This window comes from Panicum virgatum, chromosome 9K (assembly GCF_016808335.1).
Source record: "Panicum virgatum strain AP13 chromosome 9K, P.virgatum_v5, whole genome shotgun sequence".
In the NCBI taxonomy this organism is placed as follows: Eukaryota; Viridiplantae; Streptophyta; class Magnoliopsida; order Poales; family Poaceae; genus Panicum; species Panicum virgatum.
Window position 1 is genome coordinate 12560015 of NC_053144.1, and position 141160 is coordinate 12701174.

Here is a 141160-nt window from a genome sequence, read left to right on the forward strand (position 1 = left end):
GGCCTTTTCCCTCCCGCATGCTGTCACCACACGAGGATAATACGACCGGCTTCTCATGCACCACAATGATGAATCCGCAAGACAAAGACTAATCACCACGATTAGATCTATTCCTACTAAGAACATATGCTAGCTATCATATGAACGAGAAAGCATGCATCGAAGTGGATCAGAGTAGAGACAAGATTAGATTAACATCACCATTCAATGTACATATGCCTTGATGGCATGGCTCCGGAACTCCGCCTTGGCACAACCACACAGGGAGGCCATGGCGGCTAGGGGCGGCCTAAGCCATCTCCTAGGCAACGTCGAGGACTTGCGGCGGCCGTCGTCTCCCTCCGGTCTTTGCCCTAGGTTTTCGTCGAGTTCTGGGTGGATGGATGCCCCGAGTTGAATAAGGTGGGAGCTATTTATAAGCCGAGGAAGCCACCGGTCGAAGGGGAGGCCAAACCGACTCGAAAACGGGCTGGGCCGGCCGGCCCCATGGGCCTAGACCGCCGGCCTACCCCTTTTCGGGCTCGCCTCGGTCTCATCTTTGGCGTGTAGACTCCTCGCATCTTTTAGAGTTTCTGTCCTTCACGATTGCACCCCTTTGGACGTCGTTATCTTGGAGATATCTTCGAGGAAAGGATAGGATAGGGAATCCTTCCTTAAATCTTCATTTGCTTTGCTTAATCCCGAAGTATCTTGATCTCATCTTCGTGGGCTCGGTCCTTTGGGCTCTCATGGAGGATGGATGTGCGTGAATGGGCTTCGAATCAACATGGGCTTTGGTCCTCCCTTTGGGCTTTGGCCTTCGTCTTTCTCTGTGTTAGCGCTCGATCACGGGCCTCGTCATTTCATGCTCCAAAATAGGCCAAAAACCTGCAAAAATGAAGTTCCTCCAAAATATATGTGCAAGTGTGAAAATGACCAATAATTAGGCCGGGGTTAGGACGGTTAGTGATTTTGATATTAAATTCATGCCATTATCAAGGATAAACAAGAGATAAAAGGGGTACTTAAGGAGCGCCAACACCTCTCCATTGGCCTGACCCTCAGATGGAGGGTGACAATGGAGCGGCGTAGCTACGAGAGGTGGTGTGGAGGTGCAATGGTTGCGGTGTATCCGACGAGTATGCTGTTTCGGTGGTGGCTCCAATCGATGCTCAGTGGCCGTCTCTCTAGCTGGTATCCTGGTTTTCTCTTGATCTGTACAAGTTATCCTCCCTGATTTAGGTGTTATGTTGTCTTGGGTTGTTGTAAAATTGCTGAATCTCAAATGTTGTAGCATTTTGGCTTGCCCAAAAGCCCATCAATGAAATTCAGGTGGGGATTCTCCCCCCCCACCCCGTGACCCATCAAAAAAAAATATAACGCTTCATCTGGATGGACACAACGCGCTACATTTGCTTTGGATATGGACATGTGGTGATCGAAGAGTAGTTATTTTTTTTTCTAGTATAACATTATTTTTAGTTAATGACTCTAATATGACCGACCGTACGATAGTGCATCCGCACAGCCGGCTTCATCAACTGTCCACGCACCCAGCTTGAGGACCCACGATCCCGCACGCCAATCCTCCTTTTCCTCTGCCTCTCTCATTTCGTATTTCCGTTCCCCATTTCGCATACCCTAGGGTTGGCGCTCACTCTCGCCGCCGCCGTACACCACCGCCGCCGCGATGGATCCACCCTCCATCGGACCGCGCGGGGTGCCTGGGGAGGAGGACTGGAGGGTGTGCCGGGACCAGCGGCGGTCGCCGCGGCTGGGCGACGCCCTCGCCAAGTGCCTGCCCATGCTCAGCCTCTATCGCTCCTGCAAGTGCGCCGCCGCCTGCTTCGCCGCCAAGGCCAAGCCGCCGGCCGCCTAATGACGAGCTCCGAACCTCGAAGAGATAAGTCCCCCCCCCTCCCCGCCTCCCCCGGCAATCTGCTGCTGCCACGCCCGCCTAGACATCTCTGAACTCCGACGACCTCTCCACGATTATTTGGGACACAGGCTGATTTCATTTGGCCTTCCTCTCTCTTTGCTAGGTCTCTCTCTGTCCGTATCTCTCTCTGCATTCCCAGGAAGGGGGCTCTCTTTCTCTCCATGTTCTCTCCAGATCCCATCGATTTGTGAAGGGGAACCACAAATCGGAAGCATAGGGAGGGCCACACTCGAGGTGAGTCCTTGGCTTATGTGAATCGACTGATTTTGGAGGTTCTCCACTCAGATTTCTGGTGGATTACAAAACGCAAAGCCTAAGACCGAGGAGGTCGATGCAAGTGAAGGTTACTGCTCCTCTCATGGTTGTGTTCTATGTTGATCTTTTACCCAATCATTCCAGCAAATTAACTGATTCGAAAGTATTTTTCTGTGGACAGTTTACTGGATACTAAAGCACAGATCGATACTTGGAGGTAGGAGCAGACCAACATGAAGATGAGTTTTCCTTTTTGGGGTTATGGGTATTCATTCCACATTCACACTCCCTGGTATCTGAATCACCTGATTTTTTGTTTGTTTTTTAATTGGCATAGGGAATTGAAATTGGGGACAATAAGGGGAGAGGGGCTCTACTGATTTGCACTGTTTTTTTCTCTCTAAAGCACACATGGAAGGCGTTGAATGGGTTGATCAGTTCAGTTAATGTTTGAGAGCCCATCATTGTTAGTTACATTTGTTTTGTAAGATGTGTCCTGATAATACATGAACATGGGAATCTGATCTTTGCAATTGATAGTGTTTTGATAATCTAGCAAAGTTAAGGGTTAGGAAAATTCTAAAACTACATATTCAGTTTTGTAATATGGTTTTTCTACATGTCTGTGGCACCTCATTGTATCTTTTAGCTTTGCAGCTTTTTTTTCTGTTCAGCTTAAAGGATCATGCCATTAGGCAAATACCATGGACATGATTTAGGCAATAATATAGGTATGAATCAGGCAATAACATTGTTCTACATAAGCAATAATATCTCATACTTTTATGCATTATTTTTACTGAAGCATATGAATGAATACTTATGCATTATCGATACCACAGGAACAACCTTTAATTTATATTTTATAACTGGACTAGTACAGTAGCCTAACTGAAAACTTAATTGAGAATGATTTAAGTTTTTGTTCAGATGTTTGTATATGTCAGTTTTTGCTAGTTTGTTCAGCAAATCAATCTAATCAAGCATTTTTTTTATCAGCATTCAATCAAGCAATTATACTTATTCCTATTTTTATTTAACAAATATTAATTACGATGACAATTATACTATTTTTCACCGGCAATTATACTCATTCCTTATAGCATTTCTATAGCTTATGATAAGCAATTTACATTTTCTGATTTTGGCAAATGTGTTTCTTGTGTTTTGTGCTAATCTTAATCAGAACTGGATATAAAAAACTGAGATCTGCACCATCATATGATTATGATCTAGAAGCATATAAATTTAACTAGAATGATATATACATCATGTTTCTACTCTCAATTATAGGCTTCTTTTTCTCTTGTCGTAGCAGTATTTGTGCTAGATACTACATTTTTTATGATACAAGCATCACTAGTTTTTTATTAGGCAATAATATATAGGAATTAGGAAATGATATGTGTTACAATGAGTATTTTTCCGTAGAATGTTACATCCGGATTCTGCATGCTGCTAGTAACAGGAGCAAAAACAGTCGTCGAGTTTGGGGTGCCTTCCTGCGCAATGCCCCCACACCTGATATCTCTCTCTCTCCCCCCTCTCCCTCTCCCGCTCCACCCGTCCTCCCCCCTCTCTCTCTCCCCCTCCCTCCCTCCCCCTCTCCCTCCCTCTCCCTCCCCTCCCTCCCCCTCGCCCTCCCTCGTCCCTCCCTCCCTCGCCCTCCCTCCCTCCCTCTCTCTCTCTCTCTCTCTCTCTGATTTGGGGTGCCTTTGACTTTTGGCTTCATTTCCATCACCCAGGGAAGGATGGAGCTGGGGGGTGCAGGCGGCGGAGAGCTGGCAGTGATTCCAGCGATTGGTGTTTCCACTCGTCACCACATCGATCACCAAATCAGAGAGGAACTTGAGGCTCGGCCATACGCAAGGTCAAGAAGTATCTTGCCAAGATGAACAGAGCCGTGGATTACGACTTCCAGGACGATGATGACCTCCGCTACGTCCACTTCAAGTCGCCGTTCAACCGCCCCTCCCTCATCGTCCGTCGTCCGCCCCTTAGGCTCCGGTATGCTGTGTTGCTTCACGCTCCTGCTTGTTGGTTTGTACGCGCGTGCGCAGAGGTAAATTTTGAGTTATTTGGTCATTTTGATGGACTCCTCCATGCTGTTTCAGTGTCTGTGTGTAGGAAAAACGTGGGGAAGCGCACCCTCCGCCTCGTTAGGAGCAGCCGCGTGGACTACCTGCAGCAATGGTGCACCACTTGATTTGGTTGATTTGGTACTGCGTGATTCTAGCGTTGTTGTTGACTTTGCCATCTGTTTTTGGTTAGGGATTGTTGCAACCAATCTATGCTGCTGCTCACAACGATGGTGCTTGGTATTAGGGTAGGATTTCACAAACCAGGTATGCAACCAATCTATAGTTTTTTGAGTTTTAATACATGATTTTTGTGTTAGAGATGTAAGCAGTTTTGACAAAAATTCATAAGCATTTTAATTGGCTTAGTTATGTCTTTTTTCAGTCTGATATAGGCAATTTATAAGATACTAAAATATAGACAAACAGATCTTGTTCAGTCTCGTAATGTTTCAAAATTTTGCTTAGGAGGTTTAAGAAAATTGCTTATTGTAACTTGTTGAGTTGATTACCAGGATATAAAATGCAAGGAATTAGGTTGTGTGTGGGTTTTGATTATTTTTGCCTACTCACTTGTTTTAAGTTGCTTCTGAGTTCATTATATTGTGCCTAGAACATGTAGAAAAAGTGCTTATTATTGTACTAGGAAAGTAAAATCAAAATATATAGTTGACTAGAATGTTGTGTTCGTTCATCATGGGAGTACTTTTCAGTTTTCTATAAGAAATACACGAATTGAACTGTTTTCTTATCTGATACAAAACTTTTCATTTTAAGACTCCTGTTATGCATTGATGGACAAAAAGAAACCTATTGCAGAGTGTTGGTGTCCTGACCCGGCGGTCCGAACCCAACTAGTGATGATGCTGCGTGTTCCTCATCCCAGATGGTTGATGCAAGAGGCAACACAGTAACGCACGGGTTTATCCTGGTTCCGGCCGCGGGGCCGTACGTCCAGCAAAGGGGTGTGCGAGAGCATTGTACTGTCTTGCACCGGGGGTGCCTGTAGTAGGGCGTACAAGCGAGACGAGAGAGGAAGGGAAGCTCCCAGGTAAACGCTAGAGGAGGAGTTGATTGAGGTGATTGCCAATATCGGGGTCCAGAAGATCGTATGTGCTCTGTGAGTAGTGCTGAGTGTTCTATTCTACTGGATGGACCGACCCCCAAGATAAAGCCCGACTCCTCCTTTTATAGACACAAGGAGGGGCGGTGTACATGCACAGGAGATCGTGGAAGTCGTCGTCTTCTTCCCTGAATCGCGGGTGCGCAGTGATCGAGCACTGTGGAAAGTATACTGTGGAGTATGACGTCTGGCGTGGTAGTCGTCCTTGGCCTTGCGGAGATCGCGCCGGCGTCCTTGTAGCTCCAGCGGGCGGCGTGGTGGTTGCTGTAGGGGGTACCATCCTCCAGGCGTGGCGTGGCGACGTTCCGAGGGTCCTGCAGGCCAGGGTCTTGTCCTGGTCAAGGTTGGAGCCACTTCCGAGGGTCGTGCCCATGCCGTTCGAGGGTTCCGCGGAGGGGAAAGTATGGAGGAGGTATGGGGAGTTGGCAGCACAGTGGCTGGAGCAGTGCCGAGCACGTCTTGCACTACGTCGCAGGTTCCCACAGTGTCGCCACAGCGTCCGGAATGGCGGAGCATTGACCGGAGTTGGCGGACGGGACTCCGGTCACAGCCACTGTGTGGAGTGGCTGCCTGACGCCGTTTGACCCGGATGCTGCGGAAGAGTGGTTGGAATTTAATGTCTCCGTACGGCGGGCAGGTGAGCAGAAGGGTCATTTGTCCTTCCTGTCGAGGGGTGGCCTCGAGTGAGGCGGAGTCGATCCGCTCCCCCGAGGGTAGGCTCCTTACCCTCGAGCGAGGTGGAGACGCTACGCTCCCCCGAGGGTAGGCTCGCTAAACTCGAGCGAGGCGGAGTTTAATGGATGCCCTTCAGCTTCGATCTATTTATTGTTACTGCATAAAAATGAAATAAAATTGGGTGGAAGATGAAGATTATTGCTGCTGCATAAATAAAAATAAGGACCCAGCTAAAATTAGGTCGGCCGTACGGCCTATCCCCTTTAGGAAACAAGAATCTTCCAGTTTTATCAACTTTCTCTTTTTGGAAAAAAAAATAACACTGCAGCTCAAACACGCTGTCACAAGATGATCTAGGACCAATAAAAACAGTATGAACATAACAAGCAATTTTATTCAGAATGTACATATATTTAGGTATACAACATATAACTTAGAACCGCAAATAAAGTTAGATAACTAATCAGATGCAACTATAGGCATGTCATACTGGTGATATCTCAACTATAAGCCTTGATAACTCAACTAATCTAGCTGCCGCTAGTCGTGCAATACATCGCTAAACATAAATAACCCACTAAAATTGAAAGTTAAATAGTAAAAGAAGAAAAATGTGCTAGCTAAGGGGATGAATGCTAAGGCAAAAGAGGAAAGAAGTGCGAAATTTGCAAGTCAACCAACTCCATTGCTCCAAAAATGTATTGAGAAAATAAGCAAGGAACTTTTGATTCGGAAAAAGGCTTTTACTGAACCTAGTCTATTTGTCTTGTGATTGTAATAATGTAAAGATTTGGTTCCAGACAAAAGTAGAGTCTATCAGCTGTCACGTGAGACATATGAAATGTAAAAAGTTTGCTTGATCTGAACATTTAAAATGCTATCTGTACAGTATTTAATGCCTAATAAAATTTATTAAAATGCTTCTAATCTAATAATGCTAGTAGAAAAGTTTGTGGGTCGCAGGCATCTGACATGTAGTTTTGCACTTGCTTAGTCAAGCCTCTGTGTCGGGTACCATGATTAGGGGAATCGCCCTAAAAACGCAAACACATGTTAGGCAACCGGGCCCACGAATGCCTACAGCCTCCTTCCAACCTGGAAGAAAGGAAAGAACTCAAAGAAGCCCAATACGCGGCCCACATACACAGTACGGCCCATCCGCACCCCCCTCGAACCCGCGGGGTAATCTTCGCCTCGCTCGAGAACTCCCCGTCGAGGCCCTCGACCGCGCCCCGCGTCTCCGCATCCATTCTGAACTGCAATCATTTGCAGTTCTAAGTTATATGTTGTATACCTAAACATATGTACATTCTGAATAAAATTGTTTGTTATGTTCATACTGTTTTTACTGGTCCTAGATCATCTTGTGACAGTGTATTTGAGCTGCAGTGTTATTTTTTTCCAAAAAGAGAAAGTGGATAAAGCTGGAAGATTCTGGTTTCCAAAAAGGGATAGACCGTACGGCCGGCCTAATTTACGGTCGGCCGTACATTAGCTGGGTCCAATTATTTTAGGCAATATTGTGGCTCTGAATTATAATAACATGGCCACAAACTTAGGCAATTATGTGTTTCTGAATTAGCAAAAATATGATAATGAATTAGAGCATCTACAAGAGTTTGCCATATTTTATTTGGCATATCTTGTGTTTTGCCAACTTTTAAAAAGATATGCCATGTAAAAAAAGAGCTTATCTCCAACAGTTTGGCATAATTCACTTGCCAAATCCAGATCTTACATCAGGAACCCTGAGAGAGAAACAAAATTATATTTATGCCCATCCACCTCTTGAAAACTTAAATCATGAATCCTTCTCTGTTATTTATTTCTTTTTTCATCCTCCCACTTGACCAGAAACCACGATGCCAACCGCGCGCCGCGCGCGTATATTTACGTGCTGGAGGCTGGTTTTTCCCAAGTTGCCAAAAATTGCCAAGTCTTTTGCCAAACTATTGGAGGAGTATTTTTAACGTTTTTGCCAAAAATCAAAGATGGCAACTCGATTTGCCAAACTGCTGGAGATGCTCTTAGGTCATATAGAACTAGCAATGTTTGTTACTAGGGATAGTCAACCTAGCTAATATTTACTCCTAATATCAACTGCATTTGCTATTCTTTCACTAATCTATGTTTCGTTTCCTCATTTCAGTCACACAAAATGGTGTTTAGGACCTGAAATCTGATGTGCTTTTTTTTTCTTGCAAGATTCCTAAGCGAATCGGCACTATAACATGCTCTTCATCCCTTATAAGTTTCCAACTTCGATACATAATGAAGACTTTTCTTTTTTTTCTCGCGGTTTGTGTCTGGTGGCTTTAAAATTTATTGGATTGTCACCGTCAGCAGTTTAGTTGCAGCTCAACCTTGATTTAATTTACGAGCAGCTTGATAGTAGTTGTAGTAGCTCTATCTTTTCTTTGATCAGTACAAAGTGGAGGCAATTAGGCAATGGCAGCACTACGAGTCATGAATGTTCAGTTTTACCTATGGAGGTAGTTTGGATTCACGGAGGCAGAGGTAAATATGTTTGTGTAAATAGCCTATTATGTACCAAATTACTAGGTTTGCAATCATTTGCGGTTCTAAGTTATATGTTGTATACCTAAATATATGTACATTCTGAATAAAATTGTTTGTTATGTTCATACTGTTTTTATTGGTCCTAGATCATCTTGTGACAGCGTGTTTGAGCTGCAGTGTTATTTTTTTCCAAAAAGAGAAAGTTGATAAAACTGGAAGATTCTTGTTTCCTAAAGGGGATAGGCCGTACGGCCGACCTAATTTTAGCTGGGTCCTTATTTTTATTTATGCAGCAGCAATAATCTTCATCTTCCACCCAATTTTATTTCATTTTTATGCTGTAACAATAAATAGATCGAAGCTGAAGGGCATCCATTAAATTAAATGGGTGGATCTGTGGGCTTGCAGTGCTGGCCGGCTGGTGGGTCGCGGCCCAAACTCATTTGCCCAGCCCCCAGTCCCCCACTGGCACTAGCCACTAGTCCTCAGGCTCCGCCGGCCGCCCGCCGCCTTCGGCCTTCGTCTCCTCTCCCGCGGCCCCTGCTGGCCTGCTTTGGTGGCCTTTGGGTGAGCGCGCGCCTCCCGATCCCGTCGGCTGCCGGCGCCCCGCGCGGCCGCGCCCTAAGCCCCCTACCCCGCCGCGGCGGCGCACCTCCGTGGCTCCTGCCTGCAGCCCCGCACCCGGTGCCGGTGGCCACCGTCCTGTGGCCGCAGTCTGCCGCCTACCGCCCGGCCGCCCCGACGCGTGTACTGGGTACTGCACCGGCCTAATTGCAATCCCCTCACTGGTGTGTACTGCTTTCTCTCAATCCCCTCACTATTGAGTTCAATATGACACCTATGAAGCACGCTTCACATTGGAATAAAAGTTTTGGGCTAATCCCGTTAAAAAAGTCACATTGAAATTCTCAAGTCTTGCTACATAGGCTTCAATGTCCCATGTTAAATGAAGATTCTCAAACCTGACCCTCATTTTGTTAATTATGTTATGCTGAAAATGCAACTTTTACTTCTTTGCAGGATTTTATGCCCAACGTGTACATGCACTCCTGAATGCTTGAACCTGGAGTTACTACATAGCTTGGTATTCATCATATAAATGACGGGAAGAAGATTGGCAGGGCATGGATATTTGATTCCCAGAACCCTTTACTTCATACGATGGCAGGCTATGTCATCATTCTCAGCCGGCCATGGACGCCGACCCAAGAAGAAGCTATATCACCGTGAGCCTGGTCTTGACAAAGCCATGGACCTCCAAAAGAAGCCTACCCTCCTCCTTTGTCTCCGTGACCTCATTTTGGCACAAAGGACATGCTCATTACTTGTACGTGACCTTGAAAAGGAGGTTGGCTTTGTCCAAAAATGGAACTTTCTTTCACTTATCGAGCGTCATCCCAATATCTTCCATGTCTCTGGCGGAAGCGCTTCCCGAGAGCCCATTGCTGTCACACTTACTGAGAAGGCCAAAAGGATATCCAGTGAAGAGGATCAAGCACGAGAGCTAATGGAGCCAATCTTGGTGAAAAACCTAAGGAAGTTACTGATGATGTCGATGGACTGCCAAATCCCCTTGGAGAAGATTGAGCTAATCCAATCTGAACTGGGATTACCTAAGAACTTCAAGAACAACTTGCTTCCAAGGTATCCTGATTTTTTTTCAATCCGTGATGTGAAGGGATTGGACCATTTGTGTCTGGAGAATTGGGACTCTTCACTAGCGGTCACAGCGCGAGAAGAAAAATTAGATTTTGAGGGTTTCCAAATAGGCTGTAGAGGGATTCCTAAAGATGGAAATATCTTGGGTCCTTTTGCTTTCAAGTTGAAGTACCCAGCAGGATTTAGGCCAAATCGGAAGTACCTTGAGGAGGTTGTCAGGTGGCAAAAGATGGCATTTCCTTCACCTTATCTGAATGCTAGGCGAGTTGAGTCTGCAACGCCTCAGGCTCGAAAGCGAGCTGTTGCTGTCCTGCATGAGATTTTGAGCCTGACAATGGAGAGGCGATTGACATCTGATAAGCTAGATGTATTTCACAATGAGTACAGGCTTCCATGCAAGTTGCTTCTTTGTTTGGTGAAAAATCATGGCATCTTCTACATCACTAACAAGGGAGCAAGAAGCACTGTCTTCCTCAAGGAGGCCTATGAGAACAGTAACCTCATTGATAAGTGTCCTTTATTGAAATTCCATGAGCACTTTGCATCTTTGATTGGCCGACCATGCGCGAACTCAGATAATCTACTAGCAATATAATTGGTGTGTAGATTTACTGGTCAGGAGACAGCTTATCAAAGCACATTTGTGTTAGCAATAATCCTGTGCGTGCATGTACCTGTCCAGGTTCAGACTTCAGAGTGTCCAGGTGCACCCTTTATTGTAAGCAGATTTTCAGCTAGCAGATTAGGGAGGATAATAGGAAATCATAGCAGTAATGCCGGCAATAACCAGGTGGTTAAGTGAGTCCTTATTGTAGCATGTATCCAGCATAGCACGAAAAAAATTCAGAAAAGCAGCAAGCAATTGCAGCACCAATGACTACCTGTGTATGTGTGTGTTCTGTGCGCGAGCAATCTGTGCTACACTGCTACCTGTGAGGCCATCTTGCCACTACAGTTTAAGTCCTTTGTACAGTGTGCGTTTCTGTGATCACAGTAAGTAAAGAGAGAACTAAAGAATTGAAAAGACCAGTGACCCATTTTCAAATGTAAATCTATCTGAGAAATCAAGTGGCAGCTCTGCAGATTAGACAAAATAATGGTCGTAACAGAAGTCACATATTTATTCCCACCATTGCAGGTTTGAATCTTAGGGGCGATATGGTTGGCTTAGCAATTTTCTAGAAAGGATTTGCTCTTGTTATGTAGCTTATAATCCAAAACCAAGCCTGTTCGGTAACGATGCTGCTGCAGCTGCCCAGCAATCTGCTACTGAAATTGGGCCCTGGAGTGCAAGTTGCCGCTGCTGTATAGCTGCAGTTCCGGTGAAAAATCACTGCTGAACAGAATCAAAACTATAGCATTCAAGTTATTATATACTTTTAGTTTGCTTCTCTTGGCCTGAACCTTTCTTTCTGATAAATAATAGCCAGATGCTCAGTGTTTTGAAACTGTATCATACTAGTGATTCCTCTTAGTGTACTTGATATCTTTTTACATCTAAGAATGTGTCTCACTAGTAAACAGCCATTGCTAATTTGCTGTGTCGATCAATCACTTGATCCTATGATTAATGGTATTAACTCGGTGTGGTATTGTTTCTTAGTCGGTTCTTTCTTATCTTATGATTATTTCTCCATCCTTACACAGGTGGAAAGCACATATAAAATTCTACAGATGTCGTCAGTAGCCGTTTTGTTTAGAGTGCCAAGGTTTTATATATTCATGAATCATGATATCTGATGGTTGCCTCGTGGTTATCTCTCACAACCATCCACCTACTTGTGTATTTTTAGGATCTGGCTGATGAATAGCTAGCAGTACATCCTTACAGTTGCATGCCATTTGAGATGTCTAAGGATAAGAAATAGCTTCGCATGCAACTTGCACAATTAGTAATACCATTTACTTACTTGCAATCCAATTAAAGGTTATGAGAAAGTTTTTTAGCAATATAAATAAATTTAGTGCTGGCAAAAATATTTTTCATTATGTGGAGACTTCAGCAGAACTTCCAGGCAACTTTACAACACAAATTTTGTATCCTCCTATGTTGTTTGTTTTGTATTTAACTTCAGTTATAATGTAAATTGGTAATAATCAAGTCCAGTACTATTTTTCAATCTATTCTTTCTTGTGTGCATATCTTCATCCGTACATGGCAATAAAGCACCTATAAATGCTCCAGACATTGGCAGTAGCTGAAATTTTGCTTCCATCTAGCATATCAAATGATATGCTAGCTTCATTTTTCTTTTTTGCGAGGATCTGAATTTGTTGACAGACCTAGCTTTTCAATGTTCTATGTTGATGATGTCTCATTATTAATATTCATGCTTATGTTATTTAGTTACTTCAGTCATGTCTCATGTCCATTGGATAATCACTCCTACAACCCGTTCACTTATTTTTTGTAAAGCAGGATCTGTTCACTGAATTGCAGTAGCACATTCTTGTATAGTTCCACGTTTTTTTTTTTGACTTAGTAGTGACTTTATCTTAACTAATTCTATTGCCTCCTATAGTGCTAGGTTTAGTCTTAACTTCAGATATTAAGTTGGAAATTCTAGTTGCCTTGCCTATTCTGACGTAGATACCAGTAATGTGCTTCACCTTTGTACATATCTAGTTTTTCCTATCATTGACCTACTAAGGTTGACAGTGTGCTCACTCAAAATTTTGTCCTGTATCATTTACATCCTATACAATCAACACACTTCATGTTGCTGATCGCCCCCTTTCTGTTTACCAAGACTTGCGTGCATGGGATTATTAGCCCCTCTTCTTTGTGATGTGCTTGTAATAGCTGGCCAGGGATCTAACAATAGGATCAATTGTGAGCAATGCTGGCCTATGGATTATTATGTGATCTATATCCATCAGGATAGGCATGCAAACTTTTTAGAAGTTAGCATAGCAATCAAATCATTATAGTTAAAAATGTATGTCACAATTGTCTATGAAATTGTAGAACCCCAATAGTTAGATCTTGTGTGTTGTGTGCCTGATGGTATCACTTGTCAGGTTACTTTGTGGCAGGTATATTGTAGTACTAATGTTTCTTTTTGGCGAAGGTACTGCTTTGTGTCAGAATTGATACATTCTGCAGTTGTCAAATAAAGAGACTCTCCAACTGAGTGCTCTGACAGGCAAATGCCATCCTCTGAAAGCCTGTCGTTTACATGGTTGCTTGCTGCTGAATAATGATCAATGAAATTGGGGGTACGCACTCAGAGCTGTTGTTCTGGGACCAGATTCTGAAAGGACGAAAAAGATTTATCAATGGCTATGCCAACCCCTGCAACAGGCTAATAATAGGCACAGGTTTGGATCCTTTCCATATCTACTTCAATATCTTGAGTATGTTTTGATTTCTCAGCACTGAAGTGGATGTCCACAATCCACATGGAATGTCTTGGTGGGAGATGCATTACTGATGTTCTCAGACTTCACTGCAACGCTAAACCGAGCTTTCAGTGGGATCCATTGGAATAATTAGATGGACATATGCCGAGAAAACTTCGACCGACAAAATTATGCGCATTGTGGACACATTGAGGTGAAATCATGCCAACTGGCTGCTGCTCAGTTTGCTGCCTGAGTACTGCCCAAAAAAAAAAAGTTTGCTGCCTGAGTATAATCCATGAAAGTGAGGAGCATATACGGGGGTGCAGCAATGGGACCAGATTCTGCATACACCAAGAGGGAACCCATAATGATAGTGGTCATAAGACTGGTCAGATGCACTAAAAGTGAGGGAGTTAGTGTCTGATAGTTTAGGCAGGCCTATCCTGAAGTCATACAAACAATGGAGGGAGACTAGACGCCCTTTTTCAGATCATGCTTTTTTTTCCCTTCTGGTAAGCATTTATGCCTCCCTCTTAAGTAGCCTTTCCATTTACTGTTTCTTCGATAACTTACATTGTGAACCTTGCATTGGCCTTTTAAATTTGTTGGCTCTATTATTGGCCACCAAGAGCACATGCTTTTACTTTCCTCCCCCAGTCACCGTCAGCCCCTGTGAGTGACCCATCTGGATTTCCATGTTGATGCGTCTTCCTTGTACACCATTCTTTGCTTGCCTGTCGCTGTCCTTGGGTAGCATTACCCGTTCGATAAACACCTTTTGTGTGTGGCTAGGGCCTGCCTTTCGAAGTTGGCAACTTCCACAAAATCACAAGGGTTATCGCTGCTTCAGAACCAGCTTGCCTGGTTGGTTTTGGTGTCCCTTTCCCTGGACCCTGCCTTGACTTTAGGAAGCTGCCACACCTTTACTTGCCCTTCACTTTGATTTCTATACTTAGCACCTGATTTAGACCTAAATCTAATATATGTCCTCAATTAAGTGGTTTTCTGACTTATTGCAGTTACTGTACGATTCATCACTACCCTCTTGATTTTGGCAGGGCGTCTGTTATCTTTGTTGTTGGTTCTAACCTTTTTCATGTTCTTGAGAAATATTTTTTCTCAAGCTTTAGAGCAGAAACTTGATTGATCCCGTGACTCGCGACGGTTGAAGACGGCAATTACATTTGGCTGGCGCAGACCACGGCTGTTTCTGTCATTGTTCACCTAGTGCCTATCCATTTGGAGAAGAGAGCACCTCATTGAAGCCGTGCAACCATTTCTCTTTCGCTTGCTTGAATGAGCAAATTGGTGCCTAGCGGGTGAAACAATCCTGATTTGAACTTGGGTGCCAGCTCGGCCATCGCCATCTGTCCTTCCGGACAAGAATTTGGACGATGTATCAGCGTCATCCTGGAGTCTGGTTTCTTCCAACTCCTCCAGCAGCAAGTCATTTTTATACTTGTCTCATCTGAAGAAAGTAATGTGTGCGTTGATCTATCCTTGGAGTAGGGGTCCATCCTGGTGTAGGCTTGCGTGATTTATTAGGTTCAGATTTCACAATCTGGGCGTACAATCGGGCTGTCTGTCGCTCTGTACCCAATCCATTGGTAGTGTTTGGAAGGCAGCTTCGTGATCTTTCTTTATCCCCGTCATGTTGACAAGTAAAGACATGAGCGTGTTATTCTTCTCGCCCATTACTGAAGAAAACGATTTTATTCCATGTCCATCAGGCCAAGCATCTGGAGAGGGTGATGAATCATTCTATCTTTAGCTCACCACCAAACCCACCGGGTCAATCCACTGAGGTAAGCATTCGAGATAAGCTCCTTACTCGCCGGGCTGCATAGTTTATTCCTCTAATTTGTGGAGATTTTGTAGGGACAGGCTTGGTGCTGGAGCAATCATATTCCTATATTATTGGTTGGAACAATAGCCGCTTTATCTGATTCATTCATAGGGTATAAAGATGGTGCCGGCTGCAGTACCATGGAGTGCAATGGCAAAGATAAACCAACTTTATTCGCGAAACAGAAGATGGGCCAACTTTGGCGGGAAATACAATAATTAAGGTCTGCTACCAGCCTACCCGCGAAAATCAAGTTGCAGTGAACCAGCGGTCAAGCTTTTGTTAAGGTAATAACAATCAGGTAGTGAGCTCTTTCGGTGTTTGGTACTGCTTGTTGTGGAACAAGATGATGATGATGCTGACATCCTAATGCTCTGCCCTACCCTAATCGCCGTCTGCCGTCTAACCATTTCCTCCTGCGCATGTCTTGTAGTAGCTGTGATTGAACAGCGGGCCGAGGGCATATGCGTCCGTGGCGGTGACTTGTGCGAGCTGCATTGTGCTGTCCGTGTCTGCTTCCGATCCGAATGAAATGATGGTGGTGGAGGATCGCTGCGGGCGTGGTGTGGGGGGCTGCCGGCCGCGGCCGGTTTTGGTCTCGTCTGCTGCCGTGCCGCGGATGCTGCTGCCGGGTGAAGCCATGCGCCTGCACTTTTCTGCCAGCAGGAACGTCTCCGTTGCGTTCGGTCTCTGTATCTTCTGCTTCCTTCAGCATCAATCCACCTCACACCACATCGCGCTCCCTCCTTTTCCTTGTCCTCCTGTCCAGATGTACTGTGCTCCACATTTATTTATTTACTTACTACTAGTAGTATTTACATTATAAAAAGTGCTAAAAACTCATAAGCTAGATTTTCTACCATTTTTTATTTCGGTCTATTCTATAATTTTTGGATTCTATCTTTTTTTACGGGCCTTCAATGTTGCAAGTGGATCTTGACATGTACTCTCTTCATTTCAAATTATAATTTGTTTGATTTTTGTTATTTTAAGTCTGACCACTCGTCTTATTCAAATATTTGTGTAAATATTGTCAAATTTATATCATTCTTGAAAAACTTTTATTAACAAAGCAAGCCAAAAAAAAATTTAAATCATTCTTGAAGAACTTTTATTAACAAAGTAAGCCACAACAAAATAAGTGATATTTTGTACAAAATATTCAGTGGTTAAATTTATAAGATAAAAAAGTCAAATAAATTATAATTTGAAACTGAGGGAGTACTTGTGATCTGTCTCTAGAGCTTCCTCTGCTGTTTCTTTCTCTCTCCTGTCACGTTGCTGCATGCTCCCGGCAATTACAGAGGCGATGGCGCCACGAGAGGCCGCATAAATCCAGGGAAAGGAACTAGTGCATTATTGGCCTTGTTTGGTTTTCCTAGCGCATACAAGTCGAAAAAAGAATCTCACATGCATGGAGTGCTAAATGAAGTCTATTTGCAAAAATTTTTTATAGATGAGTATAATTTTTCGCGATGAATCTAGGTAATTAATTGATAATTGGCTACAGTGATACTACAGTAACTATCCTCTAATCACATGGTCAAAGGCTTCATTAGATTCTCCAGGACTTCTAACGCAGGGGTTTTAGAGTTGATTTTGTAAACTGGCTTTATTTAACACCGTAATTAACGGTCAAAGTTTCCTAATACTCCCTAGCGCAAGAAACCAAACAGGGCCATTGCTCCCTGCACAGCACACACATCTATAATCCATCTACATGCATGATGCATACGGTATGATGGCGAGCCCCCGCAGCTTGTCTGTCTGTGCTTGTGATCCACCGAGCCTGACGACGCCAACAGCGGCGGCATCCACCGCACCTTCCCTTCTTTCGGCAGCAGCAGCGCTCACTCCGCGCGACACGAGGCCGTGGGAGGGGGCTCGTGGCGTTTGCGAGGAGACCAAACACTACTAGAAAAACAAGCCAAAAGTTCTGCCCAAAGATACACATCAATACCGGTTGCAAAAACAGCCGGTACCTTTGGCCAACGGCGATCAAAAGTATGGGATTTGGTACCGGATTAAAGCATTATCCGGTACCAAAACCCTAGTATAGACACCGGTTAGTGCCATCAACCGGTACCAAAAGAACAAGGAGGAATAGGTACCGATTGGTGCACCAACCGGTGCCTAAAGGGCGGACAATGGCACCGGATTTTGCCATGACCCGGTGCCGCCACGTGCCCACAACAAAGGCACCGGTTGGTAACTTCAACCGGTTCCTATGCCTATTGTTTGACACCGGTTGTTGAGCACCAACCGGTGCCTTTAAGCCACGCCTATAAATACTCCAACCCCTCCCCTCCTCCAAGCTGTCGTGAACTCACTGTTCATGGCAGCTGAGTGAGGGGAGGGGAGGCGAATTTTTGTTTTTCTTAAAAAAAGGTTAGTTATTTTTCTCCATAACTTAACAATTGATTTTTAGAAATAGTTATCACTTAATTTAATTTATACATGTGATAATTATTTTTAGTTGTAGCATTTTATTGTAGTTATATGCCTTATCAATTTATTTGATATGTGAATACTATCAAATTATTGTATTTACATGTTTTATCAATTTATTTGATAAGTGAATAGTATCTATTTATTATAGTTATATGCATTATCAATTATATATTTGAATTCAAATTTTGTATGGAAATATTATCAATTACATATGCAAGGGTGCTTTATTTAGTTCCCTTCAAAATTCCAAAACTTTACAAGATTCCACATTCGAGATGCATGGTGCGCCAATTCGAGACCCGCAGCTCAGCTAGGCCAGAAGACCACATGCGTCGTTTTTTGTACAAAAATATAAAGTTTCATATAGAAAACAAAGTTTTTACACAGTTATGCAGTCAGAAGGCCATATGCATCGTTATAATTTTGTAGTTCAGTTTTATTAATAGCGTATTCAATTTTAGTTGTAAATTGGTAGTATCAATGAACTATTTATACACTACAATGATGTATATAAATGTATTGTTGACTCAGATGAGTCGGCAATGGATGTACATGGCCGACCGGCGTTCAAAGGAGTTCATTGATGGCGTGCATGAATTCATAGAAGCGGCCGAGAAACATAAGTATGGCGGTTTTGTTCGTTGTCCATGCAAATTCTATAAGAATGAGAAGGATTACTTATCATCAAGAACCATCCACAGTCACTTGTTCAATGGTGGTTTCATGCCGAACTACTATGTTTGGACCAAACATGGCGAAAGAGGAATTATGCTGGATAATAATGTAGAAGAAGAGGACATGATTCCTGACTTTACAGCCAATTATAATGCCTTTTTCAATGACACTGCAATGGGTGAGCCTGAAGAAGATACTGAAGGATACGTTGTAGAAGATGATCTTGGTCAGATGCTGCGCGAAACTGAGGAAGGTTGCGAAAACAGAAAAGGAATCGATAGATCTGAAGCGTATGTTGGAGGACTACAGAACATTGTTGTACCCTGATTGCAAACAAGACCAAAAGAAGTTGGGTACGACATTGGAATTGTTGCAATGGAAGGCATCAAATGGTTTGTCTGACAAGGGATTCGAGGAGTTGCTGAAACTTATAAAAAACTTACTCCCTCAGGGTAACACCTTGCCGGCGACAACATACGAGGCAAAAAAAAGTTGTTTGTCCTTTAGGATTAGAGGCACAGAAGATACATGCTTGTCCTAATGACTGCATCCTATATCGAGGTGAGTCTGAAAATTTGGATTCATGTCCTGTATGCAACGCATGCCGGTATAAGATCCCTCGAGATGATCCAGGCGACGTTGAGGGGATGCGTGTCACGAAGAGGGTGCCTGCCAAGGTGATGTTGTATTTCCCTCTTATACCACGTCTGAAACATTTGTTCATGAACAAAACGAATGCGAAATTGATGTGATGGCACAAAGAAGAACGTAAGCAAGACAATATGTTGAGACACCCCGCTGATGGGTCGCAGTGGAGAAAAGTGGACAGAACATTCCCAACATTTACAAATGATGCGAGGAATATAAGGTTCGGCTTAAGTACGGATATCATGAATCCTTTCGATGAGCAGAGCAGTGGCCATAGTACCTGGCCTGTGACACTCTGTATATACAACCTTCCTCCCTGGTTGTGTATGAAGCAGAAATTCATTATGATGCCGGTGCTTATCCCCGGCCTGAAGCAACCCGGTAACGATATAGATGTGTATCTGAAACCACTGATTGAGGATCTTCTATTGTTGTGGAAAGAGGAGGGTGTTCGTATGTGGGATGCACACGCAGAGGATCATTTTAACCTTCGTGCATTGCTTTTAGTAACCACCAACGATTGGCCAGCACTAAGTAACCTCTCCGGACAATCCAATAAGGGTTATAGGTGTAGCGAAAATGGTCTCTCATGTCATATTTCAATATAATGTTTTGGTGATTGATATAGACAACACAACACTTGGACTAATATGATTGTTAAGATGATCATTCTCAGGCTTTTAGGTTCAAGTGATGACAAAGAGAAGATAGGCGTAGCTAAGCCCGAAGGGCCGCACCTCTTCAGTCCAAAGGACAAGAATTGAAGAGACCGTGAAGAAATCCAAGTCAAAGAAACCAAGACAGAGATATTTTAGTATCACCGGTTGAACCGGCGCTGAGAAAATCACATACATCGGTGCATTGACTTGGAGCACACTAGGAATTTTGGTTTCACCGGTTGAACCAACGTTAGGAAAGTTGAATACGTCGGTGCAATGGACCCAGAAGCTGAGGCAGGGTCTATACACCGGATGAACCGACGATTGGGTCTTGGTGAACGTCGGTGCAGTTGTCCAGAGAGTTTGTTTTTCAGAGTTCACAGGACAACTACACTCACCGGTTAAACCGACGCAGCATTGATTGATTTCCCGTACACGTAGTAACAGCTAGTTTTTGAGGCAGGCAGTTTAGTATCACCGGTTGAACCAACGATGGCTATTGGAGGTGCGTCGGATTAACCGGCGTTAAGTATTTTTCTGGCAGCTTTTCTCCAACGGCTATATTTGCTTGTGCTGCCTATATATACCCCCAAGGCCGGGTCATTTGAGAGGGTTGGAGACTCTGGAAGTTCTATTGAAGATTAACATCAACTCCATCCACCATATTGAGCTTAGTGCCACATTCAAGCTTAGAATAGCTTAGTGCAAGTGTGAGCTTGAAAAGCTTAGTGCTTGGGAGGACTTGATCTTGCGAGATCAACATTGAGCAAAGTCTTGCTGCGGCAAGCAACCGTGTACTCGTCGTGTGATCCTCTGATTTGGTGTGGAGAGGCAACGACACTTTGTGCGGGGAAGGAGACCCCTCTTGGTGAGAAGCTCCAACAGTGAAGACGGTGTCGTTGGTGACGCCTTGAGAGAGACGGTGGCGGTGGCCTTGTCTTGGTGACTTGGCGCCACTTAGCCTTTGCTTGCCGGAAACCTTGGTGGCGAACGCAAGACGGTGATCAAGCAAAGAGACTTGTCATTACACTTGTTCTTGTTGGACAAGTGGCCGTGGACGTAGGGAGGGACTTGGTGTCCTAACCAAACCACGTTAAATCATGTGTCTTGGTGTCTTCACGGGAGTTTGCATATTCTCTCTCTTACCTCTTTACTTACCATATTACATTTCCGCATTTACTCTATCTTGCGTGCCTTTAATTTCCTAGTTAGTTTGATTAGGTTTGGCTATAGGTTGCAAGTCTTTTAGGGGTAAGTAGAGAGTAGCATAGATAAACCTTAGTCATAACTAGTATGTGTAGGACGTGTAAGGTTTATCTCATGCAAATAAATTGAGCCCTAGTATAGAAAGCGATTAGCGACCCTATTCACCCCCTCCCCCTCTAGGGTCGGACACCCCGGTGATCCTTACAATAGGGCATGCACCCATTGTTTAGAAGAAACCGACAGCACGTACCTCAAGCACTGTAGGAAGATCGTGTATATGGGTCATCGTCGATTTCTTCCGATCAAGCACCCATTAAGGAGGAGGCATGCTCACTACGATGGAAAGGCAGATCATCGTACCAAGCCTAGGCACCGTTGTGGGAAAATGGTGTTTGAAATGGTCAAAGATATAAAAGTAGTATTTGAAAAAGGACCCTGCAGCAGATCAGTGCAGAGTGATGACGGACGTGCACCTATGTGGAAGAAGAAGAGTATTTTTTGGGAGTTACCTTATTGGGAAGTCTTAGACGTTCGCCACGCAATTGATGTGATGCACCAAACAAAAAATCTTTATGTGAACCTTCTAGGCTTCCTTGGTGCCTATGGTAAGCCAAAGGATACATTGGAAGCGTGGCAAGATCTTCAACGTATGAAACAACGGGCCGCCCTACATCCAGAAAAAAGGGATAAAGGATGTCATTATCTAGGTCCTGCGTGCTACACTCTTAGTAAGGAAGAGAAACAAAGTATGTTCGACTGTTTGAACAGTATCAAGGTCCCATCAGGCTACTCTACGAATATAAAGAGGCTACTGAACTTGAAAGAGAAGAAATTCGCACACGTAAAGTCCCATGACTGTCACGTGTTGATGACGCAATTGATTCCAGTTGCACTTAGAGGTATTCTACCAGCTAATGTTCGAGCAATAATTATAAAGCTATGCGCCTTTCTCAACATAATTTTTCAGAAGGCAATCGATCCATCGAGTTTAAGCAGACTACAAGAGGATGTTGTCCAAAGTTTAGTCAGTCTTGAAATGATATTTCCTCCATCATTCTTCAATATTATGACACATCTTATAGTTCACCTGGTCAAAGAGATTGGTATTCTCGGTCCTGTTTTCCTTCATAATATGTTCCCTTTTGAACGATACTTTGCAGTCCTAAAGAAATACGTTCGTAATCGGGCTCGTCCAGAAGGAAGCATTGCGAAGGGTTACGTCACAGAGGAGGTCATTGAGTTTTGTGTTGACTATGTGGAAGAACTCTGCCCAATTGGGATTCTAGTATCACGTCATGAGGGGCGGCTGACTGGAAAGGGCACACTTGGAAGAAAATCAGTAAATGCCACAGATCATGCCACGTTGAGCAAACCACATCTCACAGTTCTGCAACAATCAGCCTTGGTGGCTCCATACATGGAGGAGCACATGCAAATTGTGCGAAGCATATACCCTTTGAAGTCTGAGACATGGATTACAAAACAACATAACGATACATTCGCCACCTGGTTGCAGAAGGAAGTCATGGTCAACGATCAAATTCATGAGCAGCTAGCTTGGCTGGCCAGGGGTCCGACAAATTCAATCCTGATGTACTAAGGATATGAAATTAATGGTTACACATTTTATACAAGAGCCCAAGATAACAAGAGCACCAATCAAAATAGTGGTGTCCGTATAGATGCCACCGACTCTAGTGGCCAAACGAACTCATATTTTGGTTACATTGAAGAGATCTGGGAACTCGACTATGGGCCGTTGAAGATACTTCTATTTCGTTGTCAATGGGTTAAACTCACAGGAAAAGGTGTCGATATTGACGAGTACGGAATGACAACGGTAGACCTCAAAAAGCTTGACTATCGAGACGAATCATTCGTCCTAGCTAAAGATGTCACTCAAGTTTTCTATGTGCAGGACATGTCTAGCAAACCGAGAAAAGACAAGTCCAGGAATAAATCAAGTTTTGTTGGTGCCGGAGATGAGCCAAAGCGCCATATTGTTCTGGCAGAAAAAAGGAAAATTGTGGGAGTCGACGATGTCACAAATGAAGAAGAACACAATAAGGTTGAAGATATGATTCCATTCGCAGTGGAGGTTGACACAAGTATTCTTTTAGCCGAAGAGGAGGCTCCGTACACACGTCATGATCATAATGAAGGGACGATTGAAAAGAGAACCATCGTTAATATTCCCTTAGTTGAATGATTATGTCTTGTAATATTTCCCGTGAACATGATATTAATGATTATCTATGATTGTTATGGCAATTATCAGATTTATTATGCAATTATCCGCTTTATTGTGCATTTAAATCTTTTATTATGCAATTATCAGATTTATTATGCATTTAAATTATTTATTATGTAACTAATAGAATTATTATGCATTTATACTATTTATTATGCATTTAAATGATTTATTATGCATTTAAATGATTTATTATGCAATTATTTGATTTATTATGTATTTAAATGATTTATTATGCACTGAAATGATTTATTATGCATTGAAATGATTTATTATGTAATTAAAAGAATTATTATGCAATTATCTGATTTATTATGCATTTAAATGATTTATTATGCACTGAAATGATTTATTATGTAATTAAAAGAATTATTATGCAATTATCAGATTTATTATGCATTTAAATAATTTATTTTGCAATTATCTGATTTATTATGAATTTAAATGATTTATTATGTAATCAAAAGAATTATTATGTAATTATCTGATTTATTATGTATTTAAATAATTTATTGTGTATTTAAAAGATGTATTATGCAATTTTCAGTAAAATCTATTGGCACTGGTTGACATTTTCAACCGGTGCCAATGTATTTGGACAAAAGAAAATGGGTGACCTGGAGTCGAACCCGGGCCGCGGCGAATAAATATCTTTGGCTTTCCATTGAGCTATGTTGTGATTTCAAGTTTCAAGGCGGCAAAACATCTAAAGTACTTCTGAAAAGAGCCTAAGGCACCGGTTTTCTGATTCCAACTGGTGCCTTAGGCCCTTTTCATTTCCCACCCGTTGAGGCTTTTGGCACCGGGTGATATCTTCACCCGGTGCCTATGGCTCTCCATTGGCACCGAGTAGTCTTCCAACCGGTGCCTTAGGACCTTTTTGGCACCGGGTGGTGTTTTTCACCCGGTGCCAAAGGCTTGATAGTATAAAAAGTGTGCTATGTTCTCTCTTCTTCCTCACTTCTCCCTTCCACTGCCGGCCCTCTCGACGCCCCCGATCCTCGACGCCGCCGCCCACTCCTCCACCGAAGCGCCTCCTCCTCGACGCCCCCTCCTCGACGCCGCCGCCCTCTCCGCCTGGAACGACGCGCCCCGGCCGCACTCGACGACCCCGCGCCTCCTCCTCAACGGCGCCGAACCCGCCCTGCACCGCCTCCCATTCGCCGCCGTCTGCCTCGATGCCGCCGCCCCCTACCCTACGCGCCGCCTCGTCGTCGCCGTGAGATCGTCCCCTGCGCGCCACCATCTCCAGGACCCTCGACGCCGCCGACGCCGCCATGTCATCCCGAGCCACCGGAGCAGCTTCGCCGTCAACTCCGCCGCCGGTGCGCCGCCGCCCGACGTCGAGCCGCCGTTCCTATCCTCCCCGACCTCAACCCCAAGCACCAGAAGGTGCGCTTGGAGTCCCTCTTGCGTATCCCCTACCCAGAACACGCCACCGAGGCCTATCCTCGCCGGAACATCGCTGGCAAGGGAAGCTCTGCTAGAGCTCCGGCGACCAAGGGCATATCTGCAGATAAAAAGGACCCAAGTGTTAGATCTAGGGGCTGAAATGTAAAGATTTCAAGAAACTTTCTAAATTCAAACCTGTGAACTTGTAAAATCGATATCAAATGGAGGAAAAATCATAAAAATGCAAACTCAAATGTTTTGGACTCTCTGAAAAAATTCTACAACTTTGTAAATATCCACTTTGGCTAAAATCGAATAGTTTTAATTGTATGTTAAATGAAACAATAAATAAGGGATAAACGTTCTAGGAGTTCTACTTGTGAACTATAACTGATTTTTTTGATATGTTATGCTCCATGCCAAGAATAGCTCTGTGCAAAATTTGGAAAACCAATGGACATCTCTAGCTAGATGAAAACCCACACCTTGTTAGATCTAGTCATAAACTTAAGGATTTATTTCTGGTTGATCTGCTCTAGTGCTGTGAATAAAACTTTTTCCATGCTCTTATAGCACTAAAAGAACACCAATGCAAAAGTTTGAAATTTTTTGAACATTGTAACTACATATTCCATTAAATCTTGATTAGATGCCATTTAATTAGTATAAATAGTTCCTCTAGTAGGGAAAAGCTAAGTTTTATTCCAGTGCTTGTTTTTAGTGATATTAGCCTGCCTGAAAATTTGGAGCATCAGATAATGGTTAGAACTAGAGGTACTAAATTACCATGCTGTCATATGGATGATTTTGTTATTTTATTTCTGGTAGTTCTACTACATTTCTAAACATGAAACTTTCACCATGATCTAATATTTGTACCAAGAGGCTATGGTAAAAGTTTGGGATATGATGCATGATAAGTTACAACTCAAATAAATATGCATGTTACAAGATGAATATATAGCTTACGAATTTTAATGATGGGCATTAGGGTTGATAATTTTTCTAAGGCTTACTCACTACTAGAAATTTCTTATAGAGATATTTCTTAGAATTATATAGTGAATTATAGAGAATTATAGAACTAGAATTATAGAGAATTATAGAGAATATTTGTTATAGATATATTTCTTAGAATTATATAGTGAATTATAGAGAATTATAGAACTAGAATTATAGAGAATATTTCTTATAGAGATATTTCTTAGAATTCAATTATGGATATTCTTAGAATTGAATTATGGATATAGTTTTTCCTTTAATTACTTTTTCTTTACATGTGTATTTCTATGTCAATTATGATATGTAAATATCTATGTCCTTATTCAATGTAAATGTCAATTATGTAATTTTGAATTCTTAATTCAAATGTGTCAATTATGAGATGTACATGTCCTTATATAGTGAATTTTTGTACTTTCATTTCAACTAACTCACGCAAACACGCGCAAACTCTCGCAATCTCCTTCGATCACACACCCGACCTCTCGCTTCTTCTCTCACACCCGACTTCTCGCTATCTCCTCTCACACACTCGGTCTCTCGCTCTCTCCCTGCTATAAAACACTTGCACCTCTCGTTGTCTCCTTGTCACCAACGCTCACTCTCTCGCTGACACACACACACACACTTTCTCTCACACACACACACACTCTCACACACACACTCACTCACACACACACACACTCTCTCTCTCTCCCACTAACACACACAGACACACACACACTCTCTCTCTCTCACACACACACACACTCTCTCTCTTTCTCTGTCCCTCTAACATACACACACACTCTCAAACACGCATATTTGTTCAAAGAATTGAATTCTCCTACTTTCATTTAAGGATGGACACATACTCTAACACATTTTTACGGTTTCAGTTAAGGATGGACCCCTTCGGTGATGACGAGGTCGCCGAGAAATACATGTTGGACGCAATAAACGAAGATACGAGAGCCAACACCACCCAGTCAATCGCTGAAGAAGATTCTCAGACAGCTGATTCGTTCCTGAATATGTCTGGAGATGCCGATGAAGAAGATGATGACTTTGCGCTGCCACCCAATCAACAGCAGCATGTTCCAGTACGAATCTTAAAACTATATGCATGGTGACTTCGGTAGATTAGTTTTGCGATTAATATATCTTTTCTGTAATTTAGTCGACCTCCGCATCGACTTCGTTGAGCCAGTCAAAAGGGAGACGCCGGCCAACCAAGAAAATGGAGGGAAGATAGGTCGTCACAGAAGTGGATGCAGAGGACTGTCCCAGTGCTCCAGAGGCTGCTAGCACAAAATTTGTCAACCAATGTGGGGTTATTCTTCGGGCAAGAATTTCGATCACCACAAGACTATGAAAAACGAGCAAATCCGAAGAACAACAACACGCCGTGCCTGCACATCAGAAGGAAATGCTATGGGCAGAACTCAAGGATATGTTCACTCTTGCTGAAGGAGTTGACCAAGAACTTGTGAAGAAATGTACCTTGAAAAAGATGGCCCTTGCCTTTGCAACTTTCAAGAAGAAGTTGTACATCAATTACATCAAGAAGGATAAGGAGCCGAACTGGGACGATCTTCCTCAGGTTAAACCATACTGGGAGGAGTTCAAACAATACAAACTACCAGAGGAAGCCCAAGAAAAATCCGAACAGGCCAAGGTGAATGCAGTAAATAAGAAGTACAGCCACCACCTTGGGGCTGCCGGGTACAAGAAGTCAGTTAAAAAATGGCAGAAGATGGAGCAGGACCTTATGGATAGAGGCATCAGGCCGACGACTTGGGATTGGCCGGATAGATCCAAGTGGTGGTTATTTGCTAATGACGTGACACTAAACCAGTTGGATGGAAGTTTGGTCGTGCCCGAGCATATACAAGAAGTGTCCCGCGATCTAGTATGTTGATTCATAAAGATTTGTCTAGTTAAGTATATAATCCCAAATTGTTCTAAATTGAGTAATTTATTTGTTTCTCCTTAAGTGTGCGAGACAACAACAAGGAACTGATTGGTGAGGGTACTACGTATGCAACTACTTGCACATCATGACTCCATGCGGGAAGGCTACTGATGAAGATACGAGAGTACGTCCAAACCGTTCACTAGTACATTTTCATATTTGTACTAACGCACATGATGTTAATCCTTTTTTTGCTAAATGATAGATGTCTCAAATGGGGGATGAATGTTACTCTACTGATCGGATCAACGCCGTGTGCGAGAAGCTCACCGGATTCATTTTGAACGAGATCTTGGATCCTAGAGGCGAGTTCTACCACGACGGTCACATCCATAGAGGACTTCCATCGAGCTCCTGAGGGACCAGTAGTTGGACTACAAACATGACTTGTACATTTGTAAATATTTTTAAATATTATGCCTTGATGTTTGTAAATTTATAAATATATTAGTTCATCTAATTAGCTTAATTATATGCTTGCATTTCACTTTTAGTTAGTTTCAAATATTCTCTGAAAACGAACACGAACGACCAATGAACGTATAGTACTGTAGAGCTTGAGTGCGTTTAGCAATTATAAAAGAATAAACAGTAATAAATATAACAAACAAAATTGGATTTTGGGAAAAAATAGAAAAAGTCATTGGTACCGGTTGGAAAGACCAACCGGTACCAAAGGGGCTGCCACCTTGCGTCAGCGTGGCAGCCTCTTTAGTACCGGTTGGTCTTTACAACCGGTACCAATGGAAGCCTAAGGCACCGGTTGAAAAACTCAGTGTTTAAAGACGAGGTCATTGGTCTCGATTTGCGGAAACCGGTTGGAAAACCGGTGCCTAAGGGTGTTTCCAACCGATTCTCATGGCATGTTTTAGTAGTGAAACACCAACCCCAATTTCCCAGAGGCCAGCGTTGGCTTCTCAAGGTCATGGCCGTTGGCCCATAGCCATACGCCAGCCGGGGTGATCGAGGCCCTTGGGATGCGACACGGGATGAGGTGTCCCTGCCGTGAGGTGTTTGTTGCCACTCCTGACATGCATGGCCTTCTTGTCCCAATTGCCATGCTTAGCGAGGATATACACAAGACTACCATCAAGATCGTAGGATCAGAAGTTGTGCCAAGAAGGATCACGTCTCTGACAAATCAAAACCAACCTAGCTTGCCATGTACGGCGTGGCAAAAGGCCTGCCAATTATTGTGCGCTACAGGGCTGGGACCCTTTCGACGAGGGAGGGCAGCACGAGCACTGGGCATGGGCTGCGGCGGACACAAGTCCTGTCAACTGCGTCCCATCATGGACAGGACACGGAGGAGGAGGAGGGAGCAAGACCGTCGCGCGCGCTGGAAGCACCACCTGTGGCTGCCGGGTGCCGGCTGCCGGCTGCCGGTGGCGTCGGTGGTGGTGGCCGAGACGGGCGCCCCGCTCTCATCACAGCACAGATGCGATCACACCACCGGCGTGGCGGTGCGGCGCGGCACGACTGCTGTGGGTGGCCTGCAAGCAAAGCTAAAAGGCGCCCCCTGTTCCTGCTGATGAAGGAGGCCGGCACCGAGCTCATGGGTGCTTGGAATTGGCCTTTTCGTTTCTCCCCCCCCCCCCCCCCCCCCCCCCTCTCTCATCCCCCACCGTGTGCTCCACTGTTATACTATTGCTTGTTTGCGGAGGTGGGAAACGGTTAGCTGGAGAGATATTTGAAACTACTCCGTATTGTTGAACTCAATGGCAACGGACACACCATCTCATCTGCAATGATGATGTGGATGCATCACGAGTCATTTCCTTCCATTTTCTTCCAACAACAATAATGTGCTTCAATCTTACTCGGAGATTAAGTGAACAAAGTGGGACTAATTATTCAAAGTAGAAAAATGGGCTTTCCCTCGTCCATACTAGCTAGACTGAACTTTCCAAAAGAAAAAAAACCACTACTAGACCGTGTACTGGCATGTGTTCATGCCAATTGAGTGAGACGCGCACACGGCGTCGCGCCACGCATGACACAAACACAACCGCCGCGCGCGCAGTCACTCCCGGCCCGGGAGGGGTGCTGTTGCTTGGAGCTAAGGCAACCGATCGAGCACAGCACCGCACGCACCAATCTTGCACTGGCAAACGACCGACTTGTTCCTGTCCAGCAGCTCGGCGATCAATCCATCACTCCAGAAAAAAGAAAAAAAGAAGTCTTTTTTCTCCCCTTCTTCTGTACTACAATTCGGCTCTCAACGATGGTGACGCGACGTTATCATCGGCAGCACGATGTGAGTCTGGAGAGATGAGACGGCGACCAGGAAGGATATGAATCTCATCAGGATACAAAGGTGGCCGCGTCAGTTGGCATCTCGCACAGTGGCCTGCCCGGTCGGCCGGTCCAATCCCACAATGTCCCATACCAGGAAAGAAGAACGGTGATACCATGCACACACCATGTCCCTGCACTACCGGAAATCGCTAAAATGTCATGTGCTTAAGTCTTTGCCGTGTGTTTTTGTCGGGCACACGGCAAAGAGCCACTTTGCCGTGTGCCACGACGAAAATGCACGGCAAAAAAAAACACATGGCAAAATCCATACTTTTCCGTGTGCTAACACACGACAAAAACGCACGGCAAAAAAGAAAAACACGGCAAAATCCATGCTTTGCCGTGTGCTTCTTTTTTTTTGCACACGGCAAAGTTAATAGTTTGCCGTGTGTTTTTTTTGGCACACGGCAAAGTCATAATTTTTTTTCTCTTCTCACCTTGAAACTTTTTCAACCCTCCACATACAATATGTAGTACTCCATGTTAAATTTGGTACATTTTTAAAATTTTTTGCTATATTTAACTAATTAATTGTATTTCAAGCAATTTTTTGAATCAAGTCAAATTTGAACTGCAAATGATTCAAATAATAGAAAAAATGAGTGAAAAAATGATATTTAACCTATTTTGAGGTCTTATCCATGAAATGAAATGAAATTTTGAACATTTTATCTAGAAAACATGACCACAAATGTGCGTCCGAATGATTTAAAATTAAAAAAAAAGCAAATGAAGTCTGAAAATTATGAAATCTGCCAATATCTTGTGATATCATAAGTGAAAGCTATGGTAAAAAAATTGAGAAAGTTTCGAACATTTTGTCACTTACGACGCTTACAAATCGAAGCATCTCAAAGAAAGACTCGTAGCGTTAAGAATGATTCAATCAAATTTTGAGACAACATGATGATCAAGTTGTAGTTTGACTACAAAATTTTTTGTATAGACAACAGAGAACATAGATTATTTCATGTGAAATTTTCATAATTTTTTGAAACTATTTAATAATTTTTACATTTTAAATGCAATGATAGAGTTTTAATTAATATAAAATAAAAAATTGTCGAGTGCTACCTATCTACACTCGGCAAAAATACATCTTCGCCAAGTGTCAAAGTCCGACACCTGGCAAAGCTCCGATTCCTAAGCCCAACCCCACAGGCCGGCCCATATAAAACTTCCCCTGAACCCTAATCCCACCCGGTCACCCCAACCCGCCCCGTCCCTCCCGACTAGTTGCAGCGCGGAGCCGCCCCTCTCCCACCCGCGACGGCGCTGTCCCATCCCGCCAGAGCGATGGAGGTGCGGCCCACCCCTCCTCGAGCAGCGCCGGCGCTGCCCCATCCCGCTGCGTGCGGCGGCGGCGCGGCCTACCCCTCCCCGAGCAACACCGGCGTGCCCTCGCCGATCCCCCACCTGCCCCGCGTAGCTGCGGCGCCCTGCCGCGCCTTCCATGACCGGCGGCCGCGCGGCCCCGCCTCTCCCTCACCGACGACAGCGCGGCCCCTCCCCGCCCTGGATCTGCGACGAGCTCGCCACCACCACCACCACCGACGGGCGACGGCTCCCTCCCATCCCGGCGGGACATGAGCACGCGGCGGCCCGGCCACGGGCGTCGATGCGGCCCCGGACGGCGGCCGGCGGGGGTGCCCGCGGGAGGCGGAGGCATGGCCACAGGGCGGCGGTCCGGCCCCGGACAGCGGCCGGCGGGGGCGCCCGCGGGTGGCGGCGGCGCGGCCACGGACGGCGGCCAGCGGGGGTGTCCGCGGGCGACACGGCCCCGGGCGGTGGCGCGGCCCCGAACGGCAGCCAGCGGGGGCGCCCGTGGGCGGCGGCGGCGCAGCCACGGGCAGCGGCGTGGTTGTGGTGGCCGGCACTGCCGCTGCAGCGGTTGCCGATGTTTTTTTTATTTTCTTGGAAAAATATTTGCCGAGTGTTAGCTCTAACACACGGCAAAGTCTTTGCCGAGTGTCTGAGAAAGAGCACACGGCAAAATGACTCTTTGCCGACGTTTGGATGCTGTGTGCAAAATATCCTTTGCCCTTGGCTCCCGTAGTGCTGGTGGGCCCGGCGACGGGGACACGCGGCGGCGCACCGGCGGCGCCTGTGCGCGACGGCAACGGTGTACAGACGCACGAGGACCCCAGCACAGACTGCACAGTGCCGTGACGGGAGGAGGAGGACGGGCCCCACCACCCTCTCTTGTGCCGTCGCCATGGAAGGTTAGGTCAGGTCAGCTCCATCAGAATCGTGGCTCCTGGGCGCACGAGGGGACCCCCCCCCCCCCCCCCCCCCATCTTCTGCACATGCATGCACTTGAGGGAGGAGGCAGGCATCTAGCTAGCTAGCTCATCGGCGACAGCGAGGGGAGAGGAAAGAGAAAAGGGCGTGATGGATCGGAGGGGTACGAAATAAAGATGCATGTGGTTGAGGATATGTGTAGATGGGGTGACAGATTCTCACCAAACATGTGGCTATCCTCATGGATTCTTTTCTTTTCTCAGACAGAAAAATAACACGGTGTTGGGTTTGATAGGATGGAGTTGGGGTGCTGGTCATCACCATTATTATTCGTGCCCAAATTAAAGGGGGCGGCTCATCACTAGCTAGCTTTCAGAGTTGGGTTAGGGTTTTGTTTAATCAAGGAGCTAGGTCGTCGATCAAACACAGAAACTTATTGCAAATTGCCCATAGATCGGGATAAATAAGCACATCACGTGATTTCGGCTTTCCTCGATCGAGATTCGGTTGGACGTTCTGGATTTCATTTGAGGTAGCTAGGGGTGCAAGTGAACCTTAGGTGTACCTCCAATCATTTTTAGTTCAAAATATTATATTAATTTTCCAAAATAATATTTATTTTGAAAAACTAGTATAATATTTTGAACTAAAGAGGGTTTGAGGTGCCCTTAAGAATCACTCATCGGCACCCCTAATTTGAGGTAATGGGTCGAGCGATCTCTATACAATTAAGCCGCTTTCTTGTCGAGTCAGATGTAATCTATACCTATAGATATAGGTGTTGTGTGTGAGGGCTGCGGTGCGCATTGCTTTATGTTGTAACCTCTCTTTTCTATTTCCGCCTTTTTTTGTGGACACGCCTCGATCGTGTCTAGTCGCATTTAAGCTTCCTTCATCTTCCATTATTAGTGCCTTGCGATGCGGTTTTCTCTAGTTAAGCCAGATTATTGGTCGATGCGGTTAGTAGTATTGATGAGAGCAATAATGGAGTCATAGAATATTTATTGCACACAAAAAAAAGTGAGAGAGAATGGTACACATCACATTCACCTTACATGTCTATCTATCCATCTATCAATGAATCTGTCTTGGCGTGCTTGTTGGACGGGCATATAGTATAATTTTACCCGCCTTTTAAATTTTTCAACCACTTCTATCTCCTCCTTTCCATTCGCCTCTCTCCTTTTTCATTATCACACCCAATTCCTTGCCTCATGGCAGAGGCTGAAAGCAGAAGTGATTCCATCAGCATGAGTGGACGCAATACACCTGCATCTTTGCTGTGTGGTCCTAGCTACACATGCATGTCGATGTTTGTCGCCATGGCCGTACGGTTGGTCTTTGCATCGATCTGCCTAATGTGTGAAAGCTAGTAGAGTGCCTTAAAGCACAAGGCTTTAACTTTTCCCAGGTTACTTCAGAGTCACAGGGCATTTCAAAAAGCCATGTGCATATGGCTATAGCTAAGCAATGCTGGTTACTAGCTAGCCACACCCATCAAGGTGGATTGATGATAGCATAGGATAAGTGGTGTGGTGTTCTCCATGATCTTGATCTCACGAGGCAGTAGAGCCTAGATCTTCATTTCGGCACATTTTTTTAATAAAATTATAGGATATTACTTCGCTTAAGTAGACCCATGCGTGAGTGTGCTTGGTATAAATAGGTTCAAAAGGCTAAGCATATGTAGCATGTTGAAACGAACATGGCACTATTTATGCCATTTCGAGTGATTTTGGTGATCGAATGACAACACAACACTTGGACTAATATGATTGTTGAGATGACCATTCTCAGGCTTTTGGGTTCAAGTGATGACAAAGAGAAAGAGAAGATAGGCGTAGCAAGGCCCGAAGGGCCGCCCCTACGGCGGTTCCGCTGCATCGAAAGCTCTTCGGTCAGTAGCACCGGAAGAACCGACGCATGAGCATCGGTGCATCCGATGGTTGTCGGAAGAACCGACGCCATGACAGAAGGGAATCGAAGCCAAGTCAGCTTATGGGCACCGGATGAACCGACGGGTCAAAAAGGGGCATCAGTGCATTGGGCGTACTATGTTCCAGAGACGATGTCAAGAGCCCAGGAGAAGATTCTTCAGCACCGGTTGAACCGGTGAAGTATCGGTGCATACCATCGGTGTAATGACGTCAGCAGAAGAGTTGAGTGCTGTGAGTGACCGGTTTAACCGACGGATAAACATCGGTTCAACCGGTGGTCACTGTGTCAGCTGTCAGGAGTTCAACGGCTACTTCGGGTTATGAGTGACCGGATGAACCGACGCTAGCCCAGCCAGAGGCATCGGTTCATCCGATGATACGCAGATTTTCTGCTGACCGTTGGAGCAATGGCTACAAGACTTGGTGGCCTATATATATGCCTCACCCCGGCCATTTGAAGATTGCTGGAGTTGCTGGACATCCCACACACACCCAAGAACATCTCCAAGCCATACAAAAGCATCAAGATCATATCCTTAGCCCTTAGCACATTTTGAGAGTGTTGTGTAAAGGATTAGCTCTTAGTGAGTGAGATTGCAAGGCTTCAAGCCTTTGTGCTTTGGTTCATTAGCGAACCAAAAAAAAGAGCTTGGTGCGCCGGCACCTTGGAGCGTGAAGCTCGCCGGCAACGTCATCGACCCTCCGACTTTGTGTGGAGCGGCGACGACATCTTTGTGCGGGGGACGTGGAGACCCCCATCCTTTGTGGAGAAGCTCCTTAGTGGAACCCGGGGTCAAGGTGACCGTGATTGTGTTCACGGAAGAGACTTGGTGGCCGAGTAGCAATACTCTTAGTGAGTGCTACAACAACGTGGATGTAGGTGTGCCTTTGTGGCTAACCGAACCACGGGATAAACACCCGCGTCAAGAGTTTGCTATCTCCTATCCCGCTCTTTAAGCTTCCGCATTTCATACTAGCAATTTGTGTGCCTTTACTTTCATAGAATAGATTCTTAATAGGAAAGTCTATAGGTTGCTAAACTTTTTTGGGATAGGGGTTTCACACTAGAACAACCTAGTTGCACATCTAGATAGCATGTTTTAGTTTAAATTTTGTGCAAACTAGTTGGAGCCATAGGTCTAAATTTTTAGAGTGCCTAATTCACCCCCTCCCCCTCTTAGGCTAGAGCACCCGATCACTTTCACATGTCGACATGAGATCAAATTTGTCCCATTCTTGTTGGATGGAATTTTGGTCTGGCTTCCAAGGAGAAATAATTTAGTTCCATGTCTAGTGGTGTGTATATATAGAAGGTACTCCCTCCATACCCAAAAAACCTGATGTTTAGGACAGCGACACGGTCTCCAAAACACAACTTTGACTTCTTATTCCTCTAAAAATATTTATCAAAAACTGATATATGTATACTTTCTTAAAAGTATTTTTCAAAACAAATCTATTCATATAATTTTTACATTTTCAAACTCAACAACTTGAGAGTTATTCATGATTTATATTTTCAAGGTTTGACTCAAACCTTGTCCTAAAGGTCAGGTTTTTTGAGTATGGAGGGAGTAGCTATCTGTCTAGTACTAAATGGGTCAAGTGGTGGTAGCATGAGCTGTACTATGCGATTATTTGTAGGTATTAATGGCTAGGAACAAAAGTCATTTCTTTCTAGAGGAGAAATTCCACCCATCCACCTTTTGTTTTGTCAAATAATGTTCCGTCTCTCTTATTCTCTTTCGTTCTCCTTATATTTATTGAACTTTGAGCTGAATAAAATAGTTCTAAACTTTAGCACCTATTAGCATCCATATTGTTGCTAAAGTTTTTGGGTCTTGGTTAAAGTTAGCGCTAAAGTTTAGCATTTTTGGTCATTAGCACTTGGATCCAAACACCCCCTAAGTGCATTAGGTTTCATATGTGACACATCATAGACAAAACAATGGTTGCCGTTATTATTATATTATAAACAAAACATCCAAACACCCCCTAACCATTCAATGGAGTTGCATCATAAACAAAGCAATTTATTATATTATATTATAGAAAAATAATGGTTGGCAGAGTTTATGCTGGACACATGTCAATGCCAAGTAAGAAACTAGCTAGACTATACATAAAACAATAATGGTAAGTGTCAGCTTTATAATGGCTTTACTTTCGATCTGTTTGCAGTTTTAGGCTAGCTCTCCTTCTTTTCCTCTATCTATTTTTGAGGTGATCAAGCATCAAACGTTCTAGATATGGACTAGCTATCTTCAGGCAAGTTGCCGTTACACTGAAATGGAATCTGCACCTTTGCATGGGCGGCCACTCTATCAGGAGGATCCATGCATTTCTCCCAAACCACACGTGAAGCAGTGAAATTTTGAAGGAACAAAACCTTTAGCGTTGCTGTGGTACACTTCTCTCCTTTTGCCTTTCTCTTCCCCTCTCTGCTTTGTTAGATAAATGGAGGAATCACCTTTTACTCCTTTAGTTGACTGATGAAGCCACGGCGAAGGTGACACGGCGGCCTCGGCGGGTACGGTGCAAATGGATGATGCCTGACAGTTAACCATATCTCCCTAATCTTTTGCGGTTGCGAGATTAAAAAGGCGAGTTCACAAGAACCCATGCTAAACATGACAAATGTAATTGGAGACTCTGTGTGTGTCCCTGTTGTGAAAACGATTGAACCTAGAAGAGCCTAAAAGATAGCTGAGAAAAGGACATGATAGATGTTGATGTGGTTTGGCATGTCCATTATTCTGCCTATGCTGATTTCCTGTTTAATTCGTGTGATATACATTGATAGATATTTGTTCTGGTCAGGAATATTTCTTTTTCTGCCAACGGAGGAAGTTATTATATCAGAAAATTCCACATATTCTGTGCAACTATTAATGATGATTTGTGAAAAGAAAATGAAGGCCAACCAATATCACACAAAAGATGTACTTACCGCTCTCTGTTATACTTTCTTGCACATATACCTGAATAATAATAGTAATAGTAGTAATAATAATGATAACAGAATTTCCTTCAAATAATTAAACTACTGCTTTCAGGTAATTCAGAAAATTACCAGACACGATTCCTTTTAGAAAGGAGGCATGGCGTTGGGAAGTTACTGAGAAATTGGCAACGCAACCACACATGAAAGTAGAGTTGCAGCTGATGGATCGTCCACGGCAGGATCGGATCATCACGACGTTTCACGCCGATTAGCTAGCAGCTAGCTAGATTAGTGCATCACAGTAATGCATTATTCACGAGGGTACTGATGATAGATGCATCTTGACAGCATGCTGCTGCTCGTCGATCGATCGCTTCCAAAGGACAATCTACCGGGACCGACCGATCGATCACGTGCAACTTGTGGTCTGAGCGGATCGAAAATGGAGTCATGGAGGAGTCTGACGAGCGAGCGAGACCCCGTTGCGTTGAGCGACCAACTAGTAGCAGGGACGACGATGCTACGGCGAGCCAGCCAGCTCCATGACAAGGATGCGATCAAAGGAAGGAAAACTGAGAGGTAACGGCACTGAATCTGATGCGTCGCCGCCGCGGCTCCGTCCAGCAGGGACGCGCACGCCATCAGGATTGAAATGAGGGCCAGCTGCAAGTTCTTCAGACCTAGCAGGACTATAGCTAGCTGGGTAGCTACAGGACGTTTACCTGTCAGCTGCCACAGCCCACGGTACAATGAGACATGCATGTCGCCCGTGCACGGAAATCTCTTTTCTATTGTTTTTTGTTTTGCTTTCTTCACAGGTAAGGATGAATCCGGATGGCTGAACAACCGAATTATCCATATTCGTATCCGTTTAAAATGTAAATATGGATATCTGTATTCGTATTCGATTTTAATATGGATGTCATATGGATGCATCCGAATCCGACTTTGAGAATTTTTCTCTATCTGATTCCATATTCGTATTCGAGGAATATCCGATAACATCCGTATCCGTCCGTATTCATAAGAACAAGTGACTAGCGAGATAATCTTAAACTTATCTTTATACCTAATTACTTAATGATGTACACTATTTAAATTATTTAGAAAGCTAGAAAACTAATAATATATTTATTAAAATTAGTAATGATATAAAAATTAACTTTAACTATTTAATATATCTATTTCATGATTAAAATTATTTTATACGAGTCAAATTAATTATTTATTTAATGGTAAATTTTTTTATATATCTTAATTATTAAGTATTTATATATTTATTTATTTTACCTTTAAAATTACTATTATATATTTAATATAAAAGCTATACTTAGATAATTATATTTTTTTATTAGCTATCTTCTAATTTTTTACTCCCTACATGTATAATGATTTTGATCTACTATAAAATTGTTGGCAAAATAAATTGATACTCGCGATAGCTCTATGTTTCAAATCGAGAAGGTATCCGGATTCGAACTATCCGTTTTGTATTCGTATCCGATGATATCCGCATTCGTATTCGTATCCGGATTAAAATGTGGTAAAAGAGAACATTCGGATCAGATTTCATCCGTATCCGATCCGAATCCATCCCTATTCACAGGCACGCGCGCTGAGCAGATGGAAAGTCATTCTCGTCCATTGTCAGCACGCTGCAGTAGTCAGATTTCTTATCACGTACGCGTGTCGCCCTGTCTGCTCTCATGGGATTATTGTAAACGAAGCTACTGTGGATCGTAAAAGTTGAATGAAAAGACGAGAGTTTCGTGTGTTGGGTGGACCTAGACTAGTGCTTTTACAAACTCTAATGCAACAAATTAAATAACACTGATTACAACCATACAAAAAACACTAATTACAGATGTCTCACGAAAATATATAAATATGATTTACAAATAATGAAATGAATGGTATATGTTGTTGTTACCTCTCAATCAAAATATGATAAATTGTAAGCATTACAAAATTGCTCCATGTCCTTCACAAAATAATTCGTACATTCCCTGGTTCAAACTAATAATCGAAAATTCCAGTCCAACTGTTAATAAATATATCGCGGTATGTAGGACATTGGTTAATTAGATGCCAACCCGACCGTGTGGAATCACATATGTAGAATCTTTTTTGTTTGTTTAATTTGTTTGGGTCAATAATAGCTCACTGCTAGAAAAACTCTCATTAGTACCGGGCGGGGATCCTTGGTTAATACCAGTTTTCCGCCCGGTACCACTCCTCTGGTACTAAGTGCGCGTGCACTTAGTACCGGTCAAGCCGCCCGGTACTAAATGATCTGTTTAGTACCGGTTGGTAACACCAGCAGGTACTAAACTGCTGGCCATGCCAGCAGCTAGGCCGAGCAGTTTAGTACCGGTTGGTATTACCAACCGATACTAAAAGAAGTTTTTTTTTCTTTTTGATCCTTTATATTTGTTCTCTTTTTCTTTTAATTAGTATTAGTAGTCGTACTCGTAGCGGTTTGTGCATTCGTACTCGTATCTAGAATTCGTATTTGTATATGGAGCAAAGCAAATAGAAAAAATTATATGCATACATGGATAAAAGAAATGTTAGAAATTATATACATACATGGATAAAAGACAATAATATTTACAAGTATGAATTCTCATAAATTTTTTCCGACAAATTCTTCAATAATTCTAATCATCTTCATTGTCATCGGCACCGGCATCCTTCTTGCAGCATTTCATGTCTGCTCGAGCCACACTTATCCTTGGATCGAAATGAAATTCACCTTTTGGATTTATCACCTCATCCAACAGGAATCCACAGAGTGCTTCTTGAATTGCCCTGATTCTTTCCGGTTCGATGAGGTTCTCTTTCATATTCCAAATCTGTCAATAACAAATAAACACTGATATTTTAATTTAGTACCTGCATGGAATTAGATACAAGAAATTGTTACTAATGTTATACGTACTTCAAAGTTTTCTTGTGTCACCCTCTTGGTATCTCTGCAAAAAAGTGCTTGTGCTCACATACGTAGTATCCGCAGAGGTTGGTTCCTTGATTCTGTCTCAAACACTATATACATGTTATGAAACATTCATGTTGTTTGAATAAATGAAAGTAGATGTGCGATATTCGTACCGGCTTGTTATAGTTGAATTCAAGTTCAGTCGGTGTTGACGTGACTCCTAATTTCGCTTTGAGGAACCGAGACCACGCCCTTTGCATGATGTGTACGAGATCTTGGAATTTTTCTAGTGGCTTCTTCAAGGAGTCCCACACAGTAACTCGGGACCGATCGATTTCGATCACAAGTAGGATTCAGTGGAAACTGTTGATACATACATATGGATAGAAGAAATGTTAGATATATACACTTATTAGCTAATTGAAGTGACTAAATAAAGTCAAAGGAAATACAATTCCATGGTCCACTCATCAAATACAATTCCGGCTTTCCCTCAAACTTGCCCTCAATGTATACATATCTAGTTTTTTTTTGCGAGGAAATATACATATCCAGTTTTGATTCCAGATACTAATTAACTGCACTTGGGAGTAGTAAGAAATAACAGGAATCGCCATGCATCCCGCAGATGCCCACTTTAGCTTTTTCGCATTTCTGACCAGATCCACGTGATCACAAGAAAATAAAGATGCGCACGCCAAGAAATAGAAAAGAAAAGAAAAGAAAAGAAAAGAACAGAGATGAGCAAGCTCTCTGGCCTCTGGGAATGGAATGAACCACCTGTGGCGGCCCCACCAGTCAGGCCCCCGCCTGTCCTCGCAATGCCCCTCGTCACCTGCATATACGTGGGGAACCGTACGTGCGGACGCGACACGCGGACGCCCCGGCCCGGCCGGCGGACAAAATTTTGCTCGCCGCACAAAACCGAAGTTTCTGGGGAAGAACTGAAAAATGGTTAAAAGATGGAAAATTATACGGTTCCTGTTTCCAGATAGCACAGGAATTTCCTTTGGTTTTTTGTGATTCGTTTCCTAGTTCCAACGAGGGATCGGAGGCGATGGGATGAGATGAGAGGATACGGGCCGTAACGTTGCGATTCTCTTTTATTTGTCGCCGGCCGGCCGGTTTAATTTCTCCTGCTACCGTTAGTATTTCGGTTGATTATATTGTTACTAGTATGGAATACCTGTATCTATCTACTATATATCTACAGCTGTCGTTCGTTCCAGTAAAAACGTATTATAATTGGAGGCTATCAATGCTTAATTAGGTATGTATCTCGCGAATTGAAGCAAGAGAGATTGATTTGTATATATATGAATTTATTTCCCGAAAAAATTTTGGATGAATTTATAGGCAGCGATCATGAAGTAACCAAAGGGATCGTGCCATCTCTCGCCGACTCGCTCGCGGCCTCCTTGCCTGTCAAGATTCAAGGCTGTGGCTGCCTGTTCAATTAATATCCATCCCAGATTTTGCAAGCACCTGTGCGTCGTCCAGTTAGATACTGTATACTACGTGTAAGTACCATATATATAGTGTATATATTCGTCAAACTAAAGGTCACTAGCTAGCTGCACGCATGCGGCATGCCTTGGTTTGGGGTAGGTCGTGCATGCGTCATGCATGGCAGATGGCATCACACACGTAACCATGCATGCATGCCAGCTCGACCAATTTAATTAATTTCCCTCTTAGCTCCAAATCTCGGCTATATTATTTCGGTGAGACGAGATATATGATGACCTCTTCCCAGCCGTTCCCCATACAACAAAAATTAAGGGGGGGGGGGGGGGGGGGGGACGCCCGGGGTACTCGTTTAACGCTTTCCTATCTAGACGCCCCAGCCGTAACCGAGCCCGGCTGATTTGGTGCCACCGCGCGTGCATTACCATATCTCATCACCGCCTAACTCCTGCATGCATGCGTACGTCCATACTTGCTGGCTAGTGGAAGCTAACATACATATATAAATATAATAAATATATAAATGTAATCCCAGCGGACACCCACGGAAACCGGGCCAACGGTCCGTGGTTTCCACTCCAAACAAGCCAGCACCAACAAAGCCATTGCCTCCCAAAATCATCTTCTTTTTCCAAAGGCGCCCGGGATAGTTTGCCTCTTTCGATCGATCCTCTCGTAGTTGCTGCGTTCCTCAGTGACGGGCAAGGCCAACCTTGCAGCCCCCATAAAAATCCGCACGCGCCCTCCGTGTCCGTCCTCCTCCTCTGTTGCCGCCTGGCCTCTCCCTCCCTCCCCCTCCACCCGCATCGCCATCTCCCCCACCAGCGCATCCCGGGGCCCTCCACGCCTCTGCTTCCTTCCTGGACGACGGCCAGTGCTCCGCTCCTGCCTCCCTCCCTATATAAGGCGCGGGACTGCGGGGCCTGTGCGAGGTTGAGGACAGGATAGATATATATACTCGCTCCTCGCTCTGTAAGGAAGACGAAGAAGGGCGGCGGCGGCGTCGATCGATCGTCTGCGCACGCCGGCCGTGCCGATCGGTCGCCGGCCAGCCATGGCCGTCGAGGCGCACCATCTGCTCCACGCGGGAGGCCAGAGGCCGCAGCTGCTGGCTCCCCACGAGGGGTGGGCCTGGGCGGGCGACGCCGCGTGCTGCGAGGCGCCGGCGGCGACCGCCGCGGGGCAGGGGCAGCGGAGACTCGCGGGCAAGCAGCAGCAGCAGCAGCACTACAGGTTCCAGCAGCCGTGCGCGGCCACCCCGGCCGCGGCGGCGGGGCCGCGGCTCGTCGCGCCGACGGGGCTGTACGCGCCCGGGCCGCAGCTGTGCGCGGCCGACGCGTCGGAGAGCGGCGTCACGTTCGGCGGAGGTGGAGGCGGCGCGCAGCAGCAGGCGATGGCGCCCAGGAAGCGGAAGCGCGCCGGCGAGGGGCAGCCGGCGCCGGCGCTCGGGCTCGCCTCCGCCGACGTGGCGGCGCGCTTCCAGCAGCAGCTGGTCGATGTCGACCGCCTCGTGCTCCAGCACGTAAGTGCCGCCATGCCATGGCTGATCGCCCGATGCGCTCGCGGTTTCCGCGCGCGGCGGCCGGCGTTCCGTGACGAAACGTACTGACGTGATTTCGGCTCTGGTTATCTGCACAGACCTCGAAGATGTGGGCGGACCTGAGGGAGCAGCGCCGGCGGCACGCCGGGCAGGTGGTGGCCGCCGTGGAGGCCGCGGCGGCGAAGCGGCTGCGCGCCAAGGACGAGGAGATCGAGCACATCGGGCGCCTCAACTGGGCGCTCGAGGAGCGGGTCAGGAGCCTCTACGTGGAGGCGCAGGTGTGGCGCGACCTGGCGCAGTCCAACGAAGCCGCCGCCAACGCGCTCCGCGGCGAGCTGCAGCAGGCGCTCGACGCCCAGCAGGCGCGCTGCGGCGGCGGCGTTCTCGCCGACGGCGGCGCCGGCGACGCCGAGTCGTGCTGCTGCGGGGAGAACGACGTCGCCGCCGGCGGCACCGGGGCCGGCGACGAGGGGGAGGACGAGGCGGGGACGCCGGGGACGAGGAGGATGTGCACGGTGTGCGGCGAGGGCGCGGCCGAGGTGCTGATGCTGCCGTGCCGGCACCTGTGCGCGTGCGCGCCGTGCGCGGGCGCGGCGCGGGCGTGCCCGGCGTGCGGGTGCGCCAAGAACGGCAGCGTCTGCGTCAACTTTTCGTGATCCGTGTGAAATGAAAGCAAATAGTATTAGAGTAGGTTCTGCTTTCCTCTTTTTTTTTTGGTGTTTTGTTTTTTTTTGATGGGGCGATGATAGGTGCTGCGGTAGTGATGTGTGGATACGAGAGGGGTGCATCTTTGTAGCTTTTTCTCAAGCGGTTGGATGGATCTATATTGATCAACAAGAAGAAAAAAAAAGAAGAGAGAAGAAAATCAGAAACCTTGCATATCCTTTGCTTCAGTTTCTATCCAGATTTATTTCGTGTCAACTAATGGCAACTTTTTGAATCTACGGCCAACAACTTAAGTTAGTACCGTACGACAGGATTTTTTTTACCTTTAATTTATTTAACCACCATGGTAAAAAAAAATATTAGACCTATTGTATCTTTTAATAATTGTAATAACAGCCCACCTGTAGCGTCCTATTGGGCTATCCCTCTAGCTACATGGAAGTTGATTTGGAGCCCAACACAACAGCCCACAAGTCTAAGTACTTGTAAGTCGTTAATTTGTCCTTTTCATTTCTTCCTCAAAAGAAAATACCATTTTCATTTAGCTGTTGAGATGATGTTTCATTTTAAATTTTTAATGTTTTGATGAGATTGGTTCTCGGTTGAGAAGCGAGCCAAGAAAACTCTAATACTCTATCCTCCTAGTTTTCTGGAGCCGAGCATCAGTTGGAGAGCAAGGTCAGAAGAGAGAACAACCACGCAATACAATCAAGAGATGAGAGGAAGGAGACGGGACGGAACATTTCTAGATTCGGTGGCACCGAGTCAATCTCCTTCAAACTCGTGATTCGGTTGGATTTTGTGGCAACTTTTTTTTGAACAATTGTGGCAAATTTTACGAGCTCGTTCCTTACTTGGAAAGTATACACGGAGCTGCATGCTGCGAGGAGAGACGAGGGCATGCGTGCACTACTGCACTGTGTGCGGCGAACGCCGAGATGCCATCGATCGGTGTCGGTCGCGTCGCCGAGGGTAGATGAAAGATGAGCATGCCCATCCATCCCGTCGACCAGCATTACTGGATGCGCCGACGAGATCGGATATCCATGCCGTGCGTGCGCGAGGCCGGGCGACGAGAGAGACGAGCGATGCGCAACCGCACCCGATCGTCGCCATGCGCACGCCAGGTCCAGAGGGCGCGCGCCGCGCACCGACGACGGCCGACGCGATGGCAAGCCAGAACAAAACTAGCCGATGATGATCTGCAGATGACCAGCCGCGGCTGTTGCGCTCGGGATGGCAACGCGATCCCGATATCTGACGACCGCGCGACCCCGCCGCGCCACCGTGTCCGATTCAAAACACGCCACCCTTGCTAGCTTCTGCAGGCCGCGATGACCAAGCGCCGCGGCACTTTAGTCCGCTGCTGATGCAGAACGGCTTGTCGGTTGGCAGGGTCGAGGGAGGGAGAGAGAGCAGCCGTGCACGCCGCCCGCCCCGCACCGTCAGAAGAGGCGACGCGCCACGGCACACTCCATGCCAGGATCCACTGCACACTGCATCTGCATGCACACTCATCATCGGTCATCACTCAACTGACGCCGCCACTAGTGCGCTAGTTCCAGCGCGCGCTCCCCGGCGATCCATCAGGCCCACAAGACAATAATAGACGTGGCTGCACGATGCGCTGGGCCAGGGGCCCCCGCTGCACGTACGCGTGTCTGAATTTTGATCCGTCTCTGCATGTACTACCACGGATGCCGGTCATCTCATCCGTCGTCTCAGCCACGTCCCACCGGCCGCCGGCCACATCGATCAGCACACCATCCAGAGACGGACGGACGGACGCCACGCGCGCGCGCCAATCATCGGCGCTCTGCTTTTGCTCCTGTGGTGGTGTGAGGCTGTGAGCTGCTCGTCGGATGATCAAGCCCGGACCGGACGGCGCCGGATCCGATCAGATCATCACGTCTTTGGATGAACCCATGAAATAAAGATGATGGTGTGGGCACAGTAGTACTAGCTAGCTACGACTCCACTACCATGAAGAAGACAAACTGTCACTCTGTTATGCGACATATGAAGTTTTTTTTTTTGAGATTAATGCGACATACCAAGTGAGCGAGTCCAGTTTCAAAAGGGACAATTGAGCGAGTCCGGTCCGGTGGGCCTCAAATCATCAAGTGGATCATTTCCAGGGCCTGCCACGGTCTCTCTCTCGCGCGCGCGCGACATGGGCCGAAACCCAATCCAAGTCGTGCCTGCGAGGCCCATTCAGCACTACCCACCGCAGCAACATCACCAGCCGTCCAGCCCAAATTCCACATCAATTACCGTACGCACTCCTCCTTCCCCTCCGAACCATCCAGCGCCAGGGTTTAGCTAGGGTTCCCCTATTGCCACCACTCCGCCCGCGCCGCCGCCGCCACTGCAGCGATGGCCGCCGCCGGCGAGGACGACGCGGCGTGGGAGCGCGCCATCGACGCCGCCACCAAGGCCACCTCCGGGCCCAAGACCCTCACCCTCGACGGCGCCGTCAAGTCCTCCACGGGCCGCCTCCCCTCCCCGGCCCTCTTCGAGGGCTTCGCCGCCTCCCTCGAGGAGCTGTCCGTTGCGGGGGCCCGCCTCTCCTCGCTCCAGGGCTTGCCGCGCCTCCCGGCGCTCCGCCGCCTCTCGCTCCCCGACAACCGCCTCTCGGGGGCCCCCGCGCTCGCCGCCGTCGCGGAGGCCTGCGGCGCCACGCTGCGCCACCTGGATCTGGGGAACAACCGCTTCGCCGAGGTCGGGGAGCTCGAGCCGCTCGCCAAGCTCGGGGTCGAGGCGCTCGACCTGGAGCAGTGCCCCGTCAGCAAGGCCAAGGGGTACAGGGAGAAGGTCTTCGCGCTGATTCCCAGCTTGAAGTATCTGGACGGCGCCGACGCCCAAGGCAACGAGCGTTTGGAGACGGATGACGAGGACTACGTTGAGGACGAGGACGACGAGGAGGGGGAGGAGGAAGGAGAAGACGGGGAGGGAGAGGAAGGAGAAGAGGATGATGGTGAGGAAGGGGATGAAGAAAATGAGGAGTATGATGAAGGGGATGATGATGAAGAAGAAGGTGACGAAGAGGTGAGGATTTTTCGCTAAATCTTTATTGTTCATATAAATCCTCATCAGCATGGATTAGTGCATTTTTCATATGTTGCATTCAACTCTAACAAGTGACAATGCAATTAAACTCTTATAGCTGACAAGCGCCAACTTGAAAAATGGGTTGTAAATCGCATGCGAATGAAGTTGTCTGAACTTTTTTGATTTACAAAAGATGGATGATGATTTCACTCGACTGATCTGTAAATACTATTTGTGTTACATTGCTAGTTAGAGGATGTACGATATTGAGTGATACCTTTGCATTAGCGTCACTATCAATTTAAAAGTTCGTGGTACAGCATATTATCCATTTTACTTCTGCATTATATTCCTTTGTAAGTCTCGATGTGTATTAAATGGTCCACCTTTTATTTTATTCTATTGCTTGTGCACCATTTTACACATTGAAGTTAATCAATCTATGTGTTTGTCACTGTCATTTTTCGATATTCATTGTTGTTGAAACATGCTATATGAGACGAGTAATAGTTAGTTTTTTAATGGAAAATATGAAAACCCTTGTATCAAAAATCATTTTATATCATATTTGTTGTTCTTTTTGTGCATCAAGCAAATCTAGTGCAAGGTTATAAAAATTGGTTGAAACCCGTGCATCTGGTGAAGGAGCACGTTTCTAACTGAAATATTACTGTCAGTTGCGAACTAGGTTATGGCTAGAATGTATGACTTGAGGTGTTTTTTTGGTAGCATACATTTATGTGTAACTCTGTCCTGTTTGATTTTCTACATAGACGATTTGCCACTGCCTGCTATTATCATGCCGATATTTCCGTGTCTTCATATTTCATGCTGCTGAGTATCATCAACGTCAAACGTCTCTTTTTATGCCTTGTCACCTAGTTATTTGTAGTTATTTATTCTTGTGAATGCTATGATACCCCATAATTTGATTTTACATGCAGAGACCTTGACACTTGTCGTTTGATGACTGGTCACCTAGTTATTTGTTCTTGTGAATGCTCTGATTCCCCATAATTTCAGTTTACTTGCATCACAATTCTTGGGCTGTGCAATGTCAACCAGTACCTTTATTTTGTTTAACATCTGGGTAGCTGCCCGTAACATCATGCTTGTTTGCTGTTCCTCTAAAGATGGTTGTGTGGGACTATTGATCATGCTAGGTTTGCCCAGTGTAAGCTTGGCCATGTTGCGCCGTTTGAATTTTTAACTGCCATGAAACTCTGCTGGTACACATACATGTCTCAAACAATTCTATGTAGTTCAACTTGGACTTCCCTGGATTCGTCTAGTTTACAGATTGAAACTTGATGTTGTGGTTAAAGAATTTGGTAGAGCTAGCTAGTAGTCAATGTCACCTACTGTTAGATGTTTGCGCCACTTATTTAAATGTTGATCATTTTCAGGCTGAAGACGAAGAGGATGAAGCTGATGATGATGAACTTGATGCTGATGCAGATGACAAGGAGAACATTGAAAGCAAAGCAGGATCATCCCTGCCGAGCAAGAGGAAAAGGGATAATGATGATGACACCAATGGAGACAATTAAAACGGTTAGGAAAATAGTTTTTGCTGAACTTTGGAAGCATTTGTGCACTGATTGTTCTTTGCATGCTTTCCGGGGCTTTGTTTTCAGACTTGTAATAGACTAGATCATAGTGTTTGCTAGGTGATTCCATGTCCTGAGTATCTTCTGTAAGTTGTCTGACTCTGAAACCATGAGTAGTTTTGCACATCCCCAGCTTACTCGTTTTCTTTCATGTTTACTTCCTGATGCTACTATTTGAGATCCCAGTTCATATCATACTGATTTATTTATTTTCCAAACTGGGACTTTGCCCTAATTTCATCACTGGTTGTAATGAAATTACATCGAGTTTATTTGTTTACGTTGTACCGCCACTCCCAAGGAAGTGCACAGAAAAAACCTTACAACAGCACAAAGTGCTGCAAAAGACTTTCTGAAATAAAAGGAACCCCCCCCCCCCCCCCCCCCCCCACAGGCCAAAACCCAGGAGAAAGAGCCTAGCTCCCACACACACACCAACACGTCCTGGTAGCCACGCACCGTGGCGGCGCAGTGGACCCGGACTCCAGGAGAACTAGGACCTCGCCAGATAGCTAGAGGAGTGTATGAAGAATGGAAGAGACACTCGATCGCTCTACTGAAATGCTCGTCGTGCCTCAAGGCAGGCAGAGGACCGCAGCAACCAGCAGCGCTTGAGATCTACTCCAGTTGAGACTGCAAAGCACCAGGCGCTGAACCTGCATAGCTCAAATTAGTTTTTGGCAAGTTTCAGAGGTTGCAGATGCTGGGTGGTAAGTGGTAACTCCATCGCTCTCCACGAAGGCAAAACTGGGTTCTGAAAACGATGTGGTTTCCACTATGGTAGGTTGGTTCTATCTATGATTTGATTCAAGAAGGGATGTGGAAAGATGAGACGGGCAAAAAAAGAAAAAAAGAAAAAACGAAGTAGCTGTCAAAGTCCTCGTAAAAGTAGCAGCTTGATAGGAGTTTAGTTTCAAATAAAATAACCTCCAATGAAGGAGATCATCTTCAGACCCAGACCGATGACGACAGTACCATATCTTCCAAAGTCCATTCAGACAAAACACTACCCTCGACGAACAACATGGCATTCGTCGTCCTACTGCTTCTGTTCCCCGTTCAGCCGCAGCCACGCCTTCAGCCTCTTGGACAACCTCTGCAACACGGGATTCGGCGCCTGGTTCTCTGGGAAGGAGGGACATCAATTCGATCCGGACTACACGATGCCGATCCCTTACCTTTCCTCCCGTCTTGTTTTCTTGTCCTGATTTGATCTGGATCTGGTGTGACATCGAGTGTTAGATTAGAGATTATTTCTAGCCTTTGCTTGTGCTGATTCTTCAATTTTTTTTTCAAGAACTTGTAGACGTGGAAGTTCCTGATGCTAGGGGCTTCAAGAGGAGGACCTATAGATTTGTCATTTCTAGGTACTGAAATTTAGAGGTATCTTGTTAGTTTACGATATACAGGTATTTCAGTTGAACACATCAAATCGCTCATGAATCATAACACGTTTTACAGGTTTCAGAAGAGATTATTTCAGAACTAAATAAGAAGAGGGAAGAGATTATTTCAGAACTAAGAAGAGGTATATACAGCACAGATGGCGCAACCAAAGGAGACCGTTGAGAACTTGAGATTACAGGTGATAGAGAGAGGCGGATATGGGCACGACGCTGCATGTATTTGATCTCTGTGCTACGTAATGCCGGGGACAAGTCAATGTGCCTCTGTTGACGCTAATCTGGTCAACATACCGGTGCACTAGAACGTGCGGATCGCAAACGATCGTCACCAGCGGGCTTCAGACGGCGACCGGTCAGACCGGCCACTCCAACCGGTCAGAGCGGTTGAAGGCAGAAACACGCGAAGACCTAGGACCTCGAGCTCGGGAGAGACCCGTCGGAGTTTGAGGAACTAGGGTTGCCTTGAGGTCGGCAGGCCACTCAAGACGCCCTTGAACGCCGTAGAGACGAGCAAAGAACAGCAAGGGGGTTGGAAAAGATTAGGGTTTGAGTAAAAGAGTAAAAGAGATTGTATTGATTCGATTAGAGTTAGAAAACCCTCAGTCGGCCGCAGCCTTTATATTTATAGGCCGGGGAGGACGTACCCCTTCAAAATCGGATTACAATAGGACTCTTAACATGAAACCCTAACCCTACTCGGATTACAGGCCCAGACCGGTCTGACCGGTCGGCCCAACCGGTCAGACCAGTCGGCCTCAGTTATTGCCAATTTTGGCCTCCAACACATGCCCCCTGCCTTTTTGGTGAGCTATGCAAGCTAAAAATCAAGTACCTAAACATGCTCTAATGATACAGAATTACAACTCTAGCACTAGCCTAAAAATAATGCTAAGGGCGATATCCAAATACCGGCCGTCTTCGTCTTCAAGCGTCTTGCCAAACACTTGGGTAGTATTTCTTCAAGTATCTTCCATTCAGCGCCCTGGGTAGACGTTCTCCTTGCAGTGTCTCCACCATATAAGAAATTTTGAAGATAACTTTGACAATCTTGTATGGACCTTCCCAAGCCGGCGACCACTTGCCAAACTTATTACTCTTTGTCCCAGGAGGCAGAATTGTCTTACAAACCAGCTCACCAACATGAAAAGATTTAGGCCTTACCTTCTTGTTATAAGCTCTAGCCACCCGGAGTTTGTCCTTCTCAATTTCCTTCAAAGCTTGTAACCGCTTGTCGCTCACTTTATCAATATTATCCATCATCAAGTCATGATAATCAGCAGCGGAAAGGTCATTTTGTTTAGCCAATCTATAAACGTCCAGATTTATCTCAACGGGTAAAACAACCTCTTGACCATAAACAAGCTCAAAAGGAGTAACTTTAGTAGCACCATATCTAGATATGCGATGAGCCCATAATGTTTCATATAAAACCTCATGCCACCTCTTAGGATTCTCTTCTATCTTTTTCATGATGAGCCTTATTAAAATTTTGTTACTAGACTCGGTCTGACCATTGGACTGAGTATAATATGGAGATGAATTGAGTATCTTGATTTTGTAAGATTCGGCAAATTCTCGTACCTCCTTTAAAATAAATGATGAATCTTGATCTGTTGTCAAAGTTTGAGGAATACCGAATCTATAAATAATATGCTCCGTAATGAACTCAATTACCTCTGTATGTGTCATATTCTTCAAAGGTACCGCTTCGGTCCATTTAGTAAAATAATCCATCGCCACCAACACGAAGCGATGCCCTTTTGAAGGAGGAGGATTAATTTGACCAATAAAATCCAAACCCCATCCTCTGAATGGCCAATGCTTAATGATAGAATATAATAACGCAGCAGGCACCAACTGAATATCACCAAACCGCTGACATTCTACACATCCTTTATAATATCTAAAGCAATCCGAAATCATACTTGGCCAATAAAAACCGGCTCTCCTAAGCAACCACTTCATTTTAGAAGCCGATTGATATGTACCACAGATGTCTTCATGCACTTCTCCCATAGCAACACGTGCCTAATCGGTACCCAAACACTTGAGAAGAACATCATCGGCGGTTCGACGATAAAGCTCATCGTCTACCAAAATATATTTAAATGCCAAACGCCGAATATTTTTCTCTGCATCACGACCAGTGTCCTTTAAATATGATATGATAGGCACCCTCCAATCTTGCACTTCGGCCTCAACCTTTTGAGTAGAATTTTCGGCCGAATTGCTGTTCATGCCGCCCTCAGCGGTCAGACCGGTCTCTGGACCAGTCAGACCGGTCGGAACGGTCAGACCGGTCTCAGCGACCGGTCGGACCGGTTCGTCTAGAACCAGTGACTCGGCTTTAATTCGCATCGGCTTTCTAATGTTGAAACATTTCTTCGCCACATTATAGCATGATGCTTGCTGAGCCAGAGCATTAGCCTTTTCACTATCTTCTCTTGGAATATGTCGAATCACAAATTCATCAAAGCAAGAGATAATATCAAGGCATTTATCAAGATATGCGTTCAAAACTCCATTGTAACATTGGCATACCTTGGATACTTGCTGCACCACCAGAAGTGAATCACCAAAGGCTTCAACATGCTCCATGCCCATGGATTGCAAAAACTCCAAGCCAAATAAAAGTGCCTCATACTCGACTTGATTGTTCATGCAAAATTCTTACAATCGGTTTGATAACTCAAAAACAGCACCACTTGGAGACATAAGAACATTACCAGTGCCAACTCCTTTCCCATCATCACAAACCGATCCATCAAAATATAATTTTCATGGTGTGCAAGTAATATAGCCGACTTCCAAATCATTCTCATCATTAATCCGATGTTCAACAATAAAATCCGCTACAATTTGTCCTTTTACGGACTTCAAAGATTCATAGGCCAAATCATATTCTACAAGTGCATAAGCCCACTTGCCGATTCTCCCACTCAAAATCGGCTTTTGTAACATATGCTTAATAACATCGGCTTGACAAGTTACTATGCATGTACTAAATAACAAATAATGCATCAACTTGGTACAAGCATAATATAAAGATAAGCACAACTTTTCAATAAATATATACCTTGTTTCCGCATCAATAAGTCGTCAGCTCAAATAAGTGATAATATACTCCTTCCCTTCGGTTTCTTGAGTCAAAATAGCACCAATAATTTTATCTTCTGCAGCCACATAAAGCCTGAAAGGAACCCCTCTCCTAGGCGCCTTAAGCACCATCTGTGAAGACAAATAATTCTTAATATTCTCAAATGACTCTTGATGTTCTGCCCCCAAGTAAATTCGGCTTTATCTTTTAACCGAAGGATAGGAGTAAAAGAATTGATTTTTCCGGACAAGTTAAATATAAATCTCCTCAAGTAATTCACCTTGCCCAAGAATTTTTGCAAATTTTTCTTACAAGTTGGAGCCTCAACACGCTTCATGGCTTCAACTCGTTTTGGATCAATTTCTATGCCTTTCTCATGAATAATAAAGACCAAGAACTTCCCAGCCGATACTCCAAAAGAACATTTGAGTGGATTCATTTTCAAACCATACCGACACATTCTTTCAAGAGCCAATCATAAATCAGCCAAATGATTTCCCAAACCGGCCGATTTAATCACAATATCATCAATGTAGACCTCCAATATAACACCAAGTAAATCATGGAAGATCAAATTCATAGCCCTTTGATAAGTAGCACCGGTATTTTTCAAACCAAAAGTCATGACAACCTACTCAAACAAACCGATAAATCCCGGACATCTAAAGGTCGTTTTAGACATATCTTCTTCGGCCATAAATATTTGATTGTAACCGACGTTACCATCAAAAAAACTAATGACACGATGTCCAGAAGCTTCACTAATCAACATATCGGCAATAGGCATAGGATACTCATCTTGAGGAGTAGCTTTATTAAGATTTCTGAAATCAATGCACACTCTAATCTTACCCGAATCTTTCTTCTCAACATGCACAATATTAGAGATCCACTCCGCATATCGACAAGACCGAATAAATCCAGCTTCCAACAAATGATTAATTTCCTCCTTAATTCTATCATTCATAGCAGGATTAAATCGCCCAGCAGGTTGTTTATAAGGTCTAAAATTGACCTTAATCAGTAGCCGGTGTTCAACCAAATCACGACTCAAACCAAGCATTTCAGAATAACTCCATGCAAAGCAATCCACATACTCTTTCAAAGACTTTATTAAGTCGGCTTTATACTCAGCCGATAAATTTGCATTTACAAAAGTCGGCCTAGGAACACTACCATCTCTAATATCTACATTTTCTAAAGGATCAGCCGACGTAAACCCCTGGCCTAATTTCTCCATGTCTTCAGTGTCTTCAATGGCCTCGCACATATCGTTCATCCGCGATCGATAGTGCTCAATCCTCTCCATCAACCAGTCTGCGTCAGACCGGTCTGACCGGTTAGACTAACCGGTCTGACCGGTCAGCTCTACACGCCGATCTGATGACCGGTCTGACCGGTCTGGACATCCAGTCTGACCGGTTTCGCCTGAGTTGCTTGCTGCACTCATTTTATTTGCAATAACATAGCCGATTCTCCATCGGCTTTAGAGTAGCAGGCACGAACCCATCCTTGGTGCAACTGATTAGTTCGAAATCAGACAAATCTAACCCCGAGAGACACTTGATATCATCATGCACACCAAGAGTGTTGGAATCGGCGGTTGCAATGTAGGATGAAGTATCGCCATGGACTACTTCAATCTCATCACCGATCCACTGAATAAGAATTTGATGCAAGGTAGAAGGCGCACATTGATTGGCATGAATCCAATCACGTCCAAGTATCAAGCTGAAATTACCTTGCACCTCGGAGGCAAAGAAGACTGTTGCTAACATCTTGCTCCCCACGGTAAACTCCATGGAAGCCACCCCTTTAGCACCAATAGGATCGCCTCCACCCACGCCTCTGACTGTCATGTTCGTCTTGATTAGCTCTTCATCCGTCCCTCCAAGTTTCTTGTACAATGAATAGGGCATCAAGTTCAAAATTGCTCCTCCATCAACAAGCATGCGAGAAATCAGCCTCCCATTAATGTGCCCCCTCATGTAAAGAGCTTTCAAGTGATTGTCCGATTCCTTTGGCTTCTGGAATACGGCCTCGCGTGGCCCGAAATCCAGAAGAGCTGCTTCCTCCTCCTCCGAAACGGCGTAGTACTCTTCAGAGAATTGCACAACATTTATCTCCATGTTGCTACGTGCTGGAGAAGCCTCATAATCCACCAGTTTCTCATCACCCAAATCTGTAGGAACTGCTAAAACTTCATCGCATGAAGCCGAAGCAGCCGCTTCAGCTTTCTGCTCGACAACAGGCTCAACCGGTCTGACCGGTTGCACCTGGCGGTCAGACCGGTCCTCTACACCAGTCAGACCGGTCATCTAATACGGTTCGACTGGTCCTGTTGACTGTACAGTGGGCTTGGCCCACCATTCTTTGCCCTGAGGAATCATTGGCCGATATTCATTAAAGCGCTCATCTCTGAGCTTCTCGACCTCTTGCTCCTTCTGCTCCTGGCGCCTTAAGCGCTGCAATCTTCTCTTTTGAGAATGGCTCAAACCCGGTGGGCACCACCTAGGCTGATGGTATTTGTTCGCCAAACCACTGCTGCTGGCCTCATGATCATTGGCCAACACACGCTTCTGGTAATCATTTTGAGCCGATTTGTTAAATACCATCGGCTTCTTTCCAACATCTTTGACCACCACATTCACATCACCGATCTTCACAACATCATCGGTGGTGGTCTTCCCAGACTCCACTTGCATGGGCTGCACATCCTCCTCCCTCTTCTTGACATGATATTCCTGCCTTGGAGGATGAGATTGGGCCGGTCTCTGCTGAGACCGGTCTGAATGGTCAGGCTAGACCGGTCTGACCGGTGCAGCATGCTGCTGCTGACCAGATTGGTGCGGGCCCAATCGGTCATGCACCGGCATTCTGGAACCTTCCCCATGATGATGTGACAGATATGGCATAGGGAAGCACTGCATCCAGACTCCTTCGTGCTCCCACACTGGATTTGTAGCATTTGATGCCGGAGGCATCCATGGCATGGCAGCATAGGCCTTCTGGGGTGGGAACACAGTAACGACATCACCTCTGCGTTTGTTGGGTCCTTCCTTCATTGGAGAACCACCTCGACACGGGGGTGACCAAGCTCTCTTTTTTAATGGCCGATCCTGTTGAACGGTCTTAGTGTACTTATTCAGAAGCTGGAGAAAGGTTGGTTTCTGAGCAACCATCCTCCCTTGGATCTTTGGCACATTCTGCTTCCAAGTACCCTCTTCCGGGCGCTTGGGTTTGAAAGTTCTTGGTCGGCCCTGGGGCAGACCGGTCTGACCAGTCGGTCCTGGACAGCAGGCCGACTTGTAGCAGCGGAAGAACTTTCTTGCCCTCCGGGCACTTGAGCTTTGACAGTAATTTTTATTAGCTCCTTGCCATCAGGAGCCTTTTCCAGAACCACTTCCCTGGCCAGAATCTTGTCATTGACATTCTTCGGTCGTGTCTCACCAATCACCACATTCTTGCCTTGTGCTCCTTCGGCTTCCTCTGGCCGAATCAGCACCTTTGCATTGCTCAGATCAATGGTATGTGTATTGGTGTGGACAGGGAATGGCGTCTTATCAACTTTCATCTCAGGAAAGATCAATCGTCCTTCATTCATAGCCGATTGAACCTGACGACGGAATACATTACAATCGTTAGTCGCATGAGAATGAGAATTATGAAATTTACAATATGCTCGCCGCTTCAACTCCTCAAGCGGCTGTATAACATGAGTAATTTTGATATGTCCTAAACGCAACAATTCATTAAATATATGATTGCATTTAGAAACATAAAATGTAAATTTCCTCTCCTCTTTTCGATTCTTTTGAACCGGCTTAAGCGATGCACATGAAGAAGGTTTGGCCGCCGATGGCCAAACAAATTCTGCGGTGTAGACCTCATTATCCTCATCGGCCGAAGAATCGGAATCATATTCAACAACATGAGTATTAGACCGATGAGGCTTATATGCATCTTTGGAATTCTTAATTTTATACTCTTGGTTCATTGCCCGAAGTTGCAAAGCATTAAGATTAAAATAATCAAATCCTTCGAGCTTCTCTTTCAAGTATGAGTGCAAACCATTAAGAGCAACATCTACCAAATCCTTATCAGAAATTGACAGAATAAAGCATCGGTTTTTAACTTCTTTAAACCTCTTGAAATAATCGGATACAAATTCATCTCTAGTTTGTTTAACCGATGTTAAATCTGTCAATTTTGCTTCATTATACCCACTATGAAAGTGATCATGAAATTTTTGTTCTAATTCGTTCCAAGAGCGGACCGAATTTGGGGGTAAAGCAGAAAACCAAGAAAAAGCAATTCCATTTAGCGATAAAGAAAATAAACGTACCCGCAAAGAGTTATTAGAACTAGCTTCACCCAACTGAGCAACATATTGACTTATGTGCTCCCAAGTTGATCGATTATCGTCCCCGCTAAATTTAATAAAATCAGGAACGCTTCATCCCGTAGGATAAGGAACCAAATCATAAGTATCGGGGTACGGTCTTTGATACAACCGATTTCTACTAGGATTTATACCCAACTGACTAAGTTTGGTAGCAAGCAAAGTATTTAAATCCGCTCTCATCCTGGCAAAATCGGCTTCATAGTTCCCGCTACTAGATGTTTGGGCACTTGTTGCTAGACGATTAGTTGCTGGTTCAGTAGTACTCATCGTCTGTGTAGCATGATGGGGATTATTTTTTGTCAAATCATCCCAAATATCTTGTGGCATAGCGGGTGAGAAAGGAGGTTCGCCGTAAGATCTGGTAGTATACGGCGGCACGAAACCCCCCAACTCATCTGTTCGGCCAGGAGCAGCCGAACTCGAAATTGGCGCAAGCGCCGGAGCAGACGCCAAGCCTATCACCATGGCACCGGTCTGATCGGTCTGAGGGACCGGTCTGACCGCACCTGCCGCCGAGGCAGCGGTCTGACCGGTCGTTGCGACCGGTCTGACCGGTTCGGCCGTGGTTGGCCGGACGACGCCTGGTGGTGATGACTGCCCAGCGAAATAATTCGGTGGCATCCCAAATTCCACACTAACTGTAGACGTAGGAGCTGCCGAACTAGGGGTAAGATCTTTAGTAGAGTATGCAGTATTTACAATCTTACCCTTCTCCATCCTATCCATACGCTCAGATAGATCAATCAGAGTGTTTTGCGTGGATAGTTGCGCGTCATTGATCTTCTTCCCAAGATCAGATAATAACATGTTGTATAGATCTTGAGGGGGAGAACTTACATTGACGACTTGAGGAGTAGGCGGTGTAGCAGATTGGGTCCCCGGCATGACGAACTTTTCCTTCTCGATCACACCTTGCCGGGTCTTCCCATAGCATGCGAGCATCTTTGCCCTGATCTCCTCGGATAGATCTTCATAAGTGACATTGATAGCATTCAACGGATCTACCTTGGCCGCATCTCCTATCTCACCGGTCATTGTAACCGATGCAGATTGCTTCTTCTTCCCTAACAGAGTCGCCAAAAAGTATATTGACGCTAATCTGGTCAACACACCGGTGCGCTAGAACGCGCAGATCACAAACGATCGTCACTAGCGGGCTTCAGACGGCGACCGGTCAGACCGGCCGCTCCAACCGATCAGACCGGTTGAAGGCAGAAACACGCGAAAACCTAGAACCTCGAGATCGGAAGGGACCCCGTCGGAGCTTGAAGAACTAGGGTTGTCTTGAGGTCGGTAGGCCACTCAAGACGCCCTTGAACGTCGTAGAGACGAGCAAAGAACAGCAAGGGGGTTGGGAAAGATTAGGGTTTGAGTAAAAGGATAAAAGAGATTGTATTGATTCGATTGGAGTTAGAAAACCCTCAATCGGCCGCAGCCTTTATATTTATAGTCCGGGGAGGACGTACCCCTTCAAAATCGGGTTACAATAGGACTCTTAACATGAAACACTAACCCTACTCGGATTACATGCCCAGACCGGTCTGACCGGTCGTCCCAACCGGTCAGACCGGTCGGCCTCGGTTATTGCCAATTTTGGCCTCCAACAGCCTCTTTACCAAGCTGGTTAATTTGAGCTAAAGTTCTGTTCAGTTGGTTACAAATGCAATGCAACAGCAAGCTGAGTTCGTATAAGCTTCTTGAATTGTTTAAACAGACTAACAGTTGTGCAGAGCTCTTGGGACTCCCAGTTTCTAATGTACTCTTTGAATGCAGGAGGATTCTCATCTGATGCATGCTCATGATTCACTGTCAGTTTCTGAAACAAAAATGAACAGATCGCATCTTTCTTATTACTTAATTGATTCTCCTTCTTAACACGGTATAATAACATGCATTTATTTTAACAATGGGGGTGCTCGTGTTCTAGAAAAATACTAATTTGTGCCTGATTGTTTCAGAACAGAGGCTTGTCCTGTCCTGACTTCCACATCTCAGTCCAAGCTCGAACTTTAGGTACCCGATGGCTAACTGCATGAGTGTTTATCTTTGGATTCCAGCTCCATGTGTTGCAACTGAATTATACTTGCTGGCCAATATTTTTTCTTCTTCATTATTCTTGATGGTGGTCGGTGGAGAGACTCATGTGCTGGCGGTTGACGCCGTACTTTGTCTAATGTGAAATAACGTACAACCATCATTCCTTAATATTTCATTAGTTCTTGTCATGATGTTTAAGTCATATTGTAAGTTTGTAAATACCCCGGCTAGTAGATAATAGTAGCCAGGGCCACCTCTAGGGCCATTGCGATTGCTGGAGAGGCGACGGAGACAGACAGGAGACAGACAGCGGACGATCCAGCCAGCCATCTAGGAGACCGTAGGATTGCAGGAAACACCGAACATGATCCGCGATTCATGCCCTGCTCATTTGAATTCGTGAATCATAAGGTAGCGATTAAATCGTTTGAGGTCAACTATATTACAAGAATAACTTGGACATGATTGATCCTGGTATTGTTCTTAATGATTTTGCATCAAGAAGTAATGCGGGAAGGAGTTTTCTTAAGGACTGAAGCATTATTTTATTCCTCCCGGCGGCTACTGCCGTCCGAGGCTCCGAGCTATCGCCAACAGCCACGCAGGCTGATCCTTGCGCACGGGCCACGATGAAGAGGCTTCAGCTATTCTTTTATTGTCTTTTTTTTCTTTCTTTCTTTCTTTCTTTCTTTTTTTCACATGGGCTTTTAGTCCTAGCCGAATTGTCCAACCCAGCGCTAACTTTGTATACTCGTATGCAAATAAAAATTCAAATAAAAAAAGATTCGTACTTCAAAAAATATTAATTATGTTTAAACTATACTTTTCTAAATATTTTTTGGTCCTAGAACATTTGTTCCAAATCATTTTTCTCTTGTTCTAGAAACATTTTATTTTGTTAGATACAATTTCTTTTCTCTAACGGTGGCCCTGTATATTTGGTCTTTGTATTTTATAATGCACATATTTTTGGAAACATTTTTCATTGTTTGGAACAAATTCTTTTCTCCAAACATTTTTTTACTTGTTCTCAGAACAATTTATTTTGATGTGACATTTTTATTTGTTACCTATTTTTTCATGAAACATTTTTATTTTTTCACTTATTTTTCGTGAATTTTTTATTTATTCTAGAGCAATTTCTTTTGTTGCGGAACAATCCAGTGTGGATTACATGTACAGTGCCAACATCATATTTTCTTCTCGGCAGTACGGCAGCCAATTGCATACAGTACAACAGAGCTTTCATGTGTAAACCGGCGGCTTCTACGATGGCGTGGTGGCCAATCACATGCAGCGATGAATAGACCTCCCAAGTCATGTGATTTACTCCCTTCATCTCTAAATAATTGTCGTTCTCGCTTCTCGAGAAATGACTTTGATTGATTTTGTATAAAAATATATTAATATTTATAATACATAATTGATATCATTAGATAGATTTTTTTATTTAATTTTTTAAAAAAATTATTTTGATGTATAAATCTTGCACATATTAAAAAAAACTCTACCCGGGGGAAGAAACGACCCCACCGTTTTTTCATTAAGAGGAAGCCACACCGGCTTACCCGGGTAGAGAAACCCCCCGAACCCTGGCCCATGCCCGTGAGGGCCAAGCCTTACGGCGAGCACAGCGAGGGGTTTTTTTCTCTCAGCAGCCTGAAATTCGCTTCTGATGAGAATCGAACTCAGGACCTGCTGAGAGCGCGACGCTACCGGGCCGGGCTAGCCATCTCAACCGCCCGGCCTTTCGCATCTTGCACATATTTTATACAAATAGAGTCAAAATTGTGGCACACACACCAAAAACGACAAATAAAAAGGAATAGAGGAGTAGTTATTATTTGAACTAATCATATTAGTTTTATTTTTACCTCTAGATCATTGTACTATCCATGATGTTCTTTAAGAATTAAATATATATCATTAGTATTATTATCTTTTTATATAAAAAAAGTTAATCTAAAGAGCTATAATGTCTGGTTCGCTCGAGAACCCTTGAAATTATAGAGCCAGCCCTGAAAGTTTATATATTTGAGTTAATCATATTAGTTTTATTTTATCTCTAGATTGTACTATAGATGATGTTCTTTAAGAATTAAATATATGTCATTAGTATCATTAGCCTTTTTATCTACTATCACAGATGAAAAAAAAGTTATTATGAGGTAATCATATTAGTTTTATTTTACCTCTAGATTGTACTATTTAATATATTCTTTAATAATTAAATATATGCCATTAGTATCGTTATCTTTTTTTATCTATACTATCACAGATGAAAAAAGTTAATCTAAGTAGCCCTAATTAATGTCTGGTTGGCTCGAGAGCCCTTTGAAATTATGGAGCCAGCCCTGTTAGCAGCTCCGCCGCTGCAATCAGCAACCACACCATGAACGCCATGGTCGTCTCCTTCCTCCTCCTAGCTCTGTTGTCCGCCCACCTCCACCCCGGCCGGAGCCAACAAGGCTTCCACCTCATGAACTTTCTGTGCAACAACGGCAGCTCCTACGCCCTCAACTCCACCTACCACTCCAACGTCGTCGCGCTCCTCGGCTCCCTGTCCGCGGACGCGTCCAACTCCACGGTCGGCTTCGCCACCGGCGCGGCCGGCCGCGGCCCGGACCAGGTCTGGGGCCTCGCGCTCTGCCGCGGCGACGTCAACGGCACCAGCTGCGCGTCCTGCCTCGCCCTCGCCCTCGCCCCCGGCGTCGCGCTCGACAACTGCCGCGGCGTCCGGGACGTTTCCGTCTACTACGACCGCTGCCTCCTCCGTTACTCGAGCGAGGACTTCCTGGCCAGCCCGGACGACCCCGGCACGCCGATGCAGTATAGCCCCAACCGGGACGTGAACATCACCGGCGACCCCGCGGGCCGGTTCGTCGGGCCCGCGGCCGACCTCGTCGGCGCGCTGTCCGGCTGGGCGGCGCGCAACTCCACGGCGAGGTACGCCGCCGGGGTGATGTCCTCCGCCCAGGGGTTCACGACGACGGACTTCGCCGTGGTGCGCAACATCTACGGGCTGGTGCAGTGCACGCCGGACCACTCGCCGGAGGCGTGCCTGGGGTGCCTCGGCAGGCTCAGGGACCAGATGCCGGCCTTGTTCAATGGCACCTCCGGCGCGCAGGTCAACCTGGTGTGGTGCAACCTTAGGTACGAGGTGTTCCCCTTCTACGACAGCAGCCCGGTGGCGAGGCTCGTCGCGCCGCCGGCTCCGCCGGCGGGTGGTGCGTCGAGCCGGAACGACGGTAAGCTAGCTATCAGATTTCCTGAGCAATTTCTGTGGCCTGCAACATGCCGACGAGGCCGATGGATTTCACGATTGTGCCACGCTCTGATCAACAACTGCCCTGGAAGTACTATCTGTGAATAATTTTCAACGACTTGGAGAAGTCATGGAAAGTCCACGCTTTCATCACTTGCCCTGTCCACTTGTAACTGCAGTGAAGAGGACAAGGGGAGCAGGACATGCAGCGTCAGCAGCTGCCATCATCCTCGGCGTCGTCCTTGTGTCCGCGTTAACGGTCTTCCTCCGAAGAAAAGCTCAAGTAAACCAACGTGAGTTGTATCTTACTGTTGCTAACTGGAGGCTCCTTTGAAACCTTCACTTAAAACTATCTAAAATCATAAGTGGACACTCTAAAAATCATGATTCTTAATAGTGGGCTAAGAGGTTTGGTGACTGGACTCTAAAAACAGCTAATATCGGGTTAAATCAGACTATAGAGGGCTATAGCGGCTAAATGACACATGAGTTCAAATAGCGGCACCATGCCTCAAATAACTATATATAGCGGGAGATTTAAAACCTTGCTAAAAATAGAGAAAATTCTAAAAAATTCTCATAAAAATCAGAAACATCCAACAATCAACCCTAATCATAATAGTCATTGGATATGTTATTTTTCCTAATAAATTACCTACCTCTGCCATTATGAAAATAGACTAAAGTAACCCCCTAAACATGTATCTAAATTACCCATCTCTACCATTATAAAAAAAATTAAAGTAAATTCCTAATCTTAGTGTAAATTACCACCTATGTTATTGTAAAAATAATGCAAATAACCTCTAAATTTGCAAATAAATTATTCAATTATGTCATTATTAAAAGTTAAATAACCTCTAAATCTGAATCTAAATTATATAGATAGCAAAATATTAAAGTGCACCAGAATAAAATTTTAAATTACTATTTCTATAATTATTAATATATTATTTATATAAAAATACTACTCACGATACGTGTCACCATGTACTCATGTATGATGGAAGAGATAAGAGTATCAATTCACAAACAAATGGTCCAATTAAATATATATCAAACGCAACGTGGTGCAAAATAAAATTTATTGCAAGACAATGATAAATATGTATTTAGAGTATATTTTAGAATATTTAATAGATGAAAGAGAACAAGATAGATAATTATAATTATTATATATAAGGCTTATTTTTATATTAACTCTAATTAGCCCGTGCTAGAGCACGGGTTGATAGGCTAGTTGTATCAATGCGCTGCGCTCTTGTGTTCCGAAGGAAGCATGTTCTTCACATTCTTTGATCTCAAGTGCAATGGCTATGCTATGTAGTCAGAACTCCAGCTTCGTCTTTACTTACATTTAGCAACATAGATTACATAGAACATTGGAAAAGAGAATTAAAGCAAACGGGATTTGAAAAACTAGTAGCCAGCTTAATTCAGTGATAATGAAAACAAAGCATGTATTTGCAGTTGACGAAGACGACGAAGATTCCGGGTCACTTCTCTTTGACCTGACAACGTTGAGAAGGGCAACGGCAAATTTTGCAGAAGAGAATAAGCTTGGGCATGGAGGTTTTGGTGCAGTGTACAAAGTAAGCCGGACAACTTCAAACATTTATTTTATATCTTCAGTTTTGATAAGAACTCTGTAACTAAATTTCCAAGCAAGATACTTAATCTTCCCCAACACAAACTGTACTGGTACCTGAACAATGGTTTTCAGGGGTTCTTGCCCGACGGGCGGCAGATCGCCGTGAAGAGACTGGACAAAGCTTCATCCCAAGGCCTGGAGCAGTTGAAGAACGAGCTGCTGCTGGCCGCCAAGCTTCGGCACATTAACCTCGCGAAGCTTTACGGCGTGTGCTTGAAGGGACAAGAGAAGCTGCTCGTCTACGAGTACCTGCCCAATCGAAGCCTGGACACCTTCCTCTTCGGTACAAAACGATACACAGCTAATAATTAACATGGATGATTTGTCAACACTAATTACTCATGGCAGTTAGCATGTTTGTTTCTGCAGCATCCGAGAAGCGCCCATTGTTAGGATGGGAGGCAAGGTACCTTATAATCTACGGAACAGCGCGAGGTCTACTGTACCTCCACGAGGACTCGCAGGTCAAGGTCGTGCACCGTGATCTCAAGGCCAGCAACATCCTGCTGGACGCCGACATGAACCCAAAGATCTCCGATTTCGGGCTGGCAAGGCTCTTCAACGGCGACAAGACGACTACCCTCACAAGCCGAGTCGTCGGGACACTGTAAGTAACGAGCATGCATGATGAAGCATTAACATCCTGGATCAACCATCCCTCCCAGTCCCAGGAGCATTCCGATCCGCTGCATTGTTTTGGATGTTGCAGAGGATACATGGCACCGGAGTACGCAGTCATGGGGTACCTTTCGGTCAAGCTAGACGTGTACAGCTTTGGAGTCCTGGTCCTGGAGATCGTTACCGGGAGGAGAAACACCGATGCCTGCTTTGAATCATCAGATTCAGAGGTAGACGAAGGATCCAGCACGATGCTGAGCTACGTGAGTCGTCGTCCTGATTAATCTCTTTTTCTGATCCTCTCACGAAATGCAACAAGATCATGGGAACAACAATATGGTTTACCTAATAAATTAAAATCTATCCTGTCATGTTGTTACGTGCCAGGTATGGGATCACTGGTCCAAGGGAACGGCGCTGAAGACCATGGATCAGGCGCTGGACGGCCAGGCCCCGGAGAACGAGGTGCTCAAGTGCGTCCACCTCAGCCTCCTCTGCGTGCAGGAGAACCCGGCGGACCGGCCGACAATGCTGGACGTCCTCGTCATGCTCCACGGCCAATCCTCGAGCTTTGCCACGCCATCGAAGCCGGCGTTCACCTTCGTGCACGGCGAGACGTCGAGCTCCGGCGAAAGGCCTAATGTATGTGGAGGTTCAGGCAGCCAAGGTGCAGCAGCAGCTGCTGCTGCTGTTTTCTCTGTGAACGAAATGTCTGTATCGGAGTTCCAGCCTAGATAGGCAGGTAAAAGGACAGACGAATTGTTCTTGCGGATATGTTTGCAAGCTTTCTTTGCAATGGTCATGTTACTTTCCATTTTACAACCTCAGCATTCATTCAATATGAAAAACAAATGTTTTTAGAGTCCTTAGAGGTTCCAAATTGGCGGTATATATTCACTGGAATTTGGATTGAGCACCTCGCTCTCCGGGGTGTATTTTGAATAGAGAATGTACCCACCCACTCAGTTTCAAATGTAGTGGTTCTAGTTGCAATTAGATTGTGTCCGGTTGCAACTGGGTAGATTTGAGTTGCAACCGGTTCACTTCTAGTTGCAACTGGTTCATGTCCTATGGCAACCAGTCAGTTTGAGTTGCAATTGGTTCCCGTCCAGTTGTAATTCGATCATTCTGAGTTGCAACTCGTTCGCGTCCAGTTGCAACTCATTCGCGCCCAGTTGCAATCCGCGTAGTATCTCAATTGTAACAGCAGAGTGGTTGTATTCTATACAGAAAATACGCCTTATTGCACTTTACTCTCGTCCTATATAGGGCTATTCCATACCCGAGCCAACCCACCCCCACCGTTCCATGGAGCAGAGGCGCGCGATTTTCCTCCCCCCTTCCGGTTTTCCATGGAGCCGCTCGCTGGTTTTCTATTGCCCGCTCGCTTGTAGTGCAGCTGTTTTTATTTGGCATAACCATGACAGCAAAGTCTCATGTGAGCACAACATCAGAGAAGGCACACGGCTTAGTTCGGTAGCATGGGGAACGTCGGGGAGGGAATGAGATGCTGTGGGCACGAATCATGGCTGGATAGCGGAGGAACACAGGAGCCCCCGCCGGTGGTGGGATTCGGACAAGGATCGGAGCTAGTTTCTCAAACTCCAACAGATTAGGAGGTCTAAATTACTACTACAGAAACTATTTTCAGCATCGCCATTATCACTGCCGGTTTCGCAAAGTCTGGTGGTGAAACATTATGATTTTCACCACCGACCTGTGGCTGGGGCTCACGGTGAAAATGAAATCGGTTATTACCACCAGTTCTAGCTAGAGGCCGGCGGTGAAAAGAGCCTGCGGTGAAAATTGAATAATGTATATAAACTCCTCATTCCCTCTCCTGCCCAACCGCCGCTATTTGTCTCACCTGCGACCATCTTTTACCAAATTGCTCAAGATAGCATTCTATTTTTGAAGGATCGATATCACCTATGTTTGTTTGATTGATATATTTGTCCTATCATTCATTGACTCAAATGTGAGGAAAAAAAAAACAGGGAGAGAACAGAACCAAACATATTTGTCCTCGAAATTTGGGAGACAGAGCGCGCCATTACACCATTGCCTATCTCTTTCTTTTTTTTCGATTACACAGTACAACTCAGACACTCACAACACACGCACACTCACACTCCTATAAATACACGTATATAAACTTTTCCCCTATGAACATCTTCGAAGACTGAGCTGGCAAATCCTCGAGATTGACCAAGTCACCACATGTACCACTAAATGCACAATGTCGTTAAATTCCAGAATATTCGCTCTCATAGAAAGTCGAACACATGACCTCAGGTCCTACCGAGGCTCTTGTAACCAAGAGAGTACATGCCCTTTCGCGCCTATCTCTTTACTGACCTTGCGGATTTCATTGAAAACTTCTAGCGTGCTATACCAAATATTTTTGTTCATTTGCAAGTGTAGATAGATATTGCCTAACCAGTTTTCACCAGGTAGGCCCATGCACACGTGTAGGCTGTAGCTTGGTTGACGATATACTCGTACTCTCGCATACTACACGCGCAGGACACCGTCAGGTACTTGTACTATGCCAGTCGACACGCACCGGCGCCACAGCTATATGTCGCTCATGCGACAAATTACTGAACCATCGCCTGAACGTTTTGATGAAATCAATTCGGCCCAATATAGCTTAGCCCACGAAGCCCAATATCCATTTATTTACTGATTCTCAATTATCTAGTGGGCTGTTTCCATCCATATGCTTTTGCACACTTATTACACTACGAATGTTCGTGGGTTTATTGCAGCACTTGCTGGTAGGTTCTGTTATATTTTTTTCTACTTATTTTATTTATATTTATTATGCATGCGTGCATGCGGCACTTCCACGCCGCTGTATCTAGTCTTTATTATACATGCATGCATGCAGCTATCCTGACACATTTTTGATTCCGTAGTTGAAGCAGGCGCCCATGCAACTCCTCTGAGAGTTTAATTAACGGTAGTTATTTCTTTTCTTTCCTTTATTTATTCCTTTTTTTTGCTTTCCTTCATCTTTTTATTTTTAATTTTTCCTATAAGCCTGCTTAGAAAATATTCTCCAATTTCTCCTTTTACTTATTTTCATTTTTTATTCTTATCATTATTTTTATCTATTTCATTTTTATAGTTTGTATCATCCGTATTTTATTTTCATATGAACTATTTATTCGCAATGAAGAAGTATCATTTTTTTTCCTGATTTGTTTAACTAACATGGTAATGATGTATAGAACTTATTTAAGTTGTGCGCTTGTCATGTAGAGTCATTTAATAATTTATATTTTTATACACTTATGCGATTGATATAGGTAGGAGTGAAAAAGGGGCATGTGTTAGCACTTGTCTATACACTTATAAGAATCATTTCTTTCCCAAGCATATGTGTTTATTGTTCATATTATTCATGTAAAATTATTTGTCTGTTTGTAACTAATTTGTTCGGATGTTCAATTATTTGTTCGCTTTGTAGATTAAATTGTTCGGCAATGTCGCAACATTCATTTTTCATTACTTATCCTGTACAATCAAATGTTCATGATGTTTAATATTTTGTTCGTTGTACATTATGATTTATTCGTTATGTTTATTTTTTTGTTCGCAAAAATAAATATTTGTTCGTGATGTTAAAATATTTATTCTCGATATCTAAAATTAATTATTTAGTATTAAAGAAAATAGTTTTTAAAAATATTGTGCAAATATAGACAAGTGTGGTCTTGTTTTGAAGATCTTGTCATGAAAAAGATAATAGTGCAACCCAAATTTAATATAGATGCTCTATATATAGTTTTTTTTATTTCTGAATTTATGTGCATGTGGTGGACGTCAACATCATATACTTTTCTGCGTGCATGTGTGCTTGAATTAGATGGCGATCAGACGCAACACAGCAGTCAAACATCTAATAGGCCGGCCCAAATCAATGTTCCGCGATATAATTACAGCATGGACCCTTCAGGTGACAGGTTGTGAAACCATCACCTCAAGTGATGCATAGTCGCTCCCACGCACCGGAGCCAAATAAAAAACAAAAGCCCAGGCGACGCTCACCGAAGCAAAAAAAAAAATATATGCGCTCGCTACTCATCTTTTCTACTCCCTCCGTTCTAAATTATAAGTCATTTTAAGAATCTTGGATAGTCAAAGTTTTACAAATTTGACTAAATTTATATGACAATACCAATTAAGTATCATTAGATTCTTTGTTAGCTATATTTTTATAGTGCACTTATTTGATGTCATAAATTTTTATATTTCTCTCTATAATTGTGGTCAAACTTTGAGATGATTTGACTCTCCAAGCTTCTTGGAATGACTTATAATTTGGAACGGAGGGAGTACACAACAGCACTGCTTCCTCTTTGCTCTGTCGTACTAGGCATAATCTATTCCTGTCCACGACTAATGGGCTCACACTATTCGGCCCGTTTAACAAAACTCAGCCCACTCCATCCCCCCCCACCCCCACTCACACTCTCTCTCTCTCCCTCTTATCTTTCTCTCTCCCCCGGGCCCGGCTCTCCACTCTCCCCGTCACTTCCCCTACGCGCCGGTGGAAGGAGGCGCGCGGGACGAGGGCAGGCAGCAGGCGGCGCGTTCATGCGTGGGGCGGGGGCCGGCAGTAGGCCACGATGGAGGACGGCGGCCGGACGCGCGGCGGCCTGCTACTGGGACGCGCGGAGCAAGAAGGCGGCCAGGTCGCGCGGCCGGCGTTGGCGCGGTGGGGACTGGTGGGCGACAGGTGAGCACTTGAGCATGGCTGACCGGCGCTCGCTCCTCCTCCCTCGCCGGCACGCGCTCCTCCTCCCACGGTCCCACGCTACTCGCAGCCGCCGCTGCTGCCGTGCATCGGGCTTGGGTCGGCACGAGCACGCCGGGTCAACCATGCCCATCGTGCCTGCACGGCACGGCGACGCGTGTATAGTGTTGTGTGTGGGTCGACAAGCCGGCATAGCAACGGCAACGGCACGGCACGGCACGACGACTAGACCATCGTGCGTCCACTACCGGAAACCCGACGTATGCCGAGTGCCAGACGCTTTGCCGAGAGCCGTATCTCGGGCACTCGGCAAAGGGACTGTTTGCCGAGTGCGAACCAAAAAGCACTCGGCAAACACATAGCACTCGGCAAACACATAGCACTCGGCGAAATAACTGTTTGCCGAGAGCCGGCACTCGGCAAACACATAGCACTCGGCAAAATAACTGTTTGCTGAGAGCCGGCAAGTTGGCATTCGGCAAACAGCGTCACGTGCCCCCCACACCCCCACACACGCCCGTTACCTTCACGGCCGTTATTGTTTGCCGAGTGCCGACTAGGGGGCACTCGGCAAACCAATCTTTGCCGAGTGCCTCACAGTGGACACTCGGCAAACACTATCACATGCACCGCACACCCCCATTGCCATGACCATTCCCTGTTGCCACGAACGTCTGTAAGGATCACCGGGGTGTCCGACCCTAGAGGGGGAGGGGGTGAATAGGGTCGCTAATCGCTTTTCTATCCTAGGGCTCAATCTAATTGCATAAGATAAACCTAACACGTCCTACACATGCTAGTTATGACTAAAGTTTATCTATGCTACCCTCTACTTACCCCAAAAGACTTGCCACCTATAGCCAATCCTAATCAAACTAACTAGGAAAGTAAAGGTAAGCAAGAAAGAGTAAATGCGGAAACGTAATGCGGTAAGTAAAGCGGTAAGGGAGAGGATATGCAAACTCCCGTGAAGACACCAAGACACACGATTTAACGTGGTTCGGTTAGGACACCAAAGTCCCTCCCTACGTCCACGGCCACTTGCTCACAAAGAACAAGTGTGATGTCGAGTCTCTTCGCTTGATCACCGTCTTGCCACGCCTCCAAGGCTCCCGACAAGCAAAGGCTAAGTGACGCCAAGTCACAAAGACGAGGTCACCGCCACCGTCTATCTCGAAGCGTCACCACGGCACCGTCTTCACTATCTTGGAGCTTTAACACCAAGTAGGGGCCTCCTTCCCCGCACAAAGTGTCGTTGCCACTCCACACCAAGTCGGAGGGTCACACGACGAGTACACAAGGTGCTTGCCGCAGCAAGGCTTTCTCTCAAGCTAGTTCTCTCAAGAACTAAGCCTAAACAAGCACTAAGCACTCTCACAAGTGTGCTTAAGCCTATATGATGTACAATGAAGCTCTATGGTGGTTGGAGATGTTCTTGGGTGTGTTTGGGATGTTCAGCAACTCCAGCACACATCAAATGGACGGGGTGAAGCGTATATATAGGCCACCAAGTCTTATAGCCGTTGCTCCAACGGTCAGCTGAAAAACTGCGTACCACCGGAAGAACCGATGTCTCTTGGTGGGGTAGTGTCGGTTCATCCGGTCACTCACAACATGAAGTAGCCGTTGAAGTCCTGACAGCTGACGCAGAGGCCACCGGTTGAACCGATGCAATGCACCGATGCCTCACCGGTTCAACTGGTGCTGAAAGAATCTTCTCCTGGACGCTGACGTCATTACACTGGTGGTATGCACCGATGCACCGTCGGTTGAACCGGTGCTGAAGAAACTTCTTCTGGGCACTTGACATCGTCTCTGGTACAAAGGACGGCCAATGCACCGACGGTATGCTCCGATGCACCGTCGGTTGAACCGGTGCTGAAGAAACTTCTCCTGGGCGCTTGACATCGTCTCTGGTACATAGGACGCCCAATGCACCGATGCCCTATTTTGGACCGTCGGTTCAACCGGTGCCTATAGGCTGACTTGGCTTCGATTCCCTTCTGCACCAAGGTATTATGGCGTCGGTTCTTCCGACTACCACCGGAACCCCCGTAGGGGCGGCCCTTTGGGCCTAGCTACGCCTATCTTCTCTTTGTCATCACTTGAACCTAAAAGCCTGAGAATGGTCATCTTAACAATCATATTAGTCCAAGTGTTGTGTGTGTCATCAATCGCCAAAACATTATATTGAAATATGGCATGAGAGGCCATTTTCGCTACAACGTCCACCCTTACACACGATCGTTTACCGTTATTGTTTGCCAAGTGCCAGATATAGGATACTCGGCAAACACTTCTTTGCCGAGTGCCAGATAGGGGCACTCGGCAAAATTCTTTTAATGTTGAGTGTATTTGCCCTGGCACTCGGCATTAAGGAAACTTTGCTGAGTGCCTGCTTTGGCACTCGGCAAACAAAGCCAAAAAAATTTCTCCAACAACCTCCAAACTTTTTCCACCCTTTTTATACTATGTGAAGGACATCATATTTAAATTCGGCAAATTATCATTTATGTTGACTATATTTAGATAATTTATTTCATTAATAGGATTTTTTGTGGATAATTCAAATTTGAACTGCAAAATGTTGTGCGGTTTGTGGATAATTAATGGAAAAATTATATTCATGTTATTGAGTCAATTTTGAGGCTTTGTCCAAGAATCTAAAGAAAAAATTGAACATCTTATTCAGGAACATAGTAACGAATTTGTGGCTGAATAGATTTTAAATTCTATAAAACTCAAACGAAGTCTAAAAATTATGAAATTTGTAGTGAAAGCATGATATCACAAGTCGAGGCTGTGGAAAAAAATTGAGAAGATTTCGCAAAAGTTATCCCATACGTTGATTACAGGATGAGGAATGCCGAAGAAGTTCTAGAGACATGTGAATGAGTCAGTTAAGTTTTTTAGTCCAACGAACCATCAAATTGAGATATGACTTCAAAACTTTTTGTGTAGGCAATTGTCATGATGGATTGGTTTATGGTAAATTTTCATTATTTTTTTAGCCCATTTGATAATATTAAATATTTTTTGTACTACATTGCAATTGATGTAATTCGAATTTGAACATATAGCGCATGAAATAATGCAATTTTTCCTCTAAAGAATGTCAAAAAATTTCTATATGCAATAGACATTATAAACTGGTTCATGTTAAAATTTGGTTATTTTCGAATTGGTTTCGTATTTTTTAAATTTGTTTGTCAAATGTAGAGAATTAGTCCATATAAATTTAAATAGGCCTAATAGTGATTGAAATAATATTATTTTTTGTTGAAGCATCAAATAAGAATTTCTGCACGAAATATAAATTTTGTAATGATTTGTTGAATTATATTCAAAGAAATATGTGAAAACAAATTTTGAATTGAAAGGAATTGAATTAAAGAAAATACTGTGGTTGCTGAGTGCCAGAATTGGACACTCGGAAAACACAGGCTTTGCCGAGTGCCCAGATCTGGAGCACTCGGCAAACACAGGCTTTGCCGAGTGCCCAAACACAGGCTTTGCCGAGACTCGGCAAAGCCTGTGTTTGCCGAGTGCTCCAGATCTGGGCACTCGGCAAAGCCGCGCCTCAAGAACTTTGGCAGCCGGCGCCACACAGACACAACACACGCACTCACACACACACGCACTCACGCACACACGCTCCCTCGGCCGCACCCCCGCCCCTACCCCAGGCCGGACCTCCATCGGCCGCGCCCCCACCCCCGGCCGGAGCTCCCTCGGCCGCACCCCCGTCTGTGACAATTCAGGTTTTAGGGGTTAAAAATATAATTTTTGTGTTGATTTAAAAATTTAAACCAGAGTAATGGTCTTTTTGTTATTTTGGAAAAATGCAAAGTCCTTTTTACAAAATAGTTTTACAAAAGGCAAAATTTCAAATTTTATGAGGGGTTAAAATGCATATTTTGTTTTTCACTTTTACCCTCATAAAAAGATGTTTTTATGCTTAAGGATACCCTTGCAATTTCAAAACTTAAGTTGTGTTCTTTTGCTTTTTAAAAGATTTGACGTGTTTCAAAATATTTTCAAATCCTTTGATCTAGTGAAAATTTGCACAACATAAAAGTCGTAGATCTTGAAAAACTACACAACTTTCATGTTGAAGACTTTTTAATTTGAGCCTTAGATCAATGGGGAATTTTATTTTATTGTTTAACCCCTGGAATTTTGGAAAATTACAAAACCAGCCCTGCTTTCTTTCTTCTTCCTCCTGCCTCTGGCCGAACAGGGGTGCCGTCCCCACCGCTGATTCCCGCTGTCGTTGGTCACCGCCGGTCTCCCCGCCCCAGGATGGATGTGCCGCCTCGAAGCACCGCCTCCACGCGTCGAAGTGCCCTCCCCGCCGCCACTCCCCCACCCCTGCTGGCCTCTTCGGCGCACGCCACACCACCCGTGTCGCGCCACGCCGCCGGTCCGCCACTAGACGGCCAGCCCCGCCACTGGAACTCACCCACAGCTCGGCGAAGCTCGTCCTGTGTCCTCCCCTTCACTTATCCCTCTCCGACAGCCTATAAAGAGCCCGGCCGAGTCCCTTCCCGACATCATCCACCGCCGTCCTCCACCATGTGCACCGCCGCTCGCCGGCCCGCACGCGGAGCTGCTTCTCCACCCTAGCCCTGTCCAATTTGGCACCCCATCTCTCTTGCCCTTGCCCCAGAGAAACTTCCCAACCCGGCCTTTCTCTCCTTGCCTCGCCGGAGCGCCGCCGCCGCTGCTCAGGTCGCCACTGACCTGCCTACTCTCGTCGTGCCGCCACTACAACCCACCCCAATCCCGATCCAAGCCACCTACCAGTGCGCCATGAGCCCCTCATGCTCACTGGCCCCTCGGCCCTCACCGCCAACGACCCCATCGCCGGAAATCGGCCGGTCAACTCCCTCTCCCCCTCTGACCACGGCCAAGGACCACATTGCAAGGTTTCAAATCTTCTTAAGGTCGTTTCTGCAAAAGTTTAAAATCTTTTCTTTATTTTATGTTGTGAACTTTGAAAGATCTTAGAAAAATAAAAAAATGTCAAATTAATTTTGTTGTGTATCTTTTAAATAGATCTATCATCTGGTGTGATGATTTTGAAATGTTTCCTTGTGTAGTTAATTCTAAAAATAGGGTTAGAATATGGCTCTTTTTATTTATAACTTTTGTTCTATAGCCGTGTTTTAAATGAGTTTTGAACCATGTGTTCTTTGAAACATGTCAAACTTTATAAAAAAATTCCAAAACCATTAGTAGACTTTAACTCATGCTTTTAAAAAAAATTCTCAATGTTTTGCTTATATCTTAAAAGATTTATTTAAAAACCTTTATGTGGTTTATTTTCTTTAAAACAAAACCCCCTTTTTCACATTATTTCATGGAATTCCTTGTGTTCCCTTTTACTCTATAAATATTTGCCCACTAAAGTAAAACTTTTAAGTTTAATATTAAATGTTTACTTTATTGGGTTTTCAATTTTTTTAGTGAAGGAAAGCTATACTTAAGCACTTCACTAATTTCGAGTACTGCATTGCATATAGAAACGATATCGCTAGTCGACGGAACGTACAAACTATTCCAGGAACCAGACGGGGATATTTTCGAAGCCCAAATCAATGTTACGGAAGACGAAGACCTGAACGTGAACCCGGAATTCGAAAGTGAACTACATGAAGTCCAACCAACATTGCAGAACTAACTGAAGTCCCAAACTTCGGTTCGGAAGAGCTAAAGCTTATTGACTCTATAGACACCACTAAAGGCAAGCCCCGGTGCATAATTCTATTATTTTAAATTATACAACTTATTTACTTGTGCATTTAAGTTATTGGAAATGAATGAAAACTTTAGATGCATAATCTTAGGTACCTATTGTTTGAATACTAGAAATAGAGTTCGACTAGATAATATGCTAATAGGACCGGTAAAAGTCGAGTGATTGCCTGTCACTCGCGAGCTTGTAGGAATTGATTGTTTATTTTCTGTAATCACTATATGGATCATGGACGGATTTGGTTACAGGCTTCATATTGAAATCCGTATGTGTTGATAAACTAGTTAAGGCTGCAGTGTGTGGTAGTGTTGATTAAGCGTTTGAAAGTACTACCCACATGCCGTAAATATGGTACGCGGCAAGCCTAGTAACCAATTGGCCCGGCAAGTGAACATACCTCCCACTCTCTCTTAGGGATAGGATGAATAAAATGGATGTGGGACGAGGTTGGTGCCCTAGTAAACAATGTAGCGCTACAACTACGACTATGAGGGACGAGGTTGGTGCCCTATAGACGGGGAGAGTGGTCCTGATCCACGAACCGGATTGAAAGGCAAACGGTTGCTTTGGAGTGACTCCACAGTGCTCCAAGCGTGTGTGTTAGGTTTATCTTGCAAGGATTAAAATTCAGTTCGAACTGTTCCGCCTCTCACGGATATTGAGACTGCTTAATCTCTTTGTCACATAGAGTAAGAAGTGGAACAAAGATGATACTCAATCTTGTTGGATGAAAATAATTTCTCTACCATGCTTGAATAGATAGGTGCAAACCTAGAATGGTTAATGAAACTAGAATCTGAAAGCTAAAATTTGAAATTAAGGACCTACTCTTTGTTGCTTTTCAGCAAAAGAAACTCTAGAGCCTTCACAAACCTTGCATGTCTAGTTAAAGGGATGTTATATACCCTTTGTCGGGTCAGTCTTGCTGAGTATTAGTATACTCAGTCTTGCTTTTAACCTTATTTTTAGGTAACTCTTGGAATGCTTGGTGAGATTGACATAATGTACGGGCTTCATCATGATGTCATATATCGTCGCTAGATATCATTTTCTTTTCCGCTGTTTATAAACTCTGAAGAACTTATCTACTTTCAAACTTCTGAGGTATCCTATTTAAATTCACAAACTCAGTTTATAGTAACATTTACTATTGAAGTTTATATTGTAAAATTTTGGTTATTGTAATCTCTGGGCTCACCTTCGAGTGAGGTATGTTGTTTTGATCCGAAATTCAGTGGTTTTATCGGGATTTTACCCGACAGACTGTCAAATTTCTCCGTTTGAAATGCGTGTTAACCATTTTAGCAGTAATAGTGATGGTTAGCGCACTTAAACCGGATTAATTCTGGCGGTTCTGCCACACCGCTCCTGGCCGGAGCTGCCCGTCCCCGCCCCGGCGCGCGCAGCCGGAGGTCGCCCCCACCCGGCCGGAGCTTGCCGCGCCCCCGGTCCCCAGCGTGACCGCGATCGGTAGCGGCTCCCAGCCCCCGGCCTCGCCCCGGAGCCACCGCCGGCGTCCCGGCTCCCGGCCCCCGACCTCGCCCCCGGCTCCCGGGCCACGACCCCGCCCCCGTTTCCCGGTGCCCGGTTCGCACCCCCGATGCGGCTGTGCGGCTCCCGGAGCATGTTCCGGCCGCCGCCGACCGTCGATTCCGCCCTGGTGCGCCCGTGCCCCGGTGCCGCCCGTGACGTGTTCAGCGAAAAGCCGGAACCGCGAGTCCACTCCCCGCCGGCCACGACTACACCGCCGACCCTCGGTAAGCAATACAACCGCCCCCGTTATTGATAATGTTCGTAGATTATGCAACCGCAACCCAGTTAGGTGTCTCCCGTTTGGAAGAGATACGATTGAGATATGCGGATCTTTGCATATCTATAATTGTATCTCTTTCGAATTGTCCACGTTATTTGGACAGACCGAGGATGCGTAGATACGGATAGTTACCATAATCAACTCCCATCCGAGACAAGTTTCGGCGACATCTCCCCGAGCGTCCACACGCGCATCACTGAGTACACGGAGATGGGAAAGGCGCTCCATGGGGACACATGGGATCCGGCCACCCAGCCCCTTTCTGGAGAAGCCATCATGAGGGCAGGAGGAGGGAAGAAGCACGGCCGTTACTGGATCGCCAACAGCCTTGTCGACACGACTAGTACACCGACTCTCTCCCAGCTTCGGGCAAGGACCACCGCCTCGACCCCGCCAATACGCCCACGGCCTGAGACTTCAGTGGCCAACGTGCATGCAATTCAGGTTATTTCTGCTCCATTTGTCGTTCGTTGCTTTTAGTTATCTTTTGTTTGCATTGTAACATTTGGGTGAAATCTTATAGGCCCGGATGGACGAAGAGACGAAGAGGCGGGAGGAGATCGAGGTGAGGCTGTAGGAGGAGCAGACACTAAGGCAGGAGCAAGAGCGCAGGTGGCAGGAAGAGCAGATACAGGAGTGGCAGAGGATGGAGCAGGCGCTTCTTGCTGAGCGACAGGCCGCACAACAACAGATGCAGACCATGTTCTCCTACCTCAAAGGTCTTGGCGCGTCGATCAACTATCGACCGCCGCCAGTGGTGCCCTGGTGTAAGGATCACCGGGGTGTCCGACCCTAGAGGGGGAGGGGTGAATAGGGTCGCTAATCGCTTTTTAACCTAGGGCTCACACTACTTGCATAAGATAAATCTAACACGTCCTATACATACTAGTTATGACTAAGGTTTGTCTTTGCTACTCTCTACTTACCCCAAAATACTTGCAACCTATAGCCAATCCTAAACAAACTAACTAGCAAAGTAAAGGCACACAAGATAAAGTAAATGCGGAAATGTAATATGGTAAGTAAAGAGGTAAGTGCAAGAGGGATGCAAACTCCTGAGTAGACACGGTCATGTAACGTGGTTCGGCACAAACGCCTACGTCCACGGGACACCGAGGCTCTTCCAATCACCGTCTTGCACTACGCCACCAAGGCGATGCCGGCAAGCAAAGGCAAGTGCCCACAAGACACCGAGTCTCGTGCACTGCCACGGTCTCTCTCGGTCACCCGGCCGAAATCCACTACGGAGCTTCTCCACCAAGGAGGGGGTCTCCTCTTCCCCCACACAAAGTATCGTTGCCACTCCACACCAAGTCGGAGGGTCACACGATGGATCACAAGGATTGCTTGCCACAGCAAGACTTCTCTCAAGGGAGCTCTCGCAAGAACTAATCCCTATTACAAGCACTAAGCACTCTCACAAGTGTGCTTAAGCCTATATGATGTACAAAGAAGTTCTAAGGTGGTTGGAGATGATCTTTGTCTCTTGTATACTTCCTTTGTCTCCAGCACTCTCAAATGAGCCGTGGGGTGGCATATATATAGCCCACACACCCCAAACTAGCCGTTGGGAAAAGGCTGACGAAATCCCTTAACGCCGGTTGAACCGACGCTCCAGTTTTTGTCATCACCGGTTTAACCGGTGAGTGTATTTTCCCAGCAACTAGCCATTACTGCTTCCAACGGCTACTTGATCAATCGACCGACGCTCTTGAATTAAACGTCGGTTTAACCGGTGAGTGCAAGTTCAGAACTCCCCGAAAAATGGAGTCTCTGGACAACTGCACCGACGCTCACTTTTTCTTTATCATCGGTTTAACCAGTGCCTCTGGGTCTGTCTTCATTTCAAGTCATTGCACCGACGAGTTGTCTTCAGGCATCGTCGGATCATCCGGCGCAAAACCCTAGCCTCAGCCTCTGGGTCCAATGCACCGATGAGCGCAAAACCACCGTAGAGGCGGCCCTTTGGGCCTAGCTACGCCTATCTTCTCTTTGTCATCACTTGAACCTAAAAGCCTGAGAATGGTCATCTTAATAATTATATTAGTCCAAGTGTTGTGTGTGTCATCAATCGCCAAAACATTATATTGAAATATGACATGAGAGGCCATTTTCGCTACACCTGGCCTCCACCACCGCTGCCACAGATAGGTTTTCCTTCTATCTTTCCTCCACCTGGTGTTACAGGCACTCCTGTGAGTATGAATCTATTTACTTGCTTGCGCATACATATTTACTCCTGTGAGTTCGGTAGTCAGAGGCTGTAGCTTGGCTATATATAGATTGTGTCTTTGGCCTCCCATATAGAACATCTAGACCCACTTAGTGGTTGGTTGATTAATGACACATGCTTGTGGGACTAATGTGTTTAATAAGAATGATTAGAAGGTATAACAGCTGATATATAGATGATTTAAGTCAAGGATATGAAAGTTGAAAAATGGCAAATGAATATTTTATCTTTTAAAATTGAGTTTAGGAATGTCATACTATCAAGAGGGACATGAACTATTACAATTTTTCTCTATATATAATCCTAGTTCAATTTCTTTTTGCAGAATCAATCGATTGGGGGGTCAAATGAGCCTCCGGAGCGAGCATTTACCGGCACCGGCGGCGTCACAGTGGCCACCGAGCTGATTTAGAGTAGTTTATGGTATTTGTTCTACAGACTTGTGCTTGTTTAATTTGATGGACTTGTGCTTGTTGAACGTTACACTTATGGCATCGATATTGGACTTGTGCTATTTGTGATATTCGTACTATGTATCGTGAGATATTTGTGCTATTATGCTATATTTGTGATGGATGTGCCGTATATATGCTATATTAAATGTCTGGAATGTATATATGCTTTATTTGTAATCGATGTGGTTATTACATAATAAACAGAAAAAATAAAAAAACAGAAAGCTTTGCCGAGTGTTATTACCCTGACACTCGGCAAAGCAACCATTTTTTTATTTTCTGGAAAAAGGTTTTGCCGAGTGCAATTATCTTGACACTCGGCGAAGTCTGCAGCTTTGCCGAGTGCCAGGTGGCACTCGGCAAAGATTCAAACTTCGCCGAGTGCCGACCTGGCAGCACTCGGCGAAGGGTGGAACTTTGCCGAGTGCTTCCAGGTCGGCACTGGGCAAAGTTTGAATCTTTGCCGAGTGCCACGCGTCTGGCACTCGGCAAAGTCACCGTCCACCGTCCCGTTCGTCCGTCCCGTTCGCCCGTCCTGTTCGTGCCGTTCGCCCGTCCCGTTTCCACTTTTTTTGCCGAGTGCGGCTTGGCACACGGCAAAGGTTTGCCGAGTGCCCGAGAAAAGGCACTCGGCAAAGCCGGCTTCGCCGGGAGATGAAACGCCGTGTGCGCTTCGCCGAGTGCTACACTCGGCAAAAATGTTGTCGTGTGTTATCCGGCCTTTGCCGAGTGTCTGTGGCACAAAATAGCCGAGTCCGGTAGTGGTCTAATCGTACGGTGCCTAATCGTGCTGTGGCTAGTCGTGTGCCGTGCCGTGCCGGGCGGTCCATTTGGCATAGCATGATCGGCTGATCGCGATCGGCAACAAAGATGCTAGTGGCTTCACCAGTGACCACCAAGACATCGTCGGTCAAGGAGCTAGTAGCAGAGAAATTCAGAACCACTCATCGAATAGAGAATGCTGTTGGATAATACAGTACTAAATCTTAACTTGTTTCCGACTATATATAAATAACCAGCTAGCATAAGACGGGTACATCAGAGGCCTCCATAATTTTACAAGCTGCACGCATTCGCCCATACAGCAGGTGTGCAGCAAGATGGTGAGCCTCGTGAACGTGCTTGCCGTCGTTCTATTAATTCCACTTTCCTGGAGCTCGCTGCTGCCGGCCGGCGCCGCTGGGGCGCAGCTCTCGACGTGGAAGTGAGACAATGGCACGTACTACGCCGCCAACACCACCTACCAGTCCAACGTCCGGAAACCTCCTCGCATCCCTCGCCGCCAACGCCTCCAACTCGTCGTTCCCAGCTGTGGGCTTCGCCACTGCTGTCCTCGGCGCGATCCCGGACATGGTGTGGGGCCTCGGGATCTGCCGCGGCGACACCTACGGCGCCGACTGCGGATCCTGCCTCGCCCTTGCGCCGGAGGTCGCTTTTGGCCGCTGCCAGGGGGTCAAGGACGTGACCGTCTTCTACGACCGCTGCACCCTCCGCTACTCCTTCCGGGACTTCCTGACAAACCCGGACAACAGGCAGGTGCAGGACACGGGAAGCAGCAACACCAACGTCACCAGCAACACCGGTTGGTTCAACGCTCTTGTCGTGAGTCTCATCGACCAGCTTTCCGAATGGGCAGCGTTCAACACAACGTCGAGGTATGCCGTCGGGGTCATGAATTCTGACCAGGGGTTCCCGGCGACGAACAAGGCCGTGGTGCACAGGATTATGGGGCTAGTGCAGTGCACGCCGGACCAGTCACCGGGGGCGTGCCGGCAGTGCCTCCAGGCGCTCATCGACGAGATGCCGACGGTGTTCAACGGCACCGTTGGAGGGCGGATCTTCGCTGTGTGGTGCTACCTCAGGTTCGAAGTGCACAACTTCTACGACGGCATCCCGATGCTGAACCTCGCTGCATCACCTCCTCCTCCTCCGGCGCCTACAGAACATCAGATAGGTATATATATTATTGCAAGCAGGTTTTCAGAAAATGTCCGGAACGACGGTAAGTTAGCTACCGGGTTTCCTGAGCAATTTCTTTTTAGAATAATAGGGAAGATACCCAGTCTTGACTATCCAGAAAAGACCCAAGTGAGTTTACAGTGCCTGAAACTTTCAGGTTCAGCAAGAGAGGCAACGCTCTCAAAAATGCCACAGCTAGTTATTAAACTGCATCGGTCTAGGTTTTCCTCCCTTATTAAACTGCATCGGTCTAGGACCCTGTCCTCTCGGATTGCGCTTGGGTACAAATTGTTGGGGGGAACTGTAGGAGAGGAGGGAGCTGTGGACTGTGGTTAGACCAGTTTCAATGGGAATTTCATAGAGGATTTCATGATATTAAATATCATCACTTTTGCTGACATGGCAAAGAGAGAAGAATGTAATTTTATGAGATGTTAGGAGAGTTTCATCACTATAAAACTAATCTGGCATAGTTCTCGGTCTGTAACTCTGAGATAAATTGCTGTCCACTCTGATTCCAACCCCACTCTTCCTCATGATTGGTTCTTCGAGGACCTTTCCCTCTCCCACACCCTCTTCCTGCCATACCTTGGAGCGCTTGCAAGAAGGATTTCTTCTCACCTTTGCCCAAAATATCCTCTGCGAAACTGAACTTCTACGGTTACTCGCTTCACCAATCTCCTGCTGCAACCGGGAAGCAATTCTGTGGGGTGAATGATTTCGACTCCCACAGCTTCTTCTCGATCCAAACTAGCAAGCTTAGATCAACCTCAGGATTCGAAACCCTAGCGCCATGGCAGCGACCTTGGTGGAAGTGGGGAGTGGATCGGGGTTTGGAATCGGGGATGAGCCCAATCTAACCAAAAAAAAAAAATCCTCTACTACCCCTCCGTCCTCGATCCCCTCGGGGCCCTCCTGTCGGTGACCCTTCTCCGCAACCGACGAAAGCGATGGCGCCGCTTCGTCTACATCCTCGCCCTCCATGTGTCCTCCAGGTTTGAAACCTCCCGCGGGGGGGGGGGGGGGGGGGGGGGGGGGGGGTACCCCACTCACGGATCGGAGTGGAGTGGCGCTGTTAGCAGACGTCGGCGGTGGCGGTGCCGCCAGGTGTCTCATCCAAACGTTGGCTTCCAAGGTACAGCATGTCCTCCATTGAGAGAATTTGAGTATAATCTCATTTCCTGAGCAATTTCTGTGGCAGCATTTTGGCCGATGGATTTTCATGACTTAGTCACGTTGTGATCAACAACTGCCTTGGAAGTATCTGTGAACAATTTTCAACGGCTTGGAGAAGTCAATTTACCGTCAACTACGGAAAGTCTATGTTTTAATCAAATGCACCATGTCTGATCCACTTGTAACTGCAGCGAATAGGACAAAGGGAGCAGGAAATGAAGCATCAGCAGCTGCCATCGTCCTCGGCGTCATCCTAGCTATCGTCCTTTTATCTGTGTTGATCGTCTTCCTCCGAAGAAAAGCTCAAGTAAAGCAATGTGAGTTGTATCAATCCACTGTGCTCTACTGTGGGGGTTTTTTTTCGAGCAATGCTCTTCTGTAGTTCTGTCCGAAGGAAGCATGTTCTTCACATTCTTTGATCTCAAGTGCAACGGTGATGCTATGTAGTCAGAACTCCAGCTTCTTTACTTACATTGAGCAACATAGATTACATAGAACATTCGAAAGAGAATTAAAGCAAACCGGATTTGAAAAACTAGTCTATCACCTCGTGCTCCTGCACGGGCTAGTTAGAGATATCTAATAATTATATATCTCACGCTTTCTTTAACTAATTAAATATTCTAATCTAGTACTGCAAAGATACATATTTATCATTAAATAATTATAATAAATGTGATAGGTTTAGTTAGTAACAATTTTTTTTATTTTGCATCACACCTCCATATATGTTTGGTATGTGTTTAATTGAACACTTTGTTTGAGCTATGTGAACAACATGAAAATTGGGATTCTTATCTCTTCTCTTGTACATGAATATATGGTGGCAAACATCTTATGCTTAGTATATATGTTTATATAAATAATAACATAAATAATGTATTAATAGTGATAGGAATAGTAATTTAGAATTTTATATTGATGCGTTTTAAGATTTACTAGTCTATCACCCCGTGCTCCCGCACAGGTTAGTTAGAGATATCTAATAATTATCTCTCATACTCTCTTTAACCAATTAAATATTCTAATCCAGTACTGCAAAGGTACATATTTATCATTATATAATTGTAATAAATGTGATAGGTTTAGTTACTAATAATTTTTTCTCACTTCACATCACACCTTCATATATGTTTGATATGTGTTTAATTGAACACTTTGTTTGAGATATGTGAACAATATGAAAATTGGAATTCTTATCTCTTCTCTTATACATGAATATATAGTGACAAACACATTATAGTTAGTATGTTTATATAAATAATACATAAATAATATATTAATAATGATAGGAATAATTTAGAATTTTATATTGATGCGCTTTAAGATTTTATTATAATAACATAATTTTGATTTAGATTTGGGGTTCATTTTAACTTTTTATTATGTTATTATTGGATAATATATATAAAATTTTAGGGGGTTATTTGATATTATTTTATAATGGCATAAGTGGGTAATTTATATGAAAATTAGGGGGTTACTTTAGATTAGTTCTTTATAATGGTAGAGGTGGGTAATTTAGATACATATTTAGGGGTTACTTTAGTCTATTTTCATAATGGCAAAGGTGGGTAATTTAATAAAAAATAACAGATCCAATGGCTATTATCATTAGAGTTGCCGAATTGATGGCCGGATGTTTCTGATTTTTTGTGAGAATTTGTAAGATTTCTCTATTTTTAGACTGTCCACCTATGATCCTAGGTGGCTTCACATGGAGGCTTCAAAAGGAGCCTCCAATTAGTAATAGTAAGACTAGTAGCCAGCTTAATTCAGTGATAATGAAAACAAATCATGTATTTGTAGTTGCCGAAGAAGACGAAGATTCCGGGTCACTTCTCTTTGACCTGACAACCTTGAGAAGGGCAACGGCAAATTTTGCAGAAGAGAATAAGCTTGGGCATGGAGGTTTTGGTGCAGTGTACAAAGTACGCCGGACAACTTCAAACATTCATGTTTTCAGATTTTATAAGAACTCTGTAGCTAAATTTCCAAGCAAGATATTCAATCTTCTCCAACATAAACTGTACTGAAACCTGAACTTTGCTTTTCAGGGGATCTTGCCCGACGGGCGGCAGATCGCCGTGAAGAGACAGGATAAAGCTTCATCCCAAGGCCTGAAGCAGCTGAAAAACGAGCTGCTGCTGGTCGCCAAGCTTCGGCACATCAACCTCGTGAAGCTTTACGGCGTCTGCTTGAAGGAACAAGAGAAGCTGCTTGTCTATGAGTACCTACCCAATCGAAGCCTGGACACCTTCCTCTTCGGTATAAAATGATACACAGCTAACATGGATAATTTGTCAACACTAATTGGTCATGGCAGTTAGCATGCTTGTTTCTGCAGCACCTGAGAAGCGTCCATTGTTAGGATGGGAGGCAAGGTACCGTATAATCTACGGAACAGCACGAGGTCTGTTGTACCTTCATGAGGACTCGCAGGTCAAGGTTGTGCACCGTGATCTCAAGGCCAGCAACATCCTGCTGGACGCCGGCATGAACCCAAAGATCTCGGATTTTGGGCTGGCAAGGCTCTTCAGCGACAACAAGACCAGTACCCTAACAAGCCAAGTCGTCGGGACAATGTTAGTAAAACTCCATCATCACGAACATACATGAACTTCCTACATCAACCATCCTTCCCAGCAGTATTGTTTTGTCTTGCAGGGGATACATGGCACCAGAATACGCAGTCATGGGGCACCTTTCGGTCAAGCTAGATGTGTACAGCTTTGGAGTCCTGGTCCTGGAGATCGTTACCGGGAGGAGAAACACCGATGCCTGCTTTGAATCATCGTCAGAGGTAGACTATGGATCGAACACGATGCTGAGCTACGTGAGTCATCCTAATTAATCTCTTCCTCTGATCCTCTCACGAAATACAACAAGATCATGGGAACAACAATATGGGTTGCCAAATAAAATCGATCCTGTGATGTTGTTGCATGCCAGGTATGGGATCACTGGTCCAAGGGAACGGCGCTGGAGACCATGGATCCGGCGCTGGACACCCCAGAGAGTGAGGTGGTCAAGTGCATCCACCTGGGCCTACTCTGCGTGCAAGAGAACCCGGCGGACCGGCCGACCATGCTGGACGTCCTCGTCATGCTCCACAGCCAAGCCTCGAGCTTTGTCGCGCCGTCGAAGCCGTCGTTCGCCTTTGTGCGCGGCGAGACGTCGAGCTCTGGCGAAAGGCCTAATGTATCTGGAGGTTCAGGCAGCCAAGGTGCAGCAGCAGCTGCTGCCGTTTTCTCTGTGAACGAAATGTCTGTATCGGAGTTCCAGCCTAGATAGTAGACAGGTAAAAGGACAGACGGACAGACAAGACCCTGGGGGAAATTGTCCTTTTCGATTTTTGGAAGCTTGAGGCTTGGGCGCTCGGTCAAAGCCGGGGCCTTTGGCCTTCGTGGAGAGCGATGGAGTTACCACCCAGCAGACTTTCCAAAACTTGAGCTTTGTATGCAGGTTCAGCAAGCCTGGACAGCAACCAAATTTGGTGCTTTGTAGGTCGGTTGCTAACGATGCATATTGCCTATGCTAGCCATTGGAAATTAACTTGTTTATTTCAAGCTGTCTCGCCCCTTTTTCTAATCTTCAGAATGAAAACGACTAGGAAGAACTGTGATCTGTATTGTATTGTATTGTATTGTATTGTATTGTATTGTATTGTATTGTATTGTATTGTATTGTATTGTATTGTATTGTATTGTATTGTATTGTATTGCAGTAGCCCCCAAAAGTGATGTATAGATGTTGGACAAAGGGAACACTATAGATAAAACACTGCAGTAATGAACTTCCAGGTATGTTGCTACTGCAAGTCTGCAATGGAACCAATGGGCTTTTCCTTGTCTATCATGCCATGGAATTTCAAATTTCAAAGGGCAGTAGCTGCGCAAGAAATGCCATGGAATTTCAAATTTCAAAGCTTCTGCCATGCCGCCAAAGGCATGTCCTGCCGCCTGTTCTGCATAGTGATATATAACCTCTTACCACCCAGCCCAAATACGCAGATATCGCCCAGCGGATCAGCCAGCAGTCCTCAAGTCATCATGGCATGATGGCATCGGCTATATATGTTTGAAACCAAACCAAGCTCCCAAAAAAAAAAGCAAACCCAAACCCAGAGCTGCTCAAAAGAGTTGGATCGACATGCAAACGTAAAAACATGAGCAATCAACCTCCACGCAAAATTTTCCAGTTGACATGCAGAAAAAATGATTCACATTTTCATTTGCAGTACAGAAAGCACAGGTAAATCACCACGCCACTTCCTTTTAGGCGAGCCATTGAATCTTCCACCGCCATGCATGTGTCGGCCACATCATCAAAATGACCCAGCAAAACCACCAGATGGCCAAATGTGAACGGTTTTGATATTTGGATGGTCAAGAGTATCCGGTTTTGAAATTGCATGGCCAAAATCAAACTCAAGCGTTAGTTGGATGGCCAAAAATGGATTTTTTTCTAAAAATTATTTGGTGGTCTAAATTTTAATTTGTTTGGGTATCGTTACCGGTTGCATTGGATGGTCGATCTCTCTGACACACAGTACTCGCCACAACGAGGATGGCGTGCGTCCTGGGTGAAAGTTACATCTCAAGCACGTAGCAGTGGTGCCGTGGCGGCGCATCAGCGCATCGCCATTGCTTGCCTTGCCCATGGTCTAGAGCAAGTAGCAGAGGTGAGCAAATTAAAGGCGACACAACTACTGCGTTGTTTCATTGGTGCTCAAATATTTTGTGCGATTTGGTCGAAGAAGAGAGATGTGCTAGGCATGAGCTGAAACAAAGAACCACTCGATCGATCGCACACGAACGATTACATACTGAAAGAGCACATCCACACAAATGCAACAGCACGTACAACCAAAGCTACCACAGAGCACAGATCACACACACACACACACGTACGCACGAACAAGAGAACGAAACGCAGACGATGGAGCTAGCAGCACACTAGGCTGCGGCATCAACTACGGGAACTAGCTAGGAACACGACGTGCTTTGCCGGCGCCGACGTGTTCCATCAGGAACGCGGTGGCCGGCCGGCGGCTGACAAGCCCTGGCAACCAGCCACACGCCCACGCGTCGCTACACCCGGCCGTCGGCACCCCGGCGGCTCGGGCACATGCCCGCGAGGTCGCGGGCGGCTCCGGGGCCGGAACCGACGCCGGTGGCGTGGAGGCCGGCGATCCGGCCGACGCTGAAGCTGCTGCTCGGCAGCGGCACGTGGCAGCAGCAGAGCTTGAGGCCTGAGCTCTCGGCCTCTTTCTTGGTCAAAGCCTAGGCCTTTGCTGCCATGCAGTGATGAGAGGATGAGAGGAGTTACGCGCCCATCCCACCCAGCATTTGCGACCTCTGAAAACTTACCAAAAAAGAAATGGCTTCCAAGTTTGTAAAGCTGAAACTAGCTCTCCATAGCCCAAACAGTTGGACAACCAGCAGGAACAAATAATTATAGCTTCTGCTATGCTTTTGATCGGAATACAAAGATCTGCATTTTCTTTTTCTTCTCATCCAGCCTTTTGAAGGCAAGTGCTTGTTAGGTACTTTTGTGCATTTGATCCCGACAGTTGTTTAAATGAAAATCAAATCATATATGGTGGACAACAATGATATATAGCTCAAAACTCTGAAAACCCACTTGGAGATCTCAAGGGATTCCCTGGTCAAAACGTAGATGCTGGTCGACCGTGGTGAGGGTTGCTTGTTTCGAGATCAATAGTTCAATACCAAGATCAACTGCAGTACACAGGTGCTCCCATCCTCTTGCATTCTGCAGCAGCACTGTTCTGAGCTAGTTCTGCCATGGCATGTGGCATTTGACCCAGTGTGCACTCTGAGTCTCTGAGCATGTCCTATCTATTTGTGCTTTCTGCTGCAGAGCTGCTGGCTGCTAATGACGAAGTGCACCCACTAGAAGCAAGTCACAGCGAGAGGCCTCGTCATGGTTCACATGGCTAGCTGCCTAGCTCGCAGCGAAGCTTCATGATGCTCTGGCGCCCTAGCCCAAACTGGCGATGCGGTCTGAGGCAGCTCTTACCTTTCCGCATAGCCAGAGCATCAGATCGGCTGGGTTTGAAAGTAGAGGTTATGGTCAAATTTCACATGTAAATTGTCATATGATCCCTGTAGTTTTTCCTTTTCTAATAAACGACAGCAGAACCTCAATGGTTCTGACTATGCTTTTGATCCCTTCAAGTAATTCTCTGTACTCTTTTCTCTATTTTTTATCAGCTTGTGAGATGTAAATTCTTTAAAAAAATTAGTTGTATGCAGTAGCAGAGGTCATAAACTTTTCCTTTTCTTGGAAAAAAAAGAACCCCAATGGTTTTTAATTTCCTTTTTTTCTCTTAATGGCAGCGGCTTAATGGTGATCATTTTACTTTCGAGCACCTCAAACGACCGGAGCACACATCTCCTGTGGCTCAGTTGTCTCTGCCTTTTAGGTTTGCCACGTTCAAACTTACTTTCTTCGAGAATCTCAACAAGGTCTTCCGGAGCAAGAAGAACCGGCGGGGATGGCGCAGCAGTTCGGGGAGATCGTGTGGGAGAACGACGTGCATAAAGTGGAGCCCCGTTGTGTTGATCAGATCGTGTGGGCGACGAGCTACTCGGTTGCGGAATAAGAATTGTGTTGGTCGAAAACAGAGTGAATGCCACAGTAGCAATTTGTTCATGTTGATCGTAGAAAAGGCCATGTTCATGTTTTCAGGATAACGGAATGCAGAGTTCAGCACGTAGTAATTGGCAAAAAAGCTCTCCCTTGTGTAGTTGTGTGTTGCCTCATGATCCGGCAGTGCTGCTCCTCTGCAGGCGGTCGGACTGCAGAAACGCAGTCTACTTCCAGTTAATTTCATCGTTTCAGAATGGAAAACCACACGCATGCAATTCTGCAGAGATTCAGAAACGACCCCAACACACTAGGTGCACAGTAAGACACTGAAGAAACAGGTTCTTAGCATTTCCTGCATTCAGCTACCGACGCAACCCTAAACTTCTTGACATGTTCAGTTGCAGGATAGTGCCACCTTAACATCACGAGAGAGAGCTTACAGCCAACAAAAGACACACCAAGGCTGCCTACTTGCATCGCCATCCTAACCTAGAGAGTAAGGGGACTGACGAACTACCGTCCCTCCTTCGCGCGGAGAGACCGTCACGGCTCAGACGCCGGTGGACCCGAACCCTCCCTCGCCGCGCACGGTGGCGTCGAGGTCCTCCACCTCCGCGACCTCCGGCGTCGCGATCACCTCGATGATCATCTGGGCGATCCGGTCGCCGGGCTTCACGGCGAAGTCCGCGTCCGAGTGGTTGAAGAGGATGACCCCCACGGGGCCGCGGTAGTCCGCGTCGATCACGCCGGCGCCCACGTCGATGGAGTGCTTCAGCGCGAGCCCCGACCTCGGCGCTGCCGAAAGGGCAAACAGACCGGAAAGGCATTTCGTCAAACACCTGCGGGGCGAATAGCCGAGGGGCCCCAATAGCCGAACAGAGAAAAGAACGGGGGAACGGGAACGGGAACGGTCGCTCACCGATGCGCGCGTAGGTGCCCTCCGGGATGGCGATGCTGAGGTCCGTCGGCACCAGCGCCTTGCCCCGCGCCGGCACCACCATCTCCGCCGCGCTGGCCACCAACCGAAGAAACAAACCGTCGTCAACAGATCCGCGCGGCCCCGAGGGCTTCTTGGCGATTAAAGCGGGCGGCAACAGAGCGCGTACCTCGAGAGGTCGTAGCCGGCGGCGAGGGCGGAGCCGCGGGACGGCAGGACGGCCTTGTCGGAGAGCTTCTTCACCTTGAGCAGGGGCGCGAGCTTGGAGATCTTCTGGGGAGGCTCCTGGACGGCGTCGGTGGCGGCGGCGCCGTTCGAAGCAGCCATGGCGGTGGTCGAGAGGGTTCCTCGGTGAAGGCGCTGGGAGAAGGGGAGAAATCTGGGAGGAGTTGGAGTTGAGGGGAGGAGGAGGCGGCGGCGGCGGTGGCGCGGGCTAAATAGGGAGGCGGCGGCGCGGGAACAGATGGCGCCAAAGTTTCCCGCCATATTTGCCCTCGCTCGCGCAAAATTTCCCTCGCGCGGTTGGGTACATGGGTTGGTCTCGCCGTCTCGGTCTCCGCTTTCTCCCGTTTTAACGCCATCAGTCATTCTTTTCTTATAAAGAATCCCTGCTGCAAATTGGCCTGTTCTTAAATGAAATTTGATTGGATTTTCAAATGATAATTCCAGATTTAAATGCTGTATTTTTACTTTGTATAAGTGAAAAAGCTCATGTTCCCAATATTGACAGGAGATGAGCAAAATTCCTAGCTTGGATTTGTGGTTGCCTATGCCTGACACTCCTCCCAGAGCAGAGGTTTAATAAACAAGGAACGCCAGATGATTAACAAGTCCATGAAGTCCATGCATTTTACAAGTTGGCCGGAAAACGGATTAAACAGTGCACTTTTCACATTTGCATCCGTATTGTCAAACTGAATGAATACAAATATAAATTCGAATATCCTCAAGCATGCGTACGAATCACTGTTTGAATATAAAGGTGCATTCAACTTTAAAATTTTATTCAGTAGGTCTTGTGAAACAATTTTGTATATATACCTTCGTTACTCTTGCTTGGCCTTGTCATTGTACCAAGAATAGTTAAATTGTTAGAAATGACGTGTACATCAATTTTGATACCAAAAAAATGGAGGAAAGTCAAGGGGGACACCAGCAGTGACTCAACCAAACAGACAAATAACTAGTACCTGGTAAGAATACAACATTGCTAAACGTGGAAATAATGCATACATCAGAGGAAGCTAATGTTCCAAATTTATCAAAAGATAAACTGATAGATTAGTTTCGGAATATACATGCTACTTCTCTAACTCCAAACAAGAAAAAGGTTGTACAAAGAAAGGGTAGGTCACACTTTGCTGATATACTGGTAATAACAGTATCAACAGACACTAACTCAACAAGATACAGCACATGATGTGTTGCCGAGAAATTGCTCCTTTTTCCCCCATTGAACATAGGCACGGTACACAAGATGCTATACTACAAAAACAACAAATCGATCCCCAGGAACAAGTCAAGTCGATCAAAGATCACCATTCGTAATGCACGGCAACGAAACATACAACATGGCGAAGAAATGTGGCTTCAGTGCTTCACACTATTTTCCGGTGTCCACTGAAGGCCCAAATCTGTAAATTTCAACAAGACAACTTTAAGATCAGAAGCTGAAGTTCACTCCAAATCATTCTCTATCTGGGATTGCATATGATAGTGCTATACTCAGCTGTGTAATTCCCAGTGTTACCGATAGAAATATGATATGAATGGGAAAAAGAAGAGCGTAATCCACCCTAGGTATTAATAAGTACTACTATTTCAATCCAAATAGTTCTCTAATCAGTACTCCCTCTGTTCTAAATTATTAGTTGTTTTAGCTTTTCTAGATACATTAATCTTTCGATGCAACTAGACATTATATATATGTAGATGCATAGCAAAAATTATGCATCTAGAAAAGCCAAAACAACTAAAAATTTGGGACGGAGGGAGTACCATGTAAGATTTAATCTACCTTGCAGGTTACCTGGGCAAAACATTGCAAACTCTGTACCCTCATATCCTAACTAGTATTGAATTATGATACACGCACATGTAGGAAGGTTAGGGCTTGGGGGATAAAAATTGATAACAAAAGGTGCACAAAGGCTCACAAAAATTCAGGCAATGCACAAGAAGACACTTTGAAAGGGGCTTAACCAAGAGCATTTACCATGTAGTACAACTACTACTTAGTTCTAGTAGAACTGTTAGTGTCCAAGACATAAAAAAGTTTACGCCATTGAGGAAGGTCCTTACCTTCAAATTTTTGTCCCAACTTCCTGTACACAATGCACTCCCATCAGATGACATTCCAAGGCAACTTATCCGACCATCATGGGAGTTCTGGAGGTTTCCCAAATTAAGTACCACCTGAGAATTTTTTAAATTTTTAAAATATTAACAAGAGAATAAATCAGCAATAAAGGGAGGCAGATATAAAATGGTGGGAGGCCGCCACAAGCCTTTCACAATAGCTTGAAGTCAGATATGCTTTTACATGCAGGTAATCAATTACACATCAAGTTGGCCCAATTCAAGCTTATGTATTTAACCTCTTGGCCTAATGCAGGAACTAGGAATCTTTGGATACAATACAAGTTACGACCCTCCAGTCACCTAAAGTTGATGTTCCAGACATGAATTTTTAACTTTCATCTAGCTCATTTTAGATGTCTAAATCGTCACCTTTTACTGACCGGAGGGAGTAATCTGTAGCAGCAGCCTCTAAATTTGTATGCCGGTTGCTGTATGCCTATATTGTTACTGAATGGCAACGGAGTTAGGTGTCTCTAACATAGATTATATCACTAGTCAAATTTGAATTTATATGGTTCACAAACTGTACCACAATCAAATATGTAATTTTTTAAAGTATAGAAGCAAACCAAATTGTGGTTGAACAGTTAATATAGCAGTAATTTGATCAGTGTTGATTCTTGGCGTTAATTTTCCTTTCAAATATATAAGCTGTATTTAATTTCATGGAAAATAGCCAAAAATACAAACCTCGGCAAGAAGTGTGTCCCACACATAACAGTCACCATTGGAGTACCCAGCAAAAAGTAGCCTTCCTGATATCGAAAATGCTATAGATGTAACAGTAGGTAATTCATTATCATTTCTAGCAGGCTCCCTACTGTACACCTGAAGTTGATGCCCTGTTCTCATGTCAAATAATCTACATGTTCCATCATCTGAGCCAGTACCAAACCTATGGCCATCAGGGAAAAACTTCACACTGTTAACGTCACCCTCATGTCCATGATAGGTTCGGACAGCCCGACTTGCAATTCTTATATCCCACAACCTCACAGTTGCATCACATGAGCCAGAGACAAACATATTTGTATTTGATGAGTTGATGGATACACTGAAAAAGAAACGGAAAGATCAGAGAACTCAAAACCAAACCTATAGACAAGCAAAAGTATTAGCAAACTCCAAATTTCAATGGCGACCAAATAAACCTGCATTTCCAGCAAAACATTTGTAAAGCAACAACATAACCGTGCTACCATATCTCATTGATGTTGATGTATTTGCCAAATAGGCATAATGCATTTGCCTTGCATGTGGTAGCTAGAATAGTTGGTAAGTGGTGCCTAATTCTACGAGGATAAAAATTTCATTCGGAATAAGTGATGTAATATCAGCAGCCTTTAAGGAAAGAGCGTTAACAAAATGCATACTTGTGCAACTGCTGAAGAGCCTGCGTGCTTGTTGCTACTAATTACAGCCAGTGCTAAAAAAGTATGCATTGTCCAATTGTCGCAGCCAACAAATACAAACCCGTCATTTATTTAAGTAGCTAAACGGCGGTGGCATGATCCTTTCAATACATTATTGAGAATATTTATGCAAGTCCATGATGATAACAATCAGTTAGCCAACAAAACTTTAGAAGTAATAGCGGTATTTCTGGTCATCAAATATTGAGCATATTGATAAAGCTATCAATCTAGTATCTACCAGCTTAAATTGAAAATGTATCAAGTGAGAAGATATCAATTAATAATTAGGAGATAACAATCAGTCCTCAAACAAAACTTTAGAAGCAATAGTAGTATTTTTGGTCATCAAGTATTGACATATTGGTAGAGCTAGCAACCTATTGTACCAACGCCTTAAATTGAAAATTTATCAAGTGAGAAGATATATTAGTTATGAGGGAAATCTGTGCTAGTACACACAACACTAAAAACACAGTCCTGAAACAACAAGCAATTACCTTAGAACATCAGCTGTATGCCCTGATGGAAATTCACCTCCAAATATCGATATCCTCTGGCCAGTAGTAACATCCCACAGAACACATGTCTGATCGCCTGAGCTTGTAATAAGGCGAGTTTCCTGATCTGGGACATATTGGCATGACGATACATAGCCCTTGTGTCCAGTAAGAATTCTAGATACAGGCATGTTCCCATCTCTGTCTGCTTGCGAGTTAAGATTGAAAATAGAGCATGCACTATCTAGACCACCACAGGCAACTGACTGGCCATTGGGTGCAAAAGCACATGTCATCACCCATGGGCAATGCAGCTTTATGGCATGCGTTTTCTGGCTTGTTAATGCATTCCATACAATTAGCCTTCCATCTTGTGAGGCACTGACTATCCAATTCTTTTCAGGAGTCCAATCCAGAGAATATACCTGTGATGAGTTATGAGTTAATACTAGTTATAGCACCATATAACCATTTCATGTAGCAATTTTGCAAACTAGTATACTAACAAGATACTGAGGTGCCCAATTTCCAAGAACAACGACAAAACCTAAATCTAGGAATCTTAGATGTTAGAACAGTTGGAATTTCAAAGCACCAGAAGTTCAAAACTTTAGCATCATAGTCTTAGCTAATACTTTAAAATTTGCATTTTGATTCAACATAAAGATGCATTCTTTCTGAGGTAATATTATCTGATTAGGGGTGTGATGGAAATCACTATAACCAGAACTGAGCTGTGCCGATGTACTTCAGAACACCCATAATTGTATTCACTGGTAAGATTAGCCTTGCCTGCTAGAAGAATCTCATATCCTACAGGACCAAACCTACATATTGATGGATGAGGACAAATGTTTACAAACCTTGATCATGGAGTCCTGTCCTCTCAGTTTCTAAAAATTCTATATGGGTCAGTTAACAACTATCATAACCCGAAATTGAGCTCCAATTTAACCTAACCACAGATTTTACCACGATAAGTATTATCTAATTACAGATGAAATTTCGAATTACTACTGTTCTTAAGTTCTAACCATATATTGCAAAATGCCCAAAATTTTACAACTTGACAGGGTCAACCTCGCTTATTGGATAAGTCTGTAGATACGCTTCCTACAGGACCCAAGTTCAATGAGCAATTGAGCACTCACAAATACTCTCCCCTTAAACGCGTAAGATCTTCAAATTTTGAAATGGAGGGAGGACCAAACAACCTCAAAACCATATATGCCTGGCATATTGGGATTATAGTACTGTATTTTGTAACAAAAAGAAAAGTGCATGAAGTGGATTAGGTGCCAGCTAAACTTGTGCTCTTCCAAAATGGCATCATGATTTCCCCAAACCACAAGCTAACTGTGCTGTAATCAACAACAGCGAGTCTACAGAGACATGAACAGTGCTAAATCCATGCTAAATTAGACGAAATTATAAAACACAAGTTGAAGCTAAAGTCAAGCAGGTACGAGTTTTTACCCGTGACGAACAACGACGCAGCTACGAGTTTTTACTCGTGAAGAACAATGACGCAGCTACGAGTTGCTACAATTACTGACCTCACGTTCCAAATTCAGCAATCCGCAAAAGCAAAAGAAAATGAAGTAGAAAAAAGAGCTCACCCATCTCCCAGACTCACACTCCAAATTGCACACGAGGAAACAGAAACTAAAGTTGAAGTCGCAAAATAGCTGCGCCGAAATGGAGAGGTGAGAGAGCAAGTCAACAACCTTTCCGCTGTGGCCCTGCAGCGTGCGGCAGCAGACCAGATCCGTCGGGTTGAAGCTCACCGGCGCCCTCCCCTGCGCCTTGGAGTACCTCGCCACTGCACGGCACAGTCGCGCACAGACACATCAATCAGCGAATGTCCGCAAATTCCCCCAACTCGCGTGAGGATTCCTGACGACGAGGCGCTGGAGGAGGAGAAAGAGGGCGGGCTCCTCACCGTCGGTGTCGAGGAGCATCTCCCGGCGCTGGCGGAGGCGCTCGCGCAGGGAGTTGACCGAGGCCGTCGCCGCGGCGTGCTTCTCCTTGAGCTCCGCCACGGACGCCATCGGGTGCCGCCCGCTAGCCTCTGCGCCGGGGACTCGCGCGACGGCGGGGGTGGTGGGGGATCTACCGGGACGCGCACATGGAGAGGGCCAGGGGGGCGCCTCCAATGGCTGCAGCCAAGCTTCGGAAGCTCCCGCCGCGGTGGGGTCCGGAGGAGCAGGAGGCGAACCCGCGGCGGCGGCGGCGAGAAACTGACAAGGTGCGCGATGGGGAGAGCCGCCCGAGAGAGGGAGGTTGGGGTGTGAGTTGCTGGGGACGCGGTGGGTTTTGGAAGGGGCGGGCGTAGCGGAGTGGTGGGCGTGCTCGCTTCGGGGTGCATGACATGTGGGGTCGGGTAACGAACCGCGGGCCCAAGTTGACGTGGTGTCTATCGTTTATGGCAGCCTCTGCTGCGGCTGGGATTGATGGGGATGGGTCCACGGGAGCACTGACCGTTGGTTCTTGGTTGTGGGCTTCACACTTGTCATTAAAACTATCACGTATGTTTTCGTTTTCTGAGAGAAGAATCTCGATGCATAGAATAATAAATTAAATTTATTTATAAATTTTTTTAAAAAATGGGTGTAATTTTTCATGACGAGTCTAATGACGATAATTAATTGATAATTGGCTACAATGATACTACAGTAATTATTATCTAATCACGAGGTCAAAGACCTCATTAGATTCTTCATGTTCCTAGCGCAGAGTTCTGAAAATAGTTTTGTAAACTGATTTTATTTGACATCGTAATTAGTAATCAAAATGTTACTATTCCTAACACAACAAACAAACGTAGCCCTGCACAACTTGTGTGCTTCGTCTACCTCGCCTTCGTGGCGGCTGGACTTGTGCCGAGCTGCGGTACAAGTCTGAAATGAGGGGGATGGCCGGCGGCCGCTAGCACCCCAATTGACAGAGACGACAATTGATAGCCTATCACCGGCGATCATCGGGGCGTGAGAAAACCCGGACATGACGAGGGAAGGTGTTTACTGTGGATCGTCGACTAGTACTATATATTATATCAAATTCTGTTGGGTTTTTTTAAAATTACAATTTTTTCGTAGTTATTTTTTTTAAATTACACAGCACAAATTATATATTCACAATACACGCACACTCGTGTGTTTAGCAACCTAGTGTAACCTCCAAAGAGTCCCGTACTCCCGTATATCTCAAATGCAGCATGATTAGCCGTGACTTTTTTTTCCACTTCCCTTTTTTTTTCCTCCGTCGGAGTTGTAACCGAAGATACCGCGTGCGGGTTAGCCCAAAACGGTCGGGTTAAAAGTCCATCACGGCGAAAATGACGTTGGAAGGAAGATGACGGCAGTCACATGTCCTATGCGCCACATGGAAATCCGACAAAGTTTTCGGCCCGGGCTGTGGGCTGTGTTCACTTTCCCAAACTCCTTCAAACTTTCCAAACTTTCCATCACATCGAAATATTAAATATAGCAAATGACTTATGCATGAAGTAATAAATGTAGGTAAATAAAAAAATTAATTGTATAGTTTTGATGTACGTTGTGAGACGAATCTTTTGAACCTAATTAGACTATAATAAAATAATATTTACCACAAACAAATAAAAAATACTACAATATAATATACTACAGTATCTGATGTGACTTTTTCTAACAAATCCACGGCAGGTCCACGCCCAACGTACCAACCGTTATCCCCCGTGCGACCACGCCATCGACCGACGTTGACGCAGCACGTTTTCGGCCGAGACCTTTCCCGTTGGGCTCATCCTGATACAGTTTATACCAGTTCTTGCACTGCACAAGATCATGCTGGCATGGTAACATTTTTAGGGTAAAAATTTGAATAATTCAGTCAAATTATTCTACTTATGGACAGACACACGCATACATTAACACACGCCACATGTCCATGTGCCATCACTGACAGGCTGACAGCAACTGACACTCGGTTTACACAAAGCCGCGAACGACAACTGTCACAGCTCACAAACAAAGGCAATCTTCTGTTCTCTCAACACAAAGGCCAGCCGCCAGCCAAGGGGAAACTTCTGCTGCTGCTACGACGAAGCCAAACAAGGGGACGCTTTGCACTCGCCACTGCACATGCACTTGGCGTCCCTACACCACAACAGGTCGACAACCACCGCCATTATTTGAAGCTTTATTCGATCCGTCCAGAGGGCCCCCGCCCCCCGCAGCAGCCCAAGCCGATCACCATGGCCCTCGCAGCGGAGGACGAGTCGTGCGCCACGCTGCCGGGGTTAGACAGTGGCTGCCTCCCATCATTGGCCTCCCCCGGTGTACACGCACGCGCCGTAGCCTGCGAGGAGAGAAACGAGATTTCATCAGATTGCCTCTTCGGCGATGAGCTGCAGGTATCCAAAGATGACAATGTCCGGCAAGGAACCATCTGCTGACGATGCACATTACAGAGCAAGAAATTGAGCTAATCTATACCTAGCAATCATGCCAAAGATTTCAGCGTAACAACAAAAGCAAGCAGACACCTAGATGACGTGAGAGAGATGCTAGAGTGTGACTCCAATCCAATGTCAGACCGATAGCAATGCAAACTTGGGCACTGTAACTTTAACCTGCCACTAATTCTGTGATCATGCTTGCTGTCTGCACCTAAAACTGCAGGCTTTTAGCTGGGGAATGTGGGACGCGTCAGAAAGCCTGATGACCAGCTCCGGTCAGCACATGAACAATGGATGAAGGAAAGAGATGACGGGTGTCGGTACCCTGTAACAGGGATACCCACTCTTACTGCAGCAAGGCAGGACCCGCGTAGTTGTCCATAGCTGCGCGGGAAAGGCGGAGTAGCCAGGCCCCACCGGTCAGGCTCTTCCCTCACTAGGCCAACGGCCCCGGACCCGCTCCCCGCCTGGGGAAGGGTCCGGAGACGCCACGTATCCCTAAAGAAGGGAAGCTCCGTGCCGACCGCCGAGGCCCGGACCCCCATAGGGGTCCGGGACCTCCTGCGCCCGTCCGGACGCCCACACCATGTAGGGGTCCGGAACCGCCACGTGTCCCGAGGACGCGGGATCGTGCGCGAGTCTTCCGCAGGGGGACTCGCCCACCCACCGCATTTAATGTGGTGGACAAGGCGTGCTCTGCCGCCGCGGTACGTGAGACAGCCTTTGTCAGGCCTCGCTGAGCACCGCGTATTACCAAGAAGCACAGTGCAGCCGCCTGTGCCGCATCCGCGCAGGGCCCGCCTGCAGCATTAAATGGATACGACAGCTCGGCACTTTTCCATCATGCCGCCTACGCCGCAAGCTACACCACCCGCTTAAGCAATGTGACGGGCGGTGCCACTAGCTGCGACGGGCCCGACCTGACAAGACGACGCTAGGACATGATGGACGAAGGGCTCCGGGAGCAGGCGAGGGAATCCAAGAGAGAGATCTACTTTGCCTGCGACGTCATAATGTATGAACAGTACGTTAGTTTATACTGCATCGTTGGACCCATCTGTCGGGGATCCAACGGCTGTGTACGCGCCCCCTTGAGATATAAAAGGGAGGCGCTCGCTGTGCACAGGACAGATCCATACAGACTCAAGCTCTCGCTCCTCCTCACTCTGGTGGGAAAGCAATACAACACACAGTGGACGTAGGGTATTACGCTCCGGCGGCCCGAACCACTCTAAATCCTGCTGTGTTCCTTGTGTTCTTGAGGGAGATCGATCTAGACTAGCTACCCCCTGAGTACACACCCTCTGGGCTAGGGCGGGTGCCTTCCGCCACCCGGCCGTGGTTTGCTGCACCACGACATTTGGCGCGCCAGGTAGGGGCGCTAGCTGGTCGCATTTCATCATCTTCTTCGTCCCCATGGTTCGCGTGGACGACGTGGAGATGACGGAGGGGGTGGCGTCCTCCACGCCACATGCCTCTCGCGTTCCTGCTCCAGGGGCAACTGTGCCTGTGGAGCAGCCACCGTTGGCGGCGGCACGCGCCGCCCGCCGGCAAGAGTCAGGGCGTCCATCAAGGGCCCCCCTCACAGGCTGCGAGCGGCGGGGCGCTAGCAGCGGCTAGGGAGTTGCTTCGCAACCCTCCGGCTGAGGCAGCCTCGCCAGACGCCCTGAGGCAGTGGCGAGACGACGTCGACCGTCTCCTCCACCTGGCTCAGGCCTCCCCCAGTTCTGCGAAGACTGGGCAACGACCTCCGCCTGGCAACGCGGTGGTACCTTACCACCAGCGTCAGGGCGGTGCGTCGGCATCTGTGCGCTCCCCCACCGTGAGGGGTGCACGAACAGAAGACTTGCGGGCGGAGCTCAACCGCCGGCGCGCGGGGGAGGATGCCCGCATCGCTGTCGAGAGGGCGCGAGAGCGCCGTCTCAACATTGAGGGACGCAACCTCAATGTCGATCTGGACGCAGCGGCACCCAGGCCTCCGGTGAACGCCCGGATTCAGTCAAGTGCACCGGTGGCCGGGGTGGGCTGTGCTGCGCTTGCGGAGCACCTCCGCGCCGTGGCGTGGCCACCCAAGTTCCGCCCCCACCTGCCGGAAAAGTACGACGGTACTACTAACCCGTCGGAATTCCTGCAGGTGTACGTTACCGCCATCACAGCGGCTGGTGGCAACGGCGCCGTCATGGCAAGCTACTTTCATGTAGCCTTGTCTGGGCCAGCCCGGACCTGGCTCATGAACCTCACACCTGGGACGATCCAGTCCTGGGAAGAGCTCTGTGCGAGGTTCACAGCGAACTTCGCCAGCGCCTACCAGCAGCATGGTGTGGAGGCACACCTTCACGCCGTGAGGCAAAAACCCGGGGAAACGCTTCGGGCTTTCATCTCGCGCTTCACCAAGGTACGGGGTACCATTCCTCGTATCTCAGATGCATCTATTATTACTGCTTTCCGCCAGGGGGTGCGTGATGAGAAGATGCTCGAGAAGCTGGCGACGCACGAGGTGGAAAGCGTCACTACGCTTTTCTCCCTGGCAGACAAGTGTGCCAGGGCCGCTGAGGGCCGTGCATGGCACTCAGCCCCCCAAGACGGAGACACCAAGGCTGGTGGCTCCAGTGCTACCGCTCAGGGCGGTGGCAAGAAGAAGAAGAACCGGGGTCGCGGGGAGCCGCATTCTGGCGGACCAGTCGTTGCAGCAGCAGCGCCAGCAGCGGCGCCGGCAGCGGCGGCAGCGGCTGGGGGCCAGAATACACACGGCAAACGCCCTCGCCCGCAAGGTGGAAGCGGAGGTTCATGCCCAGTGCATCCCACCGCTCGCCACAGCGCCGCTGACTGCCGCGAGATCCAAAAGCTCGCGAAACGGGTCAGTGGGCGGCGGGAGCAGTCCTCTAAGGATGACTCACCCCCTCCTCGCCAGCGGGCCGGCAAGGAGAAGGCCTCTGACAGCGGGGCCGCAGCCGGGGAGAAGGAGCTGGGGTACCAATCCCCCGCTCGAGAGCTGAAGGGCGTCTATCACAACGACGACTCCGATTCCGACAACGGCGACCGCCGCAAGAAGCTGTACGTAATGTATGGCGGGAGCTGGGAGCTTGTCTCCCGGCGGGACGTGAAGACCCTTCGCCGGGAAGTCCTTTCGGTGAAGCCGGGGGTCCCGAGGGCGGCGCCGCACCAGAGGTGGATGAACACCACCATCTCTTTCGGGCCATCCGACTGCCCGGAGAATATGGCCGGAGCTGGTGTGCTACCTTTAGTCACCGCTCCTGTCATATCCAACGTGAGGCCCTACCACGTGCTGATTGACGGTGGGGCTGGCCTCAACGTCATCAGTTATGCAGCATTTAAGCAGCTGCAGATCCCAGAGTCCAAGCTGACTCCCTCTCGCCCATTCTCCGGAGTGGGCCCACACCCGGTGTTCCCCCTGGGGAGCATCACATTGCCGGTCACGTTCGGGACCGAGGAGAACTTCCGCACAGAGAGCGTCATGTTCGATGTTGCGGAGGTGAACCTCCCGTTCAACGCCATCATTGGCCGACCGGCACTCTACCGCTTCATGGCCATTGCCCACTATGGGTATTTGGTCTTGAAAATGCCTTCCCCTGCCGGAGTCCTCACCGTGCAGGGCGACCGCACCGCTGCCGTCGCTGCAGTTGAGAGACTGCATACTCTGGCGGCAGAGGCTGCACGCTCCGAGGAGGATCCGTCCACCTCGCAACCCAGGGCGCCTGCAAAGGCTCCCAAGGTCCAACAATCTGATCCGGACCAAGTCCCCGTGAAGTCGGTACAGATTGGAGCAGACTCCACCAGGACCACCCGCATCGCGGGGAACCTGGAGGAGAAATAGGAAGACGCGCTCATCGCTTTCCTCCGGGCAAATGTCGACGTGTTCGCCTGGGAACCGTCACAGATGCCCGGGATCCCCAGGGAAGTGATCGAGCACAATCTGAGGATCTACCCCGACGCCACGCCGGTGCGCCAGAAGCCTCGGAAGCAGTCCGTGGAGCGGCAGAACTTCATCCGCGAAGAAGTCCACAAGCTCCTACACGCCGGCTTCATCGAGGAGGTCCACCATCCCGAGTGGTTGGCCAATCCGGTCGTCGTCCCAAAGGCCAACGGGAAGCTCCGGATGTGCATCGACTACACCAGCCTCAACAAGGCATGTCCAAGAGACCCCTATCCTCTTCCGCGTATCGATCAGATCGTGGACTCCACCTCCGGGTGTGATCTCTTGTCTTTCCTAGATGCATACTCTGGTTTCCACCAGATTCAGATGTCTAGAGAGGATAGGAAGCATACTGCCTTTGTAACAGTAGATGGGCTTTATTGCTACATTGTCATGCCGTATGGTCTAAGGAATGCCTTACCCACGTTTGTACGAGCTATGAACAAAACCTTCTGTAATCTAATTAGAGATATTGTTGAGGTGTATGTCGATGACATTGTGGTCAAGACTAAGGTAGGGTCAACACTCGTGGAGGACCTGTCCCTCGTCTTCGACCGTCTTCGTGCCACGCGCACGAAGCTGAACCCAGAGAAGTGCATCTTCGGCGTCTCAGCAGGGAAGCTGCTGGGTTTCCTGGTCTCGCATCGAGGCATCGAGGCAAACCCAGCCAAGATCAAGGCGATCGAAGCAATGAGGCCTCCTGGCCGCATCAAGGACGTCCAGAAGCTTACTGGATCTCTCGCTGCTCTTAGCCGCTTCATATCGAGGCTGGCTGAGAGGGCCCTTCCCTTCTTCAAGCTGTTGAGGAGGTCCGGTCCATTTTCATGGACCGAAGAGGCTGAACAGGCCTTCCAGGAGCTGAAGCAGCACCTCACCTCGCTGCCAGTATTGGTGGCACCAGAACCCGGTGAGCCGTTGTTTCTGTATCTTGCTGCATCTGCGGAGGCGGTCAGCATGGTGCTGGTCGCCGAAAGGATGGAGCAAACTTGCCAGGGGAGCACCAAGGTCCTCTTGGCCAAGGATGGTGAGCCGGACCCCGGACACGGGGGCCCGTCAGCCTCACCCCAGCTTGAAGGTCCGGATCCTGCACAGGCAGGTCCGGAGGAGCCTCATCACGGTGGGAACCCAGAACCACTGGGGGCCCAAGGGACAGATGTGGTGGACAAGGGCGAGCCGGACCCAGGAACTAGGGTCCGGACTGTCCAAAAGCCAGTCTACTACGTCAGTGAAGTACTCCACGAGGCAAAGGCCAGGTATCTTGAGACGCATAAGCTTATCTATGCAATACTTATTGCGTCCAGGAAACTGCGCCACTACTTTCAAGCACACCGAGTTGTTGTAATGACCTCTTACCCATTAAGAGCGATCCTACACAACTCCAACGCCACAGGCAATATCGCCAAGTGGGCAGCAGAGCTGGCGGAGTTCCAACTGGATTTCCAGCCACGCCATGCGGTCAAGAGCCAGATCCTGGCTGATTTCATAGCGGAGTGGACTCCTTCCCCAAGCAACCCTTGGGGTCCGGTCATAAACGTTGGACCCCCGGAGCCGGAAATCAGGACACCAGTCTTCACCGAACCTCACTGGACACTCTTCTTTGATGGGTCCGCCCGCGAGAAGTGGGCCGGGGCTGGTGTGGTCCTCATTGACCCAAACGGAGATCAGCTGAAGTACATGGTGCACCTTGAGTTCAAGGCCACCAACAACATGGCGGAATACGAGGCTCTGATCTTCAGCCTGACGCAAGCCCTCTCATTGGGGGTCCGGCAGCTTCTGGTGAAGGGGGACTCCCAGCTAATCATTAAGCAGGTCCGAGGGGATTGCAACTGCAATAATCCCCAGCTCGCGGCATACCTCATACACGTGAGGAAGCTCGAGAAGGACTTCGACGCCTTGGAACTACAACACGTTCCCCGCGAGCACAACTCAGCAGCAGATGATCTCTCTGCGAGAGCATCTACCTGGGCATCTGTGCCTGAGGGTGTCTTTGAAAGACGGCTGCTGAAACCTACCGCCCAGCCCGCCGAGCCGGGTGACGGGGATCAAGCTGGCACCTCGAAGCTAGCGGTCCCGGCAGCATTCCACCTATGGTGCCCAACTGGGGCTGTGTGTTCTGTTGAGGAGCCTGGTGTCCTCACAGAGCCACCCCTACCTGCTTTGGGAGCTCCCGATGCATGGATCTCCGAGATCCGGGACTACCTGAAGGATAACATCCTCCCTGATGACGATGTGTCCGCTGAGCGCATAGTCCGATTGGCTAAACGCTACGCGGTGGTAGAAGGGGATCTCTACCGCCGTGGCGCCAACGGAATCCTCATGCGATGCATTTCCCAGGGAGAGGGCCGCGAACTGCTCGCGGAGATCCATGGAGGCGAGTGCAGAAGTCATTCCTCCTCTCGCACGCTTGTTGGCAAGGCCTTTCGGCATGGCTTCTACTGGCCAACAGCACTCCAGGATGCGGCTGAGCTGGTAAGGTCCTGCAAAGCATGCCAGTTCCATGCAAAGCAAATACACACCCCAGCTCAAGCTCTGCAGATGATTCCACCCTCATGGCCATTCGCTGTGTGGGGTGTGGATATCCTGGGGCCTTTCCCCCGGGCTGTCGGCGGATACCGGTTCCTCTATGTCGCCATCGACAAGTTCACCAAGTGGCCGGAGGTTACTCCTGTGGTGAATATTACTAAGAAATCAGCAGTCGCATTCCTCAGGTCCATTGTGTGCAGATTTGGCGTCCCAAACCGCGTCATCGCGGACAACGGGACCCAATTCAAAAGCAGACTTTTCCAAGAGTACTGTGAGGACATTGGCATCCAGCTATGCTTTGCGTCCGTGGCACATCCCCGCAGCAATGGACAGGTTGAGAGAGCGAATGCAGAGATCCTCAGGGGACTCAAGACCCGCACCTACAACTGCTTGAAAAAGCATGGTGCCAAATGGGTTGACGAGCTTCCGTGTGTACTATGGGGCAACCGGACCACACCCAGCCGGGCTACCGGGGAGACTCCGTTCTTCCTGGTCTACGGGGCTGAAGCATGCCTTCCCCCAGAAATTCACCTGGGCTCACCACGGGTCCAGGCCTTTGACGAATCCATGCAGGAGCAGCTGCGGTGCGACGACGTGGACTTCGTTGACGAGCGAAGGTGGCGAGCAGCAATCCGAAATGCACGCTACAACCAGGCGCTCCGGCGCTATCATCAACGGTTCGTGCACAGTAGGGAGCTCCGGGCTGGCGACCTCGTCCTCAGACGGATCCTGAACCGAGCGGGGCTCCACAAACTCTCCCCCACCTGGGAGGGGCCTTTCAAGGTTACAGAGGTATGCCGGCCCGGGTGCGTTCGCCTCGCCACAGAAGACGGAGTGCCGCTGCCCAACCCGTGGAACATAGAGTATCTGCGTAAGTTTTACACCTAGGCAGAGCAGGGAAATAACTTTTCCTTTGTAACAAGATAGAGTTAGCGTGCGGCCCGGAGCGGTTGAGGGCCACCCTCGTAAACCCGACCTCTGGCATCCATCGCACTAGCGGCTAACGCGCGGCTCAGAGCGGTAGAGGTCCGACCTCATAAACCCGGCCTCTGGCATCCATCGCGCAAGCCATGTACATCGAGATTGCAAAGGAAAGATTTTCTCCTAGTTCTGTCTTTGTGTCAAAGTTAAATTACGCATTTCGATTCTCGGAATTTTCGCCTTTCTCTAACCCCCGCGGGACCTCTACTCTTATTGCTGCAACTAAGATCTGCATTGAGCTGCTGGACTACCGTACAGGTCCGGACCCTCTTCCTGCTGGAGAGGGGTCCGGACCCCTTGGGACCTACTCTGGGGAGCGGGTACTTGTTTCCTGGGGTGGTTCGGAGCCCAGTGTAGCCGCTTAGCTGGTTCCGTACCCAAAAGCCTGCACTCTCCACCACCCTGTAACGAGTGCTCTAGTACCTGGAGCCGGGTAATTGGGGGCCCGGACCTCGTCCCAGCTCAAGAGCTGGCTTCCTAAGTCCAACACGGTGTGTCCAGCACTATATCTCAAAGGATCGAGCACAGCAAAGTGGCCTCACCCACTGCTGCGAAGGGTCTAGGACGATGAAGCCAGGTCCGGAAAGATCGTGCTGTTTCCTGGAGTGGTCCGGAGCCCTGCGTAGCGCCTTAGCCTGGTTCCGACCCTAAGCCTACGCACTCCCCCACTCTGTAACAAGCACAGAGCTACCTGGGCCTGCGCATCTAGAGTCCTGGACCTGGTACCAGCCTGGGATTGGTCAGGAATGAGCCCCGCGGGTCTGCTACTAAGCTATAACTTTGAAGTGGTACACAGGTTCAAACCTGGCCAGTGGTAGACAGTCTCAAACCATTGAGCCTACCTACCAGGGGGTCCAAGTATCTGCTTCAAAGCTTTCATGCAGGACAAGAGCCAATCTCGATGGTAGACAGACTCATAGCAACTGAGTCTCTCTCCCAGGGGGCCAGGGCATCCGCTTTGTCCCAGACATCATGGATGAATTCTGCATGCGTCAAATAGCTAAGTTGCAGCATCGTTGCTACTACATAAGCAAACTTGATTCTTCTATCTGTACTCCTGTATACTACACAGAGAACAAGACGCTTGATCGTCTTGCAGGCTATGCAGCCCTATGCCAAGGAGGTCCGGAGTATCTTCTACGGCTCAGATGGCAGACAGGTCGAAGCAACTGAACCTATCTGCCAGGGGGCCAGGGCGCCGGGGTGCTGCATATTGCAAATCAACAACTGACAAACAGCTAAGTTGAAGTTTTTCTGCTTCAAAAAAATTTTTTCAGCTAGTACAAAGTTTGTTACATAATGCAACAGGAAAAAGATACAATGCCCAGCTCAAGGGTCTGCAGGCTCTCGCTTGAAGTAGGAGGCGACGAAGTCAACGACCTCCTGCACGCTGTCCCGAGCGGCGGCCTCTGTCTCCGCTACAGGGCCATCGACCACGGGCGCCAACGAGATGGTCGGGTCGTGGCTCCGGAAGCAGGTCAGGATGTGCTCCGCCACCATCCGGATCAGCTCGCGGCCCTCGGTTTCGAGCTGTCCAGCAAGGACCGGCCCCAGGCGCTGGAGCCTATCCGAAGCAGAGCTCAGCACTGGGAGCGCGTCAGCTATCGAAGCTGGCGGCTCCGCCACCTGGATTGGGCTCATCCCAAATGGCACCAGTGCGAGGCTCGCTTCGGCCGCCCAGTCAGCGATCCGCTGGGCTCCTGCGCGCTGGTCCTCCTGGTGCTTCCGGACCGCCTCCCGGACCGCCTCTTGCACCCGGGTGTCCAGGGCCACCTTCGCCACCTCCACCTCGCGGGACCTCTCCTCGAGCACGCGGGACCTCTCCTCGAGCTTGGCCTCCCTCTGCTCCGCCCACGCCTTCAGCTTCTTGAGCGAGTCTCGCTGGCGCCCGAGCTCCTTCTCTATGCCGGTGGCGTGAGCCTCCCGCTTGGCGAGGGACTTCCGGTCCTCCTCCAAATCTGCCTCGTCGGCAGTCAGCTGACGGGCCCTCTCCTGCAGTTGTTCACGCCATCCCTGCAGAGTTGCAGAGAAGACGTCGAGCTCCTGCCTCCGGACCTCGAGGTCCTCGCTGCGAGTCTCCAGCTCTGACTGTTGGGCTGCGAGGTGGGCCTCGAGGTCAGACCGTTGAGCAGCAAAGCCAACAACCTCCAGGGTGAAGTCCCGCTCCCGCTGTGCCAGGGATTTCTCTCGGTTTGACACCGCGAACTCTCGGTCAAACACCTTCTTAAGGTTGGCTCGGTAGGCCTCTTGGTCCGCCTTGAGCTTTGACCGAGTTTCCGCGGCGTGGGAGGCTTCAGCCTTCGTATGCGCCTCCAGACGGGTGTGCCAATCGGAGAGGCGCTGACGCTCGCTCTCCAGAGCTGACCACTCCCGCCGGAAGGCCACCTCGGCGGAGGAGGTTGCCTCCTCGATCGAACGCCGAACTCGCGACAGCACCTGAGGAAGCGGAGTCGCATCCTCCTCCGGGAGCTGAAGCTGCGGGAGCCGCCTGCCAAAGACCACCTCCAACTCCTCCTCTGCAACAGGACCGGAGCTGGGGCTAGGGGCTTCCGCTGCGGCACTCGTCTCCGGCGCCTCCGCTGCCGCCGAGTCGGGCGCGGCCGGGCCCAGCTCCGGCACCTCCGCTGTCGCCGAGTGGGGCGCGGCCGGTCCCAGCTCCGGCGCCTCCGCTGTCGCCGAGTGGGGCGCGGCCGGTCCCAGCTCCGGCGCCCCCGCTGCCGCCGAGTCGGGAGCGGCCGAGCCCAGCTCCGGCGCCCCCGCTGCCGCCGAGTCGGGCGTGGCCGAACCCAACTCCGGTGCCGCCGTGGCGGACGCGGCCGCGTCGGGTACGGTTGCGGCCGCCGCGTCGGGTGCCCCCGCCACCGATATGTCAGGTGCGGCTGCGCCCTGCACCGGCACCTCCACCACCGTGTCGGGTGCGGCTCCGCCTAGCTCTGGCGCCTCCGCCGCTGCAGCATCGGGGGCCGCGGCGTCCAGAGCCGGCTCTTCAGCCACCACGGCATCGGGTGCGGCTGCACCCAGCACCGGCGCCACCGCCGCCGCCGCTGCTGCACTGAGCACTGCAGAGTCTGGAAATGGCATGACAGTCAGCATCGCATCATGTGCCACGGAGTAAGCAGCAGGACGCCGTACCTGAGGGTCCCGCACCTGCTGCCTCCGTCGCTGTCGATGCCGAGGTCGCCGCCGCCCGGGCACCTGCTGATGTGCCAACGGTGGTAGAAGAACCGCTGGGGCGGGAAGCCCTGGTAGCAAAGCAGAAAAGCCATAAAAAAAAACAGAGCACCGGCACAAAGGAGGAGAGAAGAATGACACTGACCCGGAAGTACCGGGGACCCAGCGTCCCCGGAGCCCGGTCCTCTTCTCCTGCGGCTGCTCCTGTTGCTGCTGCTGCCCCTGCAGCTGCGATGCAGGCGCGACCCGGGCTTGCTCCCGCTGCTGCTGTCCCTGTGGCTGTGGCATGGGCACAACCCGTGGTCGCACCTGTTGCTGCTGTTGCCGCCCGCGTGCCTGCTGCCGCTGCTCTTGCGGCTGCTCTTGCTGCTGCTCTTGCTGCCGGCGGGAAGAACTCCTTGGCGGCGATGGTGGTGATCCAGTTGCGCCAGAGGACCCGTGGGAGCCGGCAGCCCGGGAGCTACCCTGGCCTGCACCCTCAGAAGACCTCTGGCGCTTCGCGGCGGGCTCCGAGACCAGGGTTCCGTCGCCCCGGAGCAGCCTCCGCCGGCCTGCGTCTCCCGACGACGCACCGGAGCTGCCCTGTGCCCGGCTGGAGCCGGCCGCGACCGCACTGCTAGCCGCGGCCTGCTTCCCCTTCGTGGTGGCACCGGACCCCGCAGCGCTCAGCGTAGCCTGATCCCCGGACGTGCCAGGGATCCGGAGCCCGCGGTCCGGGTCACCTCCGGTCTGCCGTGGGGCCAGTCCCCCGTCGTCCAGGGTTGGCAGGGTGGCCAGCACCGCCGCCCTCGCCGGGTCCTCGCAGAGGGGGACTATGCTCTGCGGGAGAATCAGGTTCTCCGGGATGAAGGTGTCTCCCGTCACGTTCCGCACCAGGACCTCCAAGGCCTCCTGGGTCAGGTTGCTTCCCTCCCCGCGGTGGGTCCTGCTGCAATCGTTGAGGCCGGTGAAGCTCCACGCCGGTCGCGGCCGCTGCTTCAGGGGGGCGATCCGGCGCTTCACGAAGTCGCCGAGCACGTGCCATGAGGTGAGGCCGCTCTCCGCCAGCGACCTGATTTTGTCCAGCACGGAGTCGAACTCCGGCTGCAGCGATGGCTTGGTCCTCCAGGATGCTTTGTTGGAGGCGGGCCCCGCGGTCGGCAGGACGAGGCGCTCGTTGACTCCGGTGGTGGCGATCACCCAATCCCTGCGCCACTCCTCCCACCTTCCGCCAGCAAGGCCGGGAATGTAAGGGGTCGGCAGGTCGCTCCTTATCTGGAAGTAGTACCCTCCCACTTCGTCCCTGCTCCTTCCGGACCTCACCAGGATAAAGAAGTAGCGGAAGAGGATGACGCAGGGACGCACTCCCACGAACATCTCGCATAAATGCACAAAGATGGACGCCAGGAGGAGGGAGTGGGGCGTCAGATTATGAAGCTGGAGGCCGAAGTCTTCCAGCAGCAGCAGCAAAAATGAAGAAATCGGCAGTCCCACGCCGGCGGAGACGTGCGAGGTGAATAGCACGAACTCCCCGGCGCGGAGGTTGCCAAGGGGAACCGAGCCTGCTCGCACGCCCCAGCCGGTCTCCTGAGCGCTCCACCCAAGCAGGCGGCGCACTGTGTTCAGTTCTCCCTCGGTCTGGAAGCGACGGGGATGAACAAGGGACGCCATCTCTTGGTGGGTGAGGAAGGAGCCTGTGTAGGGGGGAGAGAAGGGCGAGGAAGGCTCGGAGGCAAAGGGGCGCAAAGGCTGGAGGAAGAAGACGAATGCGGGAAAGCAACCGTGGAATGCGGTATGCCCCGCTATAAAGCCTGACTCAACCAGCACGCCCCGGAACCGTCGCCGGAACTCAAGCGACGCCCGCACCCGGAGTTAGCCGCCCAGTCCATGACGTGGGGGCCCAGGCCCACCTGTCAGGGAGGGTGGGTAATCAACGAGGGTGCGAAAAGGCGGGATCCGAACCGTCGCCCGCGCGCGTGAAGCAAGGCGGAAGCCGAGCTGACGTGCGCGCATTAATCGCAGGCGTGGCCGAGCTTCTCGGGAGCTGCGCCGGTGGTAAATGATCCGTTTACTCCGGCCGCAACAATGCCGAGCGTCGCGCGTGTGACTAGGTGAACCACTGATCGTGGGGCCCATAGTCAGTAATCCGTTGCGACGTGATGAGGCAGCATCCAACCCGACGGGTGGTCAAAGCCGGTCGAGACCCCTGCAGAAAGGAACTTCAAGCCATACAGAGCCAAATCGCAGAAGTGGCCCCACCTGTGGGTTCGTACCTTCCCCAAGGTGGGCCCGGGGGCCACTGTCGGTACCCTGTAACAGGGATACCCACTCTTACTGCAGCAAGACAGGACCCGCGTAGTTGTCCATAGCTGCGCGGGAAAGGCGGAGTAGCCAGGCCCCACCGGTCAGGCTCTTCCCTCACTAGGCCAACGGCCCCGGACCCGCTCCCCGCCTGGGGAAGGGTCCGGAGACGCCACGTATCCCTAAAGAAGGGAAGCTCCGTGCCGACCGCCGAGGCCCGGACCCCCATAGGGGTCCGGGACCTCCTGCGCCCGTCCGGACGCCCACACCATGTAGGGGTCCGGAACCGCCACGTGTCCCGAGGACGCGGGATCGTGCGCGAGTCTTCCGCAGGGGGACTCGCCCACCCACCGCATTTAATGTGGTGGACAAGGCGTGCTCTGCCGCCGCGGTACGTGAGACAGCCTTTGTCAGGCCTCGCTGAGCACCGCGTATTACCAAGAAGCACAGTGCAGCCGCCTGTGCCGCATCCGCGCAGGGCCCGCCTGCAGCATTAAATGGATACGACAGCTCGGCACTTTTCCATCATGCCGCCTACGCCGCAAGCTACACCACCCGCTTAAGCAATGTGACGGGCGGTGCCACTAGCTGCGACGGGCCCGACCTGACAAGACGACGCTAGGACATGATGGACGAAGGGCTCCGGGAGCAGGCGAGGGAATCCAAGAGAGAGATGTCCTTTGCCTGCGACGCCATAATGTATGAACAGTACGTTAGTTTATACTGCATCGTTGGACCCATCTGTCGGGGATCCAACGACTGTGTACGCGCCCCCTTGAGATATAAAAGGGAGGCGCTCGCTGTGCACAGGACAGATCCATACAGACTCAAGCTCTCGCTCCTCCTCACTCTGGTGGGAAAGCAATACAACACACAGTGGACGTAGGGTATTACGCTCCGGCGGCCCGAACCACTCTAAATCCTGCTGTGTTCCTTGTGTTCTTGAGGGAGATCGATCTAGACTAGCTACCCCCTGAGTACACACCCTCTGGGCTAGGGCGGGTGCCTTCCGCCACCCGGCCGTGGTTTACTGCACCACGACAACGGGGAATGAGGAAAGCCGGTTCCCTTTCCTCACGCACATGTCATGCCACCATTGCCGTGTTCTCTGCGGCGCTCAAGCAGATTTGCAGGAACAAACGCCGGACAAAATAATCAGGCCATGTCGGCGGCCAGGCCTGCTGCCTCGCGCCGGCTGACGGCCGAGGCTCCATGACGAACCAGGGAGAAGCATGACGGATCGGAGAGACGCGGAGAGGAAGGGAGGCGCGTGCGTGCACTCACTGGGGTTGTCGGAGGTGAGCGTTGCGGACGCCCGGAAGTCGCAGTTCCAGGGGTGGCGCCCCGCCGCCTGGTAGAGCTGGTTGATGGCGTACGCGGCGTGGGCGCGCACCGTGTTGGGCTCGAAGCACGCGCCGCCGGGCTGGATGGCGCCGCAGTCCACGCCCACCTGCGCGCACGCGTAGTCCAGGTCCGCCTGCAGCTCCGCGTCCGACGCGCCGTCCCGCGCCACGCACCACCCGCCGCCGCCGCCGCCCCGCGGCTGCCCCGCCGCCGGCGCGGCGGCCCCCGCCCCCGCCAGTCCGGCGTCGTACGCCATGCTCAGGTCCGTGTGGTACAGCCCGAAGGAGCGCTCCGACGCCGGCCCGGGCTTGAGGTCCTCGTCGTACAGCGCGAACAGGTACGTCTCCACCGGCCTCCCCGGCATCAGCGGCGTGCCGGCGCCGGACCGCAGGTGGGCCACCAGGTTCGACACGTACGCCCGGGCGTTCTCCACCGAGGCGCCGGGCTCGCCGGCGTCGCCCCTCGTCGGCCACCCCGTCTCCGCCACCACGATGTCCACGTTCCCGTACCCGGCGCGCACCATCGCCGACTTGACGGCGTCCAGCTGCGCGTCGAACATGTTGGTGTACTTGATCTTGGAGCCGGCGTCGACGCGGCCGGCGTTGGGCTGGAAGAGGCAGAAGGCGAGCGTGTCCGGGCGCGGGTCGGACTGGTACGCGAACCACGGGTAGGGGTTGATCATGAAGGGCGCGCCGGTCTTGCTGAGGAAGCTCAGGATGCCCTGCACCTGCGGTGTGATGTCCGGGTGGAACGCGCCCGTGGACGGCGGGTCCGACTGCGCCATCACGCCCATGGTGTTGACGGTGGAGAACCTGACCCCCGCGGCGGCGCCGCCCGCGGCGGCGGCGGCGGCGCGGAGGTTCTGCATGGCCGGGAGCAGCGCCGCGGCCAGGGAGGCGTCCCCGGACTCGAGCACCTCGTTGCCCACGGCCACGGCGGAGATGGCCGTGGCCGGGACGAACGGGAGCACGTTGGCGGCGAGCCACCGCGACGCCGCGGCCGGGTCCGCGGCCAGCGAGGGGATGTCGCCGTTGGCCACGCCGACGACGACGGAGATGTTGGAGCCGGCCAGCGCGCGGATGAGCCCCGCGTCGACGCCGTAGAGCCGGACCTTGGAGATGGCCGTGGACTTGAGCAGCCGCGCCGTCTCCTCCGGCGGCGGCAGGTTGTCCGCCACCTCGCCGTAGTTGACGCCGATGTACGGCTGCGCGCCTGCACGCGCGCGAATGGCGCACGGAAATCCGGCGGGGCCATCGTCATTCGTAAATCACCCACCGAACAAACAAAAGCAGCCGACAAGATCCTCCCCTAGCTCAATCAACCCAATCCAGAAACTGAGAAAAGGCATAGAAATTCATCTGGAGATCTTTGAGGCTCGGAAAGCCTGGATTTCATTTCCCCATCCCCTCGCCCGCCAACTTTCCCTGCACTCCTCGGGCCTCGCGATCGAGATCGGTATTGCCAAGAATAGAGACTGCTGGTCTGCTGCTGCCGCAGCAGCTAAAGAAAAAAAAGCCGATTGGATTAGGATTAGGATTACTCACTCGACGCGCAGACGAGGCTGAGGAGCCAGATTGGCAGCAGAGATGAGACGGTCCTCGCCGCCGCGCCCATGGGGTCGTCACTGTCAGTCAGAGCCGAGAAAGAGGCGAGGGAGAGCGCGGGGGGGAAAGGGACGGACGAGGAGGAGCAGCGGAGCGGAGCCGTTAAAACACGCGGCGGGGTGGATCGATGAGAGGGGCGTAGGCGCCGGCCAGATGACGCGGAGGGCAGCGGGCAGGAGGCCTACGCTACGCCGGAGCCACCCATCCCTAGGGCGCTAGCAGGTGGGCCCATGGAGTGGCTTGCGGCCGTGTGGCACGCCAGGCATCCGGTGTGTGGTGTACCGGAGGCTTGACTTGCGTCGCGTGGATGCGTGCGTGGAGGCTCTTGGTCACGGTCAGACAGCCTGTAACGATCACTGCCCTACGGCTGGTATACGTGTGTAGATTACGGCGCGGATCGATCCAGAGGTAGAGGTTTAGGGCCTGTTTGGCATGGCTCCAATTCTGCCTGGAGCAGCTCCACTCCAAAATAGACCTGGGCAAACGTCGGGTCGGGTCGGGTTCGGGTCGGGTCAAGGTCGGGTCACGGGTCGCATAGGACGGCCCGCGCCCGACCCGTATCTATCACCGGGTCGGGTCGGGTTGGCCCGTGCACCTTGCGCGGGCGTGTCGGGTCGAGTTTTTTTCGAGTTGGGTCGGGTTTTTTTGGCCTTTGGGTTGGGTTTTTCGGGTTGGGTCGGGTTTTGGGTCAAAAATCACGGCCCGTGCCCGGCCCGTTGATTGTTGCGGGTCAAAAAAATACGGCCCGCGCCCACCCGCCACGTAGCTCGGGTCGGGTCGGGTCGGGTTTTTTTCGGGCGGGTTGGGTCGGGTTGTTCGGGTCGGGTGACCCATGCCCAGGTCTACTCCAAAACTCCAGCTGGAACTAGCTCTGGGTGGAGTTGGAGCTGGCTGGTTAGTGTGTTTGGCATGGAGGGTGCCCTCAGCTCCAGAAAAGAGGGTTGTGAAGGTGGATTGTCGTTTTTGCCCATGGTTTGAGATTGTACCAATAATGAGATAAATTCTTAATAGCTACAATGTCCATACTATAACACCAATACGCTACAGAAGTCTACCAAATATTCCATAAATAATATAAATATATAGATCCAATGTCCACACTTAAATATTTCTTAATGACAGGTTCATAATAATAAAAACTATTACACTAGTTCCATGCAAGTGCAATAGATGTAACCATACTATCACGGAATACGTTCATAGTCACAAAGCTTGGTTCATCTGTTGAATCATCAGAGTCGTGCGGGGACACAGCATATTTGTTGTATCTTTCTGGGATAGTAGGCACAAAGTTAGGATCTCGATCGAAATTAGCAAAATCCTCATCATCACTTGCATGCTCACGTATGAAATTATGAAGAACCATGGTAGCAGCGACAATCTTCTTCTGTGTTAGCATTGAGAAGCTAGGCATCTTATATAGCAGTTGCCATTTCATCTTCAATAGTCCAAATGAGCGCTCAATAACATTACGAACAGATGAATGTATCCGGTTGAACTTTTCTTTTGGAGAATTTGGTTCAATACCTCGATGGCACTCAGGTAAGTGATACCTCTCACCCTTGTATGGACAAAGGTAACCCGGACGATTAGGATAGCCCGCATCGACAACATAATATTTTCCTACATATAGGTACACTGTCATAAGAATTGGTTATAACAATATAAGCATCCATATGTGTAAGGACCGTGATGTCGCCTAGAGGGGGGTGAATAGGCGCACCCCAATTGTAGAGTCTGCTCAGAGAAGTTCCTTGAGCAGGTTCACGCAGATCCTGCACATACGAAAACACAATATCTCCAAGACACAAGTGTCTAATGGAGAGCTCCTCAAATCCACAAAACAAATGTAAATGCAATGAACACAAGGATTTGTTTTACCGAAGTTCAGATTCACCCCGTGCATCCACGTGTGAATCCTAGTCTCCGTTGAGGAAGTTTATATCGACTCCAAGGTCAAGCTATCTCCTCCTTCCACTATATGACCATGCGCCCTCGTGGCACAAGATCGGTGCTGCAATAAACTTGCCGCTGCTCACCACAATCCTTGGGAGCTATCCGGCGACGCTTAGCCGTCTAGGAGGCTTCACCTCCAAGAGTAACAAATGCGAATCACACAAATCACGACTAATCTCAAGTGCTCAAGGTTTGCTGTGCTCTCTAATGCTCTCAAGCATTCAACTCTCTCAACCCAACTCAAGGATATACACTAATCACACAATCTCACAAAGAGAGGTTGGGGAGAGCTCAACTATGGCTACCAAGTTTCTTTGGACGACCAGCAATCAACAGAAAAGAGCCTGGAACAGCAGCCCACCAAGGAGGGGGCTAAGGGGTATAAATAGTCAGTCCCAACAAAACTAGCCGTTATGTGACAGTTAGAATCCGGAACTTCCGGATTCTACAACCCGGAACCTCCGGGTTTTCAAACCAACTAGCCGTTAGTACCACGTGTGCCAAATCCGGAACTTCCGGATTCCAAATCCGGAACTTCCGGATTTGCCCTGACAGCAGAGTTAATATGTGTTCTTGAGGCTTTGTGTCTCTCTCAACTCACATGGGTTACTTGAGCACTGAGACTAAACCAAAGACTATTGTGATGCATCCCTCTTGATAGTACGGCATACCTAAACTCAAGATCAAAGATAAATTACATTTCAACTTCTTGAGCTTCTCTTTTTCATCCTATGCCGTGTGTTGATCAATCACAATCTGAGGTGTGCATCCAACTTGGCTTCTTTACTTTGAGCACATCTTCCTTGAATTAGTGACCTTGAACCTTTATCCTTGAATGAAATCCACTTCTAATTCAAGTCACCATCTTCACAACAAGATTCTAGAAAGATTGATACTTGCCAACATGAACACCACACATGACCAAGATTCTCCAAGTTGAACCCAAGGAACGTTTCGTCACCCTAGCATTGGTTCCTCGGCACAACCACAATTGCCCTTCTCCAAGCTTAGTACCTAGAAACCCATTCCCGAATTCCAACTCTTCATCATTGCATCACATATAGCTTCATGTAGGCTTGTATCACAATTAACTTACAATGAAATCTATTTTTGATCCATAAGCAGTTTTTCTTCTCTAATGAATGACACTTGTCAATATGAAATTCTCCATGTCTCTTAGAATTCTTGGACTTGATCATTATCAGTTTCTTTGCTCATGCCAAGCCTTTGCTTACATAGCCTCTAGAAACACGCCTTTCGATCACATCCATTTATCCTCAAGAGCCCTCTTGAACTCACATTGATTTTGCCATTACAATGAACATCATTTCTTTCATGCTAGCTTGATCATCAACTATCTCATACATCCCTTATGACAAGTTTCTCCAATTGTGAGACTATGCCTAAGCATACACCTTTGTCTCATTCACAATACCTTGGCTTGTCATTTTGAATTTCACTTATGTCAATAAGCTTCTTTTGGATATACGAATAAATTCTTTATTGTTGATACATATCCCAATTTCCATGGTAGCTGTTGCTTGTTAATATTCTCATACTAGAACATGTCATTCATCTTGTCATATGAGCATGTGTCTTGAATCTTGATTCATTTCAACACATAGATTTCAATTGTGATAATCAATTCCTGCTCATATACTCAACAAGATAGTTAGCCCTTTAATCGTGGTGTCAATCAATCCACCAAAACACACTAGGGGCCGAGATGCACTTTCAATATGATTTTAGAAAGAATATACCTTGAGGAGGATGTGGGAAGACCTCTGCATCAGCTTCCAATGCATGATACAAGACGCTCGTGTCATGCAAAGTACCCGGTTGACCCACAGCCACATAAGTGAATCGCATATCAAAATCACAAACTGCAAGCACATTTTGAGTCGCAATTCCTGTCTTACCAATATACCTCACTTGTTCTTCAGGTGAAAGACTGACACGGATATGAGTTCCATCAAGTGCACCTATGCAATCCTTGAAGTGTGGATATGCTCTTTTATCATTTCAAATCCGCTTGTGCACTTTGCGAAAGTTAGGATCTGTTGGTCTCAAGAAATGTTCAGCCATTGCAACTACACATTCTAGAACTTCATGAAATTTTCTACTAATGGTGTTCTCAGCTTGTTCGGCAAACAATTTACACACAATCCGGGTGTTCTCAGCGTTCCAATCAATTTCCGGCATCTATACCACCTCACAAATTAAGTTTTAGAAGGCATTACAGTGCTGCACAACCACATCCTAACAACAATAGTAGCATCTCACAGAACCGCAAAGACATTAAACCAATTTTTAAAGTGTATAGAGCCTCAGATTAAACTAATTTTACTACTGCATTACCACATCCTAACAAATGCAAGGAGAGAAAAGAGAAAGCATGGTTGGACCTTGTCTGGTTCCTTGCTTTGCTTGACAGGTGCAGCGGCGTGGGGGGCTTCAGTTCCTGCACCAAAGGGGGGGGGCGACCTCAGGATCTGCAAGAGCCGGCATGGGATGAAACGAAGGAGGAGAAATAGAGGGCGCCATGGGCACCATCACTGCCGAATCTAGGATCGAGCCCCCGAGCAACTCACCTGCCGAATCTAGGGTTGAAGGAGGACGGCGGCTTCGGCCTGCAGGCGGCGGTCCTCCCCGAGCTAGCAGGCGGCGGCGGCGTTGCAGGTGGCCGGCGGGGTCGGCGGGGAACGCGGCTTCGGCCTGCAGGCGGCGGTCCTCCCCGAGCTAGCAGGCGGCGGCGGCGTTGCAGGTGGCCGGCAGGGTCGGCGGGGACCGCGGCTTCGACCTGCAGGCGGCGGTCCTCCCCGAGCTAGCAGGCGGCGGCGGCGGCGTTGCAGGTGGCCGGCGGGGTCGGCGGGGTCGGCGGGGACCGCGGCTTCGGCCTGCAGGCGGCGGTCCTCCCCGAGCTAGCAGGCGGCGGCGGCGTTGCAGGCGGCCGGCGGGGTTGGCGGGCAGCCGCGGGCGGCGGGATTTGGCCGAGAGCAGGCGGCGGCGGCTAGGGTAGCGAGCGCGTGGGGGTCGCGAGGGGTGCTGGGATAAGGTTGCAGTGGTAGGGGCGGGGGAGAATAGAAGAAAAATAACGATTCGGGGTTTGGGGGTGTGTAATCGATGGCAAACGTGGGTAATTTTGGCCGAACTCCAAGTCGATGTCCATACGAGATGGTTTTGGAGTTGGAAAAGAGGTGCTCCACCGGCTCCATGAAAAATGACCTACGAGCTCCACCCGCTCCAGGACTTCGTCAGCTCTAGAGCTGGGGTGTTTGGCTCCCCTTTGCGAGCTCCAGCATGGAGCTGAGCTCTGGAGCCTTGCCAAACACCCCCTTAAGGAAAGTTCTCCATGGACCATGGCTTCGCTTTCTTTTTGCAGGAAGAGGAAGGAAGTTTCTCCTCTCCATGACTAGCTGGGCAGCAGCCGTTTGCAAGCCAGCAACGCACAAGTCTGCAAGAGTATTGCGCTGAATACTGCTGGGCCGGCCCTACGAGAGAAACCTAGGATGTTGGGCCCTATAGCTCGGGTAAAATGGGGGCAAGGGGCCCATTATGAGAGGCTTTGGGTTTGAGGGTAATGAAGACAAACTGTCGAGTACGGAGTATAAAACAATCAACATTTTGCCGGGTCAATTATCAAAAAAAAAAAACATTATGCCGGGTCAGAAAGGATTGGAATCCTACTAAATACTTGGGTACCTTAGAATCGCACTAGATCTTTATGTGAAAACAGTACTCATAGGAATTTTAGGTCCAAGCTCTTGCAAAGTCTCATCTGAATCTCTCGTCAAAGTCTCCTATGCTTAGCCTGGGATCTTCCCAAACGCCTAATCCAAATGTTTTCCACCCTATAGTAAGTAACTATCTGTATCAACTGATCAAGAGAATGTCATTACAGTCACAGTAAATAGTTACTCGCTCCTTTCATGTTTATAAGTCACATACGCATATCAAAATTCAAGCTTTTTTATCTTTGACTAATAATTTGCTTATTACTTTTTTGTTTTTATAATATAAACTTTATATGATTGGATTCGTAGTCAAATATAATTTACAATGATTATAAGTTTATAACTATAAGTAAATATAATATATGATAAATAAGTGGTCAAAATATCGTTTGGAAGACCGTGTCATATTCCACTGTGCTTATAAATGTGGAAGGAGTATTTAGTTATCGGTACTTCTAGATTCTACTCGGTGCTATAGTGCAACTATTAAGAGAGGATACTTCTAGATTCATTTAGGCTGTGTTTAGAGGTTTAGGGGGTAAATTTTCAAAATAGAATTTTGCTATTTCGGAGTATTAAATGAAGTCTATTTATAAAACTTTTTGCAGAGATGGGTTGTAAATCGCGAGACGAATCTAATTAATTCATAATTAATCAATAATTAGCGGATGGTTACTGTAGCATCACCGTTGCAAATCATCCGTTTAAAAAATTTTGTAAATAGACTTTATTTAGTACTCCATATATGTGTCCAAACATATGATGTAATATTTTTTTGCCAAAATTTATTGGCATCTAAACACGGCCTTAGTACTTGGAAATAGTAAGATTCTCTTTAAAAAATTTTACTCCTAAACATATAAACATGGTCGTATTGTGAACTTTAAGATCCGCGCTGTGCCTGTGTGCCACTTGTCGTAATCTTAGAAGCTTTCCCACCTAATAGACCTGGCCGAAATTTGTTTGCGCGATTCCCCCTCGTGGCCTCGTCGTTCCCTGGACGACTTTTCCCCCTCGTCTCCCTCACCCAACCCCGACCCCACCGCGGCGCGGCGGAATCCAGTTCCAAGTTCCAACCAGCCGAGCCCCCCAAATCGAGCCGAGCCCCCGGCGCCGCCGGATCCCGCGGCCTCGGAGATCCAGAAGGGTCTGGAAGCAGCGGGGCAGGCGCCGCCGGAAGCGGAGGAAAGCAGGCGCCGGTGGTGGCGAAGTCGTCGGCGTCGGGGGCGGCGGCGGTGGCTGGGTTGGCTGCGATGATAACCCGGTCGAAGCTGGTGGAGCAGCTCCGCGACTACCAGATCCGATCCCAGCACAAGTAAATCCCGCGCCCGCCTCCATCCCCCCTCCAACCTCCGACTGGAACTCCACCTAGTTCGTTGAGATTGACTAGCTGCGTGCTCAGATCTCGTGCTCCCGGATGCGCAAAATTATTTACACGGTCTGTAGTGCAGTGGGTTGTAATCTGGTGGGACGAGTCGACTGAGTGTCTGCTTGTTTTGATGCGTAGAGGCATTGCCAATTTGCGTGGCCTTGATCTTAATGAACTGCAGAATGCATTGTATGACAGGTTATGTACTTATGTTATAGGATTATGGCAGTGTCTGCTCTGGTGGTTGTTGTTAAGAACGGGATCTTCTGGTGCTCCCCACCTGGATTTTGTATGTCCTCGGGAGCCAAATGCATCTATATTTGTTCATGCAGTCTATTTCAAACCGGCCTCATTGAAAGTGTCATGGTGGAGTCGTTTTCTTCTGAATGTTGTCTGTATTATAATGTTGCTCATAGGTTTGAGCTTCACTGGTTCTAGCCATGGTTAACAAATCGTGCCCTCACTTACTATCTGACACTGTCCTACTGCATACAACATTAGAGGGAGTCAACTCACTACTCACCAGTTAGTTTTCACGGCAGCACACTTCCTTGATGTTTTTAGAACAGCAATGCCAAACCATGCTAGCAGACCACTGAGTGTGCATTTGGAAGTTGCTTGCTCTCTGAACATGTCAGCAACTGTGTGGCATGCAGATGAATTTCTTCTCCCTGTTAGACTGTCCTATCTGTGATATATCTTCCTCTTCACCAATCTGAACATTCCTCTGCTTTCTATGTTCTGCAGGCGTGACATTATCGGAGCAATCTCATGGGGCTTGCTGTGTTGCTTTCTGATAATATCCTCGTACATGACGCTATACTTCAGGCACTTTTGGCTTAGTGCTGTTATCATCTCCCTCGGCATTCTTCTTCCTGCTGGCTTGTATATTTTGAGGCAGAGAAAGCTGGCTAAGAAGAGAGAGAGAAGACTGTTGTTGCCTCTCTCCATGTAATGTTGTTGGTAGATTCCTTGTTTCTGCACTTGTTCTTGTCTTGATAGAATCTGCATTCTTGGCTTGCGGCTTGCCTAGCACACATCCAACATTTTATACGTCTCTGGCCATTAATATACATCCTTAGTGTTTTCCAGAGTTCTACAAGAGATATGATTATTCCACGATGTGCAAGTAGATATCCTCTAATGCTTTGAGGGTATGATAGGTTGTGCCATATGCTACATTTTTCGTTCTTTTTTCTTTTCCCTTTTTGGTTTTGGTCTGATGGATACCTGAAGCCTGAAGAAATATCTCAACATGTCAGGTTACACAGGGTATCACCACACTTTTGTATCTAGATATTGTTTTGTTGTTCTGATGGAACTTGTTATCCTTGATTTCCTTGTGGATTTCTTTATGCCCACAGCCCAGTTGATATTTGTCTTGTGAAAGTTGTATGTCGGAAGGCCGAGCCGATATGCACTGTATATGTTCTTACCGCTTCAATGGATTTGTACTGGCAGTCGCTTCAAATTATATTTTGCTTCAAATGCTAACACTTGCAAACATTAACATAATCAACATGTTTTGCTTGTGCTGTATGCTAGTATATCTTTGTACCAGATCCTGAGCTCAAGGTGAACTTTACGGTCCTTTTGGACAGAAGTTGGACGAGAATCTGAAAGAATGGGAACAGTCTATACGGGACCTCGAGCGTTACCAGTGCGACCCAAATTTCGAAATGGTTCGATGAAAAGCTTGCAGGAGCACTGCTGTAGTGCTATTGCTATGTCATATGAATGCAAAGTCGTGCTTGAAATTGCAGAGTACATGACCATCACCTCTGGAGGAAGAGGAATTAAACAATGAGCCAATGATGAAGGCAAACAGACCATGCATGCGGCGCCGGTGACCGAACCGTCCAACTCGAGGTCGACTTCCGCTTGCCAAACTAACCCTCGTAGCTGCCGCGCCACTCGGCACTATTCGCATCGCCACCGGCGCGCCAAATTTAGATCAGTTTATCCAATGTTGAAGGATCAATCATTACATGTAGTTAATCCTCTCCTTGAGATATTCTCTTTGTGCATTAGCCCACAAAGTTAATCAGTTCATCATGCATATGAGGAATCCAAAATCAATCCATCAGGACTTACGATTCCAATAACCAGATTCTAATGTTCCCCTAGGTTCAGATATTCCCTTATGTAAAATTCAAAGAACATACAAACTTGAACTTAGCAGGTGCTGACTGCCACCAGCCAAATCTCATCACAAGCGGTAGCATTTTACTTAAACATATATTTTTATACAAGTATGCAAAATATGGTTTCCTACTCATACGAAACACATAGATTAACACTCTATTTCTCTCTCTGTTTATCAGTACAGAACATAGAAATGAACAGGTTCATGAACAGATTATCAGATATGCGCATGCAGTGCTCATGGTACTTCTCCTTGGCAATGGTCAGCTAGCTGCAGCTGGTAGCAGAGGAGCAAGCCTACCGAGGAGTAGAGCAAGGATAGCAATGACCCTGGGATCTTCAGGATCAGCAATTTCTGAACCCATCTCTGCTGCTATTGCATCCATTGCGGCCATTGGAGCACATCAGTTTCCAGCATGTCCTACTTCTTACAGTTTCCACCAAGTAATTCCTGCTGCTCCTTCGCCACTTCGTTATCCTCTCCAAACAGATTCTGAGAGGAACAAACAAAAGAGCTCCATGCAAGTATTTTTCATGCCCAATCTCCAACTTTTACCATCAAAGCAATGTGTCTGCTGCAGAAGCACATTGTCTGATCGGCCCCGTAGTTATTCAGAGACTATGCCGAGCTTACGGTTTGGAGTTTCAGACATCGCTAAGGTTCTCCGGAAATGCACGCAGCTCGTGGGGCTCATCGATCAACGAGGTCCGAGGCCGGGGGGAAGACCGATCCGCAAACTGAACGTGGAAACCATTTCAAATCTGCAAACTGAATCATCTAGTTTGTTGATCCGGCCAACTCACAGACCATGCGCACCGAGACATGCGTTACGGGCACGCCATCAACCAATGCAAACCGGCGGGGGTCGGATTGATTTCAACTCGCAGTCGGACTCACTCCGGCAATAAATACTCGACTTGCCTCCGACACTCGACTACTCAACTCGCGCGCATTCCTCGCATCGCCACCGGCCGCCTCTCCCCGCCTCCCTGCCTAGGGCAGGCAAGGCAACCCAACCCGCAGTCTTTTCTTCTTCCGCTCGATCGCGATGGCCGCCTGCGTAGAGGTAGATCCCGCCGCCGCGACGAGTCCGGCCGGCGGCCTCAAGAGGAGGCGCATCGCCGTCAGCAGCGCGGAGCCGTACGAGGAGATGAGTCGCCTCGGCGCGGTCGTCAAGGCGCGCCACCGCGCCACGGGCGAGATCGTCGCCATCAAGCGCGTCGGCGAGGCCCAGGGCGGCCACGCCGCGCTGCTGCGGGAGGCGCGCTTCCTCCAGGAGGCGTGCCGCGGCGGCGCCAACCCGTTCGTCGCCGGCTTCCGCGGCGTCGTCCGCGCCCCGGGAACACTGGACCTCCGCCTCGTCATGGAGTGCGTGGGCCCCAGCCTCCACGACCTCCTCCGCCAGCGCGGCCCCCGCGGGAGCAGCCCGCCGCCGCCGCTGCCCGAGGCCACGGTGCGCGCCGCCATGTGGCAGCTGCTCACGGCCGCCGAGAAGATGCACGGCGCCCGCGTCGTGCACCGCGACATCAAGCCCCAGAACATACTCGTCGGCGGCGACGGCCGCAGCGTCGTCGTCATGCTCTGCGACTTCGGGCTCGCCATGTCCACGGACGAGCGGCCGCCGTACGAGCCGGCCGGCACGCTCTGGTACATGGCGCCGGAGATGCTGCTGGAGAAGCCCGACTACGACGAGCGCGTCGACGCCTGGTCCCTCGGCTGCGTCATGGCGGAGCTCGTCAACGGCGGGAGGCCTCTGTTCCAGGGGTTCTACGACCACCGGCAGCTCTGCGCCATCTTCGACGTGCTCGGCGTGCCTGACGACAGCACGTGGCCAGGGTTCTCGTCCACGACGTTCGCCACCGTGTGGTTGCCGGAGCTGGACATGCACCGGGACAACTACCTGCGCGAGATCTTCCCGGAGACGAAGCTGTCCAAGGAAGGGTTCGAGGTCCTCAGCGGCCTCCTCACGTGCAACCCGGAGAAGCGGCTCACGGCAGCCGCGGCGCTCGAGCATCCGTGGTTCGCCAAGACCGGCGCGATGGAGCTGCCCAAGGAGGAATTGGCACCGCAGATTCCCAAGAGACGGAGGATTCATGCTGTGTGCGTGGCCTGAGACTTCCTTTGATCGTCGTATGATGTAAAACTAGTTGGTTCTTTCGGTGTAGTAGAGCTTGCAATGGCTATAGTGTTGTCAATCAATAGTACTATGTAAATTAAATGTGGATGTAAAATTAGTCTACTCTTCAGAACAGAGCTTCTAATGGTAGCATTTTAATCCTAATCCTTTTCGATGTTTTTTTGTGAATGAATCTGATTGGTCGTGCGTCGTGCCTGTAAGCATCCCACTCACCCAGCCATCGCAGCTCGTCCACACGAACAGTTGCACAAACAGCTATATATATTCACGTGCTTCTAATGATCGTCGTGCCTGTAAGCATCTCACCCAGCCATCGCAGCTCATCCGCACGAACACAGTTGCACAAACAGTTATTCACGTGCCGGTTTACCATTGCAGTCAACCACCTATGACCAGTGTTGAACTCACCAAGAAATAACTCCCTCCCCTGGGAACGTTGAATTTCTTGTGTGATCCAATGTATTATTTTCCTATGGCCACAAATATACTTGATGAATTGGACAAAGCTTGGTCCAACTTTTATAGTTTGGAACCAATAACTTAATGTTCAGTTTAGATACATAAACATCATAAACATAGATTCATCTTGAAAAATCTCATAACCTAAAAATCACTAAATTTTATAAATATACTCTACTATAAAACAACGATCCTAGTCGCACCGAAAAGATGATAAAAATATAGAAAATAATATTTAGTTTTAGCCCATCCAAACAGACCCTAACTATTGTCGTCATAAGTATTTTTAACCTGAAAATGGTAGGAATTGGCGTGTTTCTTCATCTCCATTGACATGATTCAGGGGATCATATATACCTTAGTTCGTTGTATTACTGAGGTGGTTACCAATACTGTAGCTATTTCATTTGTAATTTGATTTGAGATATTTGATCCACCGTTTTGCATCTCCGGGTTGTACCATGGGTTGGCTTGTAGCTACTTATTCGAATAGCGTACCCTCGCCGTCTCGGAAATGACATTTATGTTGTACCTCATTCCTAATCTGAATTGAGAATATTCAATCAGTGTCCCGTATCTCGAGCTGTACAAGGTGGGGTTGGCTTGTAGCTACTAATTTGAAATACCCTTGCCGTTCTAGAAAAATGACATTTATAGTGTCTCATTCCTAATATGATTTGAGAACACCCGATTGATGTTCCATATCTCGAGCTGTACAATATGAGTTGGCTTTTATCTACAAATTCGAATACCGCACCATTTGGAAATAACATTTCTGCGGTTCTATATATAAACGACATGGATCTATGTATGTTCCTATTGTTGCTAATACACAAAATGTGCTATACATCAACAAACCTATACGGTAATCCGATAACCCTTTTTATCAAAAATTGGTAAGACTACTCATTCCACCACACTGAGGATGAACTGGATGAATAATTCAGATTTTTATTCAGATTTCCCCATGTCACGTAATTAATATATGGTTTCCAACGTTGCACCCAAACAACATTGAAACGACCTATGTGGACATTTACACGAAAAAATAACAACTTTATCTCATTTTTTATGAAACATTTCTATGTGAACTTTTCAAAAGCCAAAACCATTCCCAAGTCCATCTTTTGTCAATATGTCTACTTTTCTGGTTCTTAACAGGAAATGAAGAGTAAAATGTACCGCCGGTCCTTGAACTTGATTTGGTGTATCATCCCGGTCCTAAAATTACAAAATGCACATTTAAATCCTCAAATTTGCTAATCATATCATGTGGAGTCCAATCATCACTTTTTAAGTTATCAAGTGGAGGTGTTTCAACTTATGTGGAACTTACATGTGGGTCCAAATTTTTTGTTGAAATGTTCTGCTCAGCTCTTATATTTTTAAAATTTTTTCCAAAAAATTGTTTCAACACTTTATGCTGAATATTTTTTAAAAAAAATCCTCAAAAAATTGTCTTTTTTATTTCCTAATTTATTTTACAAATTGATCATATGTTTCTTGTTTTATAAATTTTTTATACATGTTTTTTATTTGAATATATTTATACAAGTAAAATGGTATGAATTATTTCCGTGTGTTTACATTTTGTATATAACTTTTTATTTGAATAAATTGTATAACATTCGATTTAGATTAAACAACTGTGATTTGGATCTCACGTGATACGATACATTTTAATAATGTAAGGACTGGGATAACACTTCAAACTAAATTTGAGAATCGACCAAATATTTTTTGGACCCGGCTAAACTACGGCCGGCCGTAATCTGCAGGTTCTGCACGGCCGTTCTATTTCCAAAAGGTTTTCCACTTTTGGCAAAAAAAAACTACTTCTCCTTTTATTTTCTTTGTGCACACATGGACCGCTAAAAACACAATGTTTTTCGGCCTGCCAGTAAATCGAACAATACAAAAGAAGAAAAAAATACACAACATAATCATGAATAGACAGAAAAAATACAGGAATGCAATACAATGTTTTTACGTTAGGCAAATTGACTAGTGTCACTAGGCAAAAACACTAGTATCATTAGGCCAAGAATGGAAAATGTATTTTTGCCTAATGAGAAATACCATTTTGCCTAATGGAAACCAATAATTTGCCTGAAGAAAACCTACAAAATTGCTTAATTGTCCTAATGAGAAATACCATTTTGACTAATGGAAACCAATATTTTGCCTAAAGAAAACCTATAAAATTGCTTAATGGAGCGCGGCCGTGGAAGGAGGACCTCGGCGGCGGCGGCGGCCAGATCCGGCCGCCATGGCCGGTGATGCCGCCTCCAAGCGCGGCGGTGGCCCGGATCCGGCCGCCACAAGGTCGATGGCCACCATGGCCGGTGAGGAAGACGGGGAAGGAGGAGCTTGGCAGCGGCGGCATAGAACCGTCCGCCACGAGGACGGTGGTCACCATAGCCAGGCATGGAAGACCAGAAGGAGGAGCTCGGCAGCAACGAAGCCAGATCCGGCCACCGTGACCGGCAACGCCGCCTCCAAGCTGACAACAGGGCGGATCCGGCGTCAGGCGCCACCTCCCCAGAGCCTTGTGCCACCGAGCACGGAGGAAGCAGGGCCTGCAGCTCGGCGAACGCTCCACCGAGCGGGTTGACGCGTCGGAGGAGGCGAGCCCCTGTGCCACCGAGCGCGGAGGAGGAGGAGGAGGGGTGCGCCTGCAGCACGGCAAGGTGTGTTGGAGGAGGTTGGAAGAGAGCGGATGGAGCGAGGAAGACGGGAGAGTTGTGGATAAGGGAGGCGGGCGAGAGTTGTGGTTGTGGATGAAAGGCGGCCGTACGAGCGATAAAAAAACGGCCGGCCGCACCACAGTCTCCACCATATTTTTTTTACTAAGAAATGAATGTATACACGATTGGATTGGCCTGGTCCACCATGGCCTCCCTTCCTTACCGGCGGCACCTGGAAGCATAGCGAGGCACCGTCCCATGGACTGTGGCCGGTGGGAGTGGAGACTCCCGTCAATGCAGATCGAAGCTTTCCAAGAGCTTGGCGTACACTATGGCCGCCTTCGACATGACCAGCGGCGGCAGGCGGCGGCGGCCGAAACCTGTGGGAGCGATTCTTTGGTGGTTTCCATCTAGAAACTGTAACACCATAGGTGTTAATCTTCTGTAGTTAACTTAATCATGGTCATTAGATTTAAAGTTATGCGACATACCCACAAATCAAAACTACTTCTGTCAGCCTGGGCCGGACCGGTCGGGGCGACCGGTCTGACCGGTTGAACCTGTTTTGTGGGTTTTGGGCCCACATCATTTAAAACACACACTCTCTCTCCACCAACTCACTTCCCCCTCAGCGAGCTGAGCACGCCTGCTCGAGGTCTCCCTCTCTCATGTTATCCCCCAAACCCTAGAGCCCAAAACCTCCCACTCCCTTTGATTCCAAGACCAAGGAAGGATCAAACCAGCGTGGGGGAGCTTCTTCTTCACGATTCCCTCCCTGGGGTGCCTTGGATTCGAGTTCTTCGTGCAAGGAAGAGCTCACTCAAGGTATGAAGGCTCGTGATGGTCGATCTCCTTTTCTAGATGATCTTAGATGATTTACTCTGGCCAACAACATCTAAATGTATCCCTGAACTAGTACCTAGAAGGGTTTAAGGACTTGTGGGCGATTTTCGCCGCACCAAGAAATCCTAGGTTTTGGTCTGAGTAGGAACGGTCTGACAGGTCGGAGGGACCGGCATGACCGGTAGGGGTCCGGACAGTCCGGCCATTGGTTCGGATACTCCGGGTTTGTGGTGGTTTAGACATTCCGGGCTTAGGTCTGGAATCTCCGGACTTGGGAGTCCGGATACTCCGAGTAGGTGTCCGGATACTCCGGATTTTTGGTCTCAAGTCGCACACAGGCCAGACCGGTCTGACCGGTTTGGTATACCGGTCTGACCGGTGCTAGCAGGGCTGAGTGGGTTAAATCAGGGTTTGTTAGTGAAAATAGATAGAAATTGATTTGGTTATTGGTTACTTGTAATTTTTATAAATCATGCATGCATTCTCTCATGTCATATGCATATGCATACTTCTAGTAGCCGCGGTGGAGGAAATTTTGTACGAGGTGGTTGCGGAGCCGCTAGAGCAAGCCCAGCAGGAGGAAAGGCGAGAGAACCAGGCCCAAGGCCCAGTGGACCCGAGTGTTGAGCAGCAGACTCAAGGCAAGCCCCGGTGCACATCCTCCTATTTCAAATTATGACATCTATATATGTCTCTAATAATTGTGCATTAGGTTTAGGAATTGTTTGAAACCTTAGTTGCATGATCCCTAGGTCTTCCTGGGCCTTATACTAGTATGAATAGGTCGTTAGCACTGCTATGCTTAATAGGGCTCGATAGAAGTCGAGTGATAATTCTATCACTCGCGAGATATAGGATGTCATATTCAAGATGGAAGGTATGGGATGGGATACCGGATGGGGGAAGGTGTAGCCCCATCTGTGTCGATTAAGGACCGTTCCGTTGTCGGCTGTGCTGATCGGGGATTGAATTGTACTAGCCGCATGCCAAGAGTAGGAGGTAGTCGAAACCGGTAAGCCGAGTACTGCTTTGCTTCGAAAGTACAGGAACCCGCACCCAACTCCTGGGGCGAGTCGAGTAGTCACGGAGAATTGTGGATGCATATGTTTACTTTTGTTGGTCTCACGTTGAGCTCGGCTGACCATATGTCGTTGGGCTGGTTCCTGTAGTTCGAGGCGGGGAGGGGAAAAGTTGGTGCGTGGGGTCCGATGGGGCTTTTGCGTGCCGTGTTGGTTAGGTCCACCTTGCAAGGTTAAATCGAATCGATTCGCCGTGTCTCGCGGTTATGATGGCCTTGATCTCTTGGTCACATCGTAGAAAGGAAAATGAGTAGAATGAGAAGAGATGAAATGTGGGCGGATGATATATAATTAATGATTTGATCACCTTGATTGTTGTAGTTCTGCCAATCATAGATGATTAGTAATTCTATTGATAGAAATAGGAGCTAAAACTTGGGAAATAAGGACTCCCTTACAGTGTTTTTCTGCAAAATAACCACCAGCCAAAAGCCTTGCATGTCTAGATACGTGGGCTAAGTTATACCCACTGGTCGGATAAGTCTTGCTGAGTATTAGTTGCTCAGGGTTTGTTGCCACCATACTTTTATTTCAGGGCACACAGACGTGGATTTTTGCCCCTGCTGCGTCAAATTTATCCGCCGGGATGCAGAGGGGTGGGAAGTCGTGGATCGAGACCCTTAGGTTAGAGAGTTGTCGGGTTGCACACTTAAGGGCAGAGTTGCAGCCCCTCAGATTTTGTTGGACCAGTCTGACCGGTCGGAGGGACCGGTCTGACCGGTGTCTACGTGGGGAACCCATGCACACCGGTCTAACCGGTGGGATGCACCGGTCTGACCGGTGGTGTCAGGCTGAACCTCTAGGGGTAGTGTAGTATAGTCTTTTCCTTGGCATAAATTCTAGTTTTAATAGTTGGAAGACTTGTATATCAAGTATGTATTTAAACCCGGTTTGTAAAATTATTATATTCGAAGTTGGTTTGTAAAAGTGTGTTTTATCCTATTATGTCACGTGTTGTATTTTCGAGTAATTGTCATGCTTGTACCATCTGCGCCCACCTTCGCGTGGGACTACCGGTGTTGTTTCGATCGGGCCGTGGGTTGAGAAAGGATCGCCAAATTAAACCATTAAGCTAATGCGCCTGATGTGTTCAAATGACGACCATTACGCTTAATTTAGAGTTTTAATTTGGTGGTTCCGTTACAGTTGGTATCAGAGCCGAAACGCATCGGGGGTGGTACGAGCATGACTAATTTTTGAATATTACAAACTAAAAAAACGGAATTCTGACTTAGGATGAGAAGTAGTTCAGTAGTATGGGTGGAAATTATGCGAAGTAAGCCCAATATATATTTAGTGCTAGAGTCGTATGTAGATGTGTAGTTTCGGTTGAGAGATGAACGTAGGACGTTCATGCATCATGTTCTTATTGCATTTTTTTGTGCATTTAAAGGTTGTACATAGGAGTACATGCATCATGGCATTGATTATTTTCAAATTTCTTTGAAGATTTGGTTTAAGGAGGGTTGGTACATAACTTTAGCTCTGAGAGTAGTTCTGGTGGAGACCGATCTGACCGGTCTTGTCTACCGGTCTGACCGGTTGGTCCACGTTGAGCCACACAGCGCCTTGAAGACCGGTCTGACCGGTCCTTGCACCGGTTTGACCAGTTGAGCGTAGACAGAGGCCTCTCAGTTGTGTTCAAATGATTTGTTTCCTACGATTTCTTCCATGATTTGGATATTAGTTGCGGTCATGACTATTTTTATATAATCAAAAAAGTATAACTAATCCAATCATGGTTGAATGCATAATGGCAGCACCCCCGAATCCTCCTGATTTGGCTCAGACCATTGCGGCCATGCTCTCTGGATGTGATGAGCAGACGGCACTACTCCGGGAGATTGTGGAGCAGGGCAGGGATATCCGGACATCACCACCAGCCCCCTGCTCCTGGATATCCGGAGTTTCTAGCTACTCAGCCACCGCTCTTCCATAAGGCGGATGAACCATTGGAGGCGGACAGCTGGCTCCAGACCATAGAGTCCAAATTCACCCTGCACCCGTACAATGATGGGGACAAGGCAGGATTTGCCGTTCAGCAGCTTAGGGGCCCTGCACGCACATGGTGGGACAATCATGTGGCTATGTTTCCGGCGGGCACCCGATTCACCTGGGCGGAGTTCAAGAATGCCTTTAGAGCACGTCACATCCCTGCAGGGGTCATTCGCAGGAAGCTCACAGAGTTCTTGGCCCTGAAACAGGGTAACAACAGTGTCCTGCAGTATGCCCAGGCCTTCAATAATTTATCGCAGTATGCGGGCTACCACGTGGACACAGATGAGAAGAAGCAGGCTTGCTTTAGGCAGGGGCTCGGCAGTAAGCTCCAAGATCGCCTGCCTATGGTCAAGTTTGACATCTTCAGTGAGCTAGTCAACGGTGCTATCATTTAGGAGGATGCCCATTTGGCTCAGAAGGCAGAGAAGAAGAGAAAAGCGCCGGCGGCGGGATCTTCGAGCAGCACTCCCCAGAGGTTTCGCTTGGTGCAGTCGGGCCCACAGCGTGCCCCCTTTCAGCACCAGCCACCGCAACAGTGGGGATACAGACCCCCTCAGTACACTCAGCCACAGGGGACAGTCGGGCATCCTGCCCCTCAGCAGAATGAGCAGAAAGTCTGGGTGCAGCAGCCGGGGGTGTGCCCCAATTTGTTTCCGTGTTACAACTGTGGGCAGCCGGGTCACTTTGCACGGAACTGCCCAATGCCACCCAAGCAAGGCCAGCAATCGAGCCAGCAAAGTCAGAAGCAGAGTGTGGCCCACTTCAAGCCAGGCAAGTGCACTGCACCACCCTCGAGGGTATTCTTGAGGGCGCTCCAGTGATGGCGGGTACATTTTCAGTGAATGGTTATCCTGTTTCTATATTATTTGACTCTGGGGCATCTCACACCTTTATTAGCAAGGAGTGTGCTAATTGACTGAGGCTGAAGATAGAGAGCATGCCTAAGCCGTACCATATTCATTCACCTGGGGGAAAGTTGATCACCAATTAATTTGTCAAGCAAGTACCCCTACAGTTGCAAGGAAATTTTTTCCGACGGCCCTTATAATGTTACCAACTCAAAGGGTGGATATTATTGTGGGCATGAACTGGATGGAGGGTCAGGGAGTTATTCTGGACACGACCTCCCAATCTGTACACATCAAATCCTCTATTCATGGTCCTATGACCCTGCACCTTGAGGGCCATGGATCATCGCCTCCTAATGTCAATCAGGTTGAGGGCAAAAAATTGGCTGACATACCTGTGGTGTGTGAATGTCCGGATGTTTTTCCGGATGACTTGCCAGGAATGCCACCGGATCGCAAAGTTGAATTTGCCATTGAATTACAACCGGGAACGGCACCAACTTCCCGAAGACCCTGTCGTATGCCACCCAATGAGTTAGCCGAGCTAAAGAAACAATTGCAGGAGTTGCTTGATAAGGGTTACATTCGTCCTAGCACTTCACCTTGGGGCTGTCCTGCACTCTTTGTTAAGAATAAAGATCAAAGCCTCAGGTTGTGTGTGGACTATAGACTTCTGAATGCCGTCACAATCAAGAACAAATATCCTCTTCCTAGGATTGATATTCTGTTTGATCAGCTATTCGGGGCCAAGATATTTTCAAAGATTGATCTTCGCTCGGGTTATCACCAGATAAAAATCAGAGCTGAAGATATTCTCAAGACAGCCTTACCAGATACGGGCTCTATGAGTATCTGGTCATGTCATTTGGGTTGACAAACGCTCCTGCTCACTTCATGTACCTCATGAACTCGGTATTTATGCCTGAGCTGGATAAGTTTGTCATGGTTTTCATTGACGACATTCTTGTCTATTCCAAGAATGAAGAAGAACATGCAGAGCATCTTCATATTGCTCTCCAGCGCCTCAGGGAGCATAAATTGTATGCCAAGTTCAGTAAATGCGATTTCTGGCTTAAGGAGGTTCAATTCCTTGGCCATGTTATCTCTGAGGGCGGTATTTCTGTTGATCCTAGCAAAATTCAGGATGTCCTGAATTGGCAGGCATCCACATCCGTGTCAGAGATTCGGAGTTTCCTTGGGCTAGCAGGGTATTATCGCCGGTTTGTACCGGACTTTTCAAAAATTGCTAGACCCATGACTGAATTGCTTAAGAAAGGGGTGAGATTTAATTGGGATGACAAATATGAGCAGCCTTTTCAGACTCTGAAGAAGCTTCTAACGTCTGCCCCTGTCCTGGCTCAGCCGGATATTACTCGGCCCTTTGATGTATATTGTGATGCATCAGGTACGGGTCTTGGCTACATGCTCATCATTGTTTGTCTTCGCCGGTTATTATTCGGCCTTTAATACTTGTTGTGATGCATCAGGTACGGGCCTAGGCGGCGTCCTTATGCAGGATCAGCGAGTGATTGCTTATGCCTCCAGAGCACTCAGGCGACACGAAGAGAACTATGCCACTCATGATTTTGAGCTGGCAGCAGTAGTGCATGCATTGAAGATCTGACGCCATTATCTTCTGGGCAATCCTGTTCATATATACTCGGACTATAAGAGTTTGAAGTATATTTTTACCCAGAGTGAGTTGAATTTACGCCAGAGACGGTGGTTAGAGTTGATCAAAGATTATGATCTGGAGATTCTCTATCACCCGGGCAAGGCTAATGTTGTAGCCGATGCATTGAGTCGCAAAGCTAGTTGCAGTTGCATCTCAGCCACAGTGGTGCATGAAACTTTGTGCCAAGAAATGGAAAGGATGAATTTGATTATGGTGTCTGAAGGTACTCTTGCTAACCTTACCCTCGCTCCAACACTTCGAGATCATATCATTGCGGCCCAGAAAAATAATATTGGCATGGAAAAGATTAGGCAAAGGCTTGGAGAAAATGACCCTCGAGTGGCGTGTTTCCATCTAGATGGTGAGGGAGTCTTATGGTTTAAGAACCGACTAGTGGTACCTAAGGATTTGGAGCTTCAGAAGTAGATTCTCAATGAGACTCACCTCTCTAGGTATTCTATCCCTCCGGGCATCAACAAAATGTATCAAGATTTAAAACAGAGGTTTTGGTGGACGAGGATGAAGCGGGAGATTGCTAAATATGTGTCTGAGTGTGACACCTGGAGAAGGGTTAAAGCAAGCCATTTGAATCCCACCGGTATGCTTCAGCCTTTGAGTATTCCATCAGGAAAATGGGAGGATGTCAGTATGGATTTTATTGTCAGACTACCCAACACCTCAAAAGGGTATGATTCTATTTGGGTAATAGTTGATCGATTTACAAAGGTAGATCATTTTCTTCCGGTCAAGACCTCCTATACGGCAAGGCAGTATGCCCAGCTATACCTGGACCGTATTGTGAGTCTTCATGGGATTCCTAAAACTATTATTTCAGATCGTGGTGCACAATTCATTGCACGGTTTTGGAAACAATTCCATGCCGCTTTGGGCACATGATTGATACACAGTTCAGCTTATCATCCTCAGACCGATGGTCAAACTGAGAGAGTTAATCAAATTCTGGAAGATATGCTGCGGGCCTGTGTACTTTCATATAGTAAGAAATGGGATGAGTGTCTGCCGCTCACTGAATTTTCTTACAACAATAGCTATCAAGAAAGTATCAAAATGGCACCCTTTGAAGCCTTGTATGGACGGAGATGCAGGACTCCACTAAATTGGTCAGAAGTTGGTGAGCGGAATTTCTTTGGGCCCGATTTGGTTGGCGAAGCAGAAGACTAGGTCCGCCTTATACAGGCAAATTTGAAAACTGCCTAGGCCCGCCAAAAGAGCTATGCAGATAAGAGGCGCTGGCCCCTGATTTTTGAAGTTGGTGATCATGTTTACCTTCGGGTGTCTCCAATGAAGGGTGTGCAGCGGTTTGGCATGAGAGGCAAATTAGCACCCTGTTATGTTGGGCCTTTTCCTATCACTGAGCGTTGTGGGCTGGTGGCATATCGTGTGGAGCTTCCCCCGCATTTGTCGGCGGTCCACAATATCTTTCATGTGTCCCAGCTCCGAAAATGTCTTCGAGTTCCAACTGATGTTGTTGAGATGGAGAAGTTACAGTTAGAGCCGGATCTCGTCTATCCAGAGCACCCGGTCAAAATTGTTGATTTCAAGACTCGAGTTACTCGAAATCAAACCAACAATTTTTATAAGGTGCAATGGAGTAACCACTCCGAGCGAGAAGCCACATGGGAGACTGAAGAGTTTCTCAAATCCAAATATCCGGAGTTGCTACAAACATATCAATGTACCTAACCTTCTATGTTTCTTGCAATCTAGTACTTTCATTAAATCTCGGGATGAGATTTCTTTTAGGGGGTAGGATTGTAACACCACAGGTGTTAATCCTCTGTAGTTAACTTAATCATGGTCATTAGATTTAAACTTACGCGACAGACCCACAAATCAAAACTACTTCTGTCAGCCTGGGCCGGACCGGTCTGACCGGTCGGGCGACCGGTCTAACCGGTTAAACCTGTTTTGCGGGTTTTGGGCCCACATCATTTAAAACACACACACACACACACACACACACACTCTCTCTCTCTCTCCACCAACTCACTTCTCCCTCAGCGAGCTGAGCACGCCTGTTTGAGCTCTCCCCCTCTCATGTTCTCCCCCAAACCCTATTGCCCAAAACCTCCCACTCCCTTTGATTCCAAGGTCAAGGAAGAATCAAACCGGCGTGGGGGGAGCTTCCTCTTCACGATTCCCTCCCTGGGGTGCCTGGGATTCGAGCTCTTCGTGCAAGGAAGAGCTCACTCAAGGTATGAAGGCTCGTGATGGTCGATCTCCTTTTCTAGATGATCTTAGGTGATTTCCTCTGGTTAACAACGTCTAAATGTATCCCTGAACTAGTACCTAGAAGGGTTTAAGGACTTGTGGGCGATTTTCGCCGCGCCAAGGAATCCTAGGTTTTAGTCTGAGTAGGACCGGTCTGACCGGTAGGGGTCCGGACAGTCCGGCCATTGGTTCGGATACTCCGGGTTTGTGGTGGTTTAGACATTCTGGGCTTAGGTCCGGAATCTCCGGACTTGGGAGTCCGGATACTCCGAGTAGGTGTCCGGATACTCCAGATTTTTGGTCTCGAGTCGCACATAGGCCAGACCGGTCTGACCGGTTTGGTATACCGGTCTGACCGGTGCTAGCAGGGTTGAGTGGGTTAAATCAGGATTTGTTAGTGAAAATAGATAGAAATTGATTTGGTTATTGGTTACTTGTAATTTTTATAAATCATGCATGCATTTTCTCATGTCATATGCATATGCATATGTGTAGCAGCCGCGGTGGAGGAAATTGTGTACGATGTGGTTGCGGATCCACCGGAGCCGCTAGAGCAGGCCCAGCAGGAGGAAAGGCGAGAGAACCAGGCCCAAGGCCCAGTGGACCCGAGTGTTGAGCAGCAGACTCAAGGCAAGCCCCGGTGCACATCCTCCTATTTCAAATTATGACATCTATATATGTCTCTAATAATTGTGCATTAGGTTTAGGAATTGTTTGAAACCTTAGTTGCATGATCTCTAGGTCTTCCTGGGCCTTATACTAGTATGAATAGGTTGTTAGCACTGCTATGCTTAATAGGGCTCGATAGAAGTCGAGTGATAATTCTGTCACTCGCGAGATATAGGATGTCTTTAAATTACAGTATATGAATTATCATATTCAAGATGGAAGGTATGGGATGGGATACCGGATGGGGGAAGGTGTAGCCCCATCTGTGTCGATTAAGGACCGTTCCGTTGTCGGCTGTGCTGATCGGGGATTGAATTGTACTAGCCGCATGCCGGGAGTAGGATGTAGTCGAAACCGGTAAGCCGAGTACTGCTTTGCTTCGAAAGTACAGGAACCCGCACCCAACTCCTAGGGTGAGGCGAGTAGTCGCGGAGAATTGGGGATGCATATGTTTACTTTTGGTGGTCTCACGTTGAGCTCGGCTGACCATATGTCGTTGGGTTGGTTCCTATAGTTCGAGGCGGGGAGGGGAAAGGTTGGTGCATGGGGTCCGACGGGGCTTTTGCGTGCCGTGTTGGTTAGGTCCACCTTGCAAGGTTAAATCGAATCGATTCACCGTGACTCGCGGTTATGAGAGCCTTGATCTCTTGGTCACATCGTAGAAAGGAAAATGAGTAGAATGAGAAGAGATGAAATGTGGGCGGATGGTATCTAATTAATGATTTGATCACCTTGATTTTTGTAGTTCTGCCAATCATAGATGATTAGTAATTCTATTGATAGAAATAGGAGCTAAAACTTGGGAAATAAGGACTCGCTTACCGTGCTTTTTTGCAAAATAACCACCAGCCAAAAGCCTTGCATGTCTAGATATGTGAGCTAAGTTATACCCACTGGTCGGGTAAGTCTTGCTGAGTATTAGTTGCTCAGGGTTTGTTGCCACCATACTTTTATTTCAGGGCACACAGACGTGGATTTTTGCCCCCGCTGCGTCAAATTTATCCGCCGGGATGTAGAGGGGTGGAAAGTCGTGGATCGAGACCCCTAGGTTAGAGAGTTGTCGGGTTGCACACTTAAGGGCAGAATTGCAGCTCCTCAGATTTTGTTGGGCCGGTCTGACCGGTCGGAAGGACCGGTCTGACCAGTGTCTACGTGGGGAACCCATGCACACCGGTCTGACCGGTGGGATGCACCGGTCTGACCGGTGGTGTCAGGCTGAACCTCTAGGGGTAGTGTAGTATAGTCTTTTCCTTGACATAAATTCTAGTTTTAATAGTTGGAAGACTTGTATATCAAGTATGTATTTAAACCCGGTTTGTAAAATTATTATATTCGAAGTTGGTTTGTAAAAGTGTGTTTTATCCTATTATGTCACGTGTTGTATTTTCGAGTAATTGTCGTGCTTGTACCATCTGCGCCCACTTTCGCGTGGGACTACCGGTGTTGTTTCGATCGGGCTATGGGTTGAGAAATGATCGCCAAATTAAACCATTAAGCTAATGCGCCCACTTTCATATGACTGCCATTACGCTTAATTTGGAGTTTTAATTTGACGGTTCCGTCATAGAAACTTAAGCGAGCAAGCGACGGGCAAATCCAGCAGGCTGGTGATTCAACCATTCAAGCACCACAGCATAGCAGGCTGGTGATTCAACCATTCAAGCACCACAGCCAGGCTCGGTCCTGTGATTTTGGTGGCCCGGGGCGAAATTATAAATAGGGCCCTTATATGGACCATAAATAAGAGTATTAATAGCAAAAATATTTAAACTGGTAAATACATAAAAAATATATTCTAAATATTATCTTAAATTGGCTTCTGGCCATTTTTTCTAACAAATCGTTAGTTGAAAACTACTCCGCCAACTATAGAAGTAACTGATCAACTCAATGGAATCTTATATAAAAAAACTAATGTTTAATCAATTACCTACCATGCACTTTTGATCACGATTAGTCAAATGTTCAAAGTATTTACTAGCTGATATGCGCTAAGCATATATATACTGTCAATAAGGCAGTCGCTGTTTGGTCCTCTATCTTAATGCTGACTCCAATTCTGAGAGAAGGAATCAGGAAGGGTGATAATGTCGTTGCTTGATTGATACAACGGACTTTGCGGCTTCGGCGGCATCAGGATTCAGGACTCAACAAGTTCGCATGACCGCGTGTTCACAGGTCATGGCGAGCAGGAGGGTGGTTAGCAAGTGAATTGTTTGGTTTAGGGACTCGGCT

At 47.5% G+C, this 141160-nt stretch overlaps 10 protein-coding genes across 13 annotated transcripts; 7 read left to right on the plus strand and 3 right to left on the minus strand.

Moving 5' to 3' along the window:
• The first annotated feature begins 9026 nt into the window (after positions 1–9026).
• Positions 9027–16306, plus strand: LOC120648380 (protein WHAT'S THIS FACTOR 1 homolog, chloroplastic-like). Of its 2 annotated transcripts, XR_005664936.1 has the most exons (5): positions 9027–9357; positions 9590–14085; positions 15304–15378; positions 15452–15706; positions 15853–16306. XR_005664936.1 is itself a non-coding variant. In XM_039925141.1 (2 exons), exon 2 carries the CDS (start codon positions 9669–9671, stop codon positions 10821–10823), a length of 1155 nt encoding a protein of 384 aa, XP_039781075.1. In that variant the 5' UTR covers positions 9041–9357; positions 9590–9668; the 3' UTR covers positions 10824–11273. The 2 variants fall into 2 exon arrangements, 1 of the variants encoding a protein (XP_039781075.1); XM_039925141.1 differs by lacking the exons at positions 15304–15378; positions 15452–15706; positions 15853–16306 and having other exon boundaries at positions 9041–9357; positions 9590–11273.
• A 25960-nt stretch (positions 16307–42266) lies between these two features.
• LOC120648381 (BOI-related E3 ubiquitin-protein ligase 1-like) lies at positions 42267–43903 on the plus strand. Of its 2 annotated transcripts, XM_039925143.1 has the most exons (3): positions 42267–42625; positions 42656–43004; positions 43121–43903. In XM_039925143.1, the coding sequence occupies exons 1-3, from the start codon at positions 42537–42539 to the stop codon at positions 43676–43678; spliced, it is 996 nt and encodes a 331-aa protein (XP_039781077.1). In that variant the 5' UTR covers positions 42267–42536; the 3' UTR covers positions 43679–43903. The 2 variants fall into 2 exon arrangements, with proteins under 2 accessions (XP_039781077.1, XP_039781076.1); XM_039925142.1 differs by having other exon boundaries at positions 42267–43004.
• Positions 43904–45955: 2052 nt separating this feature from the next.
• On the plus strand, positions 45956–48544 carry LOC120648382 (acidic leucine-rich nuclear phosphoprotein 32-related protein 2-like). The gene is made up of 2 exons (XM_039925144.1): positions 45956–46736; positions 48146–48544. The coding sequence occupies exons 1-2, from the start codon at positions 46065–46067 to the stop codon at positions 48287–48289; spliced, it is 816 nt and encodes a 271-aa protein (XP_039781078.1). The 5' UTR covers positions 45956–46064; the 3' UTR covers positions 48290–48544.
• Positions 48545–61738: 13194 nt separating this feature from the next.
• LOC120648383 (putative receptor-like protein kinase At4g00960) lies at positions 61739–65622 on the plus strand. Its single transcript, XM_039925145.1, has 7 exons — positions 61739–62542; positions 62760–62842; positions 64017–64151; positions 64283–64493; positions 64580–64817; positions 64920–65091; positions 65216–65622. The coding sequence occupies exons 1-7, from the start codon at positions 61774–61776 to the stop codon at positions 65564–65566; spliced, it is 1959 nt and encodes a 652-aa protein (XP_039781079.1). The 5' UTR covers positions 61739–61773; the 3' UTR covers positions 65567–65622.
• Positions 65623–80899: 15277 nt separating this feature from the next.
• Positions 80900–86698, plus strand: LOC120648384 (putative receptor-like protein kinase At4g00960). 2 transcript variants are annotated; one of them, XM_039925147.1, is made up of 8 exons: positions 80900–81454; positions 81560–81806; positions 83179–83304; positions 84797–84918; positions 85045–85255; positions 85335–85572; positions 85655–85823; positions 85940–86698. In XM_039925147.1, the coding sequence occupies exons 1-8, from the start codon at positions 81065–81067 to the stop codon at positions 86279–86281; spliced, it is 1845 nt and encodes a 614-aa protein (XP_039781081.1). In that variant the 5' UTR covers positions 80900–81064; the 3' UTR covers positions 86282–86698. The 2 variants fall into 2 exon arrangements, with proteins under 2 accessions (XP_039781081.1, XP_039781080.1); XM_039925146.1 differs by having other exon boundaries at positions 80900–81806.
• Positions 86699–89859: 3161 nt separating this feature from the next.
• LOC120648388 (deoxyuridine 5'-triphosphate nucleotidohydrolase-like) lies at positions 89860–91072 on the minus strand. Its single transcript, XM_039925150.1, has 3 exons — positions 90712–91072; positions 90525–90616; positions 89860–90400 (listed from the first exon to the last, which is right to left on the minus strand). Exons 1-3 carry the CDS (start codon positions 91026–91028, stop codon positions 90156–90158), a joined length of 654 nt encoding a protein of 217 aa, XP_039781084.1. The 5' UTR covers positions 91029–91072; the 3' UTR covers positions 89860–90155.
• Positions 91073–91790: 718 nt separating this feature from the next.
• LOC120648387 (guanine nucleotide-binding protein subunit beta) lies at positions 91791–97111 on the minus strand. The gene is made up of 6 exons (XM_039925149.1): positions 96758–97111; positions 96543–96637; positions 94816–95240; positions 93594–93957; positions 92844–92957; positions 91791–92176 (listed from the first exon to the last, which is right to left on the minus strand). Exons 1-6 carry the CDS (start codon positions 96864–96866, stop codon positions 92141–92143), a joined length of 1143 nt encoding a protein of 380 aa, XP_039781083.1. The 5' UTR covers positions 96867–97111; the 3' UTR covers positions 91791–92140.
• Positions 97112–98660: 1549 nt separating this feature from the next.
• LOC120648386 (glucan endo-1,3-beta-glucosidase 7-like) lies at positions 98661–115263 on the minus strand. The gene is made up of 3 exons (XM_039925148.1): positions 115034–115263; positions 113430–114701; positions 98661–99156 (listed from the first exon to the last, which is right to left on the minus strand). The coding sequence occupies exons 1-3, from the start codon at positions 115101–115103 to the stop codon at positions 99119–99121; spliced, it is 1380 nt and encodes a 459-aa protein (XP_039781082.1). The 5' UTR covers positions 115104–115263; the 3' UTR covers positions 98661–99118.
• Positions 115264–121757: 6494 nt separating this feature from the next.
• Positions 121758–123507, plus strand: LOC120650135. Its single transcript, XM_039927159.1, has 2 exons — positions 121758–122098; positions 122900–123507. Exons 1-2 carry the CDS (start codon positions 122037–122039, stop codon positions 123105–123107), a joined length of 270 nt encoding a protein of 89 aa, XP_039783093.1. The 5' UTR covers positions 121758–122036; the 3' UTR covers positions 123108–123507.
• A 1839-nt stretch (positions 123508–125346) lies between these two features.
• LOC120647716 (putative cyclin-dependent kinase F-2) lies at positions 125347–126411 on the plus strand. Its single transcript, XM_039924574.1, has one exon. The coding sequence runs from the start codon at positions 125347–125349 to the stop codon at positions 126409–126411; it is 1065 nt and encodes a 354-aa protein (XP_039780508.1).
• The last annotated feature ends 14749 nt before the right edge of the window (positions 126412–141160 follow it).

What these genes read in the sequence shown, in the direction of transcription:
- LOC120648380 (XM_039925141.1), top strand. Translation starts at nt 9,669, where the DNA reads ATGACGGGAAGAAGATTGGCAGGGCATGGATATTTGATTCCCAGAACC.
- LOC120648381 (XM_039925142.1), top strand. Translation starts at nt 42,537, where the DNA reads ATGGCCGTCGAGGCGCACCATCTGCTCCACGCGGGAGGCCAGAGGCCG. An exon ending in ACCGCCTCGTGCTCCAGCAC is followed by an intron (nt 43,005 to 43,120) that starts GTAAGTGCCGCC and finishes TTATCTGCACAG; the next exon opens with ACCTCGAAGATGTGGGCGGA.
- LOC120648382 (XM_039925144.1), top strand. Translation starts at nt 46,065, where the DNA reads ATGGCCGCCGCCGGCGAGGACGACGCGGCGTGGGAGCGCGCCATCGAC. An exon ending in AAGAAGAAGGTGACGAAGAG is followed by an intron (nt 46,737 to 48,145) that starts GTGAGGATTTTT and finishes GATCATTTTCAG; the next exon opens with GCTGAAGACGAAGAGGATGA.
- LOC120648383 (XM_039925145.1), top strand. Translation starts at nt 61,774, where the DNA reads ATGAACTTTCTGTGCAACAACGGCAGCTCCTACGCCCTCAACTCCACC. An exon ending in CCTGGACACCTTCCTCTTCG is followed by an intron (nt 64,494 to 64,579) that starts GTACAAAACGAT and finishes TTGTTTCTGCAG; the next exon opens with CATCCGAGAAGCGCCCATTG. An exon ending in AGCCGAGTCGTCGGGACACT is followed by an intron (nt 64,818 to 64,919) that starts GTAAGTAACGAG and finishes TGGATGTTGCAG; the next exon opens with AGGATACATGGCACCGGAGT.
- LOC120648384 (XM_039925146.1), top strand. Translation starts at nt 81,065, where the DNA reads ATGGCACGTACTACGCCGCCAACACCACCTACCAGTCCAACGTCCGGA. An exon ending in CCTGGACACCTTCCTCTTCG is followed by an intron (nt 85,256 to 85,334) that starts GTATAAAATGAT and finishes TTGTTTCTGCAG; the next exon opens with CACCTGAGAAGCGTCCATTG. An exon ending in CGAACACGATGCTGAGCTAC is followed by an intron (nt 85,824 to 85,939) that starts GTGAGTCATCCT and finishes GTTGCATGCCAG; the next exon opens with GTATGGGATCACTGGTCCAA.
- LOC120648388 (XM_039925150.1), bottom strand. Translation starts at nt 91,028, where the DNA reads ATGGCGGGAAACTTTGGCGCCATCTGTTCCCGCGCCGCCGCCTCCCTA. An exon ending in GCCGGCTACGACCTCTCGAG is followed by an intron (nt 90,617 to 90,711) that starts GTACGCGCTCTG and finishes GTTGGTGGCCAG; the next exon opens with CGCGGCGGAGATGGTGGTGC. An exon ending in GGGCACCTACGCGCGCATCG is followed by an intron (nt 90,401 to 90,524) that starts GTGAGCGACCGT and finishes CCCTTTCGGCAG; the next exon opens with CGCCGAGGTCGGGGCTCGCG.
- LOC120648387 (XM_039925149.1), bottom strand. Translation starts at nt 96,866, where the DNA reads ATGGCGTCCGTGGCGGAGCTCAAGGAGAAGCACGCCGCGGCGACGGCC. An exon ending in GATGCTCCTCGACACCGACG is followed by an intron (nt 96,638 to 96,757) that starts GTGAGGAGCCCG and finishes TGTGCCGTGCAG; the next exon opens with TGGCGAGGTACTCCAAGGCG. An exon ending in TGCAGGGCCACAGCGGAAAG is followed by an intron (nt 95,241 to 96,542) that starts GTTGTTGACTTG and finishes AACTCATCACAG; the next exon opens with GTATATTCTCTGGATTGGAC.
- LOC120648386 (XM_039925148.1), bottom strand. Translation starts at nt 115,103, where the DNA reads ATGGGCGCGGCGGCGAGGACCGTCTCATCTCTGCTGCCAATCTGGCTC. An exon ending in CAGCCTCGTCTGCGCGTCGA is followed by an intron (nt 114,702 to 115,033) that starts GTGAGTAATCCT and finishes GCGCGCGTGCAG; the next exon opens with GCGCGCAGCCGTACATCGGC. An exon ending in GCTCACCTCCGACAACCCCA is followed by an intron (nt 99,157 to 113,429) that starts GTGAGTGCACGC and finishes CTCTCCTCGCAG; the next exon opens with GCTACGGCGCGTGCGTGTAC.
- LOC120650135 (XM_039927159.1), top strand. Translation starts at nt 122,037, where the DNA reads ATGATAACCCGGTCGAAGCTGGTGGAGCAGCTCCGCGACTACCAGATC. An exon ending in CAGATCCGATCCCAGCACAA is followed by an intron (nt 122,099 to 122,899) that starts GTAAATCCCGCG and finishes TATGTTCTGCAG; the next exon opens with GCGTGACATTATCGGAGCAA.
- LOC120647716 (XM_039924574.1), top strand. Translation starts at nt 125,347, where the DNA reads ATGGCCGCCTGCGTAGAGGTAGATCCCGCCGCCGCGACGAGTCCGGCC.